Raw genomic sequence first — 144,179 nt, 5'->3', positions numbered from 1 at the left:
CTATAATTTTGTTGTTGTTGTTGTTGTTTGGCAATGGGGTTAAGTGACTTGCCCAGGGTCACACAGATAGTAAGTATCAATTGTCTGAGGTCAGATTTGAACTCAGGTCCTCCTGACTCCAGGGCTGGTGCTCTATCCACTGCACCACCTAGCTGCTCTTAAATCTCATAAACCAAGATAAGGTAAAAATGAATACATGACTTAAATGTAAAAGGTAATATAAGCAAATTAGGGGATCATGAAATATGTACCTGTCATATCTATGGATAAGAAAAGAGTTTATAGCCAAACAAGAGATAGTGAGTATCACAGGAAGTAAAACAGATAATTTAGATTAAATTAAAAAGCTTTTGCATAAACAAAACTAATGCAGCCAAAATTAGAGGAAAAACAGGAAACTGGGTAAAATTATAACAATATTCTCTGATAAAGGCCTCATTTTTCAAATATATAGGGAACTGAGAAAAATTTATAAAAATATAAGCCATTGCCCAGGTTCCATAGTCAAAAGGTATGAACAGGTAATTTTCAGAAGAAGAAATAAAAGCTATCAACAGTCACATAAAAATACTCTAAATTGGGGCAACTAGGTGGCACAATGAATAGAGCACTGGCCCTGGATTCAGGAGGACCTGAGCTCAAATCTGGCCTCAGACACATAACACTTACTAGCTTTATGACTCTGGGCAAGTCACTTAACCCCATTGCCTAACCAAAAAAAAAATACTCTAAATCACTACTATTTTGAGCAATGCAAATTAAGAAAAGAAACTATGAGATAGCACCTCACACCTATTAGATTGACTCAGATTGACTAAGATGACAGAAAAGGAAAATGACTATTGCTGTAGGAGATATTAAAAAAATGGGACATTAATGTATTGTTCATGGAGTTGTGAATTAGTCTAACGATCCCAGAAAATACTTTGGAACTGTGACAAAAGAGCTCTGTCCCAGCAATACCACTGTTAGGTCTGTATCCCAAAGACATCAAAGAAAATAGAAAGGAACTATTTATACAAAAAAGTATTTATAGAAGCTCTTTTTGTGGTGACAAAGAATTGGAAATTGAAGGGATAACCATCAATTAGAGAATGGCTGAATAAGTTGTGGTATATTGTGCTATAAGAAATGATGAGCAGGATGGTTTCAGAAAAACCTGGAAAGACTTCTATGAACTCATATAAACTGAAGTGAGCAGAATCAGGAGAACATTGTACACAGTAACAGCAATATTGTTACTATGTTCAACTGTGATGGACTCAGCTACTGTAATCAGAATGACCCAAGACAATTCCAAAGTATCCATGATGAAAAATTCTATCTACCTCCAGAAAGAGAACTGATGAATTCTGAATGTGGATTGAAGCATACTTCTTTTTTACTTTCTTTATCTTTATTATTTTATTTAGTTTGTATTTTCTTTTGCAACACAGCTAATATGTAAGTGATTTTGTTGGTCCTTTGTTCTCCAAGAGGATCAATTACATTAGGAAGGCGATATCTTGATTTGCAAATGAATTGGATTTGAGTGAGGCAGAGCTGTGCAAAGTCATCAGCCTCACCTCTGTCTTTCAGAATCATGGGAGTCCAGTGGCAAGTCATAGGTCAAGACCACTGGTGATGGCCCCCGATGCAGTGTGAGACCTTGACCTTTTTAAGCTAAGTTTTTCCCAGGCCTCAGTTTGTGTGAGGTAATACCTATTCAGTAATTAAAGGCTAGGTAAGAATAGAGGCAAAAGATGGCCTAGTTTGCCTTCATAAAAGACTCAATCTGGGAGGGTAAGTACTTCAGAGTTTCTGGCCAGAATAGGCCTATTTCTTCATTCAAAGCCCACCTTTTGAAGGACATTACTAACCTTTGCCAAGAGTTTATTCCACCTAGACCATCTAATCTAAGGAAAATTCAGCTCCTTGTGTTCTATTCAAGCTGAGTTGGGTGAAAGTAGATCCTTTCTCTAGATTGCCCAGGGCTGGGGGTGATCTCAGTGTAGTGATAGTCTCTGCAAGGCTTTTTTATAGTCTTCCATGGGAGACATGATGTCACTCTACCAGGCCTCATTGGAGTGAGACCACTTCTCTTTGTAAAATCTACCTCTCATTAATTGTTAACCAATCAGAATTCAGTGCCACCCTCAGGAATACCCATTCATCCAATGGCATATAAATTGTAAGCCCATTACCAGGATTCATCTTCGGATCATGAGAAAGACAAATGAACAGTGTTTTTATTAATAAAATGCTAGCATTATTAATAAAATTATTAATTATCCAGAAACTATTCTCTCAAACTTTTTAAACAACACAGGTTTGACTAGCAATAACTGGTGAATGAGAGATCACATCCATCAGTTGTCAAAGGAAACAATAAACAGGAAGTTCATGGGGAGTAGGAGAAAGAGAGTATTTAGAAAGGAGGAAGACTATCTTCTTACTATATTCTTTAAACAAAGTAGTTGCTTAATAAATGTGTTTTTAATGTAATGGAACTGAATCAAATTAGTTTGCCAACGTATTGACACCATGTGAACGAACTAAAATTTTTCTTCCACCCAAACAACCCCAAAATGATGGATTTAATGTACTTTCACTGACAGTTTCGGGAAATGATGATGTCAGTTGGGGCCAATTAAAGTATATTAAAATTAAAAAAAAATATTACCTTGATGTAGACTTGGCACCAAAATGTCCTGCCTCACATTTTCAGGGTTAGCATATTAAGTAAAATTTCTGCTGCCAAGAAACTATATGTGTTGTTTGTTTTTGTTTATTTTCATAGGATCAAAAGATCACAGATTTAAAGCTCCAAGGGCCCTCAGGGGATATCTAGTTCAGTACTCTCAATGTACAAATGAGGACACTAAGGCCCAGTGAGATTAGATGACTTATCCAAAATCATACAGGTAACAAAGATCAAAGGTGTTCTATGAAACCAGATTCTCTGATTCCAGAATCAGAGCTCTTTTCACTTATTTATTTGTTATTATTAAGTAAAGCACTGGGCCTGGAATTAGGAAAACCTGAGTTCAAATGTGGCCTCAGACGCTTACTCTGTGACCCTGAGAAAGTGACTTAATTTGCCTGCCTCTGTTTGTTCAAATATAAAATGTGAATAATAGTATCACCTTCCTCACAGGAATGTTGCAAAAATTAATGCAGAGAATATTTGTAGAACAATTAGCACAGTTCCTGGCATATAATAGATACTTTGTAAGTGTTTGTTACCTTCCCACCTATCATAATTATTATTAACAATATTTTGAAAAACATAACAGATACGAACATATTTATATAAAAAGAACAAAATGGCAGTATTGTATGATAAACATGAATTTTTACTATAATTTTAACTATACTTTGTGATATATTTTATCAAAACATTTCACCCTTGATCTTACCATCATGCATTGCTTTGTATTTTAATTTTTTTTCATATTCAATTACTTTCTATTGCTTTATTTATGGATGATCTTAAGAACAAGCTCTTGATTTATAATAACAAATCTCTTGCCATGAATGTATGAATATTTAGCATGGCATTTGACAAAATTAATGTCATTAATAAAAACCTTCTAATGACAATATAGTGAATAACATTAATTCAGGCCTTATCATCAACAATATATCAAATTATATGGTTGTATTACTGTTGGTAGTATTACTTGGTCAAAGAGTAGATACAATTAAAAAAAATTCACCATAGTTCCAAACTGTTTTCCATGATAGTTTTACCAATTTGTATATCTACCAACAGTGCATCAAAGTGCTTTCTTTCCCACAGCCTCCCTCAACATTTGTCGTTCTCACTTTCTATCAATTTTATTAATCTTAACAGTGAAAGGTGAACTCTTCTAAATTGCTTTAATTTGAACTCCTGTAATTAGTCATGAATTGTAACATTTTCCCATAAGATTATGAATACCTCGGGTTTCTTTTCTAGAAAATTTCTTGTTGGGACAGCTAGGTGGTGCAGTGGATAGAGCTTATGTCCTCCTGATTCCAAGGCCAGAGCTCTATCCACTGCACCACCTAGCTGCCCTGAGAAATGGCTCTTATTCAAAGAAATTTGCAGCAAATATTTTCCCAGTTAATTATTTCAATTATGATTTTGGCTGAATTTATTTTTTGTGTGTAAAAGATTTTGATTTTATATAATGAAAATGGTCCATTTTATCTTCTGTGGTCTTCCCTAACCCTTGTCTGGTCATCAATTTTATCCTTTTATGCAAAAGGTAATTTTGTCCTTGAAGTCCAATTTGTTTATGATGTCACCTTTTATATGTCATGTATCTATTTAAAGATTTTTCTGATTTATAATATAAGCTATTAGTCTCTACATAGTTTCTTCCATTATTTTGAAATAATGCTTTCCATTACCCTAGTATTTTTTTCAAATAATGAGTTCTTATGCTACCACTTGAGCTCTCCTGTCTGTATGTTGTATACTTAATCTTTTACTCTAATAAAAATCCATTTTTCTTAACCTTATCAAATCATGTTGATGTTTTCTAGTCTTGTAGTGTAGATTCCAATCTGGTACTATGAACCACATCCCAGGAAACTTATAGTTCTCCAATTATTCAGATGTCTCTTTGTTTCCATAGAAAGCATTTTGTAGTTGTGTGTGTATCTTAAAAGGCAAACTACCAAGTACTTAAAATGTTTTGTAGCTATTTTAAATTTAATTACTCTTTTTTTCTCTTCTTGCTGGGTTTTATTGGTATTATACAGAAATATTGATGATTGGGGCAACTAGGGGGTGCAGTGAATAAAGCACTGGCCCTGAAGTCAGGAGGGCCTGAGTTCAAATCTGGCCTCAGACCAAACAGTTGACACTTACTAGCTGTGTGAACTTGGGCAAATCACTTATACTCAATTACTTAAAAAATAATAATAAAAAAGAAATGCTGATAATTTCTGTGCATTTATTTTATATCATGAAATTTTGCTGATTATTATTTCAATTGAGTCTTAGTTTTTTTTTCTCTAGGGTTCTCTAAGTCTACCATCATAAAATTTTGAAAAAGTGATAGTTTTGTTTCTTTTTTATATAAGCTTATTCTTTCAAATTATGCTATTTTGTCTTATTACTACAGAGTACAGCTACTAGTATATCAAATAGTAGTATTGACAGTAGTACCAAAAAACCATGGAATTGTGGAATTTGTAAAACTAAAGGAGATATCTGTCATAAAAAGATTGTGTTGTCATAAGCCTTAATTCAATGAGACTAAGGTATCTCAAAAACTATTTTTTGGTACTAGTTAGGTTTGAGAATTTTTGTTCATCCATCTATTAATCTGGGCATATATTTTGGCTTCCACTTTTGAATTGTTAAACTCAAGAAAGCTTTCGGATTTCTAGTTTGGTCTGGAACAAATTATATCTCTTCTTTTATTGAGTTCTGAAATTTGTCATTATTCATGGGATATGTCCTTAAGAAGTTCAGTAACCATTTAGTCCTTGGATCCCAGCGGGTTTGTTCCTCTAACACATAATGGTGCATTTTGTTTATTCATCAGTGATTCCTGATAGTCTGACTCAAGGCTCTGTACTGGTTCTTCTATTACAGTTTCATCTTGCAGTTTGGGTGGCCTACTTATCTCATTTTGACACAGAGATTTTATCTTGACTTTTTTTTTTCCTGCTTGTTAACTTTACTTTGATATTTTCTTTCTTCCCAAAGTTTGAGAACCCCATTACAGATACATCTCATACTAATCTCTACCTACTCCAACTGCAGCAGCTGGCTATTAAACTCTTGTCTTTCTTCACACAGAAGTGGGATTTGCCATTAACAGACAGGCCTTTCACTGACTCATCTAAGCAAAAAGTTTGTTATATGTCAGGTTAATTCCTAGTACATGACTCATTGTGGCTATCTTTTATCTTAATCAGATTTGCAGAACACACTTTGCTTTGATCTAGGAATGTCTAGAATAGGAAACAGGTGAGATTAAGTGCTAAGTAGGGTCATAAATACAAATTTTTTATCTAAAAATAATCAACAGGTGTGACAGTCTTTTGTCAATTTGTGTATTTTAAATCCAAAGTCTTTGGTAATGAGTATATTGTAAATTAATATTTAACAAAAATAAATGAAAAGAATGCTGAGAAATTCTCAAATAATTGACCTTTAAACATCTCAAAATGAAAAATAAAAGTAAATGCAACGGTCTTTGCTCACCAGATATTCATTTTATGAAGGAGTTATTTGTTAATAATAATTCTCTTTTGTTAGTTCATTTGAAATGACCTACACACATTAACAATGTTATAATTCAGAATTATCAATGAAATAATACTTTTTAATGGCAATAAGCCATTTTCCCTCATAAAACCCACAAAACTAAATAATATAACTCTGCAATAACACATGTAAGAATTGACAGCCACATCAGTGGCTCAACAACCACAAGAGTTTGTTTTGGGATTTAATAAAATGCTACCTCTCATTATTCAGCAATAAATTGGAGATACTAAATTTTAAAATCCTCTTTATTCAAAATAAAATATACAATTAATATAAAGATTATTTTCTTTGAAGGTATCCATCAAAATTTATATAATTTCTGTATAAATTAAAGTATATTTATAGCTCTTAACATGAGGTGCTTGTACGGGCACATCATCATCTGAACCCTCAAGTACAGGATAAAGCAATTCCATTTCCCCACAAGACAGAATTTGTTATAACTAAAAATTGTAATTGCTACAATTTACATAAACACATTTAGTCTTCCTTTGTCTCTTTCAAATCCATACTGAAAACACAGACATATCGGCCTCAATAAGAGGTTAAATCCCTGTCCTTTCTAATTCGGGATGTCAGCCCAGTCAAAGACAATTTCCAGTTATCCTGGTTTTAAAGGAAGCAATTAATGAAAACGCCTCCACAAAATTTTATACTTGATGAACTGTACAGATATTCCTCCAAAGTGCTTAATGCACATATGTATGAGACAGTTCTCACATACATGGGTCAGCGCTCCTACAGCTAATTTAACCTTAGATTGAAAAGAACATATACTTTACAGGGGAAAATACAACTGAAACACCCTAGTAAATGCTTAAGGAGTGAATGATAATGGACATGATCTTTTCTCACTTACATGTAAACTCACGTCATGATCCACATGAATGAAAATAAAATTAATAAAAATGTAATCTTCATTAAATTATGAATTGAAAAAGTTATTGCAGTTACTATGAAAATCTAGAAAAATAATAGATAAAATATAACTACAATGTTCAGAATAAGAAAAAATATAAACTATTCATCTTTCTTAAGTTTATGGAATGAAATGAATAAACAAAGGACCTAATATATTATTGTCTGACATATCATCAATGTTCCTTGATGAGAAAACCTAGAGGTGCCTGAAGAGTTGTTGAATAGTTTCTAACAATAACACTACCCTCTTACCCCCTCCACACAAAAAAAGGTTATGATAATTTTAAATATTTAGTATGAATAGCAGAAACCAATAGTTTTTCTGTGACATTTTGCTCATAAAAAAAAAACTTATGGAGATTTTCTAATATAAAGTTGGTTTGACTGTATCTAGGAAGGAAAAAAAAACATATTGATGAAATTAGAGATCATTCGGAATAAGTAATCTACACACACTGGATTTTTTTTTCTCTGTTCTCTTTCACTACTTGTGAAAACACATTTCAGCATGTATATTACCATGCTTTCTCAGTGCATAGCCAGAGGAATAAAGAAAACTATAATAAAGGAGTAAAGGATGTTTATTGAATGAATTTGAATCTTGGCATACTCAGATATGATTTGCATGTTTTGCCAAGGTTTCTAACCCTTCCCCATCCCCAAAGATCTATTTGGTCAGAAAGACAGACAGACAGATATATAAAGACTAAGTTCTTTATATGTATAGCTTGAATTTTCTTTATTTTTCCCAACAGTGAATCTTGGCTATGCATAGATATCACATATAACATAAGCGTTACGCTTAAATTGTGTAAATTTTCTACCTTTGCAACATATGGATACCTACTTTGTGACTAAATACCTATTTATAGTGAAGTGTTATTCTTGCCAAAATCTAAGTCTGGTAAAAGTGGCCAACACTACCTCATTAGTTAGTAAGCTAATGGAAAAGCTGCCAACAGTTCTTTAGTGTCTAGAAAACAGATTTTTATATGTGCCAAGTCGTCACTGACTTATTTTTGTAAACACAGGTGTATTAGATTCAAAGGAAGCCAAAAAAGAAAGAAAATGCATTTAAAAATAAGTATTCATTTGCTACCATGATGAACATGACCTTTTTACTCAAACCTATTACTGAAAATGGAGGATCACTTTGTGAACTACTTGCTCCTTTAAATTAACAAAATTTAAGTAGGTACTGATGTTTAAGTTGTTGATTTATTTTTTAATGCATATACCCCTACTTTCATATCCCTTCTGAAGACTGGACACCTTCATCTGGATATCTCTTTGGTATTTCAAATGCAACGTGTTCAAAATGGAGCACATTATGTTTTGCTTAATCTTGCCCATCTTCCATCTTTGTTATTTCTGTTGAGAGTGCCACCATCCTTGCAGTTATTTAGGTTTACAACTTTAAAATCATCAGGGACTCTTCCCTATACCTTAGCTCCCATAATCAATTAGTTGCCAGGAATTGTCAATTCTACCTTCATAACATCATTCTCACTTGGAAACTTTCATCCAGTCAAATGATTGCTCTCCAGCTTCAGGTCATAATCACATATCATCTGGGGTACTACAATAGCTCCCTCTTTGATCCCCCTGCTTTCAGTATCTACCCTCTCAAATTTATTGCCCATAGAGCTACCAAAACTATTTTCTTAAAGCACATCAGGATCATGTCTTTTCCCTTTCCAAAACACCATTGACTCCCTATGACTTCTAAGATAAAACATGAACTTCTCAGTCTAGCATTTAAAGCTCTAAACAATTTGTTTCAAACCTACCTTTCCAGACATTTTCAAATTACAACACTTTGGATGATAGCTAAGTGTAAAAAGATTCCCAATGTCTCTGTCAAGAGGCAAGTAGTATTCCTCACTACAGGTCCTCTGAAATCATGATTGGGCATAGGGTTGATCATATTCTTTAAGTCACTTGAAATTGTTGATTTTTACAATGTCAATATAATAATATGTTTCCACCTCCTGGTTCTACTCACTTTACTCAGCATCAGTTCATGTGAGTCTTCCCAGGTTTCTCTGAAACCACTACTTTCACCATTTATAATAGTTCAATAATATTCTACTACACTCTGGTACCATAATGTGTTCAGCCATTCTCCAATTAATTGAAATCTCCTTAGTTTCCAATTCTTTCCTACCACAAAAGATATGCTATAAATATATATTTTTTGTAAATATAATACATTTTCATCTTTTTTTTAACTCTATGGGGTATAGAATAAGCACTTGTGTCTGGCACATAGTAGGTGCTTTCTCCCTCTTTACTGTTTTTAATAGTATTTTTTCCAATTATATGTCAAGACAATTTTTAGCATTCATTTTACAAGATTTTAACTTCCAAATTTTTCCCTCACATGCTTCCTTCCTTCCCTCCCCTCCCCTCTTCCTAAAATGGTAGGCAATTTGATATAGTCTGTACTATCATACAAAACAGATTTCCATATCAGTCACAGTTGCAAAAGAAGAAACAGATCAAAAGAAAAAAAAACACAAAAAAGAATAAAGCAAGTGGAAAAAAGTATGCTTTGATCTGCTTTCAGAGTCCATCAGTTCTTTATGTGGATGTGGATAGCATTTTCCTTTATGAGTCTTATGTATTTGTCTTGGATCATCATGTTGCTGACAAGATCTGAATCATTCATAACTGATCATGACACAATGTTGTTGATACTGTGCACATTTTTTTCCTGTTTCTGATCATTTCACTTTGTATCAGTTCATATAATTTTTTTTCTAGATTTTTCTGAACTCCACCTGTTCATCATTTCTTATTGCACAACACTATTCCATTATATTCCTATATCACAACTTGTTCAGTCATTTCACAATTGATGGGCATCCCTTCAGTTTCCAATATTTTACTACCACAAAAAGAGCTACTATGAATATTTTTGTGCACATAGGTACTTTTCCCTTTTTTATTCTCTCTTTAAGATACAGACCTAGGAGTGGTATTCCTGGATCAAAAGGTATGCACAGTTTGGTTGCCCTTTGGTCATAGTCCCAAATTGCCCTCCAGAATGGATGGGTCAGTTCACAATCCACCAACATTGAATTAGTGCCCTAATTTTCCCTTAATGTCTCCAACATTTTTCATTTTCCTTTTTTGCAACATTAGCCAAACTGAGAGGTGTAAGGTGGTACTTAAGAGTTGTTTCAATTTGCATTTCTCTAATCAAAAGTAATTTAGAGTACTTCTTCATATACCTATAGATAACTTTGATTTCTTCATCTGAAAACTCCCTGTCCAGATCCTTTGACCATTTATCAGTTGGAGAATGGCTTCTATTCTTATAAATTTGACTCACTTCTCTATATATTTGAGAAATGAGGCCTATATCAGAGATGCTGCCATAAAGATTGTTTCCCAGCTTTCTGATTTCCTTCTAATCCTGGTTGCATGGGTTTTGTTTGTGCAGGAGCTTTTTAATTTAATATAATCAAAATTACCCATTTTATATTTTGTAATGCTCTCTACCTCTTATTGGTCACGAATCCGTAACTCACTTAACTTATACTTTAAGAATTTGGATTCTATGACAGCCAAGATGGCTACATGAAAGCAGTGACTTGCTTGAGCTCTCCCCCAACCCCTCCAAATACCCATAAAAAATGGTTCTAAACAAATTCTAAAACAGTAGAAACCACAAAAAGACAAAGTAAAACAAATTTCCAGCCCAAGACAGTCTGGATGGTTGATTGGAAAGGCATATCATGCCAGGATGGGAGGGGAGTGCAGTTCAGCATGGGCGCACAGGCCACAGTGAACCTGGAACAGGCCTCAGAGGAATGAATCACAGGTAGCTTTGGTGGTTTCCAGACTCCTTGATCCATGAACTCTGAAGACAGCTTAGAAGGTCAGTGGGAAAAGTCTGTTTCTGCAGTGCTGAGAGAGGAGCTAGGTCAAAGCCAGCTCCAGAGCACAGAGCGCAGAGCCCAGAGCACGGGCACTGGTGCGGTGGCTGCATCCTGAGCTTCCGACCCACAGACTGAGGGGGAATCAAGTGGCTGATTAGAGGGGGACTGCAGGAATCTCTTTGCTGATGCTGAGGCAGTAATCTCTTGCTTTACTCATGATTGGATCTGGGTCACAGTTCTAGGTGGCGGTCCTGGGGTGAGGAGGAGTGCTGGCCCAGTAGATCTTGTAGTGGCAGTAGAGAGGAAACCCTCCTCACAATTCTAAGAGAGAAAAGACTGCTTGTGGCCGGTCACTAAAAGACCAGAGCACAGGCTAGGAAAAGAGTAAACACCTCGACCTTTATCATACCACCTTGGAAGAACTGAAAATTTACAGGTCCCTACAAGTATCTCCGAAAACAGCTGTACAAACCCCCAAAACTTGGGACAGTACATTCTCTACGTTGGAAACAGACTGTTACCTTAACAAAGAGTTTAAAACTCAAGTAGTTGGCTGGGATCATGAGCAAACCTTGCAAAAAGAGTCAGACTATATTATCTTACTTTGGTGACAAAGAAGATCAAAACATACAACCAGAAGAAGACAACAAAGTCAAAGCTCCCACATCCAAAGCCTCCAAGAAAAATATGAATCCATTCCAGGCCTTGGAAGAGCTCAAAAGGGATTTTGAGAAGCAAGTAAGAGAAGTAGAGGAAAAACTGGGAAGAGAAATGAAAGTGATGCAAGAAAATCATGAAAACAGTCAACAGCTTGCTAAAGGAGACCCAAAAAAATACTGAAGAAAATAACACCTTAAAAAATAGCCTAATCCAAATGGCAAAAGAGGTCCAAAAAGCCCTAAAAAGCAAAATTGGCCAAATGGAAAAGGAAGTCCAAAAGCTTACTGAAGAAAATACTTCCCTAAAAATTAGAGAACAGCAATTGGAAGATAGTGACTTTATGAGAAATCAAGACACAGTAGAACAAATCCAAAAGAATGAAAAATTAGAAAACAATGTGAAATATCTCATTGGAAAAACAACTGACCTGGAAAATAGATCCAGGAGAGAGAATTTAAAAATTATTGGACTATCTGAAAGCCATGATCAAAAAAAAGAGCCTAGACATCATCTTTCAAGAAATTATCAAGGAAAACTGCCTGATATTTTAGAACCAGAGGGCAAAATAGAAATTGAAAGAATCCACCGATCTCCCCCTGAAAGAGATCCCCAAAGGAAAACTCCTAGGAATATTGTAGCCAAATTCCAGAGTTCCCAGGTCAAGGAGAAAATATTACAAACTGCCAGAAAGAAACAATTCAAGTATGTGGAAACACAATCAGGATAACACAAGATTTAGCAGCTTCTACATTAAAGGACCGGAGGGTATGGAATATAATATTCTGGAGGGCAAAGGAGATAGGATTACAACCAAGAATCACCTACCCAGCAAAACTGAGTATAATCCTTCAGGGGAAAAAATGGTCATTCAGTGAAATAGAGGACTTTCAAGCATTCTTGATGAAAAGACCAGAGCTGAATAGAAAATTTGACTTTCAAATACAAGACTCAAGTGGAACATGAAGAGGTAAACAGGAAAGAGAAATCATAAGAGACTTATTAAGGCTGAACTGTTTACATTCCTGCATGGAAAGATGATATTTATAACTCATGAGACCTTTGTCAGTATTAGGGTAGTGGGAGGGGAAAAAATTATATGTATGTATGTATGAGATAGATAGATAGATAGATAGATAGATAGATAGATAGATAGATAGATAGATAGATGGCACAGGGTGAGTTGAAGATGAAGGGGTGATATCTGGAGAATAAAATTAAGGGGTGAGAGAGGATTATACTAGGAGAAGGAGAAAGGGAGAGGTAGAATGGGGTACATTATCTCACACAAAACAGACAAGAAAAGGTTCTTACAGTGGAGGGGAAACAGGAGAAGGTAGAAGAAATGAGGGAATCTTATTCTCATAGGATTTGGCTTAAGGAGGGAGGGAATAACATACACACTCAGTTGGGTATGGAAATCTGTCTTACCCTACAGGAAAATAGGGGAGGAAGGGGACAAGAGAGCAGGGGGATGATAGAGAGAAGGGCAGATTGGAAAGGGGTAATCAGAAGGAAGTACTTCTGAGGAGGGACAGGGTCAAAAGAAAGAATAGAATAGATAGGGGGAGCAGGATAGGATTAAGGGAAACAGAGTTAATTTTTCACGACATGTCTACTATGCAAGTGTTTTACATAACTGCACGTGTATGGCCTGTATTGAGTTGCTTGACGTTTCGATGAGGGTGGGTGGGGTAGGAGGAAGGAAGAAAGTTTGGAACCCAGAGTTTGAGAAATACATGTTTAAAAAAAGAAGAATTTGGATGCTATGCCATTTGGTGCATATATGTTTAGTATTTATATTACTTCATTGTCTGTGGTACCTTTTAGCAAGATGTAGTTTCCTTTCTTATCTCTTTTATTTAGGTCTTTTTGCTTTTGCTTTGTCTGAGATCAGGATTGCTATGCTGGCTTTTTTTTTTTTTAATTCATTGGAAGCATAATAGATTCTGCTCCAGTTCCTTACTTTTACTCTCTGTGTCTCTCTCTGCTTCAAATGTGTTTCTTGTAAACAACATTTTGTAGGATTCTGGTTTTTAATCCACTCTGCTATCTGCTTCTATTTTATGGGACAATTCATCCTATTCACATTTACAGTAATGATTACTGTATATCTCCCTCCACTGTATTTTTCCTCCTCTCTCTCCTTTCACGCTTTCCCTCCTTGACAATGTTTTGCTTCTGTCCACTGCCTTCCTGTATTTGCCTTCTCTTCTGTCAGTTCCCCTTCCCCCTTACTTAATCTCCTTCCCTCCTATTTTCCTGTTGGGTAAGACAGATTTCCATATTCAACTGACTGTGAATGTTATTCCCTCTTTGAGCCAATAGTAATGAGAGTAAGGTTCAAGTGATGCCCATTGCCCACCCTCCCATATTTCCCTCCACTGTAATAGGTATTTCATCACTGTTCAAGTGAATTAAATTACCCCATTCTACCTTTCCCTTCCTTCTGCTCCCAGAGTACTCCTCTTTCTCATCCCTTAATTATTTTTATGTTAGTCTTCAAATTAAACTTATACCCTAACCTTCTGTCTATGTTTATTCCTTCTAGACATACTATTTAGTGGTACAATTTTTAAGAATTATAAGTATCATCTTCCTATGTAGGGATATAAACAGTTCAGCTCCATTGAATCCTTTATGCTTTCTTTTCCCTTTTTACCTGTTTATGTTTCTCTTGGGTCTTGATACTGGAAATCAAATTTTTTTGGTTTAGCGCTGATCTTCTTCATATGAAAGCTTGAAATCCTTCTATTTCATTGAATGACCTTTTTCCCCCTTGATATATTATGCTTAATTTTGCTAGATAGATGATTCTTGCTTGTAGTCCTAGCTCCTTTCCCCTCTGGAATATAATATTCTGTGGCCTTTGATCCTTTAATGTTGCAAGTGCTAAATCCTGTATAATCTTGATTGTGGCTCCATAATATTTGAATTGTTTCTTTCTGGAAACTTGTAGTATATTTTTCCTTGACCTAACAGTTCTGTAATTTGGCTATAATGTTCTTTGGAGTTTTTGTTTTGGGATCTCTTCCCTGAGGCGATCAGTGGAGTCTTTCAATGTCTATTTTGCCCTCTGATTTTAGGATATTGGGGACAGTTTTCCTTGATAAGTTCTTTTTCTTTTTTTTTTGCTTTTTGGTGAGGCAATTGGGGTTAAGTGACTTGCCCAGGGTCACACAGCTAGTAAGTGTTAAGTGTCTGAGGCTGAATTTGAACTCAGGTCCTCCTGACTCCAAGGCCAGAGCTGTATTCACTGTGCAACCTAGCTGCCCCTCCTTGATAAATTCTTGAAAGATGTTGTTGAGGTCCTCTTTTGATTATGGCTTTCAGGTAACCCAATAATTCTGACATTTTCTCACCTGGATCTATTTTCCAAGTCAGTTCTTTTTCCAATGAGGTAGTTTACATTTTCTGCTATTTTTTTTCATTCTTTTGAATGTGTTTTATTGATTCTTGATCTTTCATAGCATCATTAGCTTCTGCTTGCCCAGTTCTAACTTTTAAGGTGTTGTTTTCCTCAGTTAGTTCCTTTTCCATTTGGCCAATTGTACTTTTTAAGCAAGTGTTTTCTTCTTCCAAGCGGTTGACTCTTTTTTCATAATTCTCTTGCATTACTCCTTTCTTTTCCCATTTTTTCTTCTACCTCTCTTATGTGATTTTTAAGCTCTTTTTTGAGCTCTTCCATGAGTCTGCTCTGGACCTGTGAGCACTTCACAGTTGTTTTTGGAGGGCTGGGTTTTTGACCTTATTTGCCTCTTCTGAGTTTGCATCTTGGTCTTCCATAGCACCGTAATAGTTTCTGTGGTCAGATTCTTTGTTGTTATTGTTGTTGTCATTGTTTGCTCATCTGTTTTGACCTTTTAGAGCCTTGCTCCCAGGGCAAAAGGGGCACTGTCTCTGGCTTCTTGGGCCAGGGGCTGCAGGCCCTGGCTGTTTACCTGGTGTTGCACTAACATTGCCCTGAGGCCCAGGGGGGACCCCTGTATCCAATGCTACAGTGACAGGTTGGAATGGGGGGTGGCTGGCACTGCTGGAGGCTGTAGTCTTGCAGCTTATCTGGTGCTGAGACAGGGTTCTACTGCTTGGGTCAGGAGTTTTCTGCATTTCCCTGGGGTTACACTGAAGCACATGGTGATCTGTCCCCTGCTGGCTGTCTGTTTATCCAGGGCAATGCTGAAGCACGTGACATTTCTTGGAACTGGAGTCTGCTGGTTCCCCTGGCTATTCTGAGATATGTGGTATGGTTCTTGCTCTACCACACTGGGGCTCAGGAAGCCCCACTGTTTTGCTAAGGTGGGGCTTGCTGCTGGCTTGCTTCCTGTCTTGGACTGTGTTCCCCTTGTACCTGAGAGAGACAGACCTTTCTTGCTGATCTTCCAAGATCCTTAGGCTAAAAGATTGTTTCACCCAGTCATTTTGTTGGTTCCGCTGTTCCAGGATTTGTTTGGGGGCCTTATTTTATGGTTATTTAAAGGTGAATATGGGAGAGTTGTGGCAATTTATTGCTTACTCTGCCATCATCAGTAAATAGTTTACTGACTAATTACTCTTATCACTGGGTCAAAAAGTAGGCATAACTTAATAATTTGGGGGGCATAATTCCAAACTGGTGGACCAATCCATAGCTTCATTAATAGTATATTCATGTATCATTTTTCCCATAGCCCCTCCAACATTTGCTACTTTCTTTTTACTGTTTATTAAACTTGCCAATTTAATGAGTTCTAGGTGCAACCTCAAAGTTATCTCAATTTCTAGTTCTCCAATTACTAGTGATTTGGACCATTTAAAAAAAATAGTGACAAATCAAATGAATATCTTCTCTTGAAAATTATCTGATCATATCCTTTGATTATTTGTCAACCCAGGACTGGATTATCAGTCATTATAACTACTGAGATTTGATTCTTATGCTGCTTTTGTTTTATTTTTCCATCTACACTATTGTAGAAATTATAAATATTGTTTTCATAGTTCTGCTTATTTCACTTGAAATCAGTTTATCTACATTCCCATATTTTTAACATTTATTATAGTCAAAATTTCTGATGACATAGTAATATTCCATTACACTAAGACATCACAATTCTTATCTATTTTCCCATTTGATGGGAATTTACTTTGTTTCCAGTGTATTTCTCCTTTATTTCTTGAGGTGTAGCACCCTTGCCTCTCCCAACCCCAACTCACACTCATTTCTGATTGGGTCTCCTAGAGGAATGCTACCACAGTTTCAAGGTACTCTGTGAGTTAATATGACTAAAAGAAAGGTTTAACATGAATAAAAATAGTACCTCTAAAATATGAAGACAAGTAGTCTCTTAGGAAAAACATTTACATAAAATATCTCTGATAAGGGTCTGATACTGAAGATATTTAAGGAACTAATCCAAATATATAAGACCAAAAACACTACTTAGTGGTTAAATGGTCAAAGGCCATAACAAAGAGTTCTTGAAAGAATTGCAAAGTATGAACAACTGTATAAAAATTGCTTGCATTCCCTCATAATAATAATTGTGTGGGTGTATGTGTGTGTGTGTGTAAATCAAAACAACTCTGAGGTTTCTGAGAGCAGAGAAGCAAACAAAAGGAAACTTTGGATGGGTTGTGGAATGCTAATATGCTATGGGTGGAGCTGTGACTTAATCAAACTACTATGGAAAGCAATTTGGAATTCTGCTAAGAACTTCATTAAAATATCTAAGAGGAATCTCTTTGACCAAGAGATTCTTTTGCTAGGAAAGAGATAAAAAGAAAAATTCCACATACAACAATACATTTATAGAAGTATTTTTTTTTGTAGTACCAAAGTACTAGAACCAAAGGTGATGCCCTTTCACTGGGGAATGGCTAAGCAAAAAAAAAAAAGTTTTATGAATTGAATATGACTTTCACATAAAGAGCCATGTTATTGCCCTACATACATGATTTTTTAGTAAAAATATAACATATGATGATATTTCTATGCCATGAATAATGCATAAGAATATCCCCTTTTCGTTTAAATGTTACCATAAAACATGTGTAAATTTGGCTTTGACTAATATACCATGTGAGAAGTAGTGTAGAATAGTTAAGAGAGAGTTGGCCTCAGAGACAGGAAAACCTAGATACCCTATATCTGTATTATCATTTTGCTTGTGCACTTCTTGGGAAGTCACATCATTTTTATTTTGAGGCAATCAGGGTTAAGTAACTTGCCCGGGTAACACAAGTAAGTGTGTCTGTGGTCAGATTTGAACTCAAGTCCTCCTGACTCTAGGCCTGGTGCTCTATCCACTGCACCACCTAGCTACCCCCATCACCTAATTCTTTAAGATTACAAGTTTACAAAGAAAGTAACAATCTGCATTGGTCAAGAAAGAAAGCATCTTATTGGATTCCTTAAAGTGATAAAAACACAGATACACTCAATTTAAAAAAAGATGCCATATATGACATCATTGTGATCTTTGAATTACATGGATCAACTACATACGATTTATGAAAAACTATCCAAAAAAGAATAAAAAAGTTTTTTTCCTAGATATACTCTTGTAGTCTTTTTTACTGTCTATCACAATAACAAACATATAAGTATGTAACATTTATTTGGCAATCAGGTTAAAGTTTGACTCTTATGCAAAAAGAAATCAGTGGTGTTCAGCTTCTCATGCTGCTGAGGAATTTCAATGTTCCCAGTGCTCTTTTTAAAAATACAATAAGAACATTTCTATTATCTTGTGATGCGTAATAAAAAGAAAATTAGCCTGGAAATGTACGATCCTTATTCTCATTCTTCTGGCAACTATCCTGGTCTGTTTTCATTAGTTTCTAAAAACTTGTTTCCATGAATCTCTTCAATGGTATTCCCTATGGCAAGTTAAAAAAAAATCTGATTCCATAACTACACATGAGTTTCTCTGTTTCATTCATTCCTTCCTTCATTCAGCAAATCTCTGTCAAGCATCTCCTTACTATTTGCAAGGCACTCTGTTAAATTTTGGGGAGGTATAAAAATGAAGAAGATTATAGTGGCACATGCTATAAAGAATGCTGAATTTAGAATTAGCCTTTCTACCCCAAGCTCTTCCACTTATTTAAGCAAGTCACATAACATCATTTTAAATGACTCAACTTGTTCATCTACCACATAAAATGCAGATGTTGCCGTAGATGATTTCAAAAGCCCTACAGGATATTCATAAGCCTATGTCTTATTCTACCCTCATGAAGACCTAATGTAAAGGGGTAGGCAGATGATGATGACACTGTCCCTGTTTGCAGGAGCTTATAGTCCAGTTAGAGCAATAAGACACAGAAGCAACTTTCAGAAAAGGTAGATCAGAGTAAAGTGACAGAAAAGAGATAGAAGGGGAAAAAAGAGACAATAGGGGTTCAGAGGAAAGAGATAGCATCTGATAATGTAATTTAGGACAGTCTTCCTGAGAGTTAATTTGAGCTGGACCTTGAAGAATAAGATTTCAATATGTAGATGTGAGATTAAGGAGGAGGAGGCAGGACTTATTCCAGAAAGAGAGAATTATGTGATCAAATGTATGGTGGAAGGAGGGAACAAAAATAATAAATACAATCATAGTGAGAGATTTTAGCCACATTCTTCCAAGAAGCGGTGACCATTCTATATAATGCACAGTACACGTGTGGCAGCATGGTGCAATAGAGAGAAGGCCTCAAAATGAGAAAGACTTAGGTTCAGTTACAGCCCCTAACATATACCTGCTCTGTGACCTTGGGTGAACTATTTAATTTCTCAAGCCCCCAAGCAAAATCCCCTGCAAAAATAAAAACTACATTGTATTACATCATACTGTAGTCAAAGTTAAAGTCAAATAAGTGTAATTGAGAGAGAGAGAGAGAGAGAGAGAGAGAGAGAGAGAGAGAGAGGAGAGAGAGAGAGAGAGGGCAATGTCTAAGTAGTTTGGCTGGAATGTCGAGAATGTATATAACTAATAGCAGATAAAGCTAGGAAAGTAGATTAGGGACAGACACAAATTTGGACTGTATCCTATGTATAAAGAGGACTGTATCCTACGTGTGTTTTGAAAGTTTTTGAGTAGAGGAGAGACATAACCAGAACTATGCAATTGAATGTGGCAGTAGTTTATGAAAAGAACTGGTATAATCACAAATTAGAACTAGAAAGTGTATTATGATAGTGTGGGTAAGACTAGAGACACTGGGAAAAGAAGAGAGGAAAAGAATATGAGATACTGAAGATATAGAACTAAAAGAAAATGAAAATTTATTTAATGTGTAGAAAAGGAAAAGGAAAATAATCAGAGATTGTTCTGAGTTATTGAGTCTGAATTATTGACAATATGGTAGTGCCTATAATAACAACAAAGAAGTCAGAAAAGGATCGAGGAGTGGGGGAGAGGTGATAATTATAGTTTGTAATTTATGAATTTGAAGTGGCAGTGGTAGATCTCAATAGAAATATGGGACTGGGGTTTGGGTGAAGTAGGAATTGGAAATCATTGGAACACCGGATCATAGATGTATAGGTGGAAAGGAACTTAAGAGCCATATATACTGTGAGCTAATTCTTTCATTTTTACACTGGAATAACAAAGGCCAAATGAGTTTAAATCACTAAGATAAGATCAAACAGGTAGTGTTGAGATTCAAATCCAGGTCTTCTGACTTTACATCTAAGAGTCTTTTAGACTTAGCAATCATATTTAGAAGTGACAGCTAAATATGTGGGAATAATTTAATCACTAAAGGAAAGAATAAAGAGCAATAAAGGGCAATGAGTATAACACTGGGGAAATATTTGTATTTAGGGAGCTGAAAATAGAAAGTCACTGAAGGGAAGAAGGAAGAAATAGACTAAGAGGAAGAAAGATTAGGCTAGCTAGTACTGTATTATGAAAATGAAACAGGGAGAGAGCATTAAGGAAGGTGTGGTTAAGAGCATTACTCTTAGGAGAAAGCTCAAATAAAATAAGGACTTAGAAGAAGCCAACAAATTTGCTGATTAGGAAGGAGGTCATTGTAGTTTTGATTGCATTTTTGGTAGAGGGGTATAAATGAACATAGTATAATTTTGAAAGTGTGTAAAAAAAATCTAAAGAGAAGGAGCGAGTTGTTGTTGAAGAATGAAGATAAAAGATCTCATGTTACACCTCTCAGGTAAAATGGTATTCTAAGGGATAACTGCATTTAAGTTTTGGCTAGATTTACAAATTAATGTTTTCAAGTTTGTTTGTTTTTCTCCCACTTCTGCTCCTGATTATTCAGACTTCTCCACCAGCGCCCTGTAACCATCTCATCCTGCAAGATGCCTCCACCACTGTGGCCTTCTTATCCCAAAAGATCCCTCCAAGTCTGAGCTGCCCTTCTCCCACTGATGAGTGGCTCCCCATACTTCATTTTAAAGAAGTGCCCAGGCAATCAGGTACCACCCGCTTCACTCCTTTCCTGGCTCTTGTCCTGACTCCTCAGACTTCTACTATCTATCTTGAGTCCCAACTCCATTTTTCAGTTCCCTTTTCCTTTTTCTATATTGTCTTCCTCGATTAGAAAGTAAGATTCTTGAGAGCAAAAACTGTTCTTGTTTTTTGTTCATATTTGTATTTTCAGTACTCAACACATTCCCTGGCACACAAAATATGTACTGAAAGAAAATAATATTATATTGTTATATTAATAATTATTTATTAATTGGTGATCCACCCTTTTCCTTTTATTTTTATTAAAGCCAAACTCCTGAAAAGGTCAATCAGTCTCTAAGGGTCATGGCTGATTGATGAGATTGTTCCTGGTCCTCAAGGTATATGCTCTGTTAACTAGATGGAACCCCACCCAACACTAATTTCTATTTATAGTGTAAACAGTCTTGGTGAAACTTTCCCTGAGGGAAGAACCCCTGTCTTTGATTTCCCTCCACTAGAGTTTAAGGAACCCAACCCACATGGAGAAAACTAGCCAGAGAGGTCTACATGGAACTGGCTTCCCCTGTCCAGATGCCTTAAGGTTGCTGAATCTCATGACCAAGGTACTTACTCAGCAGGAGAAACTGAAGACTTTTAGCTCACCTCCTTATTAAATATCCACCAATTGGGATTGGTTTTCAATTGTCAGGGGAATTCCCTTTTAGAAGGCATTTAAATTATTTAAAGCATTCAGGATCTCCTTTGGAGTCTTTTGTTACCAAGAGACCACTGACCATCAATTTATTGATTACTAGCTAGCCTAATTAATAATTTGATTATTAATTTCCCAGAAACTCTGTGTCCCAGGTTTTTCATTTGTCACTGTACTTAATAAATGCTTATTGATTTGACTTGATTTTTAGTAGAGAAGATATTTTGGAAGTACAAATGGCACTATGATCTAGTTTATAATTTATAATCTACCACAACCTTAAAAGATTAATAGACTGGAAAAAAATACAAATCAGTGGCCAATACTGTTTTTAAAGAAGATTTTTTTCTGCTTATGAGATAAAAATCTAAAATGTTAAAAAAAATGTTATTTAAAGGTATTTCTAATGCTATTTCACCATTCATGCCTAACTTAATTTAATAGTAGCAATACGAGAAATAATAAATCATGTTTTGATAAAGCCTTTAAAAAGACAACGTTAAGAAGCCCAGTGCCAACAGTAAGAAGCTACATGACTTTCCAACAGAGAACCAAGATATATTCTATTTATATCAGTGAGAAAACAATGTGCTCTGTATGGAGTGTGAAACAATACTCCTGATGTTAATGAAATAAAGTGAAAGCATAGATATGAGAATATGTTTATATAGCATACCAACGACTATGGTAAGAAAAGTAGTGTGAGTTCAGTGAAGAAGAGAAAGCCCCTGAGAACACAGAGGGCCAGATCCACTCCATATATCACTAGCAGAATATCATCAGCTGTAAAACTTTTACAAAATGTATATGGTTACTGGGCAGCATTTTTCATGTGTGAAAAAGGGAAATTGTATGATAAACTTTGGCAGAGAAAACATATTCTGCATGAAATAATTTTTCACACTTCCAAGTTGATGTCTATTAATATGCAGAAAAGCACCAGGAAGAACATGATTGTTTCTCATTTTCATGAAACTAAATGTAGCTTAAATTTATCATTTTATGCACATTTTAAAAGTAGTGTGTTTCCCAGTTCTGGAAAAAGACAAAATGCACTTCATATGCCGTAAAAATCTGGCAAAGCTTCTCTAATTAGGTAAATACTATGGGCTGAGAAGTAATCAACCAATAAATTATAAACTATGATCATTCCAAATTATAGCCATTTTAATTCTTCAAGGAGTAAATATCACAATGTCAGGATCTAGAAAGCAGAAAGGAAAGCCTTCTTCAATGACACAATCTTTTAAAAAACAACTCAAACACAACTAAGATCGAGATTTTTGGAGTCACAAGGTTACAAAGGATCACAATTGTTTGTTTTATTTGTTTTAATCATCCTAAATAATTGAGAATTTCACTTTTTTGTTTTAAAGATTCTACAACAACAAAAATACAATAATGGCATATACTGTAAAACACTTGAGATTTCATTGGTGTGGGCACAGCCTTACATTTGTAGAGATTACAACTTTTCCAAGCTTCCTCCTTCCAAATTTTTCTTGTCCATTTCCTTTGACAAAATATTTGAAAAGGAGCTGCGCAACATGCTAGAAGCCTTTGTCAGAATCACTTAATATGTTTTGATACTAACTCAGCACTCAGGTCATTTGTTTTGCCTGGCTCTTACTTTATGACCTGACTGCTCCTTTTTCATTCTTCCTTACCCTTGATGATGATACCTTTTACACCACTTTTTTCACCTGGTAAAATACTACAAACTATATAAACATGTCATGGACCTTTTGAGATGCAAGCAATTTTTTTTTTCCCTCTGAGATTAAGGTGTTCCATTTTTCACATGCAGATGAATTACATTGCTATTAAAAAGATACATTTTGGTAGCAAGAAGTATGGATGTACTAACTCAATGGGCTGCCCATTAAGCTACATGTTATAATCTAGGCAACAGACATTCTTCATCCACTTTTGGGGAGTATCTATGTAGCTATCTTTCGCATAGTTAAGTAGCTCTCTGAAGAGGTCTGTAATATTCCAAAACCACATGCAGTCAATACTATGTAATTCGTCAGTTGGAGAAGCTCACCATGTACAAGGAAAGCTTCTTCCATTTAGATTTTTCACAGTGTATCATTCATTACACTAACAAATAATTTGGAAGACCACAAACCTTTCTGCTTTATGCTTTATTTAATAATAATAATAATAATAATCAGAGAATGACTGGACAAAGTGATTGAACAAATAAAGGAATTTTGTATAATTTTTAACATGCCTGGGACATAATTTATTGGAAAAAAAGCCTCCAAGACTCCTCTTTGTTGTACTTGTCAAGTGCTTAAAAAATAAAAGAAAAAAAACAAGCATTTTTTTTAAATGGAAGGCTATCATATTTTCTACATCTTTAACCCAATTGTGTATAAGAAGATATTATCTATTTTAAGAATTTTTTTTAATTCAGTGGTACCTATACAACTATCTGGCAAAGCTTATGAAGCACCTGGCCTAGAGTCAAAATGCCTTTATTTCAAATTCATCTTCAGATACTTAGCTGTGTAACTCTGAGTTAATAATTTCACCTCTGTCTGCCTCAGTTTCCTCAACTATAAAATGAGGATAATAATCAAATCTACTTCACAAGGTTGTTATTAGAATCAAATCAGATAATGTTAGTAATGCACTTAGCAAAGTTTGTGGCATATAGTAGGCATTATATAAATGCTTATTCCCTTCCCCTTTAATATGTGCCTAAACTACTAATATTAAGACTATAGAGGAATAAGGAAGAACTCTTATGGATCAATACTTACTGATGTGACTCTTCATGGACTATTTAATTATTTTAGAATCTTCTTATATTTGAAGCATCTTAAAACTTAATCTGTGGGTGCTTTCAAAATTGTATTACTTCCAGATGTGACCACTGGAAAAGGGCATCGTAGGAGGAACAGTCTTTCTCCTTTCCATTTGAAAGTTAAGATAGCTTCTCCTTAAAAGGTATTGAAACCATCCTCAAGATTTGATTGGCTCAGGGGTCTTAAGTGTCATAAAATTAACATCACTTCCTGGTCACCTGAATATAAAACAGGCATGAGGAGCTACAAGCACCTCTGAGTCTTGGCTTTGGACCATAATGGGCAATTCAGGCAAAGGACTATCTATTCTTGATGAATATCCTTTTCCTGCTATGGCTAAGTGAAACTCTTTTTGTTAAGTGCTGAAAAACTATAAATATTTCTTTTCATTCCAATAATGAACACAGACCCCAAAGAACTAGCCTAATTTAGGGCCAGCTCAGATCAGAAGGTATAGAAAGAATAATATGGCCCAAAATAGATCTCTGGAATCAGTTATTAGGGGGTGGATATATGAAAGATGACCTAGCAAAGGATATTTTTTTAAATGGTAAAATAGATAGAAGGATAACCAGAAGATGATAATGTCCCCAAAATCCAGGGAGATGAGAGTATTCAGGAGAAAGTGATCAACATAGAAAGGTCAGGAAGGATGAGGACTGAGGAGCAGCTGTGGTCCTCAGCCAGCACAGAATTTCTGTCTGAGACCACATTTGAATCCTTAATAACTTGATAAAATCCAGCCAAATAAAGCTACCAGTTGGTATCGCCTTAAATAACATGTGTCATCTCCACACTAAGAGTAGAATGGCAATTCTAATAAGTTTCATTCATGTAGCACTTTAAAGCTTACAAAGCATTTTCTTTACGGTAACCTTATAAAGTAGGTAAGTATTACTATACAAATTTTATTGCTAGGGTGACTTGGTCAAAGAGGTAGCAAATTCAGGTCTTAAACTGAAGTCTTTTGACTCCAAATTCACTATACCAAACAAAGCCTATCCCTGTGATGTGTTCCTTTTACACATGACCAACCTATTAACTCCCTTACATGCAGTCACTTGGAATAACAAAAAGCCATGCTAATATGCACATTTTCTTAAAAGTCTAATAAATTTCTCATCCTCTAGCGAGTGTGTATTTCCTCTGCTTCTATACAGATTCAGTATTATTCTCAGTAGGATAATCCTATTCTAGAAATGTTTACAACCTGTCCTTTCAGCCTTTTTTTTCTAGAAGTAACCTTTGTGCTTTTAATTTTTCTTTGCAAATATTGCTTTTTAGTACTTTAGGGACCTCCTCTGATCTCTAGCCCAGTTTCCTATATCACTCCAATAACAAAACCAGAATTGAAAAGAAAGGCTGTTGACTCATCAATAAGTGGAAACTGAGAAATGATGACAACATCGCTCAGAGCAACATCTTGGAAGTTTATTTTTATACTTGGAAGAATTTGTGTCATCTATGGTTTACATCCCAATTTATGCATATGGGTCTTTTTGATGAAGTTTTTTATTTTAATTTCAGTTTCAAGTAAACATACTTTTTTTCCCCAATAGTGAAAAGTCCCCCCCCAAATATATATAGTATCTTTTCCAAATTTGGGAGTAACAATAGTTTGTAGGACCCCTTTACAAAACAACAGTGTGTGTATGTATGTGTGTGTGTGTGTATGTGTGTGTGTGTGTGTACATATAAAGAGAGAGAGAGAGAGAGTTTAAGTTGGCACAGCCATGTCCACCCTCACATATGCATATGTCAGGTTATAACTTCTACCTTTCTGTTCCTTCAGGATACAAAGCCTAATTTATAAGCCACCAGCTGGCCCAAGTCATCAAATTGTCATAGCAGAAACCCAAGGGCTTAAGTGGAGGGATTCTGAAATTTTCTATCTGTCAGGAGACATTGTCTTCAATATCCTGCTAAATTTATAATGAAGGAATAAAGGAACTTATTAAAAGAGATGGTACAAAAAGTGGACAAAGCACTGGACAGAGAAACATGTCCACCTTTCTTCTTTTGTTTAGCCTCCCATCACCTCCTCCCCAGCCTCACCTTTTTGTCTGAAAGAAACAGCAAAGTCACAGCAAGTGATAAGTAATGTCCATTTACACACAAAGGAATGAAATAAAGATTGAGAAAAACAAAACTTATCATCCAGGATATTAAGTGACAAAAGGTGAGGGTGAGCAGCTTCTGGTATGGAAAGTAGGACAGTAGCACAAGAGTTCTTGAATGGAATAAGGGGCTGTGGAGACTGGAATACATACTGGAGAAACCAACAGTTATACTGGGACATTAAAAGTGGTGAGAGGAGTGACTGAAGGCAGAGGTCTGTGGACACCAGCAATTTGGTGTCTGTTATTCTAGGTCAGTATATGCAAATAAGAGCTTAAGTCATATAAAAATATTTCCCTGATAGTGAGCTTGCATCACCCATCCATATGACCTCTCAGGTGAAGAGAGTTCTGTAATCAACTAATCAACAAGTAGAATTGGGAAGGCCTGAAGTAAGTACCCCTACCCCACTAAAATCATAACACATTGGCCAGGATTATTGTAAGTGAAGAGGATAGAGTAGATGTAGAATAGTTTGAATTAACTATGCCCCCAAGATGGATGAATTCATTTGTACCCAGCTGTGGGCCCTTTGGTCAAGAAAAATATTTAAAAAATACTTTTAAGACTTTGGAAGAGAGCTCTTTTGCTCATTGCTTTTAACCTCATTGTCAGGGGCTTTTCCTTGCTTTTATCTCACTGTGAAACACTTTTTAAACTGCCTTGGGAACTGCTTTAAGGGCTGGGTATCTGAATATGCTGTTATTAAAGGACTGATTATTTGAACTCACAATTCTGAGTGATCCACTGGACCAGACGTGAAACCATGGCTTGGACAACAAGCATTTATTCAATGTCTGCTATGTCCCAAGGACAGTGCTAGGTAGTATAGACACAAATAAAAAAGTGAGATATTTCTTGCCCTCAAAGAACTTACATTCTAATTGGTGGGTGGGGGTTGGGGGTTGAAACCCATACAAAGGAATCATGGCCAGGGAAAGGAGCTTGAATTTTAGTAATCCCTGGGGACTCTGAAAGCAGCCCATTATAAGATCTTTCTAATTGGATGAATATTAGTTTGAACATTGTCCCCAGAACACGAGCAAGAGCAAAAGGCAAAAAGGAACATGGGGCATGTGGATTGCAGGGCACACAGCCAACAGCCCATGTAGGTTAGGCTCTGGTATAGATCCCATTTGGACATTCTTCCCCCCCCCCATTACCTACCTTCTTCTCCCTGGAGACCTGAAGGGGCAGAATGATACTGGCAATAGCAAAAAACAATCCAAGCAGAGGAAAGTGAGCAGAACAATTTAAACAACTAACTCTGGTCAGCACAGTGACCAGCCATGAAGGATGAAGATGAATGTTACCCACTTCTTCACTGAGAGGCCATTGAAATGGACTTAGTAAGCAGAAGGTGATATATTTTTGGATGTGGCCAATGTGAGACTTTGTTTTGCTTGATTATGCATATTTGCTACAAGGCAATGGCTTGGTTTTTTTGTTTGTTTGGTTTTGTTTTTTTGTCCCAATGTAGTAGGGAGGGGAGTAGAAAGAGAAAGAAAAATACATGCTAGTGAATTTTTTAACAGTAATTTTAAAAGACCCATTTTAAGTGATAAAATAGCACAAAGGACAGAGATAGAGTGGTAGGGGAGGAGAAAAAGATAGGTCAGGCAAAGAGAAGTCCTTTCCCTTAGTTCCTACCATCTGTGCAAACTGTGGTGGGGAACTATACCACCCCTGTTCAGTCACATGGCAATGCACAATAAAGAGGCTTTCCCATTTTCCCTAAAGCACTGAGGAATTCAACAATATTTCAATTTGTAGTTAAAGGACAATTAAGTGCTTAGCCCAAGCTACCTACCATGCCTATTTTCTCTTAAAGATACTCTTGAGGAGACAAACAAGAATTTCAAAAAAAAAAAGTGTAAAGAATATTCTCTGGAATTTGACAATAGATTTTTACTCATTAAAAAGAGTTCAAATGATAGCTAAAGCAACTTTCCATCTATGCTAGAAAAGTAAGACTAGATGTGAAATGACAGTGAGAAATGTATCAACCAAAGTGTAAATGTCTAAGAAATCTTTGAATACCAAAAGAAAATCTATAAATTCAACAAGAAAGCCAATAGTTGCATGAGAATGCCTACCTACTGTGAAAAGTTAGAGGCTCTTCCTGAAAGAAAAATTCCTTTCCCTGAAAATTATAAGCCAATACAGTGCAAGGCATTGTAAATCATGTCAGTGGATTTGAAATAGCATGTGGCATAGCAATGCTAATTGTCTTTATAAAATAGCATATATCATCCAGTCCTGGAATAACAGCAAGCATAGACATGATTATACAGGGGGAGAACTACCAGGAAAAAGTAGTTTTGAATAAAAATCTTTGTTTATAAAAGGGGTCCATGGTGGTAGATTTTTGCTAAAGCTAATAAAAAAATACCTGTTAAAAATTATAGTACTCAAGGTAGGTTGTGTGCCTTTGGTTGAGATGACTTTCAGAGTGTGCTAAGTTTCTACAATATGGTCAGAAAAACACTAATTGACATTAAAATGATTTTTTTCCTCTCTCTGTGTGGGATAGAGTTCCTGGGGGCTACTTAACTACAATGAGCGTTAGGGATGCCAATCTGAATCTGGATAGCTCAGCCAACAGAATCCACTTCTTCTATGAACCCTAAATAAATTCATGTAACTGCAGACTCTGGAACTACTTCCATGATGATCCTTGTGTAAAAGGGTTGTTCACACTAGGAAACAGAGTGAAGTAAAATTATACCCAGAGTGTTAATATCGCCTAATCCTTGACCCTTGCAGGAATAAAGTACCTTATAGATAGTGACCAGCTTCCTCGGGCCTGACTGATTTGGACTTTGCCCCTTTGAATATTTATCTAATTTATTAACCTTAGACAAGCCTCCCACTTCTACCCTTTTAGATGTTTTTTGTTTTGTTTTGTTTTTCCCTCTGACCAAGTACTATACTTGAAGTTATATATTCACAAACAAGTCATCCTTGGACATTGGTTGATAATTGCCTTTTGATGCATGGCTTTGTATGGTTTTATTCACTTTTCTAGGATTGTTTTTTTTTTTACCCAAGTAGACTTGAATTCTTAGCAAAATATCTCTCCTCAAGCCATGAGTTTAACCAAAGCCTTGGGGGACTATAGGTTTCTTTACTACTGTACCTAACCTTCCAGGTAGGGTAGAATAGAAAATTCACCTATAGATATATCTTCAAATTTCATTTAAATTTGTGTGGTCTTAAAACACCTTGGTTTGATTTTTTTTTCTCCCTTCTATTATTATTTTTAGGACTCCTTGATAAAATTTCATCTTAGGCAATAACATTTTTGCAACCAAATTTTTTTTCTATGATTTTCATCCTTACGTCATGCTATGATGAAAATTTCTGCCTAAGGTTAAGCCATATTTCCCAAGGTACAAGGGAACCATAGTATCAAGAGTTAGGACAAAGTAGGGAGAAATCAAGAATTGTCAATTCCACAGGCATCTAAGAGAAGAAGATCCAGGCTGTTGCCACCAGTGTTCACACCTACTCAATGATTAGAGAAATGCAAAGGAAGGGTCTGTTCTTTCCACAAATTCCCCTTTTAGTACCTTTCTATCAACAGATGTAATACTATCATCTACTGTTTCATTATCCACACATTTCCAGTAAACCTGAATTTTGACCAAAAAGAGGCCAGGCTTAACTGGAGTTAAATATAAATTTAAATTTCAGTAGAGAGATTAAATTTTGCTTAAATGTTAGAAATTTTCCTAACTGGGAATTCAGAGCAATTGTAACTTAATTCATAATCATTTTGTATAAAATAAAATCGCTGAAGCCAAAGAATAGGAAGTCATGTGAAGGAACCATTATTTTGGCTTAAATTGAGACTTATTATCACCAATGGGATATTATATTTATATTGCCTATAGAATGAGAGAGGTAGGACTAGATGGCCTCTGAGAGCCCTTGGAGCTCTGAGAATCAAGTCTTCTATCAACTAAGAATCAATTAGTCTATATTCAAAAACACTTTATAATCATATAACTTTGTAATGATAATTGTTAAATAATCAAGTATATGGAATTGTGGGTATGGGTACTTCTCCCACCAACACATCATATAAAAACACTTTATCCTGTAGCCAAATTCTTTAGAAACATAGATAAGCTGGTCCTTGGACATACCATCCATTACAAGGACAATTCTCTTCACCTGTATAGCCTCTAAGGGCCTGGTGTCACTTCTTCACCATGAAGAGATACTGGTAGTAATACTTCAGTAAAAGTTGCAAACATAAAGCACTACATAAATCTGATGCATTATTAAACTGTAACACTTTCAGATCAAACTAGAGAGATTAATAGCTATTGTTTCTGATGTCATTCCATCCACATTTGAGTCTCAATCCTTGCAGTCAACCCTGTATAGACCGTATTCTAAAATTTTCAAACAACTCATATCTAAATTGACATTTTGCTCTTAGGATCATGATAATTAGAAACAGAAAAGCCCTGTTTTATTTTCTAGCCTATCTACTTGCCAATTTGTGATTGTTCCCTATGGCATCATTTCTGGTCTTGTTTCCAGTCCATTTTTTAGTGTCTCAAAATTAGTGAGATTTCATTACTTCTCAGGAGAGGTATCTTCTTTAAATTGTTGCTTGCTAAAATGAAGGTCTTTTCTAAACTGCCTCTTTAGTTGTCTTTCCAATTACTGAGCAGCCTTGTGCATGCTGCTCATAAGGTGATAATTGTTTCTAATGGTCTGTAAACAAACTTCCTTTAAACTATTAACCTTCAGATTCCTCATTGGGAGACTCTAGAAGACTTCAAGTGATGGATAGTGTTATCCATATTTCTTTACTGTAGCAGAAGCTATGTTAGGGCAAGGATGGTTTTTAAAGAAACTTTTGGGTCTTGGTTTTGTCATCTGTAAAAAAGGGAACGGAACCAAGATGATCCCTTCAGGCTCTAAATCCTATGATCCTATAGCAGCCTACTGTGCCAATCCAGGAACTATGGTTTCCCTTAGAAAGAAATAAGTGATATCTAATTCTGGATCCCAGCTAGCCCCACACAAAAAATAAAGAATATTTCTTTCCTAATATTTTGATTTTGCCTCTACTTCCCTTTTAGAGGTAGGATATCACACCAAATAGATACAGAAAAATTACAGAATTTTAGAGTTGAAAGAGATTATCTACCCAAAGTCCCTTATTTTATAGATGAGGAAACAAGAAAAGAGATAAAATGGCTTGTCTAAAGTCACACAGCTATTGAGTCACAAAGCTGTAATTCAAACCCATGTCTTATGACTCCAAGCATAAAGCTCATTTCATTACATCATGATACCTTCTACTGTAGCTTGCTATTTCATTATACAGCTCAAAATAATAAAGGGTAAGCTTAGGAGATGGTCTGATATGTGGATAGCAATGATGTGTTTTAGAGAGCCTTTAACAAATAATTTCCTCTTTATAACCTCATTTTCTTTTCTCTTCATCTTCCCCTTCTCCCTCTTTAGTCTCTCTAAGGTTTAAACAGCAAATACATCTTTCAAGATGTGCCTTTTTGAAGGCTGTGAGGAAGGACCTTAGAGCTCATCTTGGCCCCCTACAGTGTGCTTGGTTACATGGACTATCTCTGTAAATCCTTCCATTCTCTGCTAAAGCACTGCATGCTTGCCTCTCTGCCAACTAACTAGAACCCTCTAAGAAATATTCCTATTACCTTAGAGAAGTAAATTTGGCTCAAACAGAATCAAATCCATAGAGATGCCACTAGAGAGTTTCATTCTTTTGGTGTCTTTATGTCATTGTTATTGTTAAAGGAAATTAAGTGCAATAGAAAAGACTCATCCAATCACTCAAATTTTCTTTGAAGCTATTATTATTTTTTTAAATTCCTCAACTACTTGGATACCTATATCCCCTCTCACTTCTTGTTCTGGCAAAAATCCCAATCACAAATACCAGATTTCAGCATGAAAAGTTTTTTTTTTTCTTTTGCAGTATTTTTGGCCAGGAAGAAAATCAGAACTGCCAGGAATCTCAAGAGCAAATCTGTTTGTATGAATTCTCTAGCTTGAGGACAAGCATTAAACTTACCATTTTAATTGTGATTATCATTGTCATCCCACCAAGTTTGGTATTTCTGTTTTGTTTTTATCATTGTAGCCTGGGTGCCTAGCACAGTGCCTGGCACATGAAGTGATGAATGAATGCTTATGGATTGATTGACCTCACAAATGGCACTCTTACATCAAAAAAGCCACAAATCCTATCCTAGCTACTTGCTCTTTTAACTCTGAAATATGAAGCCAGTCTCAATGTGCCAATTTTCCTATCTTTGGGCTGGAAAATGTTAAAACTTAGCCCTGGCCTCACAAGTTTGAAAAAATATCCATTCAACAAACATTTGTGGGCCACTTATTATGAATTAATGAAAAAAGCATTTATTAAATACTTATTATATGCCAGGTGCTATGTTAAGTACTGGGGATAAAAAAAATGTAAAAGTGAGACAGTCCCCACATTCAAAGATATTATGTTATGTCATGTCATGTTATGTTATGTTATGTCATGTCATATCATACCATACCACAGTATACCATAGTATACCATACCACACCATATCATATCATACCATACCATACCATATCATATCATACCATACCATATCATATCATATCATATTATGAGACAAAAAATAAATAGGAGGGGTACGTAGGGTGGGACTGTTTTTCTGGGGAATAACAAGGATAGTGAGTTGATCCAAAGAGCAATGAAATGATACACTTTCCAGAAACAATGGGAGGATGGTAGTATTGAATTGACAGCTATCCCAAAGCTGAATGATCGATTTTAGTGGGCAACGGATCCGCCCTCACTATAAGTCTTCGAACAAAACTATAAGATCACTTAACTATATCTACTGTAGATATGATTCTTTTTTATGTACAGGTAGGACTAGATAACTGCTGAATTTATTAACTAGTGTATTAACTAGTAAATGAGACAGACATATGCAAAAATAACTATAATACAAAAGAGTGTCATGACTCAATTCAATTCAAAAGAGATTCATGAAGTAGCCTCTGTATGCAAGGTACTGTACCAGGCACTAGCTATCCAAAGATAAAAACAAAGTCTCTGCCTTCAAGAACATTGCAAAATATGAGATACCAGTCAGTAAGTGTGATGAGATTGTGGGGGAAGTACCAAAAGGAACATAAGCACTCAAAGAGCAAAAGTCAGGCAATCCATTATTCACAGATTATGAGTTCAGCAATACAGTGTGTCAGTCCCAAGCAAAAGCATGAGTGTTGGGTCAGATATACAGTGGGGTGGGTATCCCAGGTCACAAGCCTAGAATACTGGGTCTCTGTCCCTATATATGACTGCTGTTGCTGATCAGATTTACCTGGACTAAGTGAGAGGAAAACTTCAGGAGCAGTCAATAATAAGGTGACCTAATTGCCATGCCTGTTATCAACCTCAATGACATTTTGATTAGGAAAACCTCACATATATTACACATCTGGCCAAGATAAAGTTTGCTAAACTGATTATGATCAGAAAGGTCTTGAATAATTGCCTAAATGAAATAGGTAAAACCACTTATTGGATACACAGGAACTTCTTTGTACATATGCATGTCAATTAGGGTAAACCATGGATAACTAGGGCTTAGCAATTGGGCAATCCTCACAGTAAGTAACAACAACATATACACCGGAACATAAATACAAAGTATTAGAGAGTTATTTTAAGGGGGGGTGAAGTGCTAAAAACTAGGATGGGTTTGAAGAGAAATTAACAAAAGCCTCCCTCTCATAAGAACTACCACTTTAACTTTGCTAGAGATTCTAGGAAGATGTCCTGAGAGGGCAAGATATTACAAATATGGGGGACCTGGACCACTTTTTCAAACAAAGCAAGATAGAATTTCATGTTTGGGCAATAGTTAGCAGGTCAGTTTGATTGAAATTGAGAGTTCAGGCATAGGAGTAATACGAACTAAACCTGGAATGATAGATGAGGAGAAGATTGTGGAAGTCCTTAAATACTCTTTTTTTTAATTTAATTTAATTTTTGTTTTGTTTATGTTTCTTTTTTAGTTAATTTCTTTTGATTTATCAGCAATCACTTCCATAATCTTTTGAGTTTAAATTTTTTCTCCCTCTCCCTCCCCACCTACCTCCCTAAGTTGGCACACAATCTGATATAGGCTATACGTATAGATTCCTATTAAACACATTTTTACATTAGTGATGTTGTAAGTAAGAATTAGAACCAATAGGATGAACCACCAAAAAGAGGAAACAAAACACAACAGAATTTTTAAAAATGGCAAATAGTATGTTTTGATCTGCATTCAAATTCCATAGTCCTTTCTTTGGATGTGGATAGCATTTTCCATCATGATACCTTTGGAGATGTCTTAGATTATTGTATTGCTGAGAAGGGTTTAGTCTACCAATATTAGTCACTGCACAACGTGGCTATTACTGTGTACAATGTTCTCCTGGTTCTGTTCACTTCACTCAGCATCAGTCCATACAAGTCTTTCCAAGTTTTTCTGAAGTCGGCCTGCTCATAATTTCCTATAGCACAATAGTATTTAAAGAATACATTCTTTATCTGAAAGACAATAAGGAGCCACTGAACATTTTAAGTGTGTCTATACACATATTAGGGAGTGGCAGTCTTAGACCCTCTTCTATTCTCCTTTATACTATTGTTCATCTCATCAGCTTTCACGGATTCAATGATCATTTCTATGCTGATGATTTTCAAGCCCTAATCTTTCTGTTGACCTACAGCCTTGCATTTCCAGCCATGTGTTGTACATCTCAACATGGATGTCCTACAGACATCTTAAACTCACCAGATCCCAAAATGAACTCATTATCTTAACCCAAACAATCCCTGTTTCTGAACTTCCCCATTATAGTTGAAGGCCCCCAGATGCATAACTTCTTGATTCTTCATTCTTGATTCCTCACTCCTTCATATCAAATCAGTTGTTATTGTTGATTTTGCCTTCATAACCTTTCTTCTATATAATTTCTTTGCTTCTCTGACATAGTCAGCACACAAGTACAGGCCCTCCTCACCTCATACCTAGACTAATGTAAGGGCCTGTTGGTTGGTCTGCCTGTGGCAAGTCTCCCCTACTTCTTGCCCATCATTGACTAACCTGTCAAAGTGGTATTTGACCGTAATACGTACCTCACCTTTCCAACTCAAACTCCAGTGGCTCTCTCACTTCCAGGATCAAATATAATCTTTTCTGCTTGGCATTCTAAATCCTTGAAAATCCCTTTCTAGTCTTCTTACACCTTTCAACTCTTGCTAATGTACTCTGTGATTCTGTGACCCAGGCCTCTTTGTTATTTCTTGAATAAGACCTTCCATCTCCTGACACTAGTCATTTTCCCTGCCTGTCCCAAATGCTTTCATTGTTCTGCCTCCTCATCTTTGCCTCTTGGCTGCCATGCTTCCTTCACATTCCAGGTAAAATTCACCATCTATAGGTAACCTTTCCAATCCTTCCTAATTCTAGTGGCTCCTCTCTCTTGCTTATCTATCTATCTGGTACATAGCTTGTTTGTACATAATTATTTACATATTGTCTCCCCAATAAGATTCTGAGCTCATCAAGATCAGAGATTGTCTTTTGCCATTATATTTCCAGTATTTAGCGCAATGTCCAGCAGCACAAAGTAGGCATTTAAATAACTATTTTTTAAGCTTTCTTGATTCATCACAAAAGTCTGCCTGTTTTCTACTTGATATCCTCATTTAAGATATTTCTCATGCATGAGAAGATGATTCCTTTAAAATTTTTGCAAAAGAAAATAAGTATATAATGCAGCTGTTGTTGATATCATAACACTTTTTGGGGGGAATTAATAATATTTGAGATTTTCCCCAATTTTTCATCATTTCCCTCCTCCTGATGCTTATTTATATAAAGCGATTGATGCCATCAAAACTGAATTACCTCCATCAAGAATTTCCTTCATGTAAACTTGGTTCAATTCATTTGTTTTCCCTATGTTTATTCTCTTTTTTAAAGCCTTTTTTACAGTGCCTTTTTTTACATCTTCTTATAAACATTTACTGGGCAATGATGTTAAAGTCCAAATGTTGTAGCTTTCATATCCTTAATGGTAAAAAATGATAATAACAATTTGTCATAAAAATCTTTGCAGATCTCTTCCATTTTTCTTCTTTTTATTCTTCTTCCACCTCCTTCTTGAAATGGCCATGGTACTACTTTGCTTTAGTGGGCCACTCATCAAACTTTCTTAAACTAATTTCTCTTTCTACTGCTTTTCCATTCTTAGTACTTTTTAAAACTTTTCAGCTTTTCTTGTTACAGTAATGGATTTATGTTACATTTCTTTATAAAAATTATTATCATTGTGTCAATGTCATTTCTACAGTCTCTTCCCATTTCACACTATCAATAACTTAAAAATAGGTCAGGATAATAAATAAATAATAATTATTTTAATAGGTCAGGACTCAGTTATTTCCGACAAGTTGGTGATTTGACTATATATATATATATATATATATATATATATATATATATATAGGCAGCTGATTCAAGTATGAGTACCATATTAATAATAAGTCTTTAACTGTCATTTATAGCATAATTATAATTGATTTCAGATTATGATATTAATCAGTGCTCATTATTTCCAAAATACCTATCAGACCTTTGTTTGAAGAAAGTGATTCATGATGTAGAGGCATAAAGTTTCAGTGCAGTCAACAAGTCTTTGAGCACACTCAAATCTTTATTCTTCACCCATCTTTTCTGATATATTTTCACCATCCTTAATTCTCACATTTATATTAAGGTCACCAAGTATCAGAGTATATGTTCAACTAATATGGAGAGTCTTATCAAGTTTTTTACATATTTTTTTCTACCTTTATATACTCTCAAACCAATAATGGTGAATAAGTCACAATTACTTTCATCAAAAATGGTGATCTTTTAAAAATATTTATGAGTATTTCAAGATAAGACAAACAATTTTCTCATAAAATTATGTCTTATTTGCTTTGGACATAATAAAACCAACTCCTTTCTTTGCCTCTCTCTGAGGAATGCCTATGAGCCATCCTTTCATTTAACTGCAACTTCATTCTTCTAGATTATTTACAGTGCCGAAAAATTGATACAATTAGTTTTTCCAGTAGTATGTCCATTCATTGGTCACTGGACAAGCCTCTCACATATGGAGTACTAAGAAACAAGTAAAGTTTACAAGAAGTTTAAAATCATGTGATGCTTTCTCGTCATTCTGCCAGTAACCCAGAATCAGAAGTTAGTTGTTTATTGGGTTTTTTTTCTAATTTTCTTTCATGTGTTACCATGGGCAAAGATTCTATCACAAAATTGCCAGACTACTTGTGATGAACCTCCATTCTTAGTTTGACTAGTCCTTGGAAAGCATACTCAGTATATTGCTAATACAGAGGCAACACTTTTGTTTTGTAGTTGAAACTTCCAAAGTTTAGACTTCACTAAAGTACCATTTGAGTACCCTAGGTAATCCCACATCTTCTTTATCAAGTCCTAATCAACAGTAAGATTTTTTTTTCTTTCTGCACTTAGAAGAATATATCCAACTTTGATCTTAACACATTCTTAAAAATAAAGCCTAAGAGAGCTAGTAATGCAAATAAATGCCTACATGTATTCATGCATTTGCATAATAAAATCCTAAATTTTCAAATATACAGCTCCCTTTAATGGTAATATCTTCAAACACTACCAAATGATTTGGAACAAATCTGGAACATATAAATTTATGTGGGAAACATCTATAAACTTTTCCTTCTTGCTCAAATTATAATCCTTTTGTTCCATTGCCAAGCTAGAACCTCTAAACACTTAGCTCCTCAGCTAACTCATGAACATCTCCCTCCTACAAAAATATGAAAGGTTACATTTTTAATTGAAACATATCAGTTTTGCCACACATTGCAGATCTTACTGCTACAGGCAAAAATAGAAGGATAATGAAAAGCTGATGTTTTCATAATACCTGGAGACATTTTGAGAGTTCTCCCATTATTAAAATGAAAGGCAAACAAAAACAGGTTAGGCTTGAAATAAAGCTAAAACAAGAGGCAGATTTGACTCATTAGTTAACATAATGTTGTTTTATTCCTTCTACACTCTTAAAATATCATTTTAGAAGTATAACAAAAGGTCAAAAATTGACAATGTGATTGAACTTCATCAGATAAATATCATGTACAGTTAAATATTTGATGTTACCAGAATTTACTCAAGTAATTCAAAGTAATAACATGCCCTCTATACAAACACAATCATTTTTCTCTTCCATCAAATAATCAAACATAACAAGATAGATCTGGTATATATTACTTGTGTAAAATAAAATATTTCTGACTGTGCTTCAAGTTGAGAATAATTCTCTTGCTAGCAGAATCAACTCTTAAACATATGTTCCAAGTAAATATTCACTAGGCACACCAGACACTGAACAGTTGAGTCATGAAGAGAACTGATGAAGACATCAACCAAATAAACACTTTTACATTTTAAGAGGAAATAAGCTTCCTATAAATCCAGCACCATTTTCAATACACAAAAATCTTTGGATTTTTGTTTTAATCTAGGGGCAACACTGATTAACTCTACTCTTAAGTCTGGCCTTGCTTCTCTCATACCCAACATATGGTTAACTCAGGTAGGACAATGTGATTGAGACATTTACTTCAAAGATGCATAATGAAAATTAATGATTCAAAATTATTCAATAAACATTAATGAAGCACCTACTATATGAAGGGCATTATTCTTATAGGTATAAAAAATATTTAAAAAAAACCCCACAGTTCCCTCAATGATCTTACAATCTAATGGAAAGAAAAACATACACAAGGAAGCTGGAAAAGAGGTTAATGTAGCTGACATGTAGGACTGATGGAAAGCAAAGAAACACACAGCAGGAAATGGAGAGATGGCTGGCCTGAGCTCCCTCCTTAATTGGAGTTTGAGGCAGGTGCTCTTCACTCCACATTCCAATCAAAGGGGCAGAGAGTAATGATGTAGTTGTTAGTCCTAAGGCTAATGTGATCTGGCAGGATGATGAAGTTCCTGATGATGATTCCAGGAGAGTGGGGGTGGGCAGGAGATGGAGAAGTCCAAAGGAGTGAAGTTGGGTAGAAAGCGTATTAGGGGAATAAAATGAATTAGAAGGAACCACTTAATAACAACGTTTATAACATAATTTCTTTTAATTATGGTCTATGGTCCTTGAGTATTCATGAGAGAAATACATTCATATTTGAATCTTAGGGTTGTTTCTAATGCTGAATACAGTGGAACATCCCTATAACACTGGTCTGAGAATAGGAATAATACCCATCTTTCAAGATAATTATATGCAAGCAGGTTGTTTCTCCTTGATGAATTTTTAACAGAAAATATATAAGCCATAGTGTAAACTAATCTGTGTAATAAAGAACCACACTATAATACATCCTACTATCTTTGAATGCTAAGAGAGAGAGAGAAACAGAGAGAGAGAGAGAGAGAGAGAGAGAGAGAGAGAGAGAGAGGAGAGAGAGAGAGAGAGAGAGAGAAAACCAGGAATAAAAAATTTCCTTAGGCTAGTAGTTGCTAATAACAACATCTCAGAGGGAGCTACCTGGTCTATAGCAGGGAATAGGAAGAGGTTTACAATCTTGTTTTCTGATTGAACCAGGGCCAGATCTCATTAAAACACATAAAAACCTCTGGTCCCAGTTGCCAACTTGAAACTTGGTCTGGTAATGTAGGAATTTAAAATTGTGAATCTGAACATACATTATTGACATCAGGGGAGCACGACTATTTTTAAATAACAAAGTAGATCAAATCTAATCCAGATCAATATGAGAGTCCATATTTTGCCCTTCTTAGGCTGAGTCAAACTGTACAACATTGCCTTAACAAGGAATTCAGAGCAGGTCAGAAGAACATCTGTCCTGCTTATTTCGGTAGTATGGGTAGGCAGAGGAATTTGCTTTTATAATATAAACATAATTTGGAATGTTAAAAACAAATAAATGTATCTTATTTATTATATAATGTTATTACAATAACATGCTCTGTAAACAGTGAAATTTTTAAGCATTTTTTTTTGTTTCTCCATTTCTTTCTCGGTGCCATAATGCAATGCTCATGGTTGAGCACTAGACTTCAAATGAGACATCTATTCAGAACATGTTCAGACAAAATGAGTGGTTTCCTTAGTAATGGGTCTATGTGAAAGCCTCCAGCACAGCCCCTCCCACTAGTCAGGGTTTTCTTTCGGTTTGATAGTTCACACATAGGCTTTCAAAGAGCATTATACAGCTGGCTAGCATGCCCCAAGTCTTAAATAGATAAACCATTGAACATTCATTGCATTTCTAATTAAATGTACCCTTTATATAAAGGTTAAGGATGTAAGGAATTCACTAACGGTGAATTTTGTTTTCTGCAACCTATTTACAGAAGGAAAATAAAAACAATGATTATTCTTAAATGAACATGCTGATGTCTCACATCAAGATATTATAAAACACATGCCTTAGTTGCAATCCAAACTAGCCCTATTTTCTTCCCACCGTGCCAGCAGATTGCTGCTTCTGATGCTTTAATTTGCTGCAAAGCAATCATACTTGACAGAGCTTTGAGATATAACCATTATGAAAAGGGCGATTTCTACCCCCTTTGTAATTCCCAAAGTATAAAAAAGTATAAAGCTATTTTAATTAAACTATATATGTTGCTGTGTATATGTGTGTACACACATGTTTCCAGGACAACAGCACAGTACTTAGGAAGAAGCAGCACACTCAAAACGGTGATACAATTCTCATTCATCTGGAATATTAACTGTCAATGAGAGCCAGATACAGTCAACTAGATCAGACTAAAAATAATAAAATAGAAATATTGTCTTTTTTATATTTAATGCCTATCTTCAAGCTTTAAAATGTGCTGGTATTTCCTTGCTGTATTCAGATCACCCCAAAAAGAACACAAAAAAGGTAAAGAAGGAACTTAGTCCTCTTTCTCTTTTTCAGATGAGAAAACGAGTAGAGCTATGTCATTATTAACATTATTCAACAAAGTAAAAAGTCATTATTCTCTCAAACTATAACCATCAAGTAACCAAAGGTGGATCTACATGCACAAGTAAATTGGTGGACAACCAAAGAAATCTTAGCTTTGAAAGGAAGCAGAATGATATTGTGGAAAGAGCCCTTGTTCTTGCTTTTGGAAAGAATGAGGAGACTGCATTCCATTCCAACTTATGCACTCAATAGGTGTATGCCCATAAGCAAGTCACTTAACTTCTCAGAATCTTAGTTTTTTTTTTCATCTGATAAATAATTTACAGGGCTGCTGTAAAGAAAATAAATGATTTCTGCTTTGTATCTGTGTATTGTGGTAGTGCACACTATAATCTCAGTTCCCACGGAGAATGACTGTTGGATTATGTAAACTCAGTAGTTCTGTGCTGCAGTGGGCTAAGGCAATTAGGTGTCCATACTAAGCATGCTACCAGTGTGCTTGAGAGTTCAAGAGGAGGTTGCACTAGGATGCCTAGAAAGGAGTGAAATGGTCCAGGTCAGAAACAGAACAGATCTATGCTCTCGTGTTAATCAGTAGGGGAATCAAGCCCATAAGTGATCACTAGATATCCAGCATGGGTTAAATGTAAACTGAAAGAAGGAAGGAAAGAAGGAAGGGCAAAAGGGTAGAGGAGGGAGGGGAGGAGAGAGCTTTGTAAACATTAAAACTATATACATATGAGCTATCATTATTCCTATTTTTCTTAGATTTACTCACAGATTATGATGTCCTGTGCTGTATAACATCTAACAAAGCTATCTTAACAAAAAGATTTCTGATAGTAATACCAGACAGGCCAGGCTTCAAGGATATTCACACATCATATTTTGCCTTAATCAATTAAACTATAATTTTTAGTAAAATTGCTCTTATTAATCCTTGGTGGCAACAGAGAACATCTGGCCACTATCCTTTATATGATAACACTTCAGATGTTTAAGGTGAGCTATTATGCCATCATCCAGACCTCAGTTGTCTCCATTTAGGACTTTTATGTGTTTCTTATCTTCAGCTTACGTTTTATGTTCTTCAACTATGTAGATTCCATATTATAATCACAGTTCTCTCCATATCATTTAATACCTCTGGTTAAAAGGCTCAAAATTCAATGGTGGTACTTTGCATTCCAATATCATTTGCTTTAATCCAAATTTCAGCTGCTGATAAAGAAGACTCAAATTCAATGGGATTTGATGTTTTCTATTACCAGTGAGGTAAGTCTAGTACATAGGAAACCCATCACAGCACAAGGCAGTTGGGTAAGCATTAGACAGCTGGAAAAAAAATTGGTTGTCAGAAAGCTGGTTATTCAGCAAAAGCAATACTTGACCATTCAAGTATGTTAAATGGAAGTAATTGTCACAAATACTAGGTCATAAAAATCTCAAAATTGAACAAAGAATGAGAAGCAGCCATAGTTTTTCTCATGGAAATACTCCATATCAGTTGATGCTTCCATTGCCAAGAAGTAACTTGCTTATTAGAGTCATTGGCAAAGAATCTCTGATGCTAATGAGGTAATTCTACAAACTTAACATATCCTCTTGGCTGAGGCATACAATCATCATGAAAACACTTAGCTTTCACAGTTTGAAATAATGCAAAATTATATGACCCAGGGAACTCCTCTTTCACATTGATGGTTTCCCACAATTTATCAATTAGTTATATGAATAGGTATGGCTCCCCGAGAGCTCAACCAGATGGGTCTTGATCCCAGAAATCATATCAGTATTTCCAGGAAAGTGAAGACTTATTACTGGGTGGAAGACTTATTACTCTATATTTACCTATAGGGATTTGGGGGGAAAAATTAAGGAACTGGATTAATGTGGTCAGATTACTGTAAGGGGCTGTTGCTACTGAGAACCAGCACAGAACAGCTAACTTGGTAGAGGACTAAGAGAGTTTCTTGGGGGTGAGGCTCTGTCCTTCACCCTCATCTCTATTCAATGCCTACAGAAGACAGTACCCCTAATAACTCAAATGGAATCCACCCTAAAACATACTCTCTTTACTTTTCTTAGTCTCTGTTTCTTCATCTGTAAAAATGGCACTAATTAACTCTCTTGCTTACTTCACAAGAGAGATTGGGACCAGATGACTTGAAAAGCTTCTACCACATCTGACCCTTTCTCTTCTATTACAGTTTAACGCCTTAGTTCAGGATCTCACAACTTTTTTTGCTTATATTATAGCGAAAGCGCCCAAATTGGATTTCCTGAATCAATTTTCTCATCATTCTATTCCACCCTACACATTGCTGCCAAAGTAGTCTTCCTTAAATTCATATATGACCCTTGACTCCTGTATTCAACCCATCCTAATGACTTCTTCTGGTGTCTAGGATCAAATATAAACTCCTCTGTCTACCTTTTAAAGTCCTACCTAGCCTGGCTCTTACCTCTAGCCTCACTGGACATTTATCGCTCTCTCACAATCTTATATACTGCCAAATTGGCTCCTCTCCATTCCTCACACAAATCACTCTAACCATCCTGCAAGCCTGGAATATTCTCCTACCTTACCCCTACCTTTTGGATTCCCTCTCTTCCTTTACTTTGCAACTCAGGCACCATCTTCTACATGACATCTTTCCTGATCCTCACAACTGGGTGTTCTCCCTCCAAAACTACATTTTATCTGACTACTTTGTGTATATTCATTTTACATATGTGCTATAAATATTATTTTTGTACTGCTTATATTCCCCATTAGAATGTGAGCTCCTTTTGAGCAGGGATAATTTTTCATGCCTAGCACAGTGCCTGGCAATAATAGTTATCTAATAAATACATATTGGTTGATTAATTGGAGAGTCTTTAATGTTTAAACAATAGGGAACTATTCAACATTTTAATCCAGAGAATCAGGATCACAGATTTACTTTGGGAATTTAACCTCATAGGTTTCAGGAAGTTTTTATTTAGGAAACAGGACCTTTGTTTTCCTTTTTGGAGTTATATGAATTATACAGGGTATCCCCAAAGTCTTAGTGCAATTTTAAGCATAACTTAAAACTTTTAGGACTTCCTATATTTAGAAGAAATAAAATCATTTCCACATCCCCCCCATAGCTCTGAAATATGCTTCAAATATGGGAATTCAACTTTTGTTATTTGTTTCTAAAACTTTTTTTAAGATCTGAAAAGATGAGAATCACATTTCACCAATAAAAGCAAATCAGATTACAGCAGAAAGGTTAGCAAGGCCAAACAGGAGCCTTTACTCCAACAGGCAGGCATACTATATTCATTTTAGAGAGCATCTTTCTAAGATCTTCTGTGATTTTCCTGTAGAAGTGCATATTTCTGGGAAATTTATTGTCTCAAGCAGACATGTAATATTATTTGTAAAGGGTAGGAATTTCTTAAACTCAAAGCAACATAGTATGTTATGGTTAAAAGTTCTAATGGAAATCTTAGAAGTCCCTAAGATCAATGTCCCTCTGGAGCTAGTTACCTCCAAAGATAAAGCTAAAACTTGATTGTCACAATTTCATGTCACTTCCTGGCCATCTCCTAGTCACACTACCTGGACTCTGGTCTCCTCCCACTAGAACAAGGCCATGGGAACCTGGGTTTTGATTAGTAAGTTAGCTTTCACCTTACAATAATGAGTAGTAACCCTGTAATTATTGTCTTCCCATCTTAAAATAGAAGATCCTTGAAGACAAAGGATTATCTTGCATGTTTGTTTTTGTATTCTTAGCATTTAGTAGAATGACTGGCACATTATAAGTGCCTAATACATAGTTGTTGTTGTTTTTAATTCATTGATCCTCTTGCCCTTTCGTCTGGTCTCTAAAATAAAGCATAAACAATTTTTTTAAAACAAAAGTTCATTTGCATTTTGGTAAAATAAACTTTAAGCTAAGAATCCAGTGCTCTGGAAATAGGAAGGTAAAAAAATTATAATTTACATATTGTACAAAATTCACAAATGCATCTCAACATACTTAAGATGTACAATCCTTTCTTTTCATCTGTTCAAATGTATTTTATTGATAATTCAAGAAAATCAAATCTCTGCCCCAAATAGTGATAAAATTATTTTCATAGATATGATAGAAAAGAACCTCCACTGTTAACTTTGATTTCTATTTTCCAGGAGCACTGATTAATTCATTCTGATCTCATCACAATCTCTCTTTTTGTGCCCCAAAGCAGACATCCTTAAGAGAGCTGGAGGGGTAAAGTTCCTTGCCATAGAAGACATAAAGCTAATTGGCCCATACACAATTAAGCCCATGACCTTGGCCTCATTAGTACAATGCTTAAACCACTGGAATCTTAACTACAAGCTGAATACATTAATTAAATATATATTTAAAGACTTAATGCTGTAATCCTCAAGTATTTTCAAAACTTCATTGAGTTATTTCAAGATATCTAATCAAGCAGAAAAAGAAAACAAAATATCATTTTTATTTAAAAATTAAGCACAAACCTGTAACCTTTTTGTATGCTCTCACATTGCAATAATACATATTAAGTATCTATTTCTTAACCTTCAAAAGCCCTCCAACAGTTTCACTCTCCTTATCTAATTATCCTGTCTTGTATTATACCCAGTTCAAGCTCTGTGCTCCAGCTAGGCAAATCAGCTTTCTGGCCTTCACAAGATTTATTTGTTCCCATCACCATGCCTTCACACATTCCATTTCCCTCCATCTGGAACACCTCTCTGTCAAAGCATGTCTTTCCTGCCCTTTAAAATCCAGCTCAAAATTTATTCATTCAGTCAATATATATTGAGCATCTATTATATGCAAGATATTGTGGAGAAGACAGAGCTGTGCAAGACATCTGTCCCTGTCCTATCCTCTACTATGAGAAATAAAACATGTAAACAAACAATTATAATCTAAGGTACTAGGTACTAATATTGATGGCATAGACAAAAAATTAAAAAAGGCTTCAGAAGTTGAGCACATTTCCAGTTGGGTGATCAAGAATGCATTATGCAACAAAGCCTTCAAGTATGAGTAGAAGTTTAATAGATAGAGATGTACATAGGGCATTCAAGGAATTTATTAAGTGGAAGTCGGGAAAAACAATGTATGCATATGTGCAAATATACACACCCCTATACACATGTATCTATATACAAAGCATATTATATACACATAATATATTGTGAATGACACATCTATGTATATATCATATTGTATTAAGTATTCTTCTATAACATATTCTAACACACCATATATTGTTTCACTCTAATTTATTCCATTATAATGCATCATATTGTAGTGTCATATCATGTCATGTCATGTCATATCATGTCATGTTATATATAATAGGAGACAAGTTGATGTTACAGAGATTTCACAAAGGATAATATTGAGAAATAAAGGTGGAAATTATAGGTAGGGGCCATATTATGACTGGTCTTAGTTGTCATGTTAAAGAATTTAAACTTAATTTGGTAAAAATGAACAACTGATGAAAGTTGTGTTGTCACTGTTGTTGCTTGTTAAAGTTTGATGGTGTATAGGTATGTTCTCTTTTTTAAATATGAATTTTATTTTTCACTTCCAATAACAAGTATAGGTATTCAACATATGAACAAAAATATAAGAATATAACAAGAATGAGCAAGTAAGCTGAAAACAACAAATAAGATATTACTTTATATCATACATATCTAAGACATCTATTATTTATCCATCACTGACTCTACTCCATAATAGTATCCACCTTGTTCTTGTTTTCCCAGTCCTTTTCTTAACCTTTTTTATTGTACTTATGTTATGAATTTGCTGCTATTTTTTTTCCTTAGTTAGCTGGTTGCAGTTGTATATTTTTTATTTGTTCTGAGTCACTTCATATAAATTTTTAGATATTTCCTTGAATTCTTCTCCATCATTCCTTATGGTACAATAATGTGTCATTACATTCCTGTACCATAATTCACTCGATCATTCCTCAATTGATAGATACCCAGTTCATTTCCAAATTTTGCTATAACAAAATGCTGCCGGGAATATCCTTTTTTATAGATGTTTTTTCCTATCTGTAATCTCCTTGAAATATAATCTCAATAGCTAGAGCACAAGGGTAAAGGGTGAGTATACATACTTTTGTGACTATAAAGCTCCTTGATGAAGGTTTCTCAGGACAAGAGCAATAGGATCAAGGCACTATGTATATTTTATTTTTATGCAACTGGGGTTAAGTGACTTGCCCAGGGCCACATAGCTAGTAAGTGTCAAGTGTTTGGTCTGAGACCGGATTTGAACTCAGCTCTTCCTGACTTCAAGGTCAGTGCTCTATCCACTGCGCAACCTTGCTGCCCCACAAGACACTATTTTTTAAACAGAAAATTAATCTAGTGACGCAGTAAAGGATGACTTAAAACTAGAAGGTAGGAGAGGCAGGGTAAATTGATTAATCCAATGTGAAACAAGTACATCACTACATATTTTGAAGAAAAAAATGACAAGACTTAGCAACTAAATGTAGCACAAGGAAAGAGAGTAGAGGAAGGCAAAAATAACTCCAAAGTTTTGAGCTTAGGTGACTAGGAAAATGATAGTTTAAAAAAGTCAGTAAGAAAATGTGGTTTAGGGAATTGAGAGGTCTTTCCTTATATCAAACCACTCAGTCTAATCTATATGTTAGGCCAGCTATTAGGGATGGTATTGGAAAGGAAATCTGTCATCCCTCTGAGTGTTCTCTCACACCTACCAACTTCCACCTTCTAATGAAACCTGGGCTCCAGTGCCCCATGAGATACTATTTAAATATCTATGGAACAAGCAAGCCAACTTAGCTGAGGTCCTTTAATGGAAAGATAAGGAGCATGTGTCAGAAGAGTAAAATTATTATAATCACTACTTCTCCACAGACTACATTTAAGACCTCAAAAGTATTGGGCATATGAACACCCCATAGACCACTGGTCCTGTGTCTATCCTGGCAGTCTGCAACAATAATTAAGAAGAGTAATCACTGTGAATAAGGTGTTCACCTTCCTTGGCACCAACAACACCAGTTTGGCAATCAACTGCTGCTGATGGGAAGATAAGCACCAAAACTCTTGGAGCAACATCCTTCATACCCCTGGCCCTATTTCTATCCCAGTCCTGAAAGCCATTGTTCTAGGGGAATAACTTCTATAATGACGGAAATTGGTAATTGCTTCTGAATGTGGTGCAGCCCCTATTTCCTCAGCAGCCACAGCTACTGAAGATAGAGGGAAAAATTTTCTCACCAACAAAGTTGTAGTTACTAGTAGAAAGGACATATATTAACATCTGCTTTGCCACTGCAGCCCAAGAAGCAGAGGGCCTTTCGATCTGCATTGCAATTGAAACATACTCTATATGCAATCTCCTCCTTGAAAATAGGAATTGCTTCTTGCTTTCTATTTGTATCCTCAGTGTTTAGTACAATACTTTGCACATAGGAAGAGTAGAATTTTCAGGAAAAAAAAAGAAGAGGAGGGTGTTAATGTATTTTAAACTTAACTAGACACAGCCCCTGATTTGCTATATAATCTTGGACAAATCACTTCACCTTTTGGACCTTGGTTTCTGCATCTGTAAAATGAGAAGCTTATAGGAGATGATCTTTAAGGTTCTTTCTAGCTCCAACATCCTATGACTCCACAGAAGCCATTGTTTGATAATAGCTCCCAAAACACCTGAACAGTGGGCATCCCATGACAGGGAAGTAGGAAAGGCTGGCCACCTGGGCTTAAAGGATGATCTTCAGAAGGTCAGAGAAAAAACTTCTTATTCTACCCAGTTTCCCCCATCTTTCACTTACTATCTCCTGAAATACTTAATTAGGTTACATTTAAAAAATTAGCAACATTATTTATATAAACCATTTGCTGTTTATGACTCCTACACTGTGTATTAAGTATATACTTAAATATTTTAGATGAATTTTGTAAGTTTTATTTCAGTACAACAAAAATTTCAGATATGTTCAGATATATTCAGATATGTTCAGTATTTATGGTTTGTTTCTTAAATGAAATGGTCAACCGCTCACAACTTTTTTTAAAGGTAGGAGAGATGTGATAAAGGACTTCGCTTACTACTCCACTTAACCTCTCTAGGCCTCAGTTTTTTAATCTATAAAATGGGTGTGGTAATAGTACTTATTTTGCAAGGGGGTTTTGATGATCAAATGAGACAAATTATGTTAAGTATTTTGCAAAACTTAAAATATTATATTTAAATGATATTTATCACTATTATTCCCAACAAATCTCAAAAGGGATAAGGACAGGAATTAGATTTGTGATTTTCTTGATATAGGGAACTCCAAAGTAAGGAACCAGTGCAGATTGCCATCTTCTCTGCAACTTACAATCTTAAAGAGTTGCGTAGAGCACTAAGGGGTTAAATGATTTTCCCTGGGTCATATAGTAAGTTGATGTTAGAGGCTCAGGCTTTCCTGGCTGACAGGTCTGCATTCTGTACACTATGACACATTGCCATTCTAATAACTAGAGGGGGAAATAGTTCTGCATACAGGAGACATTAAATAAACATTGGCTGGCAAGCCTGATTTTTACCAAACCAAGAATTAAAATTGTTGACAAATTGTATATAGTAAAGATTTTATTATTCACATGCAAGTTATTCATTTTGGTAACTGTCCATGCCACCCTCTATTCCATTCACCCTACTGCCTACTGAATTCCAAAACTCAGCTGATAAAAGAGCTGACCAAGTACATGTGAGTGACAGCAAATTACTTTTGTATTATCTGCTACTTTGGATTATCTCTATGAATGTTCATTTCCAGTAGAATAGAGTCAAGGTTTTACTGTACAATTTTACTGAAAGAAAAATTTTTGTAGCCTACAAGAAGATTGTTGATTGAGTTGGAGATAATTTCAACTGTAGTCTTGAAAATGAAATCTAAAGGAAATAAAGTAGAAAGAATGTAGCTAGCAGCCACAGGAAGCTTTAATGTATACTGTGCACATACACCCCACACACACCCCTCATCTGTCTCCTTTCACTCTTTAAAACATTCTCCTTCCTATCCTTAAAATAACAAAGTACAAGGGAAATCACTAGAAGATTATAGACTGAAACAACTTTAATACTGGGCCTCCCATACTCCACATCCTTGAAGGATAACAAGTAAGTAAGAATGACAGCAGCCACCTTTGCTCTTCCATTTGCTGTAAGCCAGATGAAAAGGACAAAACATAATGGAAATTCAAGCAACCCTTTAACCTCCAAAGTAGCATAGTTTATCTAGATGCTTAAATATTTCCCAAATTGTATGCTTTTTCTTGCTTAGAAATGATAATTCCACGTCCCCAAATGTAATCGTGTGTCAACTTTCATTAGTCTATTCTCTAAAAGAACAAGTAGCCCTTTCATCAAAGCAAATAATGTTGTATATGAGAGCATCTAAAGAAATGGGAACTTGATGAAGATTCCACCCAATCTTCTGGAGCTAACTTTTCAATGCTAACACCTCAGTGGTTCTTAACACACCACCAAGAATCCAATGGCATTCAATAAATATTAATTGGTGCGGATGAAAAGAAGAACTGATTAACAGATTAAAAAGGTCAAGTTAAGAGACATGCTTTATGCTATCCGTTATTAATGGATCACTCATGAATAATCTAATTTATCTCTGATTTCATAGAGTTGACAAAAATCCATCCCCTCAGGGTCATTCTTTTGATTTGAGTGCTTCCTCTAACTAAACTCTTCCCTAATTTGTCACAGACTACACAGAAAACTACCAAGCAAAGCATAGTTTTAATTACTTCCTTCCTTATCTTTAGGCCATGCCTAAGCACCACCATCTCCATCCCAGAACAGAAATGCTATTCAAATAATATCTGTGGCTGAGAAGTTTCTGTCAGGAATATAACAAACATAATTCAGTGAAACTCCCTCTGAAAGAAAAGACATCATAGTAGCATGAACACAGCCATAAGCAGATAGCCATAAACAGATAATCTAAGTAACACAGAGCCATAATTAGACAGGAACACTAGGGCTTTGTCCCAGGATACTGATGTGGATGTGAACAAATCCCCAGGTCACTTACTTGAGGCACATTTTCTCCTAGCAGTATTTGTACCACCAAGACTAGAAGGTACAACAGAGAGGAGCAGGGAAGACATGCTATCTCTACATTTTAGAGCTCTGCAGAAAGGAAGCTTGCAAATGAACCCAAACATTGGGAATCTAAAATAAATGAGATCCCAGTGATAATGATAGCCTGTGCCAGTCTTGGGATGAAAACCAAAGTAATGAATTAAAGAAAAAAGAAACATGTATTATGACTTACTATGTGCCAAGCACTCTGCTAAGTGTGAGAGATATGAACACAAAAGGAAAGAAAGCCCGTGCCCTCAGGGAGCTTATGTTCTAAAGAGAAAAATAACACAAATAGGTGAGTAGTGGCCAAGAATGGATGTTTTGGTTCAGAAAGATAAAGAAATAGTGAATGGAATAATTTTGTTGTTGTTCACTCATTTCAGTCATGTATCACTCTTTGTGACCCCATTTGGGATTTTCTTGACAAAGTTACTGGAGTGATTTGCCATTTCCTTCTCCAGATCATTTTACAGTAGAGGAAACTGAGGAAAAGAGGGTCAAGTGACTTTTCCATGGTCACACAAATAGTAGGTGTCTGAAGCCAGATTTGAACTCACAAAAATAAGTCTTCTTAATTTAAGGTCCAGCACTATCTATAGTGCCACCTAGCTGCCCCTGAGGAGAATCATAAAGAAGTACACTCCTACCTGGAGAAATGACAGTATTGATTTGAATATGATTCATAATCAGCATAGCAGCTACTGAGTAGCAGTCTAAGGGAGGGTGAGAGGTTAGGCTTGCAAGGGACCAGATCAAGATGAGCAGGTGACTGAGGCAACCAACAAACAACACATTGGGCAAGACATGAAAGTGTAAAGTCCTCCAAGGCTTGATTTCTAGACTGGTTTCTGTCATATATTAGATCTATGAGTTCAGAATCAAATAAAGGAATATACATATAATGTTTTTCAAACATTATAATTCTTTTTAAATGTCAGCTATTAGAATAACAGTATCCTAGACCAAAATGTTGGCTGGAACCTCAGAAGTTATCTAGGGTAATCCTCTCATTTTAGAGAAAAATAAACTAAGGCCCATGGAGCTTAATTGCTTTGCCAAAGGTCACACATACAAGGGGTATCAGAAAAAGCCAGGACCTCTGTCCCTAGAGCCAGTGCTCTTTTCATTGTATCATAACATTATTACCTCATAAAGTAGTTGTGAGAATCACTTGATTGCATATTCTTTCTAGGGTTGGATTGAAAGCATAGGTGCAAAGACAAAGTTCCCACCACAGCATCACTCACATCCTCTTCCTCTCCTCACTAATTAAAGAGTGGGGAAGGGCAAAAGCAGGTCTGGAAGCCCGATTTCCCCATGCACATTTGGTAATGACCTTCCTTCCCTGGACTTGGCATAACACTTTGTTTTATATTTCTTTTTTAATGCACACATCTTGGATCTTTTTGTCTTATGCTATGGCTATCATGTGTCCTTATAATCTCCTATTAAATTGCAAGCTCCCTGATCAGAAGGACTCAGTTTCATCTCAAAGTTTTCACTTTCCCTGGTGCCTATGATAGCATTTTACACATAGTAGAAATTTCAACATTTGTTGAACTGAGTTGAATTATAAAGTGTTATAGAAATTTAACTTGTTATCATTATAAATAATTCTAAATGAGCTGATACTTTTCACAGGGACAATCAAATATTTACTATATACTGTTTTCAGGCAGATAAAAATAGACTGGATAGTGTTTGCTTCATAGAATTTGGGTTTGGTCATTTAACAATTAAAGGGATAAATGGGTCTAGCTTTAAAGACTTTCCAAGCTAAATCTGAATGGAGGAGAAAAACACCAATTAGTGAAGAGAAACATTATTATCTTCTATATTTCTCCAATATTTCTATTCCAGATGTGGTAGTATAATAGTGGGGATCAGCCAGTGCTTAAGCCTCCCTGGGACCACAGAGAACTCTTCTGGACTAGAAATATGGATAATGACTTTAAAATTCCCCCAAGTCAATATATTTTAAAATGAGGAGGGTGGAGAGGAAGAAGCTATGATAGGATCCTCCATGAGGTCTCCCATGTTAGACCATGTGCAGACATTCCCCTGATTCCTCTTAAGGCATTTGTTCCAGTTCAAAAGACTACATGAAGAATTGAAAAGAGACATTTTTCAACCATACATGACGAAGGAGATGGTAACTATGTGATGACAAAATGTCTTCTTATCATATGAGGAACCAAAAGGAATTATGGTTCAAATGGTATTAACCAGAATGGAGCTTCCATACCCAAGGATGATTTACCCTCTATTGATCCCTTTTTCTCTCTTCTTTTGATGGCTGTCCCCCATGCCTGCAATGCACTCCTTCCTCACCTCCACCTCTTAGCACCCCATGTATCCTTCATGACTCAGCTCAAGCAACACTTTTTACATGAGGGCTATCCTGATCCTCTGAGCTGCTAGAGCTTTTTTCCCCAAATTATTTCATGTCTATTTAACAAGGAGGGAAAGGAGAAGGAGAAGAACAAGAACCAGAGCAAGAAGAACAAGAAAAAGAGTAAGAACAAGAAATCATAGTAGTAGTAGCAGTAATAGTAGCAGCAGCAGCAGCAGTAGCAGCAGTAGTAGAATTGTAATGGTAGTAATAATAGAATAGCTAACATTTATATAGAATCTTCTATGTGCTAGTAGCTTTATTTCATCCTCATAACAACCCTAAGGGGTAGGTGCTCTTATTACTGTCATTTTACAGATGAGGAAACTAGGGCAAACAGAGATTAAGTGACTTTTCCAGGATCACACAAGTAGTTAGTATCTGAGGCCAGTTTTGAACCCAGGTTTTACTGACTCCAGGCCCGATACTCTTTGCACTATGGCACCACCTCGCTGACTCATATTTGTACATACTGTTATATATGGCATCTTGTCTCCCATAGTTAGATCATAAGCTCCTTGAGGTCAGTGTCTATTTCTCTTTTGACATTACCTCCCTTAGCACAACGTCTTAAAAGGAGAATTGACTGAATAAATGTTTGTTGGTTGAATGGTTTATCAAACTTATATTTCTAAAGCAGAGTAAAGAGTGCACATATTGAAGAACTCAAGAAAAAACCAGATGCCTTTGCCACATATACCTAAGTTTATGAGACTACATTGTTTGAAAGGGCCTTACAAATTGAAAGAACTCAATAATTATTTGTTGAATTAATACACAAATAAATGAAGTGTCTGGCTTTGAGTCAATAGCTATCTGGCTTTGCACCTACTCTAACAGTGGAGGTAGATTTTAAGAGGGTAAATTGTGATTTTTTCATCAAAGCAAAAGGTTGAAATGTTTATGCTTCTACATTTAAGCCATGTATACTTCCTCACTGGTAAGACTTTGATCCAAAGATCTTGTTGTCTTCTTTAATTCCATGATCCTAATGAACTGCTACATTCTATCAACTTAGCCCATTATCATACAACCATACTACTCATTCCTGCAGTCATATTTCCAAGGAATAATCAAATAGCAGAACCACTATGCAATTCACTAAGCAGATCAGTAACTTTTTACTACATGTCGGCCATCTATCATGCATGGCCCACTCATATTTATTTAGCTTTCTCAGCACATCAACTTGTCTTTCCAAGTCAGCACTGCATTCCTTCAGAGCTCTATTTTTCAAACAGTGCAAGCAACAAAATTCTGTCATCAACAGACTGAACAACTGTAACTATACAAGAGCGTTGACTGTCTTGTGCATTACATTCACTCTTTTCCCCCAGAATAGTTACTGAAATCCTTCTTGCTGACTATATCTCAAATCAATTGATTCAGCAATTCATAAATCATTCATTCAACAATTATCTGTTTAATATAGAGTTTTTAACATCAAATTCAATTCCACAAACATCTTAAGAACCTATTATGTGTAAAGCACATGTGTAAAGTCCCAGTTAAAATTTTAAGATGAATAAGCCATATATCCATTAACTTTAAAATGTTAATGACCAAATAGGATACAAAAGATAAGTAATCAAAAATTATAATATAAATTATAATGTGATGGGCCATAAAAGAAGTGGAAATAAAGTTATGGAATCTCAGATTTGGAAAGTATCTTAAGTCATCTTCACAGCATTCTTGAAAATAATCATACAGACTTACTTTAAATATCATTACTGATAGGAAGTCACTATAATCTAATCAAGTCAATAATCAGTGAAGATGCTTTTTATTATGTATCCGATATAAACTAAACATAGTGTTAAGCTCTGGAGATACAAACACAAAAATATAACAAACCTTACATGCAAGGAATTTTTTTTAAATTTAGACCTTTATTGTAAAGCACTCTGCAATTCTTAAAGTGCTATATAAATACTAATTATTAATATTATTAATAATCATAATTACATAAACATTGATATTTCATTGGTATACCAAATTACCAATGAAAAAAAGTTTACCTATGGAAAAAGGTACCTGTGCTGCAAGTTATAGTACAGGAAAATTGTCTGGGTTATGAAAAAGCAGTGTGACTTTAATTCTTAGTTTTAACTACATTCAATTAACACTACATATTTTCATATCCTCTGAGATTGCGAGCACCTTTTATTTCTACTACCAGAATATCTTCTCTGGCTCAGGAATGAATGTATGAATGAATGAATAAATAGATTTGTGAAGTGCTTGGTGTGTTGCAAGCACTGTATTGAGCACTACTGATACAAATTAAAAAATGAAAAAAGACAGTCCCTGATCTCAAGGAGATTACATTCTAATGAAGGAGACAACATATGTAGGAGATCTGTGGACAGGGAAATGGAACAAAAGAGTAATCTATTGACAAACCCTTTCCAGATAATGACTTAATTATAATTTTCAGAAAAAGAGATAGGAATGGAATGGAGGTGTGGAGGTTAGGTACTTGATAGATAGCTGAAAATTGTCAAAGTGATGATGAAGACTCATGGTCCCATGAAATGCAGAGAAAAGTAGCTTCACTCACCCTGTAGTTCCCAAAGTCCCATGATAGGTGTATGCTGATGTGTATTGGCTAATGAAAAGCAGAAAATTCAGGAGACACATTCATTAGTTATATTTTCAAATAATCCACTTCAAGCAATACCATATTCACAAAGGTAGTATCTAAATATCCACAAAAAGAGGGAACAGAGAGTACATTTATTGCTTTTTTTTTCCCTAATGGTTAAACCAACCTACTGTTGCAAAGTCATTTGATAAGATAGCCATGAATTCTAATAATATGTAATATAAATGCTACTGCCAAAGGACAACCAGATAAAGAATATTTTTTTTAAATTTTCCAGACTTTAGGTGATTATTTTATCTATTAATCTATCGATAATTATCTCCTAATGTCATAGGTAACATATCAGGATAGATTTGCTAAATGTTATTACAAATCATATTAAGTTTTTGATGAATATTTTTAAGTGTTCACTTGCAAAATCTGCAATCAGACAACAGAAGGAAAGATTATAAATAATTTTAATCTTCACCTGTAATTTAAAAACTAAGTTAAAATGACTTCCTGGGAAATAACATATATAAAATACTCCTTGATATGAATGAAACTACTGATTAAAATATTTCTCTTTAATTTTTGGAACATATGTTCAAGTTTAAATATCAAATATATTTGTTAGTTTCATCTATAAATCAAGAATAAATCATATATCCCTTTGATTAAAACAACTTACTAGAATTATGTAAGTATATGACAGTTTGTCTAATTGTTGGGTTCATCAATTATATATGCAATACCAATCAACTAAAATTAAATCACTAAGCACCACTGATATAAAATAAAAGTTGTTTACCAAATTATATTATCACTTTCCACCACTGAACCTGATTCTTTTATAGGATATAGGTTTAGTCCTAGGACTAAGAGTAAAAAATAACCTTATAGATCACCATTTTAAATCCAAATCCTTTCTTTTTACAGGTAAGGAAACTAAGGTCCATAGATGTTAAGTGACTGGTAAAAGTTCTCCCTGGCAATGGAGTTACAATTTAAATCAGGGGTCCTTTGACTCTCAAATCCACTATTCTTTCCAGTACATCATATTACCTCAATTACATAGAAGGAAAAAAAAAGCACGGAGGTGAAACCACCAGCATCAGATAGTATATAAAGGGATAGTAGATGATAGTATATGAAGAAAAAATATCATCCACTCCACATGGATGCAGTGCTAAACTACCTACAGGTCAACATTTTTCAAAGCTTTGTTCATTTTTCTGAGTAACAACGAAAGTGACTGGAAAAGGAAACTACTGAACTATAATGTCCTAGTATATGTGACAGTAAGCGATATAATGATTTCTTTCACAGCAAGATCATTTTTAGTCAAAGGCTGGATAATCTGAAATTATATGCATGATTTTCATGACTTCGTATACAAATGAGAACTTTTGTAAGATTTGCTTTATATTATATACATATATGGTATAAGTATTTTTAAATAAACGTGTTTTGTGATTTTTTTCAGCTTTACAAAACCACAGCGAACTAATGCTCAGTCTATTATAAGTCACAAATGCTTTCTTAAAATAAATCTGGAGGGAAATGTCAATTTTTTGTTTTTGTTTTTGTTTTTGTTTTTTTTCCTTTCTAGTCCACTAGAGGGTGGCTTTCCTAAACTAGGGCTAGGATTATGAATTCAGCCTGATTTTAACCTGTTGATAAACTGATTTTCACATTCTATTTTTCTTTACAAGATGTTTTTCTGACAAAACAAAACTATTTTTAAAATATATTCCAATTATTATTGTCTGTTTTCAGGAAATGTCAGAAAAAATGTAGTGTTAAACCTTCATATATTTTTGCCCTCCAAATGAGAAATCATCTGTTTTGTGAACTTTCCTGAAATTTAAAGGCACTTTTATAATCTACTAGATTTTCCACTATCCATAAAATAAATTCATAGACATAACTATATATGCATATGTGTACATATGATTTATAATATTTGCCTTTCTACACACACACACACACACACACACACACACATATACACAGTTACAGTTGATAGGTTCGTTATACCAGAGAGGCAGAATAGGACATATACAATTAGAAATCAAGGTTTTAAAAATATCTTCTTCCTTAATATATGCCAGTGACATACAGTAGATTATGTTACTCAGTCAACCTATATAGGAAAGGGCACTGTTTAAAACAAAACACAGCACTGACAAGAAAATACCTGTGCTACATTAAGTAGAATAAGTAAAGAACCAAATGCCACCCAGCACAGCTTCAAGCTGTTTATGTTGAATCAGATCATTCTTTGTTGAACTTCAGAGAAGTGCTCAGGTGTTGTACCTATGAAGTGTCCTTTCTGTTTGGGAATCTTGGTAAATACGGTTTTCTTATTTCAGAACTAGAATCCACAGTGTCTCAGTGTCTGAAAACTTGTTTTTTTTTTCGATAGAAAACTTACCCCAAAGCCCTCATGCAAAAAGGAGAAGAAGGCAAATGATACCCAGGAAAAAAAAAATATGTGAGCCGGTTTCATTTATTTGTGCCCTAAGCAGCAGTGTCATATAACAGACAGGTTGCTGCAGCCAACCAGATTCGAGCAGCTGCGAGTGCTACATCTTGGCACTCTGAAGCGATTGGCTCCTCTCTAGGGAGTGGAGGGTGTTCAGTTATTAATGACCGCTGAGCAGGCAGCACCATGTCAGTGTGACAACTGATCTGGTGAACGATGCACCACTAACCACCATGGAAACAAGGGGAAGTAAAAGGAGCTAGCAGCGTTTCTCTTTCCTGGATGGCAAGCATCCGCCAGTCTGACAGAGGCAAAGAGAGCGGCTGGCAAAAACCCGGGATCTCAAGTGCAGGCTGCTTCTTTCCCTCATGTTGTAGGATATACAGATAGGACTATAGATACATGTCTATGCATGCAGTGTCTATTTGTTTATGCTCTGTCTACACATATGCATATGCACCTTTTCACACCCAGGGAAGACTGCAACTCTGTGATTATCACACCTAAGGAACTAAGGAATCCACAGTCCAGAGACACAAGAAGTCATCCGGTACCCAGAAACTGCATTTGCAGGGTAAGTTTTTTTTTTTTGTTTTGTTTTGCTTTGCTTTAAAAAAAAAGATATATATGTATTAATATTGTGCTGTTTATCCTTCATTTGGGGATTGGGTTTGTACTTCAAACCTCCTGTTGGATTTTCTTTTTGGCTGCAGCTTAATAGGCTTTAACCCCAAATTTTACTTTAAGAGAAAAATAAAAATTAAACACTTCCTTTCCCCCTCCCCCTTTTATGTCTAGTGGTGCTTGTGGAATTCTCTAACATGCATTATACAAGCTTGAAAGCCCATCAAAGGATATGAGAGGGAAAAAGGGTGAGGCGATGATAAGGGGAAGAAAGAATTTTTTTTTCTTTTCATGTACTTAATGTAATAAGCAAACTACACCGACACTGTCTGTAAAACAACAATAACAACAACAACAAAAACGGAACGGAACCCCCACTACTCCCCCCACACACAAACACACCATAGGTGGATTAAGGCAAATGCTGTTATATGGCAGGACCCAAAACCACTGAGCACAGAGGCTGAATGAGCATATCACAATCAGTTATTGAATTTCTGCCAGGCTACATCTTAAGGATTGTGGTAAATGATTTTCCTTTAATAACATCTCCTTAACAGTCAGAAGGGACAGTGAGAATGTCTGATTGCTAATGCAGCTGGAAGTGTACAGCCTAGGTAGAAAGGGTACCACGGACCAGAAGAGTTCTCATTTTCTTTGGTAATTAACAGGGTCACAGCAGGTTGGCTCTCTGATACATTTCCTATTTGAGAAGACTGTTTCAACAACTGTTATTATATTCCCTTGGTTTAAACCAAGCTGGAGGGCTCATTTCTATTCTAATGTACTTATCTGAAACAAAACCAACCTGCTTTTTTTTTTTTCAGAGCCAGGTTGTAGGAGTAAAACACAACCTTCTTTTTTTGGGGGGGTTGGGGGGTGGGAACAGTGGTGAGGGTGAGGAAAACGAGATGGAGTGTAGGAGGAAAGGAAGAAGTGAGTATTCAAAAATCACCACTCCGAATACGCAAAACACTGAGGTAGCTAGCTATAAGCATTACTTTGTGTGTTCTATTTACCCTCTCTAATTTCAGAAGCAATGCCCCTGAGACCAAAACGGTGCTCAGTCAAGTCTGTCAACAGCTCTGTAAGAATGATTCATGAAATACAGAGCTTGGTTAATTGATACTTTTAAAACCCTGCAAAGGGCACCTGGCTACTTAATGCATGTTTTCAAAAAGACAGGACAAATTTAGGATCTTGTAGAAACACTCACTACTCCTTTAATGGATCTGCTATAGACATTAACAATAAGCTAGGCATTGAAATTTGGCTTCCTGGAGCTCTTCTTCAACTCTCCCATCCCCTCACCCACCCGTTACATTCAATCCACTAAACAGCCAAAGGAAAATGATTTATAGAAAAGAAATAGTTTGTTTCTAAAATTGAAATTTCAGGATTTGTATTCCTTTGCAACATAAGGAAAACCTAAGGGACAGTTTCCTCTCAAAGACGGCCACTTTCCCATAAATGTGTCAAAAAGCGAGTCACTTTATACTGGGTAAGGTAAGAAGTCAATTAATTCAGGTGACCTTTGTAAATGATGACAATAAAGCAGCTCTGACAATATGCCACTGTCTTCGATTTTCCCTCTGGAAAATGAATGAGCTTAAGAAGAGGTTTCCTGCTCACAGTGAAAAATGAAAGGTGCTGAAGCATTAGCTCTCAATATTGGCAAGCTTAGTTGCTCAGCTTTAAATGCTATGTGCAATCTGTTTTAAAAACAACATGATTTATTATATGGAAGAAAATATACTCCACTTGCTGTTTTGCTATTCATTAAAACTACTGCTTTAGCCACAGAGCAGTCCTGATATTTGGTTCAACAAACACCCACCCCTTTTGAGTAGACCTGCAACCTCCTGCTTTTAAAGTCTTGTAGAATGTGTGGCATTGCAGTATTGATCCTAGACTATTGTGGACAGCTTTGGGGCACAGTTCTGAATAAGCTTTTCATGAAAAATGTTCATTCCCCAAGTCTTACCGGCTTTTGTTTTTCAAAACTGCTTCAAAATTGCAATCTATAGCACTTAAGAATGGCAAAAATCTCTGCTCTCTTTCAATCTTGAGTAATACTCCCATACATATTTCATGTACCACTGACTGCCACAGTGATGTGCCCAATGGATTCTGAAAAATTCATATAACTTCAGACACCTCTATACTTGGTTTGCTCTGGTGAACAAGGGTGTTTTGTCTGCCAATGACAATGTCAAATGATAAGGAAGGCTGAAAAATTCGAAGACTTTTCCATAGTCTCTCCCAATAATGTAATGATAGAAAAAAAATGATTGCCTAACATGATGGCAGTCTTCGAAGGATCAACCTTTCAGAGGTAGAGTACGTCATAAGCCGCAAGCCTGGTTAGAATGCCAAGTACCCAGTATGTGGTATTTTGGCTAGTGGGTAGTGTCCTAATAAATCCCAGAACCTGCTTTGCATGCTGACCTGAGAACATATAACAAAAGGGCCAAACTTGGGATGCCCAGCAGGTATCTATCTGCCTGCTGTATGAATGCTGATTAAGACAATTATTAAAGGCACTTATTTCATTCAAAATGCTAAAAACTCAAGACATTGTTATTGAAAAATTAGATCCTAAAGATTATCCTGAAAAAAGTATAGTATCAGTTATGAACTTAAATAACATCATTAATGGAAACTGAAAGATTAAGTGGAGAATGAGTTCCTCTCTTCTTGCCTCAGTAAGGATGCCCCTAATGACCAATTTAAAACAATGTGTTTCCTTTCAATCTGGAAATACATTGTATAATCAGTAATATTTTAAAATGTGCTACATATACCTGGTTCTAATGGTTCAACCACTCTCATGTCATACTCCATGGTACATAAAGCTAAATAAAGGAAGTAAACACACAGAGATATATTATATGCATCTCAAGAATGCTGTCAGTGAGAAATTCTTCATGAACTTCTATGATGATGGTTCTGCAAAGAATAGTTAGGAAAAGTTGACAGTGTGGCAACTGAAAAGAGATCTGTCAGAAAGCTTCCTTAACATCTATAACCCTAACACAACACATACACACACACACACACACACACACACACACACACACACACACACACACACACACACACACACACACTGCTTTAGTCTCTAATGAAAACAAAGCCATATCTACTGATGAACCCAGGAAGTAACGAGCTAAATGAGAGTCATTCCTTTGGCCAAAATTTTTAAAACACATAACATTTACATTGGCAATAAGAAGGCAAACAGCATAAAAGGATGTAGAAAAGGTTGAAAGGAACAATTAAAATAATTAATTTAATTTAGGGGAAGGCATGGAGGATTGTAATATAATGTGAAATCAGTTAGCAAATGATTCTGAGAGGTCATTGAAAGCATTGTTATGATAGAGGAGGAAATATTACTAAACGCAAGTTTTTGTGCAGAAAAACAATATGTTCCCTGCCATATACTGAATTTGCATAACTGACACATTTGTAAACACTTACTTGCTGTTATTGTAATTCATCTTTTGAAGTTAGGGTGAGAGTTGCTTTTCTTTTTAAGACATTTTGAAAAATCTATCCTGGACAGCTTCAATGTGAATACATTAAAACCAAAAATGTATTCATGAGATCTCTGAATCTTTAAGTCAATGGCACCTTGAAGATTCTCAAGTTCACCCCTCTCATTTTACATTGGAGGACTGGCACTCAAGAAGGGCCAGTAATTTATCTGTAGTTGCAAATCCAGCTAGTTGTAGCACCTTGTCTTCTGACCTCAGATTCAAAGCTCTTTCTATTATACCACACTACCTCCCCCATATTGGAATGTCAAGCTAAAACAAAATAACTCTTATTTTTAAAGTCTATGTAGATTCCAAAAAAAAAAATGGAGAAAACTTCTATCACTTAGAATAAAGCACCCTAATAAATGGGAACTATAAAAATCATAAATTCAATAACAACTTATCTCATTCCATAAATTACATAAAGGCCTCCATGTATCCTCAACATAGTTCTCAAATTTGGAATCAATTATTTACTTATGTTACCTTACTTTGAAATAGAGTATTTAAGAATTGTAAAAAGCTTAGAACACTAAGTAATTATTTTTATTAATACTTTAAGAAAATTAGAGCTTCATTTGTAAGGCACATGAATTATAACTGTTCAAATAAGAAGCTACTGGCCCACTATTTTTAGATCTGAGCTCTTTTCCCAGGAGTAGTGATAAGGTTTTATCTAATTACTTTCTTCCTCACTTTTTTGTTGAGTTTCATAGAAGTCTGCATGTTAAAGACCACACAGTCCTTTCATAAATAAGCCAATATCAATACTCAGCTGCATGTAGTTTAATGTTCATTAATAAGACAACAAAAAAACTATTGTTACAGAGGGATTTTGCATAAGCATGAGTGCTAGAAAGCAACAAAAAAAGGTGTTGCCTGTTACCAGTTTTCTTATGGCTTTCCATCTCTTTGTGGATTTTTAAAAAATGTATTTCTAAAATCCCCACCTGGCAGGCCATAATTTGGAAGGAAGAAAGGCTTTTTTTAATACAAAAACATTTCTCAAGTATAGTCATTATCAAATTTATTTAATAATATAACAATAAATATAAATAAATCACATAAAACTGATAATGAACACGAATGTCATGATATAAGTTGGGAACAACACAAAATTTATTAAATTGAATGCTGTTCTGTTACTGTTATAATTTGGATCAAATGAGAAAATATATGGAAAGCACTTTGCAAATCTCAAAGCACTGTGTACATATTAGCTATTACTATTATAATTATAAACGTGTTATAATTCTTTTTTCATGTTTTAGATAAAGAGCATGATGTAGTAGGTAAAAATCGGACGTCAGAAGGTATACCTGGGCTTCATACATACTGCCTGTATGGTCCTAGTAAAGTCATTTAACCCTTCACTATGCCGGGCAAATCTCTAAACTCCAAGTTGCTGAAATAAGTGCCCCTCTGCATTGGTAGAAGGAGTTTATTCATGAGGAGTTCACAATACCAAACAAATCACATCTGGACAAAAAAAGAAATGATATTTTAAAAGAGAATTTTAATTAGCACAATTGAGCAATGAACTCAGAGGAACTTGGCTTCGATTTTCTTAAAGCATTAATAATAATGAGGAAGCTGGGTGGGTAATGGATAGAGCACTGGGCCTGGAGTCAGGAAGATCTGAGTTCAAATTCGGCCTCAGATACTTACTAGCTGTGTGACCCCGAACAGGTCACTTAATCCTGATTGCCTCAGCTTCTCATCTGTAAAATGGGAACACATTGGAGAAAGAAATGACAAAATACACCAGGGACACCATCCATGGGGTCACGTAGAGTTGGACCCAACTGAACAAAAACAACAACTAATGATAATAGCTGGCAATAAAATCTGCTATTCCATGTACTAATTATATGTCTTTAAATGAATCCCTCAACCTGTCTGGATCTCAGCGTCCTCATCTGTTAAAAGAGCAGGTTGGCTTAGATGGTCTCTAAGATCCTTTCTAGCTAGAGCTCTGATACCATATGGAAAAGTCTATCTTAAAACAATTTTATTTTAGAATTAACATTCTTAATGGAAAATTTTGAATAACACTATATTCTTCTACTTGTCCATGGTTTTGTTGTTGTTTTTGGTGTTTTTTCTGGCATTTACCAATCTGGTAAATACATGATCAGGCACAGGTCAAAGTAATTTTTATAAAATGAAGAGCAAAAACTTCTCCATACTTTAGACCCAGGGGTATACCAAATTGATTGGTGAGAAATTGTGATCTATATATTCAAGGTTTCTGGAGGCACCAAACAAGTGCTGGCATGACAGCAGATACATAATTACAGCCTTTCTGTTTAGGCTGCCTTGAGGAGAAAAACACATATGGTAAGGCTTGGGGGAGGCTAAAACACTGTGAACAATATCCCTTCAAAATCCATTTTATTCTAAGATTCACCTGAAAAAGCGAGGAAGGGGTATTGCTTTCATGTCAATAACAACCATGATGTGGAAAAATAAAGGTAAATCACTAAAATTATGTTGTAAAATAAAAGCACTTGTTTCACATTTTAATTAGATTAAGCAGTCTTTGGATGACCAATTCATGGGTTCAGAAAAAAGGCGGGGGGGGGGTGAGGTAGGAAATGAATGCATCAATTCAACAAGCATTTTTAAGTACCTACTATATGTCAGTCTTAACTAGAATAAAAGGATTACAATTTTTACAACTTTGCATCAGAATACCCAACAGATTCTGAAAATGCTGGCTAGCTACATTATAGGCTTGTCCTGTCAAGCAACAAGACACATATCTGAATACCTGCAAAATTATCTTCTGGATAATTGAGTACCTGAGGCCCAAGGAGTGGAAAAAAAAGGCGTAGATGACATATTACGCGGAAGATGCATTCATCAGAGATCAAGTTCACTAACCATATTCACACTAGCCTATCAGCCTGTGACAAATTCATTGATGACCTTTTATAACACTACCACAGTTTTCTGAAGATTCATAAATTCACAAAGGGTGTAATACTTTTGACTTGTTTTTCCTGTAGATAAATGGACTAGGATAGGGATTAGCACTGGTGATGTAATTGGTGCAGGGAATTTCAGGGACAGGAAACTCCCTCTGCCAACATATTTTGGTATAGTCTTATAGAAATGCCTAAAGTAGAAATGTCAAAAACACTCCTGAATGAAACCTGAAGCAAATATAATTGGGGAATATTTAACAAAATAAATTAAAATACAATAAAACAATGGATAATATTACATTTTAAAAGCAAATCAATATGTAGGACATTTTGGATCAGAGGGGTCATTATATACAGATTACTGGCCCTGTTTCTGTGTGAGTTTGACCCCACTGACCTAGATCACTGAAAGGTTAAGTACCTTGCCGACATCCTCAAAGCCGTCATGTTTCAGAGATGAGATTGAACCAAGATCTTCCTGGTGCAGAGGCCAGCTTGCTATCTATGATACCTCTGAACAGATTATATTATGATTACAGAATATTGCTTTTCTTTCTTTTTTTTGCCACTTTGGTTCTTGATTATTTTTGCAAAATTGGTGGAAATAGCCATATGCAACCCTTTTTATTAAAAATTCTACTGGGATAAAATCTATTTTCATGAAACTTTCGTACATGAAATTGAATTTCCATATGATCTAAAGCTTACTTTTCAGAGAAAATTATAATATCACAAATTAAATGGAAGAATTTAGTAGGTAATAGAAGTATTCAGCTTTATGATTCACATTGCTCTTAATATTCTCTGAGCTTCTTCCTTCATCATTGACTTCAAAGGGAGATCTCTTTAATTGGTGAGAAAGATAAGTCCTAGGAAAATTGAATTTACCATAATTTGTTAACAATGTTAGGAGTCTAAACCACAATCCCATCTACTCCAAACTCAATTAATTTCTTCAATGGTTACAACAGTCATGTAGAAGCAGCAAATCTTAGACATGGGTATTCAATATTTTTAGAACACTACACTCATCAACTTTTCTCTTTATTAGGAATTTAAATAGTTACAGGGTGTGATTTCAATACACACCCAGAGAAATGATATTTTGATTTCTGAAAGGGCAAAAAGGTTCATGGTATTACACTGTGCTTGCCTCAGGCACCAAATGAAACAAGGAAAAGAGCTAAAATGGTATTCAGTCTATCTTGCAATTCTGCAGCACAACAGAAAGCATAGTCAAAGAAAATGCAAAATGTTACCACCATGTAAGACACAGGAAAAGGGAATCCAATCTAACATTGAACACAATTTAGTGTTCTGAGTTCTATTCCTAGCCGTCCTTGAATGAAAGTACAATACTATTATGTAAGATAAATTACACTCATCTGACAAGAAAATTTGTTTTGTGAATGACTGAACAGATTCACCTACCAAACGTACAGTTTATACTGCGCCCTATGTCTGTGGTTTGTCACATGTCTCATATTTTAACTGCATGCAAAAATGCCATGAAGTGATACATCTCCCCCCCCACCTTTTTTTTTTTTAACAGTGGTGTATCTAACTTAATGCTTCATTAGTCAACTGTTTTACTTTAATGAGTAAGCATATTACCTGACAATTTCCTATTTTTTTTTCATGGTATGAATGGTGTCACCTTTTGCTTCTGTTAGACAAAATCATTTGACATTTATAACCAAATTAATGTAAGCAAAGAACTTCAAGGGGTGGGGAACCTGTGGCCTCCAGCCCACATGTGGCCTTCTAGGTCTTCAGGTGTAGCTTTTTGACTGACTCCAAGTTTTACAGAAAGAATCCTTTTATTAAGGAAATTGGTTCTGTGAAATTTGGATTTAGTCAAAGGGCCACACTTGAGGACCTAGAGAGCCAGGCTGCAGGGTCCCCACCCCCAATACCTTAGGGTCAGATCATATATATATATATATATATGTTCTCCAATTGCTTTATAGAGGAAGTGACATACGGTCACAAATCCATGGTCTTTTTCTCTTCCCACATCCCCACAATGAATGAATGAATGAAACCACTAATCCTTTAAGTGTCATGTGAGACAGTCATTCTATTTATATCAAGGTGATATATACATATATCATTCAGTTTACAGCATAACAGAAATTTTAATTCAGACTTTCTTCTTTTGCTTACTCTTTGTGAGGTAGAGATTATTAATTCTAGTGAATTTCTCTCTACTCCTATCCTTCTAACTTAGTTCTTTAGAAAGCTAAATCTAAAAGAAACTCCGGAATCATTCTCCACTTGATTAACTGACAAAACAATTTTTACAGTCCCTTCACAAATGCCCCTATGAACTGGCAGCTTCTATGCTCTTCCTTTCACCATTTTCCATTGAGAAAAGATGAATTCAACATGCTACTTTACTTGAGGTCATGCAGTACAATCACTGATACAAAGGCATAATATATAGTTTAACTCATAGGTCTCCATTTTCGTTCTCCATAACAGTCTCAGTCACTTTGGGAATACCCTTCTCTAGTCATGCATCTTGTTTTAAACAGAGGAGGAAATTGCTGACAATATTTCATCCTACTGTTACCAGGATCTTAAATCCTCAGTGAAGAACACCAAGTCTTCTCAATGTTAATGAGCTTCTAGCTTTGAAAAAAGACTTCATGAGGAATATAACTCATCTACCAAACATGCTTGGGACCAGGTCTATAATTTCAATATATGTAAAGATTCCACCTAATATTAGTGTAACTAAAAGGTTTTTGTCCTTTACTTTGTAGTATTTATTCGTATTGTGGTACAATTAAACATCCAGGTGGTATCATTTATACATCTAGGGCAAAACTAGGAAAAAGATAGTGAAGATTTGACAACTAGTGACATAATCAGAGAATTTTAGATCAGAAAGGTACCTACAAAGATCAATGAATGTTAGAGATGGAAGGGGCCTTAGGAAATCACCTAGTCTAATCTCTTTATTTTACAAATTGCAAGAGGGTTTTTTTTTCATTTTCAGAGTTTTTTTTTTTTCCTAATGGAGTACTCTAGACTTCTCAGTTGTCTAAGCCAGAATTTAAATAAACAGCAATTTTCCACACTAGCTGTTTGTTGAATTTGAGGGTTTCTCGGTTAGCAACGTCCTTAAAGGGTATCAATGGAGCTGTACTACATGAGAAAAATCTGAATGAGGAGCTAGGGTAAAAAAAAAAAATCACTGGATACTTCTGTAATGAAAAATGAAATGAGAGTAGCTTGGGGTTTATATACCACATAAGTTTCCTTTTCATGCTTAAGATATTTCTTCTTTATTTCAAGTAATTAATCCATTAAAATAAAATATAGATTTAATTCAGTGATAAAAAGTTAGCATATTATGTTAAAAATGTATTCAAATATGTGTATGTTTTCACATTTCATTTGATTTTTTTTGGTATTTCTTGGGTTAGATAACTAGTTCCTTAAGAATTTGGTGTTATATGTTTTCTTTTTTTTCACCTAAAATCCAATACATAAAATACTCTGATGCTACGACCTTGTGATTCACTAGAAATTCCTTTCTAATTATAATGATCAATACCTACAAGATGAGATTTTAAGCTCCTCAAGAGTTATAAGAAAATGTATGTACATTTATATGCTAGTTATTCTATATAATAATTTAAATAATATTATTTAATTAATAAAATCATAGAAAAGTAATGCAAATGATAACATAAGAATAAATGTTAATTATTAATGGATATCCTCTTTTAAAATATTCCAATACATCTTTAAGCCTACATAGATCATATGACACAAATAGAAAACAGGTATTTTTAATTCAGAAGTGCATCTCAGAGGTTAAGAAGTATAACTCTTTCTAGCACACAGGGAAAAGACTGACATAGGTTTTTGCATTCTTTAACCGTGAGTTCCTGCAACAGTATGTACATAAACAAGGGCTGGATTTAATTAAATCAACTATCTAGCTAAGCATTCAATTATATTAAAAATGCTGATCAATGAATTCGATAACACTAATCAGCAATGTAAGAATTTATTCAAATATTTCTTTCTTCAGGGCATGGGAGGAAGAAACCAAGCTTTTCCTAAACTTTCCTGATGCCTTTAACATGTTCCTAGGTTTCAATAATCTCTGAATGCCTCAAATGTAGAAGCTTTGCCCAGGATCTAGCATCATGGAAATTTACTGAGATTCTTGGGTAGCAGTAGTTCATCTAGGCTATCTACCTCATTAACCAAGTTAATGAATTAAAGTCCAATTATATAATGAGTATAATAGATCACCATTTTCATAATTTGAAAAATTAGCAGACATTTTAGAAGGAAAAAGAAAAGCTAAAATTTATACCTTCAGTTAGTTTCCTCTCCCCTATTAGAATTAAACTTGCAACAAATGTATTGCTTAGCACCAGTTACATTCTATTGAAATGATTGGAACTGGGGTTCTTGACATTTAGTCTATCATGGACCCCTGAGGCAATCTAGTGAAGCCTATGAACTCCTTCTTGGAATCATGTTTTTAAAGAAAAAAATAAAATACATATGATTTCAAAGGAAATAATTTATATTGAAAGTATTATGAAATACTAAAAACCAAAACAAAAAGTTCAGAGACCCAAAATGAAGAAATCTTGATCATGGAGCTCCAGGGTCCTGTGACATACTAAGAAAACATTAATATTAAAGACAGAGGCTTTTTACCTTAGTAAGTGGTTTGGAAACAATAAAAAAAACATTATGCAATGGAAAACCATAATCCCACAATTACACTTACAAAAATATCAAAGGCAATGGAAAAATATATAATGAGCATAAGCAGACAATAACACTTGACCAACAACATCTGAATGTAATGTGGTATAACATTCCTTACTTAGGAAATGCATGACCAGAAAAAAAGAGGCAGGTTAGAGAGATTGTGAAGCCAATAAGGGATTATGATTTATATCTGTGGAGAGAATATATGCACTAAAGAAATCACAGATTCTTTCAAAATGTCAACTAAAAGAAGCACCCAACTTATGGCTTTTATTAAGTCCTAGGATCAGATTTTTGGTTGTAAGGGGACTGAGGAGGACTTCTAGTCCAGATTAATAGCTGTATGGCCCTGGGCAAGTCATTTAACTTCTAGGCCTACTAAATTTCAGAGGGAAGGTTTAAACCCAGGCCATCCCAACTCCAAGGTTATCACTCTATCCTCTACATCATACTGCCTAAATCCATGGTATTAAGAGTGACTCCTAGGGTAAATATAGAAAAAGATATCTAATTGACTGGACTAGACCACCTCTTTCCCTGACTCTGCAAAAGGCATTCAAATACATAAGTGTAGATACTCTGTCTCTGTCTCTGTCTCTGTCTCTGTCTCTGTCTCTCTGTCTCTCTGTCTCTCTCTCTCTCTCTCTCTCTCTCTCTCTCTCTCTCTCTCTCTCTCTCTCTCTCTCTCTCACACACACACACACACACACACACACTCTCACACTTTCTAGTTGTAGAAATAAAAATCTTTAGTTAAGATAGATCCAAGTATCTTCATTCTGAAGAACATCAAAAGGAGTCATTAAATGCCAATGTTTCCCTTGTTTACTGAAGTGGGACTTATTCCATTTAACCAGCAGTTATGCTACTGTATGAGTATATTAGAAAAAAGGCTGTCTCCATTTAATTATCCTTAACTTTCATCACTTAAAGTATGAAAACTATAAATAAAAGCTTTTTTGCTAAAAGAAAGGAGCACACTGTTATGCTTTACTTAATAAATAGATTAAGACCAATCAGTTCAGAACATAAACAAAATGCAAGGTAGTTTGGGAGGGAGGGCACTAACACTTTGGAGTGTTATGGGCAAGGAAAGGGTTGGTAGAGCAAATGGTGACTAAAATGAGTCTTGAGGGAAACCAGGGATTTCAAGAAGTGGAGGTGAGGAAGGAGTGCTTTATAGGCAAGGAGGAGAGGGCCAGTCAATGCAAAGACACTGAGACTTAGACATGGGACATGATGGAGCATCATATGGGAGGAACAGCAAGAAGGGCAGTATTGATGACTTTGTAGAATAAATAGAGGGGAGTAATATGTAAGAGGCTGGAAAGGTAGGAAAGGGACAGGATGTAATGCACTTAACCTGCCAAAGTGTTTACAATTGATCTTAGACTAGGGATACTAGGGAACCACTGGAGATTATCGAGTGGGGAGAAAGGGGTGGAAAATAGAAGGTAGTTAAATCCACTCTATTACTGCTTCTGGAAAGACTGTCAATTTACTGCCCTAACACCATACAGTCTATCCCTCTGTCTAGGAAAATGAAAATACTTTCCCATCCCTATCATTCCCTTAAACATGTAGTCTCCCCCTATTAGAATGCAAATGTCTAGAGGTCGGAGATTGTTTCTCTTTTGTATTTCTATTTCCAGGTGCTGAGTGCAGTGCCTTGTACCTAATAAATACTTAATAAATACATACATTTTCATTTATTTATGTCCATGGAAAGAGAAATGGACTATCTACCTGGAAACAGCTGTCATTATTCCAAAGTATCCACACATATTAAACATAGCTATCAAATTATCCCATCACAGTCTTGACAGGTGCAACTGACTACAGGTTGTAAAACGGTACTAAATTTATGCCTAACCTCAAACATATTCTACTAATGATGTTTCAGCATTTATAACTGCATGTGATTATTAATGCCAGGATGCATATTTAGTATTACTTTTACAGATGGAAGGTTCAAGTTTTGTTTTGTTTTGTTTTGTTTTTCCCTCCTCCAGTTGTTTTGGTCTTTGGTATTTGTCCAATGAATTATTTATCTTGGGCATGAATTTCATATTGCATTTCAGTTTGGAAATTCAAATTACTAACATTCCTTGTTTACCTGGATCTATCTGCTAATCAAGCCTCCATTTTAAAGAGGAAATTACAAAACTATACATCCTACTATTAGTTAACCCTTTTTCATCTCATTGATGCATGTAGCACTCCATAAGGATTGTGTGTGAAAGGAGCCTGTTTGAGTCATTCCAGATAAGAAGCATTTTTGATGATCAGTTTTAAAAGTTTTAAGAATAAGATGAAGGTATTCTCTTCCCACTGATTTCTGGAGTGTATTTCATAATTGTCATAAAAATACACAATATTTTTTTTCCTTCCAGCATTCTACTGATATTTGAGTTGATTGGTGGGTGAATCCATGCTATCTACCTATGTCTCACAAATCAAGGTATTGCAAGAAAAGAGCACTGATACTACAGTCAGAGGACCTGTATTCAAATCTTGCCTCTGATGCTACCTGTGTGACCTTGGGCAAGTCACTTAACCTTCCTCTGCTTCAGTTTCTTCATTTGTAAAATGAGGGGGTTGGAAGAGAAGACTTGAGAAGTCTCTTCCAACTCTGGAGCTGTGATCTTATGAATACACAATTTCTTTTTTTTATGTAGGAATCCTTGAGAAGACCACTTGGAAACCATAGCTGAAGAAGAATTCAGAAATTTAACTGAAGTCTAAGTATGGAGCAAAGCTCGTTACAATATATTAGATTTACTATGGGGATAAGTCATTAATCATCCCTGGACCTCAATTTCTTCATCTATGAAAATAGAGGAGGTTGAATAAAATTATCTCTAACTTCCATTTAACCTTTAAATCCTAAGACTACAAATATGCCCATTTCCAAGTAATTCAATAATTCAAGATGTTAGGAATGCAAACATTATATAGATATAGACATACATATAGATATATATTCACAGCTAGAAAAGACCTTTGAGATTATTTCATATAATCCTTTTACTATGGCCAGACCAGTCTACGAAGATTTAGATGGTATAGCCCACCTGCCAGAACACCCTTTTTGTTTAAGTACCATCCTAACGATTAAGAACAGATGACAGTTTCTAAATTCAACTGATTGGGAATAAAGGAAGGGAATTTTCTATGAAGGGCTCTCATTTACATAACTCCCTGACTGCTGTGATTTGGCAAGGGCCCAAATTCCTGGGTCCCTGCCAAATGTTATCATCCAGTCACATTTCAAGGTGTAGCTTTATAAATTGGCAGTTTATTTAAAGTAATATGTGTGTTGATGTCGTTAAGCATATGCATGTTAATTACTTAAAATCAAAGTGTTTTTTTTTAATATTTTGTGCTTGAAGGTGAATTTTACCAAAAGGTTATAAACAAAAAAAAATTTTAAAAACATGAAAGTAAAATATTACAACTGAAAAGAAAACAGATTTGGAAATAGCAGATTTTAAATATTTTTCAAAGCAGAAACATAAATGCTGTCTCACTACTAACCTCTCCAAACTGTTAGGCAAGCAATTTCTATGATTCTGGATTAATACAAATATAAGATGTTTCAGTCCTGGGCCAAAAAAACCCTTAAAGCACCTTAGCAAAAAGGTTAACTGGAAGGCTGAGGAACTGACTCATCCCACATTTATGTTAAACTTGTGGTGAAGTTCATTTTAATATTCACTTACAAATCCTATTATAAATACCAACTGCTAAAATTAGAGTTATTTGTGTTTTCTCAATTTTAATGACAATAAGAAAAAAAGCTGAAGATAATTGCATATGATGACTCTGAGTTGACTTTTAAAAAGTGACATCACATATTCTACTTTTCTTGAAAAGTTCATTATGATATTGAGTAATTTTCTCATTAGCTTGTTTTTTTTTGTGGGGTGTTATTGTTGTTGTTGTTGTTGTTATTTTTATGGGAAGGAGTGTCTAGAGAATTGCTTGAGATACTGACAGTTTAAATAATTTGACCAAGGTCATCTCATTGACCAAAATTTTCATGGATTTTATTAAAAACATAAATTGCTTTCTCCCCTTTAGTTTGGTTCATTAATCTTATGGGAATGTAGTTTTAAAAAATCCTTCAAAACTCTTTATGAGGATTGGTATTGCATTATGATTGTTAAGCAGCCTCTGAATCAAAAAGATTTGGTTTTGAGTCCTACTTTTGATAAGTATAGGCTGTAAATGGACAAGATATTTAACCTCTCAGGCCCCTCATCCCCTCTCAAGATTCCCCCCAACCACCACCAATTTCTCTAAAACTAAGTTTCAGAGCAGCTTCTGATCTTTGGTAAGGGGAATTTCTTCACCGGGAATTCCCTTTATCAATTAAACCATAGCTATGGATTCCAATCCAACCCTTACACACACACACACACACACACACACACACACACACACACACACACACACACACCCTCAAGACTTTATTCTTTCCTTTAAAACACAAACATGTCTCAACTGGCATTGCCTATTAATAGTGCATTACCACCATAGACACTAAAATCATTAATAATACTGATAAATAGTACATTTTTCTTAGCCCCAAAATTTTCAATTTCCCAAAGAAAAAATTTACGTATTACCTTCCCTCCTATAAATTACCTTATTTTAAGCCCTTGCCTTAATCACCAATATACTAACATTCAGAGCAGTTCCATCCCCATCTATCTGAGCTCTGGAAAAAATTGTGCCTTTCCTTTGCCTAGACAAAAACATATGCTAACGTTCATGCCTGTGCAGCAAGCCTACACTAGGTTACATTTAATGATACTTCTTAAATAAAAATTCACATTATCAAGCAAATACATCAATACAAATGTGTTTGTGAAAAGAATCATGAGCATTCAAACCCTCGCTCTTAACTTTTCTCATTCTTCCTCCTCAAATACAAACTTAACAGTCATCTCTGGACCTTGATGTTATAGTACTACAGATAATAATAGATTCATAGAAAAGAGAACAGGAAGGGAAAGAAAGATGTATGGAAAGGAACAAACGGACATGGGAGGACAAGATAAATGGGGGAGAAAGAAACAGATAACAGATACTGTTATTTGGAAAAAAGAAGGAAAGACAAAAAATGTATACTCATTCACAAAGAATTAGAATTAAACATACAAGCATCCTATTACAACTGTTTATTTTTGGCAACCTGATTTTTGCAACTGGAAATTCTGGTGCTAGAAGAATAAGGGTGTTTGCATTGTACTTTAAAGGTGTACAAATAATTTATATACATTATGTCATTTTTTTAAAAAAAGTGATATATTTAAATTTTCCCTGCTTAGTAATAGCTACTTCTTCCACCTTCTCCCCCAAGTCCTCTATCACAATTCATATCCCCTCCTATTGGCTTAATCTCAATTAACACTTCTATAAACAGAATTTGAAGGCTACAGTAACACTTGTGGTCTGTGCATGAGCAATATATGTCAGCTTCCCCTTCACCTCACTACCTCCCTCCATTTTTAGAGTTGGAAATGTGTATTCAGATGTGGAAAAGGGAAAGTTCAAAATCAGATACTCTATCTTTCAACGCACCTCCAATTTTTAAACCACTGAAACACATTTTTCAGGAAAGGGAATGACCCTGATTTCCATGTTTGAAGACAAGTCCTTTAAGTCAAAGTTTCAATTTTAAGGATTAAATGGACATATCTTCTGTTCAAATGAGATTTTAAAAAGCCATGTGTTATTCTTTAAACCATCTCATGACTCTTTTTACTAGAAAAAAAACAATAAACAACAATAATAATTAATAAGAAGAATAAGGATAGCTAACATTTTTAAAGGGCTTCCAAATTTGGAAAGATATATATATATATATATATACACACACATAATCTCATTTAATTATAACAAAAATACTGTTGTTGTTTTTTAAAGAAGGAAGGAAACTATTCTTTTTTATTTATTTATTTTTTGGCTAGGCAATGGGGTTAAGTGACTTGCCCAGGGTCACACAGCTAGTAAGTGTTATGTGTCTGAGACCAGATTTGAACTCAGGTCTTCCTGAATCCAGGGCCAGTGCTCTATCCACTGTGCCACCTAGCTGCCCCAGAAATTGATGCTAACTTAAAACTCCTTTTTACACATGAAAAAAATTACTCTTTAACCCCTGAAGTTCCTATATAATTTAGCAATCACTTGCATAGACTGTTATGCTATACTCCCACATACGTACACACAGCATGTCCCAAAAGTCTTAGTGCTGTTTTAAGCTTAATAGCTAAGGTAAAACTGCACTAAAACTTTTGGGACACCATATTTAGCTAGTGGCTTAAAGTTCATCTGATATAATTTTAAGTCTGTCATGAATTTAGTCACTAATAGCAACCCCTTCATGCCAATATTTTTTCTCACATATTTTTCTTGGTATGGAATACACACACACACACACACACACACACACACACACACACACACACACATGGTGTCATCATGAAAAAAATGGTAGATAATGGACAAATTTTTTATACTCATTTCCAGTTTCTTCTTAATGGCTGGTTTTTGCCTTTTAGGTACAGATGCAGAAGTAATAATAAGGCTTTCATAATACGGGAAAAATGAGGTTAATAAATAGGGTAGAACTTTAAAGCACTTTATGCATACAAATGAAAACTGCATTCCTATCTTGCCATATACTCAGAATGTTGTTATCTTTGTGTCAGTATCACTGTGTGCTACTTTTCACTGGAAAGCTACAGTATTTTACTTACAGTAAGAGTGATATAGATTTCCTTAAGCTGGCCTAAGGACCTATTTACCATTTACAGCTTTGATTTTATAGAAAAGTGCATGCAAAGTTTGTGAATTCGTTGTTTGAAAAGAAACCTAAAAACTACAGAATTCCTAAATAGTGGGGAATTTCTCACCACTCCTCCCCACATTTTAATTGAGGACAAAATAAAGCTAATGGACTCAAATTGAAAGAAGAGGGGTTTATTAAAGATAGTAGGAACTATTTCATTATTATGCTATGTGCCTCCAGAACTTATTTTAATGGAAATTATAGCATATTCATTTATTTCTCCCCTTAATAACATGGAGAAAGTATATTTTTAAAGTGACTTGTTTGTTTTGATACAGAGGAAACTGTAATGATGCTAGAGTCAGAAACCTAGGTTCAAATCCAAATTCTCACAATTATTAGTTTGTATGACCTTTGGCAATCATTAACTTCCCTGTGCCATGGTTTCCATTGTACTAGATCCCTTCCAACTCTGCATGAGTGGTTCCATGATTACAATGTTACCTGAATAGAAGGGCTTAATATGATCCCCTTGAAGTTTTACCCCCAGTTCTTTAGATATGAAAGGGCACTTCATTATGGGATGGGAAAAAACATGGGCTTTCAATCAATCAATAAACATCTACAAAGTACCTATACCAATAGGTACTGTACTTAAGTGATGAGATAGAAAAAGAGGCAAAAGGCAGTCCTTGCCCTGAAAAAACTTCAATCTAATGAAGGAGGAAGCATGAAAACAAATATGTACATAGCAAGGTATGTAAAGGATAAATAGGCAATAATTTTCAAAGGGGAAAGCACTAGAGTTGAGGGATTCAAGAAGACTTCTTGTAGAAGGTGGAATTTTCTTTGGGACACAGAGGAGAGCAGAAAGGTCAGGGGTCAGAGCAAAGGAGGATGGGCATTACAGACATGGGGGACAGCCAGAGAAAAGTCCTGGAGCAGAGAGATGGAGTGTCTTTTTTTTTTTTTTGGAGCAGCCAAGAGGCCAGTTTCAGTGGATCAAAGAATACATGTCAGCGAGTAAGTATAAGAAGACTAGAAAGGTAGGAGGGGACTAGGTTATTAAGGGCTTGGAATGCCAAAGAGTGCATTTTGTATTTGCTCCTGGAGGCAACAGGATGCCACTGGAATTTATTGAGTGCAGTGAAGGGGGATATCATGATTGATTCTGCACTTTAGGAAAATCACTTTAGTAGGCTAAATGGAGGATGGTTTGAAGTGAGGGGGAGAATTGAGGAAGGCAGACCCCCTAACAATCTACTGTCAGAATCAAGGCATAACATGATGAAGTTCTGCCTAGAGTGGTAGCAATGTCAGAGAAGAGAAAAGGCTATATTCAAGAGATATTGCTAAGGTGAAACAGGCAGGCCTTGACAGCAGCGTGGACATGGGAGGTGAGAGATAATGAGGAATAAAAGATGAAAGATAGGTTGTGAGCCTGAGGGATTGGGAGAATGGTGCTGCTCTCTATTGTGGAAGGTAGGCAAGGGATGGGGGCAGAGTTTAGGGGAATTCTGTTTTGGACATATTGAGTTTTAGATGTCTACTGGACATCTATCTTGTTTGAGGTTTCTAATGGGCAATTGGAAACGTGAGATTAAGAGTCAACAGAGAAATTGGGGTAAGAAAAATAGATTTGAGAATCATCATCATAGAGATATTGATTAAATCCATGAGAGCTGAGGAGATCACTAAGCTAAGTAAAATAGAGGGAGAAGGGGGCCCAGGGCAGAACTTTGAGAGACACAATAGTTAGAGGGTGTGATTTGGAGGAGAACACAGCAAAAGAGACAGAGAAAGAGTGGTCAATTAGGTAGGAGGGAAATCATGAGAGAATAGTGGTCCAGAAACCTAGACAGAAGGGAGTATCAAGGAGGAGTAAACAAGTGTCAAAAGCTACAGAGATGTAAAGAAGAATGAGGATTGAGAAAAGGCCACTGGATATTGCACCTAAAAGATCATTAATAACTTTGGAGAGTAGATTTGGTAGAATGATAAAGTCAGAATCCAGATTATAAAGCATTAAAAAAGAGTGAAAAGGGGAAAACTGGATATATCAGTTGTAAAAGGCCTTTTTGAAGAGTTTAGCTACAAAGGGTGGAAAAAATAGATACAGGATGATAGTTAGCAGGGTTGGAAGGATCAAGAGAGAGTGTTTTCAGGATAGGGGAGAGATGTATATGGTTGTAGGTAGTAGGAAATGAGCCAGCAGAGAGGGATAAATTTTTAAAAAGTGAAAGCATGGGGATGACAGAGGTGGCAATCTGTTGGAGGAAGTGGGATGGGATGGGATGAGATGAGATGACTTAAACTAGAGGGATGAGCCTTAGTAAGGGACAAGGCTACTTCATCACATAAGATAGAGGTGAAGGAAGAGAAAGCAGAAGAAGGAGCCTGAGTGACAGGAGATGAGGAAAAGAGTGAGGTGGGAGCTCAGGGCAAATGGGCTCAATTTTTTCTGTAAAATATGAGGCAAGGTTCTCAGCTGAGAGCAAGGAAGGAGGAGGAGCCAATGGAGATGTAAGGAAGCATGAAAAGGTTTGGAAGAGGGTAGTGAATTGATTAGGGAGGTACAGGCTATCTTGCCTAGCAGTAGGAAAGACCCAGTTGCGGTTATGTAACATAAATTTGTTCTGGACTCAATCAGAAGAGTTGTTCAATTTTCTCAACCTTTGTTTAAAAGAACCTGTGGATGCAATGAATGGGAGGAGTGATTCAAGACTGAGGCTTCACTGGCAATATGATAGTGGGCTAGGGATTCAAACAGGAAGATGGTATACAGTTGAATTGGTTCACCAAAAAAGAGTGGCTAGTCCAGGGGAATTCACCTGAGACAATCAAGGGGTCAAGGAAAAGATGAAAAGCCAATGATTGTGGTCAGATCAGGGTATTTCAAAATTCTTGAACATGGAAGTAGTTCATTTGTGGGTAATGGCAAGATCAAGGGTATGGCCATCATTGTGTGCGGTAGAGGTGGGGTGGTGGAGTAGTTTATGGGAGGTGAGTAGGTTGAGGAACTGAGTAGTTATGATATTTGAGGGAGAATCAATATGCATGTTGAAGCCCCCTGATATAAGAACAGGAGTTGGGGAGTAGAGAAAAATGTAAATCAATTGAAGAAGAAAGGAGAGTAACTTGGGGGATCTGTAGACAACAGCTACCAAGATTTTGATTGAGTGGTAGACATGAATAGAGTGAACCTCAAAGGAAAAATGATTACTGAGTGATGGAAGGGAGGAAGAGAAAAACCTGGAAGTGTCAATAGGGAGCAAGGATTATTCTAACTCCCCTGCTTGGACCAATGAGCCAATGATAATAGGTGAAGGTGAAGCCAGTACTGGAAAGGGTGGCCAGGGAGGCTGTGCCATCAAGAGGGAAATCCAGGTTTCAGTAACAGCTAAAAGATGGAAGGAATGGGAGAGGAATCGACTGCTCTTGTCCTTGAGGAATTTTACAAACAGATTTTCTGCATATTGTGGGTCATAACTAATGATCAAACTGTAACAGAATGTGTGCACAAGATTCCTTGTTTTAGATTGAACACAATGGCTTCATAAAAGACTGGGATATCTCATAACCTCTTTACATTATAATTGTGTGCTACAGAATTAAAATGCCACCTATTCTTTTATGTGAATCCCTATTTAAGCATGAATTTGATTCTTTGCCATAATTGACAAAAGCAGTATTATCCCCAGAACTAACAAAATTATATCACTAAAGCTTCATTTTCAACCAACCCTTCCCTGGACTGGCAATTAGCCCAGGTAACTTCAGAATTATGTAACACTGAAGTATGGAATCATTATCCAAGACCGTCTACTGAAAACAGGAGATGAGAGCTATCCATTATAGAAGTATACAAATTGATCAAATTAGGCTGCATATGTTACCATTTTCCATGACAACAGTAACTTATTGACTGACAATTTACATCTGGTTTACTCCCTTATTCTGCAAATCACAAGAATAGGTTTCCCTAGCAACTGCCATGTGTTACTTAGCTTGCTAGGGGAAGAAACATACATGCACACACACACACACACACACACACAGTGCCCTCTAAGAGACAAATACAGCATGTATTTTCATTGTTCCTCCCACCCCAGGAGAAAATATCTCATGGCAGTGGTTTATTTTCTCATAGCTTTAAAGTTGGCTTTCTTTTTTCCTTCTGATGCCCTTTGCATTTATATTATGCATCCCATCAATTTGTGTAAAATGGAGAAAAGGAAAAAGAAACAGGAAAGATCCACAAGTGGAATGGAGACAGATTGTGTAAGCCATAGGTATCTAATGTGTCTAATGTAACTGTAGTTTTTTATTATACATTCACATTTTTTTTTCATCATCATCTTATCTACATGCATTTGTCCCTCTTCCAGACTAAAACCCAATCCTTTCGATGTACACTGAGTGCAGCATTTGGTGTTTTTGTTGGGTTTTTTTTTCAGATATATCATGCTTACACACTCTACCACTGTTTTACACACACACACACACCTGAACACTGAAAACACTAAATAGAAAAGCTATGAAGAAATATAAAGAGCCTAAGCATAAGCTTTGCTAAAAGTGCAATTGAGATTATAATAATTATGTTAAAAAATAAAATTCATAAGTGGCCAAACATCCCACAATAGCTGATAACACAGTCTATTGGAAAGAATATGGGGCTAGAAATCAACAGAAAAATTTCACATTGTCAATATCTTTCCTTGTGATTTAGGGAAAGTTATTTAATGCTCTAAAAACATAGCATGGCATAGGAAAAGGAGAGGAGGATATGGAGCCATTCTTGGATTTAGGAAAAGCTGAATTCAAGCCCTTTCTCTAAATTACTGTGTGACCATGGGTAAATCAGTTAATATCTCAGTGACCTCAAGGAACACTCAAAGGAAATGGGTTACAGATGAGCTACTTATCTGTGCTAGTAGAGGAAGTTTCCATACCTAGAGTACGTACATCAATGAAGTCATAGGTCTGAGACAGATAGATAGATAGACAGATAGATAAAATAATATATTGACCTTTTGTTTGGATTGTTCATATAAACAAAATATTCAAGTATTACTTCTTGTGAATGCTGGGGAAAAGTGAGATGATATATGTGAAATACTTCATGAGTTTATATATATATATATATATATAATATATGCATATATGTTTATATATATATGTATATATGTATACATATATATAAATGGAGCAACATATTGTTAGAAAAATTTTTACAACTAGAAATGAAATACTCCATATATTAATCAAGTATGAAAAGGTCATTTAAAAGCTAGATTATTTTTCCAAAGAAATCAAATTTCTATTCTTGCCAAAACATAATAGTGTTAAAAAGAAAGCCCTAGGTGGAAACGTTTTGTTTGTAAATACTCTTCTTACTACCATCACTGATAAAATAAAATCATAATCTTACTAATTAAAAAATTAAAAACCTTATCTTTCATTCAATGTCTTTTAACAGGTGCACTATAAATAAGAATTTTAACAAGAATGGGTTAGATTTTTTTTTTCTCATAATACATAGGGAATTGGCCATAGATTCAAGAAGACCTGAGTTCAAGTCATGCCTGTGACAGATACCAGCTGTGTGACCTCCCACATATCACTTAAACTCTCAGTGCTCCAGGCAACTCTCTAAATATTAAGTTGCCTGGCAATTAATAAGAATATATTAAGCTTACTAGGTGCTGGACATTGTGCTAAGCACTGGGTAAACAAAGAAAAGCCCCCAAACCAGAAGCAACTAAAACAACGAAACCCCATTTCTAGTGTGGAGGAGTATGCATCCTATTAGGGAAACAACACGTCAATAGATACACAGAAGAGACATACATGCAATGTAATGATCTGAAAGTAGATGGCATGAGCCACTGAAGGGATCAGGAAAAGCTTCCTGCAGAAGGTGGAGTTTGAGCTGAGACTTGAAAGAAGCTAATGAAACTGAGAGATGGTGAGGGAGCAAAATATTATAAATGAGTAGAAGAAGGATTGGAGTGGGGAAAAGCTTGAATCAGGGAGACCAGTAATGCAGTTAAGAAGGGATTAGGGAATGAACTAGGATAATGGCTTTGAGTGGATGACACTGAGGTTGCAGACCTATGAGTGGGAGAATATTGCTGCTACAAATAGTAATGATAAAGTTACCAAAGAGGTGTCCATATGCTTCAGTTGAAGGAAGTTCATTGCTAGGCTCCCTCTTTACCAGTGATATCACAGGCCTAGTTTTAAAAGTTTATAAAAGAAAAAAAAATAGACACAACAACAGCAAAAACCACTTAAGAAGGATTCTGAGTCTGAAGTGAGAACTTCTTCATTCTGGTACCAGACTTCCAATACTAGCTATGTTATCTTAAGTAAACCTCTCTGGGCCTCATCTGCCTTTCAGGGACCTCAGAGAGCCTTATATTCAATGACTACAGCATCATAGATTAGAGCTGGAAAGGGCCTTAGATGTCAAGTCCAACCATCTCATTTTACAGATGAGAAAAGTGAGGCTCAGGCACATCTGGCTCCTTCCCAGGGTCAGTGTCAGATTTAGGATTTTATCTTTGGCTCCAGGACTCCAAACCCTACAATTTCTTTTGATTTTACTTTGCTGCCTCACCTATGTCTAAGATCTCTTTCTGCTCTATCAGTCAATGAAGATAGGCCATAGTTCCCTAGATCAAAGCTACAAATAGATAACATGAGATATAGAAAGAGAGCGAGAGATCACAAATAATAACCATCAATGTGCAAAAATTTGATATGTTCAGAGTATAAATAAATATTCCCTCAAGTCTTAAAAGTACCTCCTCACCTCTTGTGAACATAACTAAATTAATCTGCTGTTCAATTTAGTAATACTAAAGGAATGGAATGAACACACATAGATTTTTTTGGCATTTCCTTAGGCAACAATATGGAACAATCAACTCTAAAATAATTGGGGAAAATTTGCGTTTTGTTAGAACAAAAAAGCAAAACATTCATTCAACAGTACCACATAGAATCATTTGCTTAATAGCATTTCTAATATGCTATGCATTTATTCAATCTACTTCTTTCTATATTAAAATGCAAAACAATTACACTTGATGTAAATCCTAGTAAAAACAATCAAAGTTTCCATTAAACAAGTAGAAGCAAAGTTAAACTACTCTGTGATTTGTAGTTTCTGCTGCATAGATAGTACTTACATGCAATTATTCTCTATGGGAACAACATGGAAAGGAAAGTTTTGGGTTGGTTTTTTTGTTTTGTTTTGTTTTGTTTTGCTGATGCTTTTAAATACGAAACACAGAAAAGGTTTTTTTTGAAGTAATTTTTAATCATTCTAAATGTATGCCTAATGGAAGTGAATCATCTACAAATGTCTAAACAAGTATAATCATAAAGCGAGGCCTAACACAAGTAACACTTTCCTTTGAAAATTCCTTCTGTAAATGACTAATATTCAAAAATCATTCTGCAAATTTGACTAAAGAAGTTTTTGTTACTTCCCTGTTATCCCAAAGATCTTTTAAAAGGTGCCTTTGACCTGTCATGTTAGGCATGTTTTCCATTTCTCCCCTTGTGCCTTCTCCATTCCAGCCAAAGTGGCCCAGTTGTTTAGTACACATGTCATTTCATTTCCAGCTTCTTTCTGTGCTTTTGCATATACTGTTCCCTGGACCTGGAATGCTCACTCTCCTACCCTCCACCTCTTAAGATCCTGAGTTCCTTTCAAGGCTTAGCTCACTTCTACCTACCAAATGAGGCCTTTCCTGATGCCTAAAATTTTTAGTGACTTCCCACAGACCCCAAATTACTTTGAATTTATTTTACATTGATTTTGTACATGTAGAATGCACCCAAGTAGAAAGTTAGTTTTTTGTCGGGTAAGGATCATTTAATATTTTGTCTTTGTATATCCAGCCTCTAGCATGGTGCCTTGTAAATAGCAAGTATTTAATAAATGCTTGCTGAATGAATTAACTGAAAGAAATTTGAATACCTTCAATACTTTACTCTTTTGCATCTCTTTCTTCTCCTGTGTATGCATGTGTGTATACATATACATATATATGCATGTACATCAATTATAAGTAAACACATATAAATAATACATACCATATATATGCATGTATGTATGTAAAATCATATCATCACATAGGTGTATGTATATTGAATATTGATTGGCCCTTGGAACCTTCATATTAGAACAATTTTCTTTTCATTAAAATCTTAAAGTATATATTTTCGAGAAATGACACTAGCATGTATAGGACAAGAAAAAACGTTAAATGAAAGATAATATGCATTTTGAATTTTACTTTGTTGAAGAGAGGTGGGGAAACATTCTTTAATTGCTGAATAACTGAAGTAATTTTAAATATGAAATTCAACAAATGTATTTCTTGTTCTGATTAAATGTCAAGGCCACAGATTTGTTATTTCAGTTCTAGCAATAATTTTGTTGGATAATAATGAACTCCCAAAGACTTATTGGCAACACTCTTGTCTACTTCAGAGCTTTGACTCATATTCTGTATTTCCATGCCTGCAGATAACACAATTACTTTGGGGCCATAAAATCTCCCAGACCCAGTTCAAAGCTTTGAGCAAAGTGTTTTGCTTTCATCCAGTCTCCCTGCACTTTGGGTCCCCAAGCAGAAGATCAGGAATAACAATATTGAACATTAAAGCCCACCCTTTTTTAGTTTACATTAATTTCTACTGCTCTCATTCCTTACCCCAACCCAGTGTTAGAGCTCAAGGAGTTCTTCAGGGAAAGATAATTTCTAAGGTACCAGTGATAAACAAACAAACTTCATTCAATCTCATATTTCCTAGCAAATTCTTTCCTTCACTCTACCACTTAGGTTCATCTAAATTCAATCTAACAGATTGTTGTAGCAATGATTGCTTTCCATTTCAACACCATTGGGCTTCCCTCCAACAGCATAAATCAGCTAGAAACAAGCAAGGTCAGACCTCCATCCATACCAAATGTGGAGGCCTCAGTACTCTCTAGTCACTGATAAGAACTAAACACTGCATTAAGTTTCCACTGTCGATTAGCAAAGCATGTTAAAATTTTCTCCAGAACTTTTCTCAAAGAAGTTTATGATTTAATTATCTTATTGGTCAGATTTCTTTCATCTTACATCTGGGGAGAAAAATGACATTACTTTCTTTCAATAGGAATTTGTGTTACGATCAACATTTCTAAAATGCCATCAGTTTTGTGCTCTTTCCTATGTATACCTATTTTCCAAAAGAAATAATAATTTTTAAAGTAAACTTAGGACTCAAGTCCTTACCTAACATAATCCCACTCCTCAGATCATAACTTTAAACACCAACTGACAAAGCTTATCTTAAAGTGGAAAAGTGCACACTAGTATGGGCAGACAGGTCATATCTTCATTCATTCCACCACAGCAGATTTATTTAAGTCTGTCTCATAAGGAGGAGATTGCATGGAGTTACATTTATGATTTTTCTTGAGAATAATCCATACTTATTATTGGATTTTTAACCATGCTGTTATTTTAAAGTGGATGTTTGTCACACTTCTGTAGTTCCCAAATAACAAATATTTCTTCCCTTGGTTTGCCAAGTTTATGTATTGATTTGATAGTCTGTCCATAAGGATTGTTATCAGGCATCTGGCATTCATCAACAAGTCCAATACTACTAATGATGTGAATGGCACATTACTTCATTTGTACATATAATAAAGTTGTCACAATTCACAATAAAAAATAAATATTCACAGAATTAAATAGCATTTGCTCAGGACCCCAAAAGAAGATTCAATCTATATATGTTCTTGTTTCTAATAGCATTTAATATTTTTAAAGTAACTGCTTTGTTCTACATGACCCCATGTCAGACGATGCATAATTCCTGACTTCCAAGAAACACATTCCATTTTTTCATTCCATAGTTTTAAGCTGCCTTGGTTTCCTTCAAGTCTCAGCCAATATCTCACCATCTGTAAAAAGCCTTTCTCAGTATTCCTTAATCTTAATGCCTCCCCATATACCATCCCGATTTATCCTATGTCTTGTTTGTGCAGCTATCTACATGTTATCACCTTCATGAGATCACAAGCTCCTTGAGGGCAGGGATTAGTTTTCTGCTGTTTGTTTGTTGCCTTTCTTTTTGTCCTTGCTGGTAAGTAGAGAGCCTGGAACAAAGGAGGTGTTTTTTTTATATGTGTATGTATGTGTGTGTGTGTGTGTATGTATATGTATATACATATATGTATATATGTATATAGGTGTGTGTATATATGTATATACAATACATATGTTCACATATATTCATATATAAATACATATACATATATATGTAAATACACACACATATACACAAATGTACATAGAAATCACAACCCCTTTATTATCCCAGGCAACTCTTAAGACAACTCTCTAAGGCAAGTCTCTAAATTACCGACAAATTATTATTCTGCATCACTGGAGGAAGTTTGCACAAATGGATATGAAATTACAGGTCTGCCCTCCCACCTACAAACACATACATAAGCACACAAGCATATGAGACTATACTAGATGGAAATCAGAATGTAATAGGGAAGTCCACTTTAAGCATGAAGGATGTTGTGAGTGAAGGCATATGCATAGAAGAAGGAAGGAAAGAACAAGGAACATATAGAAGTATAATAGATCTGTGTAGACCCCGTGAAGGGGAGCAATGAGAGATATGGCTAGAAAGGGGGGTTTAAACCAAATTGTGGAGGACAATGAATGCCAGGATCAGTAGTTTATATTTTATTTGTTATGACGCAATATGGAAGCACTGAAGGTTTTTAATCAGGCAATGATTTGAATGATGGAATGGAAAGGAAATCAGCTAATGGAAAAATGACAAGAAAGCTCTCACAGTGGAAGAACTAAGAAGAGATGTGAAACTTAATGGGAGAGATGAGAGAAGGAAAGGAAAGAGAGCTTAGATCTTGCAAAGGCAAGATGAACAGGACGTGGCAACTCCTAAAGTGTGTGGGGTGGAGAAGAGGAGACAGTGATAGCTATAATGTTATAAACCTGAGTAACTGGTGGCATGGTGATGTTACCATGAAAAAAAAATGTGTAAGGGCAAGCTTTTGGGGAAAAGATAATGAGTTCAATATTGAACATCTTAGGTTTGAACTGCAGGCAAGTCATCCAAATAGAAATGTCAAGCAGGGAGTTGGAAATATGACACTGAATTTTGGGGAGAATTTGGAGGTAAAGCTAGAAATATAGAAATCAACTGTAAGGATGTAATAATCAAAACCTTGAAAAAGTATACATGTATAACACCAGAAGTAAGATACCGGGCAAAGCTGAACTGCTAATGTCATAAATGTGTTTTGCTATCTTTCTGAATATTTATTTATTTATTAAGTATATAACAACATACTTTCATTAATTTAAAAGAGCTTTTAGTAACAGTAGCATTTATTATTATTTAAAACAATAGTGATTAGCAACCTTATTTGATGTATTACAGGCAAGGTAATATAAATAAATATGTAAAGTATGTTTATTGAGCCACAAAATTTCCTGCTTCCAAGTTCAGATCTTCTCTACTATTGCATAAGATTTCATATCTATTATATCATAGCTAAGCCTGGATCATGGAAATATTATCCTTCCTTCTATATTCAGCTCATACCCTAATAGAATGTTTTGAAATTTGGGGAGGTTAGAGGGGTTTCAGACCTCTCACTTCATTGATGTAGGGAAATCTTTGTAAGGAAAGGTCTCTACCAATCCATATCAGAAATGGTTCAGCAACTGAAGTCTAAGTTTAAATGATTTGTCCAATGTGGTACAGCCAGTATGTTCAAGAGGCAAGACCTCAATTTAACTCTAAATAACTCTGGGGAGGACTCTATTTGTCTCATTATGATTCATCTCTTTTAAAATAGTAGAAACTTAATAAAAATATCTCAAATCAATGTGAAATGTTATAAGGGTCAACATGATGTAATAGAGCTACAAATGGCCCAAGATTAAGAGATCTGAGTTCTATTGCCACCATTCCCACTAATTTATATTGCAGATTTAGGCGAGTCATAATATTTATCTATGCCTCTGCTTCTACATTTCTCAAAGAGATGGCCTGGACTAGATGATTTCTATGGTTCTTTTCAGTTATAACATTCTAAAAATCTAGACATTTTGAAAAGCATAAAACCAGGCAGATTTGCTAGAGTGTAGTGACAGAAAAGGTTGGATAGGTACTTACTAAACTAAGTTATAGAGGTCTAATGAACCTGGATTTTACACTATAAGCAAAAAGGCCGGGGTTGGAAATTAAAGGTTCTGAGCGGGAGAATATTATGAGCTGTGGGGCTTTCAGGAAGCTTTGTCTGGTTGCAGGATGCAGGATAAATGGGAAAGAGACACTAGCAAGAACAGTTACAGTGTCTTAGTAATAACCCATATATCTGACATAAATTTTTGTACCATAGAATGTTATCATAATGGAATATACCTTAGAAGTCATCTTGTTCAAAATTGCCATTTTACAGATAAGGAAAGCAAAGTCTTGAGAGGTTATAACATGCCTAAATCAGATGACAATGTGGCAGAAGCAGAATTTGATCCCATATCATAAGCCTCTGAAGTCAGGACTCACTACAGGGCTTCTTAAGCTTTTTTCTACTCACTACCTGTTTTCCCATTTGGGCATGGCGGCATTGGTTGCGTGGCCTGAAAGTATGTGCAGTGCAAAGTGTGCATGCTTTGTGTTGAGAACCAAAGCTGTAATGAAGTTACACATGCAAAATGGGCAAATGCTGCCAGAAACACCTCAGATTCATTACGTGTTTGATCTTTAATTAATTTGTGGTCATTGTGTGTTCAGAAACCATTTAGTATTGTCAAATTTTTCGCAACCACATATAGGGTTGCAACCCACAGTTTAAGAAGTGCTACCAGGACACAACTGTATAAGGAAGAGGAAAGCCCTCCTAAAGTTAACAAAGGTGATGGGAGAATCCAGTTCTCTCTTTCATAAGAAACCCAAACGAAATATTCTACCCTAGGTGGCTTCAATTCTTACCTTTACAGAAAAGGAAATAATAGGTGGAATAACACATTTACTCAAATGCTTCAATGAACTCACTGATATAAATGTTTCCTCCAGCAATGCAGATCAAAACCCATCCACGCCTGCCGATCTTGTGCAGGTCTTGTACATATCCTCTGATAAGCTCATCACAGAGGCGCCATCTATGTCCTTTCCATATGACACCGTAGATAAAACACCAACAATGGAATCAAGACTTGAGTTCAAATCTGGACTCAGATACTTGTTAGCTGTGGGACCCTGGGCAAGTCACATAATCTCTCTCTTACTCAGTTCCATCAACCATATCATGGGAGAGCTGCTACCTCCCAGGGCTGTTTTGGGAATCAAATGAGATAAAAATTGTAAAGTGCTTAAAACAGTGCCTGGAACATAGTAGAAACTTAATAAATGTTTGTTTCCTTTATTTTTCCCTTCTTTCCTTTCTCCCTTCCTTCCTTCTTTACTTCCTTCCTCTTTCCCTCACTTCTTTTGCCCTTTCCTATTTTCTTCCTTCCTCCATTTCTTTAAACCTTCCTCCTTTCTTTCTTTTTTTTCTCCTTCCATCCCTGTCTTCCTTCCATCATCCTGAGGAAAGGCTGTCCACCTGTACTGCCTTTCCATCATTAAGTGGCTAGTATATCTTCCCTTCCTATTATACCCTTTCTTAATGAGATCTTTTGCTACTGTTCCTGGAAATTCCTCACTGGTTAAGTGGTACAGCCTGCTCAAAAACACCTTGAATGTCCCACTGCCTTTTATATGGTATTCATTTTAAATTCCTCAACATCTACTGTATTTGAAATCCTGTATATTAAAAATATGGACTTTGATGTCTATGAGATGGTTTGGGTCATGAAAGGAACTTTCTAATTTCCTGAGGCAATTCATTCTTTTCTCCTTCTGTTTAATTGTGTCTAACCCAACTTGCATCTAACCCAAATATACATACTGATAGACAAGTTCTATAAGTTCTTCACAAAAATGCATGGAAAAAGACATTCTTCATTCACTTGGCCTTTACCTGGGTAGCAAAGCCAAGCTCTTTTGAGTAGTTATGAATCTTTTCTTTTTTTTTTAAAAATTTCTTAGTTTATTTTGATTTATCAACAACCATTTCCATATGTTTTAGAGTTGAAAATTTTTCTCCCCCTTCCTCCCTCCCACCCTCCCCAAGAGGGCACACAATCTGATATAGGCTTAACATTTACATACCCATGAAATATATTTTCACATTAGTGAAGTTGTAAGTAAAAATTAAAACCAATAGGCGGAACCATCAGAAAGATGAAATAAAACTCAACAGAAGATAAAAATAAGTGACAGCGATTCGACTTCCATAGTTCTTTCTTTGGATGTGGACAGCATTTTCCATCCTGAGGCCTCTGAAGAGGTCTTAGATCCTTGTAATGCTGAGAAGGGTTCAGTTTAACAATATTTGTCATCATATAATGGCTGTTATTATGTACAAAGTCCTCTTGGTTCTGCTCACTTCACGCAGCATCAGACCATATCGGTCTTTCCAGGTTTTTCTGAAGCCAGCCTGTTCACCATTTCTTATAGAACAATAGTATTCCATTACATTCATATACCACCACAACTTGCTCAGCCATTCCCTAATTGATGGGCATCCTCTCAATTTCCAATGCTTTGCCACCACAAAAAGAGCTACTATGAATATTTTTGTATATGTGGGTCCTTTTCCCATTTGTTTGATCTCTTTGGGATATAGCCCTAAAACTGGTATCGCTGGATCAAAGGCTATGCACATTTTTGTAGCCCTTTAGGCATAGTTCCAAATTGTTCTCCAAAATGGTTGGATCATTTCACAACTCCACCAACAATGTATTAGTGTTCCAATTTTCCCACATCTTCTCCAACATTTATCATTTTCCTGTTTTGTCATGTTGGCCAATCTGATAGGTGTGATGTGGTACCTCAGAGTTGTTTTGATTTGCATTTCTCTAATCAATAACGATTTAGAGCATTTTTTCATATGACTATAGATGGCTTTAATTTCTTCATCTGAGAACTGTCTGTTCATATCCTTTGACCATTTATCAATTGGGGAATGGCTTGTGTTCTTATAAATTTGTCTTAATTCTCTATATATTTTAGAAATGAGGCCTTTATCAGAAAGACTGGTTGTAAAAATTCTTTCCCAATTTTCTACCTTCCTTCTAATCTTAGTTGCATTGGCTTTGTTTGTGCAAAAACTTTTCAATTTAATGTAATCAAAATTATCCATTTTGCTTTTCATAATGTTCTCTGTCTCCTGTTTGGTCATGAATTCTTCTGTTCTCCATAGATCTGATAGGTAAACTATTCCTTGTTCTCCCAGTTTACTTATGGTATCAGCCTTTATATCTAAGTCCTGAACCCATTTTGACTTTATTTTGGTATATGGTGTGAGATTTGGGTCTATTCCTAGTTTCTGCCATACTCTTTTCCAGTTTTCCCAGCAGTTTTTTTCAAAGAGTGGGTTCTTATCCCAGAAGCTGGGGTCTTTGGGTTTATCAAATAATAGATTACTATAGTCATTGACTACTGTGTCTTGCATATTTAACCTATTCCACTGATCCACCTCCCTATTTCTTAGCCAGTACCAAGCAGTTTTGATGATTGCTGCTTTATAATACAATTTAAGATCTGGAATTGCTAGGCCACCTTCCCCTGCATTTCTTTTCATTAGTTCCTTTGATATTCTGGACCTTTTGTTTTTCCAAATGAATCTTGTTATTATTTTTTCTAACTCTATAAAATAATTTTTGGTAGTTTGGTATGGCACTGAATAAGTAAATTAGCTTAGGTAGGATTGTCATTTTTATTATATTAGCTCAGCCTACCCATGAGCAACTGATGTTTTTCCAATTATTTAGATCTGATTTTATTTGTGTGAAAAGTGTTTTGTAATTGTGTTCATAGAGTTCCTGGGTTTGTTTCGAGGTAGACTCCTAAATATTTTATAATGTCTACAGTAAGTTTAAATGGGATTTCTCTTTCTATCTCTTGCTGTTGGGCTTTGTTGGTAATATATAGAAATGCTGATGATTTATGTGGGTTTATTTTATAGCCTGCAACTTTGCTAAAGTTGTTTATTATTTCAAGTAGTTTTTTACTTGATTCTCTAGGATTCTCTAAGTATATCATCATGTCATCTGCAAAGAGTGATAGCTTTGTTTCTTTGCCTATTCTAATGCCTTCAATTTCTTTTTCTTCTCTTATTGCTAAAGCTAAGGTTTCCAGTACAATATTGAATAACAGTGGTGATAATGGACATCCTTGTTTCACCCCGATCTTATTGGAAATGCTTCTAGCCTGTCCCCATTACATATAATGCTTGCTGAAGGTTTTAGATTAATATTATTTTAAGGAAGACTCCATTTATACCTATGCTTTCTAGTGTTTTTAATAGGAATGGGTGTTGTATTTTATCAAAAGCTTTTTCTGCATCTATTGAGATGATCATGTGGTTTCTGTTGGTTTTTTGTTGATATGCTCAATGATGCTGATAGTTTTCCTAATATTGAACCAACCCTGCATTCCTGGTATAAATCCTACCTGGTCATAGTGTATTATTCTTGTGATAAGTTGCTGCAATCTATTTGCTAGTATTTTGTTTAAAATTTTTGCATCTATATTCATTAGAGAAATTGGTCTATAATTTTCTTTCTCTATTTTGACTCTTCCTGGTTTAGGTATCAACACCATATTTGTATCATAAAAAGAATTTGGTAAGACTCCTTCTTCACCTATTTTCCCAAATAGTCTATATAGTATTGGAATTAATTGTTCTTTAAATGTTTGATAGAATTCACATGTAAATCCATCTGGCCCTGGAGATTTTTTCCTAGGGAGTTCATCAATGGCTTGTTCAATTTCTTTTTCTGAGATGGGGTTATTTAAGTATTTTACTTCCTCTTCAGTTAATCTGGGCAATTTATATTTTTGTAAATATGTATCCATTTCACTAAGATTGTCAAATTTGTTGGCATATAGTTGGGCAAAATAATTCCTAATTATTGTTTTAATTTCCTCTTCCTTGGTGGTAGCTTCGCCCTTTTCATTCTTGATACTAGTAATTTGGTTTTCTTCTTTCTTTTTTTAATTAAATTAACCAAAGGTTTATCTATTTTATTGGTTTTTTCATAAAACCAGCTCTTAGTTTTATTTATTAGTTCAATAGTTTTCTTAATTTCAATTTTATTAATTTTTCCTTTGGTTTTCAATATTTCTAATTTGGTGTTTAGTTGAGGATTTTTAATTTGTTCTTTTTCTAGTTTTTTTAGTTGTATGCCCAATTCATTAATCTCTCTTTTTCTATTTTATTTATGTAAGCATTTAGAGATATAAAACTTCCCCTAAGAACTGCTTTCGCTGCATCCCATAAGTTTTGGTATGTTGTCTCATTATTGTCATTCTCTTGAATGAAATTATTGATTGTTTCTATGATTTGTTGTTTGACCCAATCATTTTTTAGGATTAGATTATTTAGTTTCCAATTATTTTTTAGTCTATCTTTCCATGACCCTTTATTACATATAATTTTTATTGTGTCATAATCTGAAAAGGACGCATTTAATATTTCTGCCTTTCTGCATTGTATTCTGAGGTTTTTATGCCCTAGTACATGGTCAATTTTTGTGTATGTGCCTAGAGGGGGAGGTTCAGGTCCCCCACTAGTATAGTTTTGCTGTCTATTTCTTCCTGTAACTCCCTGAACTTCTCCTGTAAGAATCTGGATGCTATACCATTTGGTGCATATATGTTTAGTAATGATATCACTTCATTGTCTATGGTGCCTTTTAGCAGGATGTAGTTTCCTTCCTCATATCTTTTGATTAGATCTATTTTTGCTTTTGCTTTGTCTGAGATCAGGATTGCTACCCCTGCTTTTTTTACTTCAGCTGACATATAATATATGCTGCTCCAGCCTTTTACCTTTAACCTGTATGTGTCACTCTTTTTCAAATTTGTTTCCCGTATGCAACATATTGTAGGATTATGGTTTTTAATCTATTCTGCAATCCATTTCTGTTTTATGTGAGAGTTCATCCCATTCACATTCATAGTTATGATTACTATCTGTGTCTTTTTCTCCATCCTTTTTTCCCCCTTTCATGCTTTTTTTCTCCTTTTTCCTTTCCCCCCTTCACTAGTGTTTTGCTTTTGACCACAGCCTCCATCAGTCCCTCCCCCCTTTTATTATCCCTTTCCCTTTTCATCCCCTTTAGTCTTACTGCTGCTTCCCTCCTTTCTTTCCCCCCTCCCTTTTCTTTCCCCCCTCCTTTTTCTTTCCCCTTTTCCCTCCTACTGCCTATAGGGCAAGTTAGATTTCTATACCTAACTGATTGTATTATGCCCTTCTTGAGCCAAATCTGATGAGAGTAAGGTTCAAACAATGCTCCCCCCCCTTTCCTCTGCTGTAATAGGATTTTGTATCTTTTCCTGTAATGTAATTTACCCTTCTCTGCTTCCTCCTTTCTCAGCACATTTTCTAACATCAGATTGTTCCACTTATTTGGATCTATTTAACCCACTTGATTAGATTTTTTTTTATCATTACATCAAAGTCAACTAATATCCACCCTCTTTATGTATATTCCTTTAACAAGGTATAATAACAACACAGTTCTCAAGGGCTGCAAGTCTCATATTCCCTTGTAGGGGTTTAGACAGCTCCCCGCCCCCATTAACAACATATTGTATCCTTCTGTCACGTTTAACTTTTTAAGTCCTTCTTGAGTCCTGTACTTGAAGATCAAATTTTTTGTTGAGCTCTGGTCTTTTTATCAGGAAAGTTTGGAAGTGTCCTATTTCATTGAATATCCACCTCCTCCCTTGAAAAATGATGCTCATTTTTGCTGGGCAATTGATCCTTGGCTGCATTCCAAGATCCTTTGCCTTATGGAATATTATGTTCCATGCCCTGCGGTCTTTTAATGTAGAAGCTGCAAGGTCCTGTGTAATCCTGACTGTGGTTGAGTGATATTTAAATTGTTTCTTTCTGGCTGCTTGCAGCACCTTCTCTTTCATCTGGCAATTTTGGAATTTTGCTGTTATATTCCTTGATGTTGTCAATTTGGGATCTCTTTCAGGTGGTGATCGTTGGATTCTTTCTATGGTTATTTTCCCTTCTGGTTCTAGGACTTCTGGGCAGTTTTCCTTTATGATTTCCTGAAAGATACTGTCCAGGATCTTTTTTTCATCATGATTTTCAGGTAGTCCAATAATTTTTAAATTGTCTCTCCTGAGTCGATTTTCCAGGTCGGTTGTTTTACTGATGAGGTATTTTACATTTTCATCTATTTTTTCATTTTTTTGTTTCTGTTTGACTGATTCTTGCTCTCTCATAGAGACATTAGTTTCCATTTGTCCAATTCTAGTTTTTAACAGATTGTTTTCTTCTGTTAGTTTTTGTACTTCCTTCTTCAATTGGCCAATTGTGTTTTTTAGGGACTTGTTTTCTTCAGTGTACTCTTCTGTTAGTTTTTGTACTTCCTTCTTAAATTGGCCAATTGTGTTTTTTCAGGACTTGTTTCCTTCAGTGTATTTTTTTTCAATTGTCCAATTGTATTTTTGAAGGACTCTTTTACCTCTCTCATTTGACTATCAAAATCCTTCTTGAGCTCTTCTAAGAAGGCTTTTTGGGCTTCAGGCCAGTTCATATTCCCTTTTGTTGTTGCAGATGTGGGTTTGTTGACAATGTTGTCCTCTTCAGAATTTCTGTCTTGATATTTACTCTTCTCATAATATGAATCTATGGTACATTTCTTTTTACTCATGGTGTTTCTTTATTCCCTGGCCTTTAAAGAGCTCTCCTGCTGGGGAAGAGAGGGTACTGACCCAAGCTTCTCGTGTTGGGCCTAGGTCTTGGTCACTGGCTTCATGTGCTGGGGCCTCTTAAGCTGGCTATTGGAGACTGTAGGTTTCTGGCAGCCTCATGTTGGGCTGGAATCAGCAGGGCCAGGGCTTTAGGAAAACTTTAGGTTGTTTTCACTTCCTTTCAGATGAATGCCGCAGGGTACTTATCTGCCTGGGGCCCCTTGTAGTTCTGCCTCCCTTATTTTTGCTAAGGCACTGGGAGACCCATTTGCTGGGCTGCTGCACTGCTGCTCCCCATCTTTCTTCTAGTTCAGGTGTTCCATTGGTTTTTTTCTGGGGTGATATTTTCTGGGTTTTCAGAGGTTGATAGGGGAGAGTGAGAGCAACTACCTTTTCACTCCGCCATCTTGGCTCCCAGAAGCGGAAGTAGCTGAATCTTTTCTAGGAAACTCGACAACGTTCTGGGTCTTGATGATGTCCATTTCAGGATATGCACAAACAAGCATCTGGAAGAACATATTATCCATACATAGAAAGCCTTTCAGTTTCAACTCTGCACTAAATCTCTCCATAACAGTGGCAAACATACAGCTCTCGTTTCATGCTGTGCTTGATGTTTATGAAAATATCACTGAATGTGGGTATTAGATAGATAGAGATATAAAGAAGAATCTTGAGTAATTTTGATGTACTGATAAGAGACACTTTGTTGATGACAGCCTTTAAAGCAGCATTTTGTTCTATCAAATGCATTTTTCATAATTAACTGCAATATATATACACAACAAAATATTACATTCACTACATCTTTCAGTTAATTATGAAATGATAAGTATGTGTGCCACTATAGAATTTCAGTTGCAAAATCCTGCTTGCTTCATAGCTGCATTGAGGTTGCCTTCAATTATTTTGTAGATGAGCTACATTATTCTTTGGTATAGCTGCAAAAGCAGGCATGTAAGTATAAATAATTGTGGTTCTTTCATTTACCCTTTTTTTGTTGGTATTTATTAAGTTCAAGATTTTCTCTATTCCTTAGTATCTTATCTTCCCCAGAAAGCTTGTGAACACATTAACACTCTAGCAGGGATCTCTTCTATTTACGCTTGATCCAATTCAGCTACTTTTCTCCTCATTTCTTTTTAGTTCCATGTATATATCTCCTACAAGCGTGGCTTAGACTCTGACAGTAGAATTCCAGTGTGGTGACTCTATTGTCCTTGATGGTGAGAAAATTTTTTTTCATACAAATCTTTTTTTCAGATTTTTTTCCATTTTTCATCTTTTCAGTGTCCTCTTTCCAATGATTGTTTTCAAATGCCTCCAGGATGAATGGGTTGAGTTAGATCTTCTGCTAAACTTTTTTAAAATTGGTTTTATCCTCCATTGCTTCTCTTTGATTAATGAGGTAAATACTGCTTATAATAATCCATCATCTATCTCTTTAAATTTATGACAAACAAGTTCATATTTTAAACCAGCATCATCTTTTTTCTTCCATATCTCTCTCTGCTTGGTTAGTCAAATGTTAGCTGACTTTTGATGTTCCTTTTAATGTCATTCCTGTTGTCCATAAACCATTGTCAGTAATGACTACTTATTTAAATATATACATATATATATATATATATATACATATATAACATATAATATACATATGTATATATATATTCTTTGACCATTCAATGTTGTTGTTATGCAAAAACAGTTGCTACAAGGATGACATAACAATGAGTCCCTTATTACATATTACTGTATAATTTATTTTTTAATTTTATTTTACTTGATACCGTGTCTAGGACTAACCAAGTCATTTTTTCCAAGTGTTCATAATGCAAAGCATAAGGCTTCTATAAGACTTTTATCTCCCTGATTTCTTCTTTCTTACCCATGAATTCTAATATATTTCTCACCAGCCAGAAATAGTCTCAGCTTCACACAGAAATTGTTGAGTATCAAAGTGCAAGGTTATTTGAATTAGAGTCTCTTCTGGTTTCATTTATAGCAGTAACGAGATGATAGTTGTAAATCCATTCCTTCAATATTATACCTACTTATTGGACATTGGACAAGGCTCTTATATTTAGGTTTGAAACAGTATAGTTTACATGTACTTACATTTATTCTTAATGTACTCAGCTCTCTTTTTCACTATTCTGCTACTGTCACTGAAGGAATGGAAAGAGGTAAAGAATTGAACTCCGTTTTTGTTTGGTTGTTTTATGGATTTCCCTGGCAAAGAATTCATTACCAGGTGGTGAATCTACTGGTAATAAGGCTCTCTGTACTTAGTTCATCCTTGGAAAGCATCCTGAGTCTATTGTTGGAACTATACTTAAGTCATTTTAAGCATGGACCTACCAGAACTTATGCTTTGCTGTTATAGCTTTTGAGAATCCAAAGTCATCTCCATGATGTAATTATGTATCAGAGTGTGACTTGGTGGAAGTAAAAGGATGTAAAATTACAGTGCTTTGGATTGCCATCATAAGCCTTGACATTACTCAACCTGCAGTAACTACCCATACTCTTCCACATGGATAGAAGTGTGAGATAACAAGATGATTTTTTCTTGAAAGGTCATATTGTTATTTAAAGGATAGGTATTTAGCAATGCAAGAAGACAGTTGCTTTTTTGCCCCCTTGCCATTAGTAATAGTCAATGCTCAGGACTATGGATGTCTTCAGGGAGAAAGAATGGGAATGATATCAATAGGAATCAAAGGTAAAGGGGAATGATAACTAAAGTTCCCAACAATAGGCAACAGGAGAAAGTCACAGTCAAGAAGTAGTTTATCAGGGCTGTCTGGCATAAGGCACTAATGAAAGCAGAAATAGTAAGAATTAGAGGGGTCCAGTTGTAGGCGTCATATAAGTACTCTTAATATCATACTATGGCAGATGTAAATGAGCAGATAGCCAGTAGGCTGTTGGAACTATACTAAAATATTTTGGTGTCCAGCTAAAGGACAGGGATTAAGGAAAGGATCCCATTTCCTGAGAAGATAGGAAAAGCAAAACATGGCTTCAGACTCAGAATAACTAGAGTACTGAGCAGGAAAGGAAAGTAGAGACTCAGATATGGGGAGGGAGGAAGGGACTCATTTATTGGAAATAGAATATAAGTCAGGGTTTGGTAATACTAAAGTATAATTATGTGGCACAGTGGATGGAATGCTTGGCCTACAGACTGTAAGACGTGAGTTCAAATGTAGGTACAGACACGTAATAGCTGTGTGATCTTGGGCAAGTAACTTTATTGTTATTATTATTATTACAAGTTCAGAGAAAGACCAGCTTGGAGAGAGACATAAAAAGAGTCATGATCCCATTCCCAACTATGATTGTTGTTATTGTTGTAGTCACTAAAATTATTATTATTATGAAGTCAGAGAAAGACCAGCTTGCTGATGGACAAACAAGCTCTAGTCCCATCAGTTTTCCTTGTCTAGGGACTAAATAGACCTTGGAATCTGAAGTGAGTCTAAACTGCTGATGAAAAAAAGAGTAATGGAGATTAACTGGCAGAAACAGGAACTAGGGATAAGCATGAACAAGGAAGCAAGGTAATCTCTATAACATTAAGGGCTTTTGAGGTAAAGTGATAGATCAAGTGTCAAGTAATTGTGTGTGTGTCTGTGTGTCTGTTTTCTCTTACAAAATGATGTTTAAATCCCAACAACACATTCATATGCTACTAACATACACCATTGTTGTCAGTCTCAAGATGCATAGATATCTCTTTGTTACTAACTTCTCCTGAAAGCCAATATTTGGCCATTTGAGAGAAAAAAAAACATTTTTATAATGTAATAAAAAGTAGCAGAGATTTTAATTCCTCTGAATTTCTCATTGAATGCTAATAGGTAATGTAAGTTCTTGCAAACATTAAAATAAGCTCTTGGCTATTTTACAACAGCTGGCACAGTGAGGTTCTGGATACATGCCCATTCAAAGATCTTTTCTGGAGATTACACTTGGCTAAAGGGGCAGCCTTCAGAAAGCTAGTTCTCAATCTAGGGTGAAAACTAAAAATTCTTTCAAACTCAGTTGTGAAATTGCCTCTTTTCACTTCTTTTTTCCTAGTCTTCACCTCATATTGTGAAGCTTTACTAGGTGACAACTAGGTGCCATGTAACCTGTTGGGGAGAATTCCTTATTATAAATACAGCCTACAGATAATTTAAGGAATATGTTACTGACTATCTATCTGCTCAGGCTAGGAAAAGTTCTGACTTTTGCATAATGTAATAGCAGCCCTCACTAGATAGAATTGAAATGTGTTTTAGTGGATACAATGAGAAATGTTCACTTAAGAATTGGGCCTGAGTTATGGATGGGATGCAAAGGAGCAATTGAGTCCTTTTTAATCTCATTGGGAAACCCCAGTTACTTTGCACTTGGTGCTGAATGCTTAAGAAAAATTGATTTAAATTGTGTTATGACCCTGCTGTTAAAGCAGTAGTTTGTATTCATTCAACCCAGAATCCTTTTAACATTTATACTTTTTAAATTAATAAGGAAAATTTTCCTTAAAGAATGAAAGTTATTTCTTACATTGATATAATTATTTCTAGTAAAACAGTGCAGTGTAATATAGGCAAACTCACCATAAATCTAGGTTCTAGAAAGCTAATAATCCAAATTACAAACAAAATGTACTCTCCTCTGGCTCTTCAATTGCAGAATGACAATTGTTAATACTATTTAGAATGGCCCATATTCTACTGCCAATTTTCCAAACATATTTTCTAGGCTCCATCTTTGTCCTGATTTTGCTTTATGGATAAAAAAATAAAGTTCTACAAATTTGAAGGGAAGGATTAACCTATATTAGCCCAAGGAATAAAAGGAACCTGAGTAAAGATTGGTCACCTGTTTCATTTTGCTTTAATGATGAACTCAAATCAAATTCATGTAAGTCAACTAAATGTGAAGAAATTGGCAATTAAAATGGTTTTTAAATAATATAGCTAAAGCATTCTTAATTCTAAGGCTATTTACACAGGTAGCATCTGAGCTGCTATCTCACATAGAAATAATCATTATGATTATATTTTTCCTTCCTTCCCTACCCCCAACTTGTTCTTTCCTTCCTCATTCTTATAATCTACTAAACTTGCTTTCTCTTTAACAAAAAAAAAGCCTTGCATTTTTTTTATTTGAACTCTTTTTTTAAATATAAATTTATTTATTTTTAGTTTTCAACATTCCCTTCCACAAGTTTTTGATTTCCAAATTTTCAACCCATCTCCCCTCCTCCCCCCACCCCAAGATGTCATGCGTTCTGAATATCCCTTCCCCTACTCTGTCCTCTCTTCTATCTCTCTCCCCTTCTCTTATCCCCTTCCTCTTCTATTTTCCTGTAGGGCAGGATAGACTTCTGTACCCCATTTCCTATATTTATTTCCCAGCAGCATGTGAAAACATTTTTTTAAACATGTGTTTTTAAAACTTTAGGTTTCAAATTTTCTCTCTTCCTCCCTCCCCACCCACCCTCATTGAAAAGGCAAGCAACTCAATATGTTGTACATGTGCAGTTATGTAAAACACGTCAATAGTAGACATGTTGTGAAAAACTAACTCTATTTCCCTTAATCCTATCCTGCCCTCCCATTTATTCTATTCTTTCTTTTGACCCTGTCCCTCCTCAGAAGTATTTACTTCTGATTACCCCCTTTCCCAATCTACCCTCCTGTCTATCATCCCCCTGCTCTCTTGTCCCCTTTCCCCCCTATTTTCCTGTAGGGTAAGACAGATTTCCATACCCAATTGAATGTGTATGTTATTCCCTCCTTAAGCCAAATCCTATGAGAATAAGATTCACTCATTCCCTCTCACCTTCCTCTGTTTCCCCTTCCACTGTAAGAGACTTTTCTGGGTTTTTTTGTGAGATAATTTACCCCATTCTACTTCTCCCTTTCTTCTTCTCTGAGTATAATCCTCTCTCATCCCTTAATTTTATTCTCCAGATATGACCCCTTAATCTTCAGCACACCCTGTGCCCTCTATCTATCTACATATACATACATATAATTTTTTTCCTCCAACTACCCTGATACTGACAAAGGTCTCATGAGTTATAAATATCATCTTTCCATGCAGGAATGTAAACAGTTCAATCTTAATAAGTCTCTTATGATTTCTCTTTCCTGTTTACCTCTTCATGTTCCACTTGAGTCCTGTATTTGAAAGTCAAATTTTCTATTCAGCTCTGGTCTTTTCATCAAGAATGCTTGAAAGTCCTCTATTTCACTGAATGGCCATTTTTTCCCCTGAAGGATTATACTTAGTTTTTCTGGGTAGGTGATTCTTGGTTGTAATCCTATCTCCTTTGCCCTCCAGAATATTATATTCCATGCCCTGTGGTCCTTTAATGTAGAAGCTGCTAAATCTTGTGTTATCCTGATTGTGTTTCCACAGTACTTGAACTGTTTACTTCTGGCAGCTCATAATATTTTCTCCTTGACCTGGGAACTCTGGAATTTGGCTATAATATTCCTAGGAGTTTTCCTTTGGGGATCTCTTTCAGGAGAAGATCTGTGGATTCTTTCCATTTCTATTTTGCCCTCTGGTTCTAATATATCAGGGCAGTTTTCCTTGATAATTTCTTGAAAGATAATGTCTAGGCTCTTCTTTTGATCATGGCTTTCAGATAGTCCAATAATTTTTAAATTGTCTTTCCTGGATCTATTTTCCAGGTCAGTTGTTTTTCCAATGAGATATTTCACATTGTTTTCTAATTTTTCATTCTTTTGGATTTGTTCTACTGTGTCATGATTTCTCATAAAGTCACTATCTTCCAATTGCTCTATTCTAATTCTTAAGGAAGTATTTTCTTCAGTAAGCTTTTGGACTTCCTTTTCCATCTGGCCAATTTTTCTTTTTAGGGCATTTTTCTCCTCATTGGCTTTTTGGACCTCTTTTGCCATTTGGGTTAGGCTATTTTTTAAGGTGTTATTTTCTTCAGTATATTTTTGGGTCTCCTTTAGCATCACTCTCAGTTTTTCCTCTACTTCTCTAACTTGCTTCTCAAAATCATTTTTGAGCTCTTCCATGGCCTGGGAACCAATTCATATTTTTCTTGGAGGCTTTGGATGTAGGGGCTTTGACTTTGTTGTCTTCTTCTGGTTGTATATTTTGGTCTTCTTTTTCACCAAAGTAAGATAATATAGTCTGACTCTTTTTGTGCTGCTTGCTCATGATCCCAGCCAATTACTTGGGTTTTAAACTCTTTGTTAAGGTACGAATATGCTTCCAATGTGGAGAATGTACTGTCCCGAGCTTCAGTGGTTTGTACAGCTGTTTTCAGAGATACTTGTAGGGACCTGTAAATTTTCAGTTCTTCCGATGTGGTATGATAAGGGGCAAGCTGTTTACTCCTTTCCTGGCCTGCGACTACAGGTACTCCTTTCTGTCCTGTAACTGTGATGAGGGGCACCACAACCACTACAAGCTCCACCAAGCCAGCACTCCTCCTTGCCCCAGGACTGCCCCTCAGAACTGTGACCCAGATCTAAACACGGGCAAAGCAAGAGATTCCTGTCTCAGCACTGGCAAAGAGATCCCTGCAATCCCTCTCTGATCAGCCACTGGATTCCCCCTCAGTCTGTGGGCCGGAAGCGGGAAGCAGCCCCCCCCCCCCCAGTGCCACACTCTTGGGGAATGGAGCTGAAACCTCACCTTCCTTTCTCAGGCACCGACAGAAACAGACTTTTCCCACTGACCTTCTAATTTGTCTTTGGCATTGGTGGATTGAGGAGTCTGGAAACCTCCACAGCTGCCCGAGATTCAGTCCTCTGAGGCCCGCTTCAGGTTTGCTGCAGCCTGTGCACCCACACCGCGCTGCGCTGCGCTTCCAGCCCGGCACGATACACCTTTCTGATCAATCATCCAGGTTGTCTTGGGCTGGAAATTTGTTTCACTCTGTCTTTTTATGGGTTCTGCTGCTTCAGAATTTGTTTAGAGCCATTTTTTATGAGTATTTGGAAGGGTTTGGAGGAGAGCTCAAGCAAGTCACTGCTTTCACTCCGCCATCTTGCTCCGCCCCCCCATTTGAACTCTTAAGAATATTTAATATAGCACTATTAATTGATTTCACAATTAGCAACTTATAGATTTAATTGTCCGGAATACTAAAAGGTTAAGTTACTTGAGTCAGACATCCAGTAACTTGAACCCAAGACACCTTGATTCTAAGCCCAAATCTCTACAAAGTACACTCTACTGCCTCTCTAGAATGCCCAAAGTATTGATTAGCTAGGGATAGTCCCATACCTGAATAGCATAGTGGAACCTACATGAAGTAGAATTAATAATAAAGCAGGCCAATTGCAGGATCCTGAACTTAAAGCTAGAAGGACTTTAGATATTACTTAATCCCCAGTCCATCTTAATGTGTGTGTGGACCCTTTTAGCAGTCTCCGAATCATGTTTTTAAATACACAAAATAAATATGCAGAATTACAAAAGAAACTAAAAGCCAAGAATGTTTGAACATTTTGCCCAAGACCACAAAATAAGTAACCACTGAAATTTAAAAACAGGACTTCAGATTACAAATCCATTGAAGTATCAAAGGAATTTTAGTCTTCAATGTTACCAAATACCTAAAGACAAGCATGCATTAAGTCCCTAGTGTGTGTGTGTATGTGTGTGTGTGTGTGTGTGTGTGTGTACCAGGTACTATGCTGAGTGTTTAACAAGTATTATCTTATTTAATCCTCAAAAAAAACTTTTGATAGGTAGTGCTATAATTATATCCATTATATAGGCAGAGGTCAAGTGACTTGCCCACAGTCACACATCTAGTAAGTATCTAAGGCCAGTGTTGAACTCACATCTTTCTGACTCTAGGCCCAGTATGTTATCCATTGTGCCCCTCTAATTGAGTCTTCCACATCAAATCATCCTTTAGAAAAGTCAGGATTAGTGAGTAACCAGTAGATTTAATAAAAATCTACAAATATAAATTTTGCAAATTTTGCAAAATCCCAAAACTTCCTCCAAGGATCTTTTGTATGACATTTAGAAATCTTATAAATACAACTTCATAATGTATTTTTTGGTCTATTGGTAGGATTTTTAAAAATTCCAGTGTTAAAGCCTTCTGTATAGCCTCTATGACATATGTTTAGCAATATTCTTGTTGAGGGAGATGAGAAGAATCACAGCCTCTAATACAAAAATGAGAAATTAAAACATGGAAAACTATGTATGGAAGGAGTTGCTGGTGATATTTTTGGTAGAGAATAGAGAAAATATCATCAGCCTGGGTAAAAGCCAACCATCATTTTGAAGTGAAAATTGAAGAACAGTTGAATGTTTTAATAAGATCTTAGATTTAGAGTTAGTCCAACCATCTCATTTTACAGGTGAAGGAACTATGGCCCAAAGAAAGTATCTGACTTGGCCAAAGCCACACAGATAGCAAGTAGAAGAACAAGAAATTGGAACCCAGATCCTCTGACTCCAGATAGACTAGAAAATTGTAAAACTATACAGGAGAACATTGTGTTAGGATCATATCCCTTTTATATCTAGATCATTTCTATTTACTCTTAGGAAAATTTTCCCTTCATTTTCAACTAAGAGTCAGAATTCTAAAAAGAGGTCTTTTAGTCAGGTTAAATACAAATGCATTTAGAATCATGATTAAATAAGTTCATTTGGTCAAATAACATATTTGTATGTGAAATTTAAAAGCGTTATGAGAAAAACCAGGTCTTCTTTGAACAGAGTAATTTTTACTATAACAGGATTCTAAGATATCTACATACATATAAATATGCCACACTTACAAAATTTAAATGTAAAATATTTGAATATATTTGATAGTAGAGATTCCCTCTTACATAGAAAATGTGATCTTTCTATGGCATTGTTAAATTTTATATTCAAATTTATTCTTTGACCAAGTGAACTTATTTGATTAGGATCCCAAGTGCATTTGTTTTTAGCCTAATTAAATAGTTCTTTTTATTTTTCTCTTCCTCAGTAAAAATAAATGGAAAATATACTAGTTAGTATTTTATTTTATAATAGCTGCATACCAATTTTGTAGCATGTGCTAAACAGAATGAAACAGTTCAGAGACCATCTTTTCCATCTTGTCAGAATAATATTCTTTCCTAAGACGGAATTTCTAGTTCTCTGTAATAATATCACAACTAAAATATTTCTTCAGCCCTATATCAATAGTACATCAATAGACTCTTGTTAAGGGGCTTCCTTATGTTCTTCAAAAGCCAATAATGTTTTGTTCTGTTGAACAGAACTACTCAATCAAGAGTTCAAATGTGATGAAGACCTTTACAATGCAATCTGTACTGGGATACAATTTTTTTCATTAAAAAAAAATCTCTCCTGAGAATGGTAAAAAAGTGTTTACTTGGGGGAACCAATAAAAGAAAAGACACTTTTTTCCTGTAATATTTATCTGCTATGTAGTCCCATAAAACTACCCTACATTCTGTGGAGACTCCTACTGTGAAATCTAAGAAACAAGGCAAACTTTGACATGCAGCTCATCTGGAAATCTTTTCTTATTGTGATTGTTGCTGCTGTTAAATTTTCATTACTTTCTTTTAATTACAAAATGAAGGTGCATTGTGTTCTCAAAAACATTGGGCATCTGCCTAACTGAAAAGAAAATGTGGAGTGAAAAATAACAACTTAAAAATTATTTAGTTATTTTCCTCAAAGTGTTATACCAGAAATGCCTTATGACTCAGGTTAGGTATGTGTGAGACATGAATTTTCAAATTATTGTACTGTGAGATGTGATGTAAACTTTGTAAACTGGCACACTGACAGTGGTTTTATCAAGAAATGGAGTAGAAAGCAATTTAAAAAATACTAATGTTGGTTTAGGAGGGCATTGATATAAGGTGGCATCATCTACTGTGCCATTGTATACAAATCATTGTGCTTTACTTATGCCTGATCAGTTCATCAAAAATTAGAATTAGTCAACAACCTTGGTTTTAGGCAGGATGCCATATTGTAATCTACTATTCCTCTTAATATAAGGTTTATTATTTTTCCAATTTCAAACTATTATCTAGCAGAATCAGTCAAGAAAAAAAAAGAAAAGGAGAAAGATGAAGCCAATGAATAAACAACAAGCAGATATAGATAAAACTTTTAAAAGATTTATTGAATATATGTACTTAGAAATCATGTTCTTGACTATAATCCAAATTAGACAAAAATATGTGCCCAGATTTTGCCAAATGAATCAGCTCTTCATACATCTAAATGTAGGGCTCTGTAAGATATCAAACTTACCCTAACAGATGAATCTAAAAAAATCTTCATAACTTCCATGAATTTGTCCAAGTCAATAAGATATTGGTGATTCCTCAGCTAGGAATAATAAATGAATTATAGCTCTGTGGCAATTGCCTATACATGTCAATATTGCTCCCTGCCAAGTGAAAAGCATGTTAGCTTTCATCATAAGGAGGCAACATGGCAATAAACAGAAAAAGTTTTTGAAACCACATTGGCAATACGCATTTGTGCTCAAAAGGAAATCTTAGGTATGCAAATTATCTACTTAGTTGTGCTTTCTTTTTTTAAGTTAATTGCAAAAAAAATAGAATAATTAATTTTAAAACTGGAAGGGACCTTGGAGATCATAAGCCCAATATAATATTACAGCTAAGAAAACTAAGGACCAGAGAGGACCTTTGCTCACAAGCTAGGAGCAAAACTGTACCCTAGAATCCATAGTCTTTCCATTACACTGTGATACCATATGCTGGATACTAAAAAGAAGGTGTGACTCCCAATTTAATCTATAGATCTCTTATAACCTAAAGGAGCCAATGTGCCTCAGTTTCCCCATTTGAAAAACAAAAAAGTTACACTGACATAGAGGATAAGCCAGTGTTAAAAAATAGTGAACGAATACTTATTTTTTTACCCTGTAACAGATGCCTAATTGTTGGCACTGTAAAAATTGTAAATAACAAGTGAAAAATGAAAGAAAGTAAAAATAAGCAAATCATGCAATTAAAATCCATTGGCATCTGGAATAAAATTGAATAAGCTTTCATAATGCTATCATGACAGTGTTCCCTATTAAATTGAATATTAGTATATTCACTCAGAGGCAAAATATAAGCACGGAAGGACGAGTCTGGGTTTCGAAATATCATTTGTTTTGCTAATCATGTACAAAAATCAACTTTACATGTAATGTTATTAATGAAGTGCTCAGCTGAGCAAAAACTATAATTAAAAATAAATACAAATCAAAATGCTTTTCATAATTAAAAATGACAGAATACCCCCAAGCTGGTAATTCAGAAGCGTGTAGAAATCATTCCAACTTACGTAAAACATTGCCAAGATCTGGACTTCCACTTTCCCCTCTCTACAAAGACAATTATAACTGAATAATTTCTGCTGTGCAAATTATGCAACTTTTTGGAAATACCACAAAGTTATAAATGTCTTATGTTAGAAATACAAATCCAAATCTGTTTTCTCTCATGGAGTATGGCCATATAACCCTTTCGATTCTAATAGTGGAGTCAGCTATCAAGAAAGAGTTTGAAGCTGCTCCTGCACTAAGCCTAAGATGTCATTTCTACTGATGCAGCAAAACTATTGTGAGGAAAGCATTTTGCAAACTATCAGAGCCATATAAAGTAAGCTACTATTTCTAAAATTATCTTATGCCTATCTAATATCTCGACACAATCCATTTCATTTATCAACTTCACAGTTTTCTTTTTCTCGTTCTGCTAAATGATGTCATGATAACATCATTAATAACAACAATTGACATTTCTATAGGATCTTATCACCTTAAGAATGTCTTTTCTCACAGTAGCACTATGAAGTTGGGATAATGATAGGAATTGAATCTGGGACTTCGTTAACACAAGAAGTTTCCCCTGCTAATAGATGTTAGCACTTAATCTGAAACTGCTAGTCATAGAAACATGCCTACAGCGCCAAGAGGTTAAGTGACTTGCCCAGGATCACAATGCCAGTGTACATCAAAAGCAGCACTTGAACTCAGTTCTTCCTCATTTCAAATCTGGTTTTCCATCTACTACACTATGCTGCTTCTTATAATAGTGTCATGGAAAGGTCCACAAAACCATAGGATTGAATGATAAAATGTGTAAGGCACATAAGATGTAATCTAATCCAAGAACCTCCTTTTGCAGATGTGAAAAGTGAAGTTCTAAGAGACTGAGAGACAGCTGGAAAAAATTCAAACGGAGTGGGTCAGAGTAATGGATGAGAGAGAGAGAGGAGAGGAGAGGAGATATTTTGCATAAGAGCATACAAAATTGCATTAAGTTGATGAAAGGAAAAAAAGCTAGTATTTTCAGAAGGCTAAAAAAATCAGAAGCTGTAAAGTATCTTTAAAGCAAAAGTTTTTAACATTTGTGTGTGTGTGTGTGTGTGTGTGTGTGTGTGTGTGTGTGTGTGTGTATGAATGTCCTGGAACTCCTTGGAAGTTTGGCAAAACCTAAGGATGCCTTCTAAGAATAATGTTTTTAAATGCATGGAATAAAATACAGAAAATCTCAAAGGGAATCAGTTATATTGCAATAAAGGCTTTTTAAAAAATCATCCAAGTTTAAAATATTGAAATCTACCACTGAACCCTGATTAATAACCTTGCTTTAAAGGCTAATATCCTTTTTATTGCATATATACATTTCTGTATATGTGGGTATATACAGCTATGTATAAATTTCAAATCTCATTCTAAGTATCTGTACAGTGAGGAGAACAAACAACTGAAAATCAAAATAAAATAATAAACACTTTATTAACATGAAGGCTCTTTTAGGTGACTCTTCTTTTATTAATCTATTTAAATGCTATTTCATAGAATTACCAAATGTTAGAGCTAGAAAGGACCTATGTGAAAACTTTCTTGATTCCCTCAAATATTGGTTCCCTCCCTAACAAATTACCTTATAATTAATGACTTCGTGTAAGTTTATATAAACATATATAAATATGTTTGAGTGTGTACATATGTTTATACAAATGTATGCATGTGTGTGTGTGTGTGTGTGTGTGTGTGTGTGTGTGTGTGTGTGTGTGTGTACCTGTTCTTTGTCCCATCAGAATGGCAGGTCCTTAGAGTAGGGAGAATTCCATTTTTTATACTTGTGTTGCCAGATGTTAAAACAAACCTTGCTAAAGCGTTTAATAAGGGCTGTTTGATTGACTATAGAGATTACCAAGTGAGATGACACCTTTATTTTGGAGATGGGGCAATGAAAATTTCATGACCCATTCCAAGATCACATAGTGGCCTCGCTGAGTTTCTAACTCAGTTTGTCTTACTCTTCATCCAAAGCTTTGTCTAATCCAAAGTATTGCCTGCTCAATCCCAAACTAATATTATGTCTGCATCATGAGGAAGGTGGATAGAGTGCTAGATTCAGAGTGTGGAAGACCTGAGTTCTAATCCTACCTCAAGCACTGACTTGTGATCTCTGGGAAGTCACCTAACCTCTCAGCTTTCACTTCCCCACCTATAAAATGAGGACAATAATTAAGTCCTACTCCACAGGGTAATTATGAGGCTCAAATAAGACAATATGTGTAAAATTCTATGTACACCTTAGAGTGTTATATAACATTAGCTACTGTTGTTAACAATAATAAAACCATCTGACTGAAAGAGAAAAGGAATTGAGAGAATGGCCCTCTCCAGCTACTTCTGGAACGATAAGATAATTACTACTTTTTTTTTTTAAATCAAAGGCAGCAGCTGCTGCCCATTTTCTTTGAAATCTTCCAGTCTTACATACTCTAAAATTGTACTTGTAATGGTTAGGATGCCTAAAATTAAAAAATAATAATAATAACAGGCCTATGGATGATTTTGCCTCCCAACTTCATTCCCTGAGAAGAGGGGGCATTTTGGTTTCAGCCCAGGTTCAGAGCTACTATAGTTGCAACCTGTGGAGGATCCAGGGATGGAATATAATATTAAAACTGGAGAATGTCCTAAATTGGTTCAAAAGTTCATTACAATTTCACTCATTTCCCAGGTGATCTTATGGATTAGGTTGTCATTAAAGTAGAGCCAAAGTATGTCATTTGTCAGGGACTTCTGGAGTCATTCCAGTCTCTCTACTTATCCCTGGAGCAAATCTCCAATTGGCTTACACGCTTATGACATCATGAATGTGAATTCTAACAATGCAGAATGGATCCATTCGTGTATGTCCAAACTCTTGCCCATGTCCTGCCACAAATCCACTAGAGGGAGGACCACTTAATATGATAGGATCTTCAACAAACTTTCCACATGATAAATAATAAGAAATAAAATTCACCAAATATTTATATTCTTTGTCAAAAATATTCTGTTGAGAACTAATATTTTATTGTAAACATGCATTTTTATTTTTTTTTGAGTTGGCAAAAATAGAAAAAAACCTAGCAAAATTAAATTCTAGTGTTTACTGACACCTACTTAATTAACTTGACCAAAGAAGCCAGTTAGTCCCAACAATTTATGCTCCAAGGTAGATTTTTTTCATATTTAATGAAGTGACTAAATTATCTGGATAGCTAACAAATTTATCCTTTATTTTATTGTGTATACACAAGATCATAAACTGTTAGTTTTACCAGAAGAATAATTGCATATAGCCAACCAAAAAGTGTTTAAATGCCTTAATCGTTCAAATTACATGATTAAATGCAATGTTCCAAGTCTTTTTACTATATGAGACTACAGAGAAAGTAAGCTACATATTAATAAATTGAGGGAAAATGAAATCATGTATCTGATTTTATGGCGAATTTATCCATTTTAGTTGAGATTCCTTTCTCTTAAATTTTCAGTTTTTAAGCTGTCACATTTAAGAATCATACCTGCCAGACTCTTCTGTAAAGTTAACACAAAGTACTTCCTTAAGAATAATAAATTCAAATTCAACAAATGAATTAGAACTTAGGAGTAAGAGAACTATGGCCTTTGCCCAGCTTTAATATCCAGGAAAAAGTAAATGGTCTTCAAGTAGACTCATTTGCTACAGCTATTGTGGCATGGAATCCATTTAAATGGTCAACAATACCCAAGGGATATGAACCCTTCAATTATACTTGAAAAGAAAGCCTCAATCTTAGAACAAGGGAATATAAAATCAGATAATGGGAAAAGTAAATTCAAATTTTTTTACACAAATGAATTCAGCTAGTAATTTGGTACAGAAGAAAATTGAGCTTCTTAATGTAGTCATGGCAACTCCTTGTCTTCATTAGTTATTGAACTTAGGCCAACTAACATAATATCTTTTTTCCAATGATTTTTGAAGGGAAAAATCCTATCCCCAGACTATCATAAGGAATAGTGAAAAACACAATAGATAAGTTAAAGGACCTGGGTCTTCGTCCCAGTTCTATATCTATTTAGCTTTGTAATATCTGTGGGTCTCATTTCCTTTATCTATAAAATGAGGATACTGACTAGATAATCTATATTATCCTCCACAGATTTAAATTCTATGACAGAATGTGTGATGTGCCCCACAGTTCCTTTGATTTTATTTTGAAAAACTATGGTAAAAAGACTAGAATTTCAAGCATTAAAGTGAATTCTGCTTTCTTCACCTACTTTATTTCCTTGGCCTTTTATTTAATTTCTTCTAAAGACTGGGAAAGATGACACAGGGACATTTGAATCATTACTAGCTGTGAGAAGAACTGAAAAAAATACATCTCCTTAACCAGTAGGAGACAATGTTTTCCATAAGCAGCTTTCATATTTAACTGTTACTAGAAATAATTTTCATTTTTAGAAAACTAGAATATCCACAAGTATCAGGCACTCAGTATGATATAAGAATTCCTAATATCGCTTTCCTGTAATGGCCTCTAATGTGAGACTTTATCTTGTCTTCCTCTCATAGAAAACATTTCAAGCCTTTGGCTCTCCCTCAGGCAAAAATCTATGTCTGGGAGCCAAAAAGAGAAATAACAAATATAGTGAGAAATTCACAAAATAAAAATAGACATATGAATTAGAGAAACCATTCCACCCTTTTAAATCATGTCTTATGTCACTGAATACGCTTATGCAGTTGATAAACATACTCCACAGAACAATGGATCTTGCAAAGTCTTAGAAAAATATATCTTTCAAACTCTAGTTGTCCAAATCTTACTTGGCTAAAAATGACAGATTTAGTGGTATTAGTTATATTTTTTGAAATATATTTAAAATCTCTTAGAAAATTAACCGGATTCTCAGACACATAAATACTCATCCCTGGGCTGCTAAATTTGCTATTCTATGTCCATCATTGTGACTATTAAATAGTATATAAGAAATGCATTTCACTGAGATGCAGCTTTTGATAGCTTGTGAAAATTCATTATTATTGCCTTAAACCTTTAGCATCATTTAATCATACTTTATTTTTGCTTTGTGTGCAGTGAAAATGTGCTAGATTCAGAAGTCCAGGATTTGAACACTGGCTCTGCCACTTACTAGCTGTGTGATCTTGGGCAAGTGACAAACTCTGTGGGTCTCAGTTTCTCAACTGTAAAATGAAGAGATTACTTTTTTTTAATTTTTGTTTTACTTTGCTTGCATTTGTTTTTTAATTTTTAAATTTTAATTAATGTATTTTGAATTATCAACAATCACTTCCATAAGCTTTTGAGTTTTAAATTTTTCTTCCCCTTCCTTTCCTCCTCCCTCCCCAAGATGGTGCACAATCTGATATAGGCTATACATATACATTCCTATTAAACATATTTTCACATTAGTGATGTTGTAAGTAAGAATTAGACAGATAGGAGGAACCACAAGAAAGAGGAAACAAAACACAACAGAGCAAAAAAAAAATAGCAAATAGTATGTTTCAATCTGCATTCAAACTCCATAGTTCTTTCTTCTTTGTGGATAGCATTTTCCATCATCAGACCTTTGGAGATGTCTTAGATCCTTGTATTGCTTAGAAGGGTTAAGTTTCAATATTCATCACAATGTGACTGTTACCGTGTACAACGTCCTTCTGGTTTTACTTACTTCACTCAGCATCAGATCATACAAGTCTTTCCAGATTTTTCTGAAGTCTGCCTGTTCATCATTTCTCATAGCACAACAGTATTCCATTATATTCATATAACAACACAATTTGCTCAGCCATTCCCCAATTGATGGGCATCCTCTCAGTTTCCAATTCTTTGCCACCACAAAAAGAGCTGCTATCAATATTTTTGTACATGTATGTCCTTTTCCCATTTGTTTGATCTCTTTGGGATATAGCCCTAGAAGTGCTATTGCTGGATCAAAGGGTATGCACATTTTTGTATAGCCCTTTGGGCATAGTTCCAAATTGTTCTCCAAAATGGTTGGATCATTTCACAACTCCACCAACAATGCATTAGTGTTCCAATTTTCCCACATCTTCTCCAACATTTATCATTTTCCTGTTTTGTCATGTTGGCCAATCTGATAGGTGTGATGTGGTACCTCAGAGTTGTTTTGATTTGCATTTCTCTAATCAATAATGATTTAGAGCATTTTTTCATATGGCTATAGATGGCTTTAATTTCTTCATCTGAGAACTGTCTGTTCATATCCTTTGACCATTTATCAATTGGGGAATGGCTTGTGTTTTATAAATTTGTCTTAATTCTCTATATATTTTAGAAATGAGGCCTTTATCAGAGACTGGTTGTAAAAATTCTTTCCCAATTTTCTACCTTCCTTCTAATCTTAGTTGCATTGGCTTTGTGCAAAAACTTTTCAATTTAAATCAAAATTATCCATTTTGCTTTTCATAATGTTCTCTATCTCCTGTTTGGTCATGAATTCTTCTGTTCTCCATAGATCTGATAGGTAAACTATTCCTTGTTCTCCCAGTTTGCTTATGTATCAGCCTTTATATCTAAGTCATGAACCCATTTTGACTTTATTTTGGTATATGGTGTGAGATTTTCTATGCCTAGTTTCTGCCATACTCTTTTCCAGTTTTCCCAGCAGTTTTTTTCAAAGAGTGGGTTCTTATCCCAGAAGCTGGGGTCTTTGGGTTTATCAAATAATAGATTACTATAGTCATTGACTACTGTGTCTTGCATATTTAACCTATTCCACTGATCCACCTCTATTTCTTAGCCAGTACCAAGCAGTTTTGATGATTGCTGCTTTATAATACAATTTAAGATCTGGAATTGCTAGGCCACCTTCCCCTGCATTTCTTTTCATTAGTTCCTTTGATATTCTGGACCTTTTGTTTTCCAAATGAATCTTGTTATTATTTTTTCTAACTCTATAAAATAATTTTTGGTAGTTTGATTGGTATGGCACTGAATAAGTAAATTAGCTTAGGTAGGATTGTCATTTTTATTATATTAGCTCGGCCTACCCATGAGCAACTGATGTTTTTTCCAATTATTTAGATCTGATTTTATTTGTGTGAAAAGTGTTTTGTAATTGTGTTCATAGAGTTCCTGGGTTTGTTTTGGGTAGACTCCTAAATATTTTATAATGTCTACAGTAAGTTTAAATGGATTTCTCTTTCTATCTCTTGCTGTTGGGCTTTGTTGGTAATATATAGAAATGCTGATGATTTATGTGGGTTTATTTTATAGCCTGCAACTTTGCTAAAGTTGTTTATTATTTCAAGTAGTTTTTAATTTGATTCTCTAGGATTCTCTAAGTATATCATCATATCATCTGCAAAGAGTGATAGCTTTGTTTCTTCTTTGCCTATTCTAATGCCTTCAATTTCTTTTTCTTCTCTTATTGCTAAAGCTAAGGTTTCCAGTACAATATTGAATAACAGTGGTGATAATGGACATCCTTGTTTCACCCCGATCTTATTGGAAATGCTTCTAGCCTGTCCCCATTACATATAATGCTTGCTGAAGGTTTTAGATAGATGCTATTTATTATTTTAAGGAAGACTCCATTTATACTTTAGTGTTTTTAATAGGAATGGGTGTTGTATTTTATCAAAAGCTTTTTCTGCATCTATTGAGATGATCATGTGGTTTCTGTTGGTTTTGGTGTTGATATGCTCAATGATGCTGATAGTTTTCCTAATATTGAACCAACCCTGCATTCCTGGTATAAATCCTACCTGGTCATAGTGTATTATTCTTGTGATAAGTTGCTGTAATCTATTTGCTAATATTTTTTAAAATTTTTGCATCTATATTCATTAGAGAAATTGGTCTATAATTTTCTTTCTCTATTTTGACTCTTCCTGGTTTAGGTATCAGCACCATATTTGTATCATAAAAAGAATTTGGTAAGACTCCTTCTTCACCTATTTTCCCAAATACTATATAGTATTGGAATTAATTGTTCTTTAAATGTTTGATAGAATTGTAAATCCATCTGGCCCTGGAGATTTTTTCCTAGGGAGTTCATCAATGGCTTGTTCAATTTCTTTTTCTGAGATGGGGTTATTTAAGTATTTTACTTCCTCTTCTGTTAATCTGGGCAATTTATATTTTTGTAAATATGTATCCATTTCACTAAGATTGTCAAATTTGTTGGCATATAGTTGGGCAAAATAATTCCTAATTATTGTTTTAATTTCCTCTTCCTTGGTGGTTCACCTTTTCATTCCTGATACTAGTAATTTGGTTTTGTTTCTTTTTTTTTTAATTAAATTAACCAAAGGTTTTCTATTTTATTGGTTTTTTCATAAAACCAGCTCTTAGTTTTATTTATTAGTTCAATAGTTTTCTTAATTTCAATTTTATTAATTTTTCCTTTGGTTTTCAATATTTCTAATTTGGTGTTTAGTTGAGGATTTTTAATTTGTTCTTTTTCTAGTTTTTTTAGTTGTATGCCCAATTCATTAATCTCCTCTTTTCCTATTTTTTTCATGTAAGGATTTAGAGATATAAAACTTCCCCTAAGAACTGCTTTTGCTGCATCCCATAAGTTTTGGTATGTTGTCTCATTATTGTCATTCTCTTGAATGAAATTATTGATTGTTTCTATGATTTGTTGTTTGACCCAATCATTTTTTGGATTAGATTATTTAGTTTCCAATTATTTTTTAGTCTATCTTTCCATGGCCCTTTATTACATATAATTTTTATTGCATCATGATCTGAAAAGGATGCATTTAATATTTCTGCTTTTCTGCATTAGATTGTAACGTTTTTATTCCCTAATAAATGGCAATTCTTGTGTTTGTGCCATGTACCACTGAGAAAAAAATATATTCTTTCTATCCATTCAGTTTCTCCAGAGGTCTATCATACCTAACTTTCTAATATTTTTCACCTCCTTAATTCTTTCTTGTTTATTTTGTGGTTAGATTTATCTAGTTCATAGAGGGGGAGGTTGTGGTCCCTCATGAGTATAGTTTTGCTGTCTATTTCTTCCTGTAACTCCCTGAACTTCTCCTCTAAGAATTTGGATGCTATACCATTTGGTGCATATATGTTTAGTAATGATATTACTTCATTGTCTATGGTGCCTTTTAGCAGGATGTAGTTTCCTTCCTTATCTCTTTTAATGAGATCTATTTTTGCTTTTGCTTCATCTAAGATCAGGACTGCTACCCCTGCTTTTTTTTTTTTTCACTTCAGCTGAAGCATAATATATTTTACTCTAGCCTTTTACCTTCACACTATGTGTGTCACTTTGTTTCAAATGTGTTTCCTGTAAATAACATGTTGTAGGATTGTGGTTTTTAATCCATTCTGCTATCTGCTTCCATTTTATGGAAGAGTTCATCCCATTCACATTCACAGTTATGATTACTATCTGTGTCTTTCTCTCCTCCTTTTCCCTCCTCACTAGTGTTTTGCTTTTGATGACCACCTCCTTCATCTCACCTCCCCTCTATTAGCCCCCCCCTTTCTTCCCCTTTACTGCTTCTTCCCTCCCTTTTATCCCCCCTCCCTTTTCTTTTCCCTTTTCCCTCCTACTGCAAGTTAGATTTCTATACCTAACTGATTATCTTTTTCCCTTCTTGAGCCAAATCTGTTGAGAATAAGGTTCAAACAATGCTCATCTCCCTCCCTTCTTTCCCTCTGCTGTAATAGGTTTTTGGGCCTTTTCCTGTAAAGTACTTTACCCTTGTCTGCCTCCTCCTCCTTCTCTCAGTACATTTTCTTAGTTAGATCAGATTAATCCACTTACTTGGATCCATTTAACCCACTTGATTAGATTTTTTTTTATCATTACATCAAATTCAACTTATATCCGCCCCCTTTATGTACACCTCTTTGACATGGTGTAATAACAATACAGTTCTCAAGAGTTATAAGTCTCATCTTCCCTTGTAGGGATGTAAACAGTTTGCCCTTATTAATAACATGTTTTTTCTGTCCCTTTTACCTTTTTATGTCTCTCTTGAGTCTTGTATTTATAGATCAAATTTTCTGTTGAGCTCTGGTCTTTCTTTCAGGAAGGTTTGGAAATCCTCTATTTCTTTGAATATCTATGTCCTCCCCTGGAAAATTATGCTCATTTTCACCATTTCCTTGGTTGTAATCCAAGCTCCTTTGCCTTATGGGATATCATATTCCACACCCTAAAGTCTTTTAATGTAGACGCTACAAGGTCCTGTGTAATCCTGACTGTGGTTCCACGACATTTAAACTGTTTCTTTCTGGCTGCTTGCAGTATTTTCTCTTTGACCTGGTAATTTTTGAATTTGGCTATTTCCCTTGGCCTTTTCAATTTGTGATCTCTTTCAGAAGGTGATGGCTGGATTATTTCTATGGCTATTTTACCCTCTGGTTCTGAGGTATACCCCAAGGGCAGTTTTCCTTGATGATTTACTGAAAGATGCTTGATTTTCCAGGTCAGTTGTTTTACCAATGAAATATTTTACATTTTCATCTATTTTTTTCATTTTTTGTTTCTGTTTGACTCTTGCTCTCTCATAGAGTCATTAGCTTCCATTTGCCCAATTTTATTTTTCTAACAAATTATTTTCTTCTATTAGATTTTGTACCTCCTTCCCCATTTGGCCAATTGTATTTTTAAGGACTTGTTTTCTTCAGTGTACTTCTTTTTTCCACTTGGCCAATTCTGTTTTTTAAGGACTTGTTTTCTACAGTTAATTTTTTTCCTTCCTTTTCCAAGCTATTGACTCCCTCTTGCATACCTCTCCATTTTCCCCCCATTTTTTCTTCTATTTCTCTCATTTGACATTTAAAATCCTTCTTGAGCTCTTCTAAGAAGACTTTTTGGGCTTCAGACCAGTTCATATTCCCTTTTAAGGTTCCAGATGTGGGTTTGTTGACAATGTGTCCTCTTTAGAATTTCTGACTTGATCTTCACTGTTCTCATTGTATGAATCTATTGTATGTTTCTTTTTGCTCATGGTGTTTGCTTATTTCCTGGCCTTTAAAGAGATTGAGCTCTCCTGCTGGGGAACAGAGGGCACTGACCCAAGCTTCTTGTGTTGGGAGCCTAGGTCTTGGTCACTGGCTTTGTGTGCTGGGGCCTCTTAGGTTGGCAATTGGCCTTTAAAGAGATTGAGCTCTCCTGCTGGGGAACAGAGGGCACTGACCCAAGCTTCTTGTGTTGGGAGCCTAGGTCTTGGTCACTGGCTTTGTGTACTGGGGCCTCTGTAGGTTTCTGGCAGTTTACCTCATGTTGAGTTGGAATCAGCAAGGCTGGAACTTTCAGGAAATTCTAGGTTGCCTGCTTTTCCTTTCCTTTCATTTTCTTCAGCTCCCTTCAGATGAATGTTGCAGGATGTTGATCCACCTGGGGCCCCTTGGAGTGCTGCTTTCCTTAATTTTGCTAAGGCACTGGGAGACCTGGTTGCTGGAAAATGCTGAGGCACATGGTGGTTTTCCAAGCTAGTTTCCACTAGTTCCTTTGCTCTCACTGAGGCATTGAAGGGTCTAGGTGTTGGTGTTTGCCTTCTCTAGCACCTGGGTTTCAGGATCTCCTCCTAGTATGCTGAGGTGAGGCTTTCTGCTAGCTTGCTGGGATGTCTCTTGTTCTGTATTTCTCCCCTTCCACTAGGGCAAGAGGGGCCTTTCCTGTTAATTCTTCAAGTTACCTGGCCTATTGGACAGCTGCACCCCATCTTTCTTCTGGTTCAGCTGTTCCAGGGATTTTCCTGGAGTGATATATTCTGGGCTTTCAGAGGTTAATAAGGGAGGGTATGAGCAGCTTACTTCTTAATCCACCATCTTGGCTCCCAGAAACAAGAGATTGCTTTAGAAGTTCCTTCCATCCCTAACTCCATGATCCTATGAATCAGACACCTTCAAACTAAGAAGAGGGACAATTCAGTCTTCTTAAGTAATACTATAGGGCCTAGCAATTGAAAAGAACAAGCTCAATGGAAAATTAGTTATTGCTAATTTTTATCAGGGCAAGATTTTAAAGGGAAAAGAAGTAGTTTAATGAAAGTGCATACATTTTAAGAGTACACTACTGTTTATGTCACTCCTCTCACATCTCCCTATTTTTATTTTAAAAAGAAAATACAAAATCTTTCCATAATTTACCCCTTCCTCATAATTTCTTTCCCGGAGGGATGCCATTAGCAATAGCAACAGAAGCAGCAGCCACAATTTTGAAGTTCAGAAAGCTATGGATTGGCATCCTAAGTAAAATATTTGTGAACAAAATAAAAAGGAGAGAAAATGAGAGTTACATGAACAGATATAGTATGTCCTTTATCTAAAGATTTCCTAAGTTTGAAAATGTGTTAAAGGTCTAAATTCTCAGACTATGTGATCAATAAATGGGTATGTCCAAAACAAAAGGGGGAAAAAAAGAAAATTCCCTTTGATTCAAAATGGGGATTTAACTGAACATTTTTAATGATGACCAGAAATCAAATACATGACATAAAAAGTTCTACCTTATTTTGTTCTGAAATGTTCAGTGCTTCACAATGATGCACAAAAAGGCAGTAATTTAAAAAAATAAAGATATAAACAACTTTTTCCTCTTTTTTTCAATTAACATTGTGGTGAGGGCTGTTTTCTAGAAAAAGTTCTGAAATGATTGTGATGGCAGAAATTAAGAGACTGTTCTTCTATGAACAAATCTGAAAGGCAGCTTTGTAGAAGCAGCTGTGTTTTGAAAGTACTTCCACCTCTAAATTGGTCCTTGTACAGTGAACTCTTTTCCCTTTTGCCAGTAAGGCCCACTGCAGTGTAACTGCTACATTTCCACTTTCATCACTGTCTGACCACTGAAGTGGAAAAAGAAAGATTGCCAAAATCTGATGTATTTTTTTCTCTTTTTGTCTTTCTGAATCTGTTCTTAGATGTCGTGCCTCCAGTGACAAGAAACAATGTTGTGGGTATTCATATTCTGTAGGCAACATCAATCCCTAAATATGGTGATGCCCCTTGGTGAGTTGACCTGTTGTAGGAGTACAATTAAAAGAGACCAATTCAATGAAAACAGGCACTGGTTTTAAGAAAACTGGTGCTCTTATGGTCACAAAATCCAAAGCAGCCCAGGGCATATTAGTAAAAGCAATTAAGTGTGGTATGCGCTCTCTCTCTCTCTCTCTCTCTCTCTCTCTCTCTCTCTCTCTCTCTCTCTCTCTCTCTCACTCTCTCTCTCTCTCTCTCTCTCTCTCTCTCTCTCTGACACACACACACACACACACACATACACACACAACACACACACACACACACACACACACACAAGATTTAAGAGAACCTTAGTAATTTACCCAAAGACTTCAAATTCAGTAAGACTTGCATAAATAGATAACATCTAAAACATGTTACATTATCTGCTCAAGGCTAAATCAGTGAACAGTTACTTTTCTTGTTCCATTCCATTAGGCATTTTTTATTTCGTAATGGCAAAAGACAAAAAATCTCAGCCATCTATTTAAAAGATCAAAAAGAGAAAATCATATTTAATAGATCATGAAGAAAACTCATCATCTTATCTACTCTTCATATAAATGTAAATTATTTTCACTATATACTTTGTGGAACATTTCGCAATTTTTAAATATATTGTTCTGAATGAACAAGATGAATTCTGTTTTCCCTTTGTTCCTCTGAATTTCCTATTAGTGCATCTGGAATTTCTAAATCAAAAAGTATTCACTTTACTTGCCAAGCATTTCCAGAGTTTAGAATATAGCTTTTTTTCCCCCTAAGATGATTTCAATTACAGAAGGGATTTGAAGTAATACTTAAAATACAGCAGTTTTATAGGAATGCTTAATATTTTTGAAAAATTAAATGATCATTTATGTGACATTTACTTTTTTTAGTCTGATTTGTATGTCATTTACTCAGACCATTGAAAAGTATATTTAATAGCAATAAACAATTCACTAACATTGGCTTCCTGACCTTTCATTAAGTTACTTAATGAATTCATTCATTAATTAGATATTTCTTTTACTATGACATGAAAATACTAGGTGACTTTGAAAATAAGAGAAAAGGGGGGCAGCTAGGTGGTGGGGTGGATAGAGCACCAGGCCTGAAGTCAGGATGACCTGAGTTCAAATCCAACCTCAGACTAAACACTTGACACTAGCTGTGTGACCATGGGCAAGTCACTTAACCCCAATTGCCTACAAATTAAAAAAAAAAGAAAAAAAGAAAATAAGAGAAAAGGGTAACAGGATCTTCTAAAATAATGTATATAAGAACCACATCATTAAAAATTACTTGATTTAGACGACGTGACAACCTCATGACTTGACTTTATTTTCATTAAATTCTCATTTCCCTCCTCCTTTTTCTTGTCCTTTTAAAATTTTTTCATCTTGCCTGCCCTCATCATTTGTTTTCTCTTCCTTCCTTCCTTCATCCATCCCTCCATTTCTTCCTTAACTTTTTTCCTTCCTTCCTTCCTTTCCTTTTTGGAGGCAACTGGGGTTAAGTGATTTGCCCAGGGTATCTGAGTCTGGATTTGAACTCAGGACCTCAGGACCCCAATCTATTTTTTTAAAAATTTAAATGATTTTTTTATTCCATAGTACGTAAATTGTTTCTTCATTCATGGGGATGAAAATTAATCTTCAAAGGGAAAAAATAATCAATAGCTTGAGTTGATATAAGGAAATTCCAAGATGATCTTCCAAGAAAAAGTCACATTTTAACATCTACCTATTGTCTCATAACAATGGATGAATGTAATCCATCCCAAATTGGTTTCCTGGAATGGCATGGAAAACTCTTCTCAGATAGCTTTTCCTGCATTCTTGTTTTAACTATTAAGTATGAGGTCATAACTACTCACTCTGATACACAATTGTAATGATGAAAACTTTTCAGATAGCTTGGCATTCTTTCATCCAGGAGTTTTTAACATTTTTTTTGTGTCATGGATGCATTTGACAGTCTTTTAAAATGCATGGACCTCTTCTCAGAATAATGTTTTTAAATGCACAAAATATATAGGCTATGAAAGAAACCAAGGGTTAGTGAAAATAAAAATGTACTTTTCCCCATCCAAGTTAATGGATTCCTGAAATCTCTCCACAGATGTTTTGGAAAACATGCTATAAGCAAAAAGGATCTCCATGTAATAAAAATATTAATCTATGGATATTATTGGGTAATTAGCATATATTTGTCTCTAAGTGCTAGTAGGAATGGCCCTATGTGTCAAGGAACTTCCAAACTAAACAAAATGAAAAGACAAAAACACATTTGGTCAACCAGTCACAAAATGATAGACATTTCGATAGGACTAAACACACTATGTATGTTATGTTACTAGTGTGATATACACAGGCAAATTCTAATAAAGGTAAAATAACACCAAAGCACATTTAACTCATTTCAGGAATAGTTTTAAGTCTAATTTGCCATCCATAAATATTAGCTGATTGAATACAAATGTCTTCATATAATACCAAAGGAACTATAGAGTTAGAAGCAAGAACAGTTCTCTTTTTCATAGACCTTACAATATAGACTTACAAATCCAGTAGAGGAAATAAAGAATGACTTTGCCTTCTGACTATCTCTGATGTTGACTCCTTCCAAATATTCTATTAGTGAGAGAGATTCTTAATTTTTCCAGGGACCATGAAATAATCAATGTTACAATAAAGAATGCTAAATTTCAAACTAGCCTTCAATCATGCTTTCTATACTGGAGATTTCTTCCAAAAGACTACAGGGAAATTAATGTCATCAGTGTATCACTGGTTTAGAGACCTTTGTATTTACTTACCTGTAGACATTTTGCAATTCAGATTAGGTCAAAATGGGATAGCTATTGACATAACTATATAAATAGTATAATTAGAGATGATAATAAAAAGATATTATAAAACAAGCAAAGAAACAAATTAAGGGAAAAAGTTTTTACTAGACCTGAGAGATACAATAAACATATATAACAGACAACATTTGCCAAAGATATGCTAATAGGACTTAATACTTTGTTTTGTTTTGTTTCCATTTGTCTCCCTTGAAGGAGAACGAAGTAGTCTTTCTGCATGAGAAATTATGCTGACAGAATAACAAAACTGGAAGGAACCTTAGTGCTCTTTAATCCAATTCTGTCATTTTATGAGAGGTAGCATGGTGTAGTGGAAAGAGTAATGAGGTCTCTGAAAAACTGGAGACACTTGAGTCTGAATTCCAACTTGAGCATTGACTAGCTATGTGCCCATGGGCTACTCTTGTAACCAAAATGTAAAATAAGTATAATGTCTGTCATCAACTGCCTCATATGAGGTGTTGTGGGGATAAAATAATGTATGTTAAATGTTTTCTATAAATATTTCTTATATACATAAAAAGACCCTATTGTGGAAAGGAAATTAGAGATGATGTCAGAGCTCTTGGGTAAATTTTTTTCCTCTATTACAACTATATCTGGACCCTAGAATGAGACCCTTAACCTCTATAGGCTGTAGGTTCCTCTTCTATAAAATGAGGGAGTTGGATTACATGACCTTTGTGGTTCATTCCATCTCTAAGTCTGTGATTCTATGGCCTTGTGTCTGCTATTGTTTTCACAATTAAGGAATTCAAGCAAAGAGAACGAAAGTTATACCTTCAAGGTCACAAACTTGGCAGATATGACTTGAACCCAGGTCTTCTGATTACAAGTCTAGAACTCTCACCTACACCAAAATTAATCACTGATTAGTCTTACAACAGCATGATGAAGATAAAACTTTCAGAGACATAATTTCTTTTCTCTTTCAGAGACATAATTTCTTTTCTCTAATGCTAATTCTTTTTTTCTTCAAATCAAGTATTCTTTTTCTTAACTGATGAATTAGAATCTATTTCAGCTTTATTTTCTCTTATTAACCCAAACCATTCACATAAAATGCATTTTCTGAGTCAATGATAAATAAATATTTAATAAGCACCTTCTATGTGCCAGACATTATGCTGTTAGAGGTGTTTCCTTATTTTTTTCCTCACTAGGTTAATTTCGACTTTAGCAATTTAATGCAAATCTATACATTCTGTATATATAGTTAGTGTACATAAATTGGAGAAAGTTGAGAATAAAATAGTTTATGTCATTGCCACTGTGATGGGAAATATTTTTTAAACTAAATGAGTTCTTTAAGGTGCATACTAATAAGATGGAAATATAAATGATTTTAAACAAGCATAAAGGAAATACTTGAAACTTTTAATAAGTGTATCAGGAATAATCATGCACAAGATTCAAAGTCAAATCAAGTAGATAATAAAAGTGGCCAAGGAACCTCAACAGTTTTTGCTTCCTGACTTCAGCAATTGTAATTCAATATTACATTTATTACAAGTCTGAAACAGTAGTTACATGGAACTCATTAGTTACTGTTATAGATAAATCCTTAGTGACAACAAACAAAGGAAAATGGGAAGAACTAATGCTATTTCTGCCTATATTGTTGTTTTGTTGATTAGTCATGTCTGACTCTTCTTGATGCCATTTGTGGTTTTCTTGGCAAAGATTTTGGAGTGGTTTGCCATTTCCTTCTCCAACTCATTTTACAGATGAGACAACTGAGGCAAACAGGGTTAAGTGGCATTCTCAGGGTCACACAGCTAGTGTGACCAGATTTGAACTCAGGTCTTCCTGACTCCAGGACTGACACTCTATCCACTGTACCACCTAGCTGCCCAATAACAAACAACAATGCTAGTTCAGTCTACATAGGATTTAAATCTTTGCAGAAGTGTAGTATGACATAGTGGAAAGAAAGTCAATCTCAGCCAGGAATACCAAAGTTCAAGTCTTGCCTCTCTGTGACAAGTCACTTAACCTCAGGTTATCCTCTAAGATAGCTGCTAATCAGCAGAAAAGGGGTTAGTCTTCTGGGAGAAGTACTATGCCAATAAAATCACAAGTCCAGTTGAAATATAAAACTAATAATTGATGTCAGAGAAAGAATTAAACCTATGCCTGACTTCCTGACCTAGGCCTATCTTCAATTTAACTAATGTCATCACTGTTTGGGCTATTTCTTCCCCAATGGAACCCTCACCTTTGCCCCTAAGTCCCTTGGCTACCATAGGTCAGTTTTCAATTTCTGTTATGGGGCCAAACCCTACACATCCCACTTTCTGATAGCTTCAAGCCATGCCACAGCACAAATACTCATTCCTACCCTCCAACTCCTCTTTTATATTTGAGATATATTTAAAGGAATAAATTCCCCTTTATGCATTCTTTTATCCCATAAGAATGGAAGCTCTTTGAGGGCAGGGACTTTCTTGCTTGCTTTTATTTTGTTGTACCAGCACTTAGCATAGTCCCTGGCACACAATAAGAGCTCAATGAAAAGTCCTATGTATTTATCTACCTATTTTTAGAGACAATGACATAGGTTTAAGATGATTCTTTGAAGATACAAAATAATTTTTTGCCTATCCATGGTAATCACATTTTGAACTATATTTATCAATATTAATAAAGCACTTATGCAGTCTTACATCATCACAATGTTTTCAGGAGTCTAGCAGAAAGAATAGACAAATGCACAAATGTGATGACAGTTACTATTACATGATGTTTGTGCCTTAGGGATGGTGTGACCCAAAAATTATGTGAGGTATGGGAAAAAAAGGAGAAATGGATGGAATGTAGGTTTGGGAAGGATTTCAGAGACCAGGTAGGATTTTAGTTGTACTTTAACATATAGGCAGATAAAGAAGGGGAGTGTGGAAATTCCAGGCATGGGGAGCAATATGAACAAAGACATGTATTGGGACAGAGTAGAATTATGTCTCAGGCATGGAATAAAATGAAGTAAGACCTCAAAAGGAAAGGTCAGGTGCCAGAATAACACGGGGTAATCTGAATGCCAAGTAAAGGAATTTGGGCCTAATTGGTAGACAAGGGAAGGCTGTGAAGATTTTTAAGTGGAGAAGTGATCAAATCGAATTTATGCACAAAAGGTATCAATATGGCAATGCTATGCAGGGTGGTTTATAGGGCTGAGGGAGAAAGTGAAAACAAGAAGACAAGTTAGGAGGCAAGGTTAGGAGAATAATAATAAGGTTGTGAACTATAATGATGGCAGGGGAATAATGAAGAGAGTGGTTACAAATGAGTTTTTTGCAAAGGTGGAATTGATAGGACTTAATAATGGATTTGCATAAGAGAGATTGAGGGAAAAAAATAAAAAAAGTACCACAAAGTTATAAACATAGGTCACAGAATGAATAATGGAGCTACAGAGAAATTGTGAGCTCAGAAGGAATGGGCCTAGGGCACAGAGGTCATGAGATGTTTTGAATTTGAGGTAGCAGTGGACTATTAAGCATTGTCATGGAGATAGCTGGAGATTGACTCTGAAGTTCAGAAGAGCAGTCAGGATGTATTGTATTAAATTTAATTAAAGTGGGAACCATGTGCATAAAGGTATAACTTCAATACTTGGCAAGAGACAAGATGGTCAGTAGCATGTGATATAGTGGCTAGAGAGCTAAATTTGGAATTAGGAAGACCTTACTTCAATCTTGACTCAGATTCTTACTAGTCAAGTGCGCTTGGACAAGTCACTTATTATGACTACCTCAGTTTCTTCATCTATAAAATAGAGATAATAATAGTAGCAGGTGATTGTGATGATCCAATGAGACAATAGATGTAAAAAAAAAGGCTTTGCAAACAGAAAACTGCCATGTAAAATTTCAGTGTAATTATCCAAAATACTACATAATAAAAATCTTATAGAAGTAGATCTGTGGAAAGAACAATAGAAAAGCCAATTGAAGATCAATATTCCTTATTCCCTGAACAAATATGCCTCTGAACAACTCCAACATCCCTTAAGGGAATGGTGTCAGAGTTTGGCAAGCAGAGTTGAAACACGATAGGATTATTTAATTGTAGCCAGTAAATTAGCATGTATTAACTTTTACTATGTGCCAGGCACTGTGCTTTGTGCTTTCTATTGAAAGAATTATTTACTTTGATTCCTTTAGCATAGAAATCAACCAGTCCAGCATTTGTTAAGAATCTAGTATGTGCACTTAGCTAGACACTGATTACAAAGACAAAATAATCCCTACTCTCAAGGAGTGAAGATATATAAAATATATATACAAAGTAAACATAAGGTTATTTCATTGGGAAGGAAGCACTATTAGCTGGGGAGTCAAGATAGGTCTTTTGTAAGTGATGGTACTTGAGTCAAACTATTGATTCTAAGTCTTGGAGTTAAGAAAGGGAGTATCACAGTTATGGAGGACAGCAGAGGCACAGTGACCTGAGATGTGAAGTCTATGTGCAATAAAAAAACAAGAATGTCAGTTTCTCTGAAAGGGATACATAAAACATGTACATAATAAAAATAGGAAGCATTTTTTTTCTTTCATGGCTATGTTCTTAAAGGATAAAAGCATATTTATTGGAGGGAGTCTTAAAGAGCACATGCAACGATAAAAAAAATCAGTACTAGGAATTTTAGAATACTTGCTATCTTTGAACTCCTGAAGTTAAATATGTGTAACCTTGTGTTTATTCATTTAACAAACATTTATTCAATGCTTTGAGCATGTGTATCTCTCATATAGATAGATAGCTAGATAGAGATGTGTGTACCGCATAAATATATATGCAAAAATATGTGTATGTACACTTGTCTACACACACACACACACACACACACACACACACAACACACACACATATATATATATATATATATAGGCTTGGACTTCTGATTTTATCTGGGCAGAGAACTCTGGTATGTAAATTCACTCTATCAGTAGAGAAATATTTGTAATTTATAATCGCAGAGATTTGCTTGAGTTAGTGAGAGTTGAAATGAGTTGCCCATGGTCACACAGGTAGTATGAGGAGTATATGTCAGTGCCAAGACTTGAACCCATGTCTTCCAGACTTCTAGACTGATCCTTTATCCATTACGGCACTGTGTCTCTCCAGTAATAAATACATGCTATACGCAAAAAACTCCTGACCTTATGAGATAACTCGTCAGAATGGTAGAAGAATAAATTAGTTTTTTCTTTATATTGCCTACCTTCCAGAAGTAGTGGTTGGGTCCAGTAACAAACATCAGATGAATATCTCCTATTTCTATATTCAATTATAAATTATTTAAAGTTTATTCTTGTTTTCTACCACAATAAACGACCTTGCAAGGTAGGCAGTGTGAGTATTATTATTATGTCTATAAATGAGGAAACTGAGGTTCAGAGAAGTGAATGACTTGTCCATAGTACTTGAGGCAGTAATTGTTAATGCTAAGATCCCAAGTCATCTGCTGACATCAAGTCTAAGACTTCCTGTTCCACCATTTTGCCCCTAGAAAACAGAATAGAAAAGTCCAGTAAAAGCAGTAGAAACCAAGAAGTATATGAGTTGTAAAGGGGAAGAGATTATGTCAAGAGCTACAAAACATCAATACCAAGCTTGGGGAAAACAATCATTTAAAAAATGAGCTTTTCAATGGTGCCTAAATTAATTAAAAGTCTGCTATGCCTTTTTATACTAATTGTTTCCTTTGCTTAAATTGTAGGTCATGCTGCCATTGTTGCAGACACTAATCAAGCATGGGATATGAAATTATTACTCCTAAATAAATGAATTGCTTAATCTCCAATGACCATCTATACATATTCCATCTTCACAAAGTTTATCAATTTTGTCTCATCAAGGCAATAGTGACCTTCTGTTCTCCAATATGCATGGGATTTTTGGACAATGCATTTGCAGATTTGACACTCTTTTCCAGGAAGACAAACGTTATATTTCTTTGGTATTTATCATTTGACAAATGCAAGCATTTTTGTTATCAATCAGATCTTACTGAACTTAACAGCAGCCGCTGTGGAATGTTTAAAAGTCCATTGTATTTCTGAAGACTGAGAGCTAAGATGAAGGACATGCCACTCAAAATTCAGGTGCTACTTGGCCTAGCTCTCACTGCATTGGTACAAGCTATAGATAAAAAAGTGGATTGTCCACCATCATGTACATGTGAAATAAGACCTTGGTTTACACCAAGATCCATTTATATGGAGGCTCTTACGGTGGATTGTAATGATTTAGGTCTTTTTAATTTCCCGGACAGATTGCCTGATGACACACAGATCCTACTGCTGCAGACCAACAATATTGCAAAAATTGAAAACTCAGTAGACTTTCCAGTGAACCTTACTGGCCTGGACTTATCACAAAACAACTTATCCTCAGTCACCAATATTAATGTAAGAAAGATGCCTCAGCTTCTTTCCATCTATCTGGAGGAAAATAAACTTACTGAGCTGCCGGAAAAATGCCTGTCCAGGCTGAACAATTTACAAGAACTCTATATTAATCATAACTTCCTTTCTACCATTTCACCAGGAGCCTTTATTGGTCTACATAATCTTCTCCGACTTCATCTCAATTCAAATAGATTGCAGATGATCAACAGTAAGTGGTTTGAAGCTATTCCAAATCTAGAGATTCTCATGATAGGAGAAAATCCAATCATCAGAATCAAAGATATGAACTTTAAGCCACTTATCAATCTGCGCAGTCTGGTTATAGCTAGCATAAATCTCACTGAAATACCAGATAATGCATTGGTTGGCCTGGACAATTTAGAAAGCATCTCATTTTACGATAACAGATTTGTGAAAGTGCCCCACGAGGCTCTTCAAAAGGTAATCAACCTCAAATTTTTGGATCTAAATAAGAATCCTATTAATAGAATACGAAGAGGAGATTTCAGCAACATGTTACATCTAAAAGAGTTGGGGATAAATAATATGCCTGAATTGATTTCTATAGATAGCCTTGCTATTGATAATTTACCAGATCTAAGAAAAATAGAAGCTACTAACAACCCTAGATTATCATACATACATCCAAATGCATTCTACAGACTTCCCAAACTTGAATCACTCATGCTCAACAGTAATGCCCTCAGTGCCCTGTACCATGGAACCATTGAGTCCCTGCCTAACCTCAAAGAAATCAGCATACACAGCAATCCCATCAGATGTGACTGTGTTATCCGCTGGATCAATATGAATAAAACCAACATTCGATTGATGGAGCCTGATTCACTACTTTGTGTGGACCCTCCTGAATTTCAGGGTCAGAATGTTCGACAAGTACATTTCAGGGAAATGATGGAAATTTGTCTCCCTCTGATTGCCCCAGAAAGTTTTCCTTCTAATCTAGATTTAGAAGCTGGGAGCTATGTCTCATTACACTGTAGAGCTACAGCAGAGCCAGAGCCTGAAATCTACTGGATCACACCATCAGGCCACAAGCTCTTGCCTAATACTTTTTCTGACAAATTTTATGTCCATTCTGAAGGTACATTAGACATAAGTGACATAACTCCAAAGGAAGGTGGTTTATACACTTGCATAGCAACTAACCTGGTTGGTGCTGACTTAAAGTCAATTATGATCAAAGTTGATGGTTCTTTCCCCCAGGATAGTAATGGCTCTTTGAATATTAAGATAAAAGATGTTCAGTCTAATTCAGTTCTGGTATCTTGGAAAGCAAATTCAAAAATTCTTAAATCTAGTGTTAAATGGACTGCTTTTGTTAAAACTGAAAATTCTCATGCTGCCCAAAGTGCTCGAATACCATCTGATATCAAGGTATATAATCTCACACATCTGAATCCGTCAACTGAATATAAAATTTGTATTGATATCCCCACTATCTACCAGCAAAATAAAAAACAATGTATTAATGTCACCACAAAAGGACTGGATCTTGACCTAAAAGGTTATGAAAAGAATAATATAACAGCATTCATTGCCTGCCTAGGAGGTCTTCTGGGGGTAATCAGTGTGATATGTCTTTTCAGCTGCATCTCTCAGGAGATGAACTGTGATGCTGGACACAGCTATGTACGGAATTACCTACAGAAGCCAACACTTGCATTGAGTGAGCTTTATCCTCCTCTAATCAGCCTTTGGGATGCAAGAAAAGAGAAGAGCACAGCACTTGAAGTAAAAGCAACTGTTATAGGTGTGCCAACAAATATGTCTTAAGAATGGTGGTTAAAAAATAAAAACTTACTTTCTTTGAAGAAAAGCACAAGACTATAGTTGTGCTAAATAAAAGGGACAAAAATATTATTCTTTAGAAAGAAGTCTAGACTTCATCAGTGCTGCTTCTGACAATGGAAACATGTATGAGTTCAGCATTAAAAGAAAGTATTTTAATTAACTGGCTTCAAAGGGTACTGTGTCAACCAAATAAAACAACTTCATTTTCTAGAACTTTCATTTGACTTTTCTGTCTGGAATACAGCTCAAGTGAACAAGAACATTTTCTGTATTTTTTTTAAGTATGTAAGAGTAGTTGAACTGAGCAATACCTCCTCCTGTGTTGCGTTACACATATTAGCCACGAGTTTTTGCAGTGACCAGATAAACTTGAATTGGCACGTGGTATAGCAAAATGGACAAATTATGTAGAGTAGACACAGTGAGTATGTGAAACTTTTTTATGAGGAAAAATACATTTTGGATTAAAATCAATTGCTTTTGTCTTGTTTTGTTTCTAAATAAAAACAATTTCTGAGAGATACTATCTGACAAAAATAATCATTTTAACGGCGGATTAAAAAAACAACAACCCACATTCCATTGCATTGGGTAAAAACTTTTAATGGGCTATTTAATTACACCTCACACACAGAAATATATTTTGTAAGTCATTTTAAACTTCTAAGATATTAAAAAATAGCAACACAGTGTTTTATACTTTGAATATAGGAAAAAATTTCCATGAGGAATTTATGCATTTAGAGTGCTGTCTCAGAGTGCTTTTTCTTTATCCCTTTCCCCTAACAGTAGCTTGAAGACTAGATTTAATTACTGGGCTCAGAGAGTGATTCTGATTCAACACCTGAATTAAAGAAAATATTTAATCTTTAGTTGCACCTGAATTTTAGGGGTTTTGCTTTATAGGAAATTCTGCCAAATTTTAACAAGATATTTTCCAAAGATTCTTTTTCTAAAAAATATTTTCCCCATACTATTGTGATCCTAACCACATGATATGGTTAAATCTCATAAGAACGCGCAATTAGTTTAGTTATTTGATATGTTTTCAAATATAACATGAAGGAATAATTCCCAATTCTCTGTTAAAAAAAAACCAAGGCTATATTTAAAAACATAGCTGATAGGTAGTAGACATTTCTTATTCCAAAATATAATCATTCCTGAAAGAAAAGCAAATTGAATAAAACTATTCCTATGTCCAAAATTTAAATAATTTGTGCAAAAAACTTAAAGCAATACCAAAAAGCCTAATTTAGATTAAAGTAGTTATTAATGCCACCTAAGTATTTCTGTGATTAGAGTAATATGGAAAAGGTGTGATGAGGGGACTTTGATAGCTGTTAAATAAAATTTTAAAATCTGAGTAATTATTGATCATTTCAAATGCAACATTTATAATTTAGCTTTAAGAAAAAATAGCTTCTTTTAGGCTTTTTTATGTATCAAAAATATGTACACTTTCCCCATATGGCTAACGTGGACTAGAATGATGAAAAAAAATTCTGATATAATAAAATACAAGTGGTATGGACAAAGAGATTATCTGTGCAAAGTTGTAACTCTTCTGTGTTAATTATTGCTATGCCTAATCACAATCGTTTAACATTTATAACTGCAAACAACTGCATACTGTCAAAACACCATTGGCCCATAAATATTTACAGAATAGAACTTCCATAATTTTATCTGTCATTAGTGGACATTTGTTTTCCTTACCTCCCAGCTTCTGACACAATGACGTATACATATTTAATATTTATTAAATTAAGCTGAATTGAATTATTGATAGAATCACAGCCTCTAATTAAACCTTAACTATTTCTGATTATTTGGGAGGTAATTGATAACTCCTTCAATAAAGAAGAGGAAAGGAGTGTTAATTTTAAAACATTCTGAATTTGAACCTTACAAATTCAATGTGTTTCTTGAACACACATTTTACAACCTGATGAATCACCATCATACATTGGCTGACATTAGAATTTATCAGTAAGACACGCTCATATATCATGAGAGATTTCAGCACAATGGACAGAGCTTTTTAAGAGTGAGGCTATTTGTCAAAAATACAGGAGCTAAAATATGACCTATTATGATGAAGGTACCGTGTAGGTCAGGAACAACTTCCCTATGTATCTTGCATGTTTGTCTTTTGCACATATCTGCATTGAGAAGTATTTGAGATAAGGCTCAGAGGGGAGAATTTAATTTATTTTAAACAATGATTCCTTGGAAAAATGGTATGAAATAAATGCTTTGAAGGAACACTTAATAGCAAGCACTGAAATGAAAAATTATTTTTGTTTCATCTGAATAAATACAGCTGTTCATAGTGAACCATAATGCTATTTACTTTGTTTAAAATATAATCTAAATGTGCCATTGAGGGAGAAAATATATTTGTTTCAATAACAAGAATGACATTTCATACTCCCTATGTGATTTACTAAATAAACTTCAAATAAAAAAATTACCTTTGCACTCATCAAGGTACTCAAAGTATGTAAATGAAAAAAGTCTATCTGAATATGAATTAACAAGTAAATATATTATAGAAACACAAAAATTCTAATCAATAACCAATAAGCTCTTTAAATCAATAGGGGTATATAAATGCTAAATACAATTTTTGTGATGAGAAGAACAATTTTTGTACAAAATTATAAAGGATTACATATTTAGTAGTATATTACATATTTCATAGTTCTAATTGCACAATGATATATAAAATATACACTTAATTTAAAAGAATCACATCTAGTTGAAACAGGAAATAAATTGAAATGACATGACTATTAAAAAGCAAAGCAACAATGTTCAACATACAAGTATTTCATGATCTGCTGAAATGGTGGTAGAATCTATGATGATTTACAAGGCAGAATATAGGCTATTCATTACAAATATTTCAATATAACTGAAAACACACATTCACATAAATCTAAAGATTACAGCCCAGTTTTGTGGGAATGTAGGATAAAGCCAGAATATCTGATAGTATTCTGACTAAAATTGAACTTGGGCTAAGTGTTCACAACAAGCACTAAATTTCATTTTGTTTGTACATTTATGGGTTTTAATAACCAAAAAGTAGGCTGTGGTTTAAACAGACTTCCTCACTTTCTTTTAGTCATTATTGTAATGTATGTATCAATTACATTTCCTACCAAGAACTGATTCTCAGTTGTTGTTTTAGAAAAATTACAAGATTTATAACTTACAGGATTATCTAGCACTAATATAGGATTGTTTTTCAAAAAAAATAGATATAAACAAGATCAAAACTGTAAAATATGCTAATACCTAGGCTTGTTCATTAAAGTATAAGTTCAAAATTTAGCCAGGTTGAGAAACTTCTTTATCTAATGTAATTGTCATTTGCTCAATTCAGTACAGACAAGATTCTATGGCAGTAAAAGCAATGAAATATGAAATAATGTTCTTCAAACTGTCAAACAAAATAAAGAAACAATAACAATTAAATATGAGGTGTGCCATCCTGCTATATAAAAAAAGAACTTAATCACTTTTCCCAAATTGCAAAAAAATCTACATCATCAACATTAGTCTTAATGCATTATATATTAGTGACTAGGCATGAACAATTATCGAATAATTGCTTCATGTAAGAATTCAGAAATGGTAACTCAATGGCTAGAAAGTTAAAGAAAAAATAAAAGTTTAAAAGAAGAATTGCTCAAAAAGGACAGAAAGATTGTCACACACTTTCCTATTGCATTTGTAAATGTCAAAATAATTCTAAGTTCACAAGATAACACTTTGATATTTAATCCAGATATTATTTTCCAGAAACTATAGAAAATGAGTGATATTTTAAATGTGATTGCATTTTCTTTTATCCTATCTTGCTTTGTGTCACCCCAAGAGAGAATGTACAATAGAATAATATGATTTTTAGGGGTTTATATTAATATCATAATATTTATCATTTCTAAAATGAGAAAAAGGGCAGCTAGGTGGTACAGTGGATAGAGTGTCAGGCCTGTAGTGAAGAAGACCTGAGTCCAAATCCAGCCTCAGACACTTATTAGCTGTGTGACCCTGGGCAAGTCACATAACCCTGGTTGCCTCAGTTTCTTCCTCTGTAAAATGAGCTAGAGAAGGAAATGGCAAGGCACTAGAGTATCTTTGCCAAGAAAGTCACAAATGGGGTCACAGGAGTCAGACACAACTGAAATGAATAAATGACAAATTGACAAAAGAATATTTGGAGACTTGTAAACTAAGTAAATATCATAGATGATATCTCTTTGATAATTTGATTTTCAAGTTTTCTTCAAGGCATAATGTTATCCTTTACCTTTTTTCCCCTTGGTCCTATAATTCTGATCATTATGACATTTTCCCTTGGTTAACTGGGTTGATGCATACAAGCATTGTCGCATTGCACTGGAATGATATAACCATGTCCAGAATTAGAATTCATTGTCCAGAAAATATATCATCAGCAACACAGTATTCTATGCAATACAAGAAAATCATTACAGTTTCAACAAAATTGGGGGGGGGGCTTTCAGAGAGTAATATAGGTCTTAAGCAATATTGATTATGAAGCAAAAAATTAGTATTCTCAATACCTTTTTTTTTACAGGGGTTAAAAAAAAAGCTAACAGTACCAAAGCAAAACATATTAGACACAGAAGGCAAAATATAGAATTACCTTAAGTATTACACAATACCAGCCACAGGCTATTTTTCTAAAACTATAGAAGGAGGTTTTAGTAAATGATAACTGAATTAAAAATCAATTACTATATGTAAGGAACTTTGTTAGACCCTGAAGATTCAAAGATGAAAAACAGTATATTCAAGTAGGTTTTTCTTTACAAGTGATCCAGTGTTCAAGTCGGCTGTTACATCAACCTGAACGCATTCTCTCAGAGATCTTATCATTCCAGGTATTGTTACATATCTGCTAAGAGAACACAGAGCTATCTGCGTTGAAAATCCATCCCATGTAGTTTTGAACTTAGTGTTGTGGCTCATGGCATAATTCATTGTGCTCTTAACAATATCATATTCTTAACAACAATATATCCCACCATAGTACCTGAATTTACCACAAAACCTAAACATTACAGACTGTGGAAGAAAACTTTGTGCATCCTCAAATCCAAGTTATTTTTCAGCTGAGAAAAATGGCAATCAAAAAAGTTAAGCAATTGGTCAAGAAACACTTAATTTATGACAGAGCTCCACACCTCCTGACAGTCATTTGGATACCCTTTTTATAAAAACTGATTATGTGATATGTTTATAAATATATATCTATCGCTTTGGAACCACCCTGAAGTTATGCTGTCTGTATTTCTATAACATCGACTTAAAAGTCAAAAGATAATTCAGAGTATAACCCCCCCCCCAAATTTAATCATTGTATAAGGCCCAGCATTTTATAGCAAAAAGAATTGTGGTTGACTTTAGAGGCCTCTCAGAAGAATGAACTACAATGGCATTCAAAGACAATATAGTGCTGTGCAGTTTTGTATTTATCTTTCCTATCTATAATATATCTTCAAAGAACTAATAGGATTATGTGGCCATTGTAAAGAAACTTCAACTATTCATCTTAACATATGGTTGTGTGTCTTCAGTTATCGATGGAAAATTCAATTGTGATACTCATTCATAATGTTTACTAACCTTTGGAACAAGTAATGGTGTGAGCCAAGAATATAAATTGATTCTCCTAATCCTTGCCTTGCAAGAAACAGAGAGCAATATATAACACCTTTCCTGTCATTTGTGGTACTAGATTCAAGGCTGTAAAAAGATTAATAATTCTTTAGGTATCAAAAGTATGATTAAAACAATATGAACAAACACACCCAAACAGATCTTCACAAGAACATTATACAATGTTATACATCGTGATAAGCTAGAGGACTATTTTAAAGGCTCATAAAGATACTTCATATACATATACAGGAATTTATATATACATATATGTACATATACATACGTATATACATATATACATATATATCCTTTGAACATGGTTACTCATAGAGGTTGCTTATTCACCTAATGACTAATAATTGCATTTCCCCTGCACAAGGATTGAGAAGCTTCTAAAGATAACTTATTTCCATTCTCTCTGTCTCTAATAGTAACAATAACAATAATAATCCCATAATTTCTGAACCTGATATAACTATGTGCACATAAAACCATATGAACCCTTAACATACTAATGTATGTATATGTATATATGACTTTTAGATTTCAAGAATCTGAAACCATACTTAGCAAAATATAATACTAAAAATAAAAATACTCATGGAGGTCTGCTAAATGAAATTTGTATTCATACAAATACAAATATGTTGCTCCTTGTAGTAGTAATATGACTTAGAATCAATGCTTTATTGGCATTATGACATCAAAAACAACTATGTGAGATTAGTGGGAGATTACATGGGACATTGATCTCATTCACTCACTAATTTGGGGTGTTTTTGTTTAGTGTTAATTCTAAACTCACAGAGATAGGCTCTCCTTTCATGACTTTCTTTAGTCCTCTACAATCCTAGATTCAAGAGGATTTGAATTACCAAGTCACCTACCAAACTGACTTGATTTCTCAAAAGTCAACACGAGCAGAAAAGTCTCAAAGCAATTTTCAGTCCAATGAATCTTGAAAAAGAAGGAATATGTATCTCAGAACCTGCCATGATGGAGCTAAACCCAAACCAAATAAGCTTCTAGGGCTGGAAGGGTCATTTATATGGTAAAAGAATAATTGTTCATTCTGTTCAGTACTTTAGTTTACCTAAACTAAAGAAAAATCATTTGAATCTATTTCATAAAATATAAATGTTAAAAATCGAATATTAAAATTACAGGAAAAATCAGAGAGAAGACAATTATTACATAAATAGATGATGAAATACATTTCTCAATTTACTTTATGACTCATAAATTTTCAATTAAAATTGAGTGCAAGATATTCTACTAGTACATAGAGTTGGAAGGGATCATAAAAATGATCAACTTCAACCCTGTCATTTTATAGATGAGGACATCAAGGACTAGGAAAAATCAGTTAACTTCTCAAAGTCAAACAGAAAGTAGTTAAACTGGTATTTGAACCCAGTTCTCTGACTTAAAATTCCATGCTCAAATCTTATTCTCTTTCCACTACACCATTTTCCTTTTCAAGTGGCACCATGTAAGTGGCAAAACTTACTTCAGTACAATAAAAGATACATCATAGAAATAATAAGAGTCAGTTATTAGTATTTCAAACAACATATATGTGTGTATATATGTATACATGAATACACACACACATATATATATATACACACATACACATATATACATATATACACACATATGTCACAAAAGTATAAATCAAGTTTTGTGTTTATTTTTAAATTGGTCATCATGAACACCCCAGAGACACTAATCTTGCAGATTATCCCCAAAGACCTTAAAAAAAAACCCAAGAAAAATCAAACAGCCTATTCCCTTAGGACTAAAATCCACAACAACCTTTTCCTTCAACACTTTTCTCTTTCCAGTCCTATAACAGGAATGTGAACATGTTGTATAGTCTCAGCAGAATATAAGTTCCTTGAGGACAGGGATTATATAATTTTTATACCAGAGTACCTGGTACATCCTTGTCATTTGCTTGTTTGGTTAAATGATTGAGCTTTTAGATAAAAAGTTTTTATTAATCTACTTATAATTGCTGCTTATAGAAGTTTAGTTGTATTTTAACTATCATCACCAGATAGAAAATGGCTATCACTATCTTAAAAATCATGTTAAATTTAAAAATCAACCAATACTAATCAAGCACAAATTCTTTGTAATACATATTAATTATCCTGCCACTTTTGAGCTTAGGCAATTGTTTACATTGACCTTTTACATAATAAATTTCTAAATCTCAATAACATTTTGAAAATGTATAACAGTTATTTCACTTTATACCATATGGCCAGAATTTGAGATGATACTGTGTTTATAAGAAACTTGAATATCTTACTAGTTGGGGGTTAAGAAGGTTCTATAATCAATTGTATAGAATACATATATTTTGGTATTGTGTTATGTTTTGTTCACAATACGCCAACTAGGACTTACTGTGAATATGCCCTGGCCTCTTCAGCCACCATATCTTCATTTATATTTTTCCCTATTCATGAAAAAGCCTAGTCTCCATTTTCGAGCAGCTGAATTCCTACTCATTCTTTCATGCCTAACTAAATTATACCACCATAAAGACTTTTCATTCCCTTAAACTTCTTATGATATTTTGTTTTATGCCTCTTTGATACAACTGTCATGTATTAGTTTGCATTACATTATGTGTCTGTGTATGATCCCCTACAAGTCTGTAAGCTCCATAACAGCAATAGAGCCCATGTCTTATCAAAATACTAACTGTTCCATATTGTGCCTGACAGAAAGTAGGAGTTTAATTAATTGTGAAATTTGAATGAATAAAGAAAACATCAATTCCATATATTTTATTCCCCTTAAGATTAGATTTGAGAGAAGGTGTTGGGAAGAATATAGAGACAAAGCATAGATAAGAGGAGAGGTCTACAGCAGAGTTTCCTAAACTTTTCCCACTCACGACCCCTTCAGCACTTCTTAAACTGTGGTTGTAACCCCACATTTTAAGAAGCACTGGTACACAAGTACCAGAGGAAGGTCCCCTGACCAAAACTATCTTCCTTTGGGTTTAATAAGTTTATAATTTTAAAAATGATCAATATAATTTATTTTACATCATCTACATCTTCCATTATATCTCCCCTCTTAGCAATTCATCTCTTAAAACAAAAAATAAAAAAGAGAAAAAAGGCTCATCAAAATGATTAAACATCAAACAGTCCAAATGTCCTGTGCAATGTTTTATACCCATACACCCCCACCTGTGCAAAGAAGGGAGGAAAATCAGAATCTATAATTCAGATTAACAATAATAAAATGGGAATTGTGACAATGGTCAAGAAAGAATGGTACATTATAAATTTCTGTGAGATCAAAATGGCTCAGGCATTGTTGTCAGAGTTTGGTGTGTGGGGCTGTGGGGTGGGGAATGATAATTAAAACAGGAAATAATAGAGCATGGTTTTGCATGATATATTTTGTTCCTAGTTTTCCCTTAGCTATTTAGTTAATTCTGAATTTATTACATTTTCTTTTTTATGGATAACCATTTTCCTAAAATAAGAAAAGAGATTAAAAAGAACACCAATGGTACTTAGAGGAAGAACCACATTAGTACTCACTGGGATTCAAATGAAAAGATATGGGTCTGATGTCTGATCTTGTTAGCTGTAAAATCACTGGCAAGACCCTCTACCTCCCTAGGCACTCAGTTTCCTTATCTTAAAAATTCTTTCCTGCTTTGGAGTTAAGAATTCTCCATAATCAACCTTTTACCAATTCTTCAAGCTATATATATGTGGAGTTGGGAATATTGAACTATGAAAGAATAATACGAGGGCACTGGGTATGAAAGGCAGAGGATATGGAGTAGAAAAATTCAAAATGAGGAGCTGGGGAGGGAAGGGCATCACAATTAAACTTCATATAATTTGGAATTTTGCCTATGTAGCAGTGTATAGGGTACTGAAAACAGCTCTTGCAGTTTGTTGAAGCAAGAGAACTTCTTTGGAAATAGTCATGTCAGGTTTCCTTAACTCAGCTTACTTTTCACAGTCAAGCCAATATCTTTCCATATTACTTAACATTTGTATTGCACTTTAAAGTTTGCAAAGTACTTTATATAACTCTCTACAGA

The 144,179-nt window shown here is 35.1% G+C and overlaps 1 protein-coding gene across 1 annotated transcript; it reads left to right on the top strand.

The window, feature by feature from the left end:
• The first annotated feature begins 59,627 nt into the window (after positions 1-59,627).
• On the top strand, positions 59,628-134,909 carry LRRN3 (leucine rich repeat neuronal 3). The gene is made up of 2 exons (XM_020984636.1): positions 59,628-60,021; positions 131,884-134,909. Exon 2 carries the CDS (start codon positions 132,242-132,244, stop codon positions 134,366-134,368), a length of 2,127 nt encoding a protein of 708 aa, XP_020840295.1. The 5' UTR covers positions 59,628-60,021; positions 131,884-132,241; the 3' UTR covers positions 134,369-134,909.
• Positions 134,910-144,179: the final 9,270 nt, after the last annotated feature.

This window comes from Phascolarctos cinereus, unplaced genomic scaffold (genome assembly GCF_003287225.1).
Source record: "Phascolarctos cinereus isolate Bilbo 61053 unplaced genomic scaffold, phaCin_HiC Scaffold_1;HRSCAF=81, whole genome shotgun sequence".
Lineage (NCBI taxonomy): Eukaryota > Metazoa > Chordata > Mammalia > Diprotodontia > Phascolarctidae > Phascolarctos > Phascolarctos cinereus.
This window is presented reverse-complemented; position numbering and strand designations above follow the sequence as displayed.

Excerpts from the sequence above, each read along its gene's own strand:
- LRRN3 (XM_020984636.1), top strand. The coding sequence starts at position 132,242 with ATGAAGGACATGCCACTCAAAATTCAGGTGCTACTTGGCCTAGCTCTC.